The sequence below is a fragment of the Zosterops lateralis genome (assembly GCF_965231275.1).
Source record: "Zosterops lateralis genome assembly, chromosome: 9".
Taxonomy (NCBI): Eukaryota; Metazoa; Chordata; class Aves; order Passeriformes; family Zosteropidae; genus Zosterops; species Zosterops lateralis.
In genome coordinates, this window is record NC_139769.1 from 28918449 (window position 1) to 29057746 (window position 139298).

At 49.1% G+C, this 139298-nt stretch overlaps 6 protein-coding genes across 8 annotated transcripts; 3 read left to right on the forward strand and 3 right to left on the reverse strand.

Annotated features, from left to right (window-relative positions):
* Positions 1-1512: 1512 nt before the first annotated feature.
* On the reverse strand, positions 1513-22103 carry UCK2 (uridine-cytidine kinase 2). The gene is made up of 7 exons (XM_083868062.1): positions 21853-22103; positions 12053-12212; positions 11059-11155; positions 10113-10255; positions 5958-6055; positions 4033-4081; positions 1513-3315 (listed from the first exon to the last, which is right to left on the reverse strand). Exons 1-7 carry the CDS (start codon positions 21949-21951, stop codon positions 3176-3178), a joined length of 786 nt encoding a protein of 261 aa, XP_083724188.1. The 5' UTR covers positions 21952-22103; the 3' UTR covers positions 1513-3175.
* A 5110-nt stretch (positions 22104-27213) lies between these two features.
* Positions 27214-44721, forward strand: TMCO1 (transmembrane and coiled-coil domains 1). Of its 2 annotated transcripts, XM_083867985.1 has the most exons (7): positions 27214-27352; positions 28142-28219; positions 31253-31312; positions 34823-34869; positions 35465-35532; positions 38727-38871; positions 44391-44721. In XM_083867985.1, the coding sequence occupies exons 1-7, from the start codon at positions 27283-27285 to the stop codon at positions 44487-44489; spliced, it is 567 nt and encodes a 188-aa protein (XP_083724111.1). In that variant the 5' UTR covers positions 27214-27282; the 3' UTR covers positions 44490-44721. The 2 variants fall into 2 exon arrangements, with proteins under 2 accessions (XP_083724111.1, XP_083724112.1); XM_083867986.1 differs by lacking the exon at positions 28142-28219.
* Positions 44722-44956: 235 nt separating this feature from the next.
* On the forward strand, positions 44957-52958 carry ALDH9A1 (aldehyde dehydrogenase 9 family member A1). 2 transcript variants are annotated; one of them, XM_083867399.1, is made up of 11 exons: positions 44957-45087; positions 45728-45873; positions 46959-47088; positions 47377-47511; positions 47957-48153; positions 48914-49054; positions 49752-49940; positions 50859-50946; positions 51281-51422; positions 51913-52025; positions 52135-52958. In XM_083867399.1, the coding sequence occupies exons 1-11, from the start codon at positions 44973-44975 to the stop codon at positions 52227-52229; spliced, it is 1491 nt and encodes a 496-aa protein (XP_083723525.1). In that variant the 5' UTR covers positions 44957-44972; the 3' UTR covers positions 52230-52958. The 2 variants fall into 2 exon arrangements, with proteins under 2 accessions (XP_083723525.1, XP_083723526.1); XM_083867400.1 differs by lacking the exon at positions 44957-45087 and adding an exon at positions 45534-45638.
* A 219-nt stretch (positions 52959-53177) lies between these two features.
* MGST3 (microsomal glutathione S-transferase 3) lies at positions 53178-56147 on the reverse strand. The gene is made up of 5 exons (XM_083868063.1): positions 55989-56147; positions 55066-55139; positions 54426-54483; positions 53667-53739; positions 53178-53389 (listed from the first exon to the last, which is right to left on the reverse strand). Exons 1-5 carry the CDS (start codon positions 56103-56105, stop codon positions 53268-53270), a joined length of 444 nt encoding a protein of 147 aa, XP_083724189.1. The 5' UTR covers positions 56106-56147; the 3' UTR covers positions 53178-53267.
* Positions 56148-59359: 3212 nt separating this feature from the next.
* LRRC52 (leucine rich repeat containing 52) lies at positions 59360-62431 on the reverse strand (the record flags this gene model as incomplete). The annotated part of the gene is made up of 2 exons (XM_083867099.1): positions 59360-59808; positions 61813-62431. The coding sequence occupies 2 exons, from the start codon at positions 62429-62431 to the stop codon at positions 59552-59554; spliced, it is 876 nt and encodes a 291-aa protein (XP_083723225.1). The 3' UTR covers positions 59360-59551.
* A 1261-nt stretch (positions 62432-63692) lies between these two features.
* Positions 63693-75594, forward strand: NUF2 (NUF2 component of NDC80 kinetochore complex; the record flags this gene model as incomplete). The annotated part of the gene is made up of 13 exons (XM_083867156.1): positions 63693-63815; positions 64707-64781; positions 65676-65752; positions 65911-65972; positions 66845-66942; positions 67342-67415; positions 68621-68717; positions 69635-69697; positions 70362-70499; positions 71388-71528; positions 72818-72993; positions 74419-74554; positions 74793-75594. The coding sequence occupies 13 exons, from the start codon at positions 63693-63695 to the stop codon at positions 74940-74942; spliced, it is 1410 nt and encodes a 469-aa protein (XP_083723282.1). The 3' UTR covers positions 74943-75594.
* Between the last annotated feature and the right edge of the window lie 63704 nt (positions 75595-139298).

The following is a 139298-nucleotide window of genomic DNA, read 5'->3' on the forward strand; positions in this document are numbered from 1 at the left end:
AGCCTTCTCCAGATGTCCCAGCATGTACTGGCACGTGGGATCATTGTTCCCCAAGTGCAGGACTTTGCAATTCCCTTTGGTGAACATCAAAACGTTTCTGTCAGCCCATTTCTCCATCATGCAGATCTCTTCAGTGAAGACTCAGATGGGCTGGACCCATTCACACAAGTTCTTCCACAGACCTCACAGCCCTGATCACCACACTCTGGGACCAGTCTCTCAGCCAGTTTTCCATCTGCCTCTGGGTTTATCCAGCCCGTACATCAACACAAGAAGAACATCACAGGAGATCCTATCAAATGCCTGGCTCAAGCCAAGGTAGACAATGTGCCCTGCTCCTCCCTCACCCACCAAACCAGTCATTTCTTCAGAAGGTTATCAGGTCCTTTAAGCCTGACTTCCCCTTTTTGCATCCATGCTGACATCAAGTGTTTTGCCACAAACTGATTGATCTCTTTGCTGAAAGCAAGTCCTCCCTTGCCTGGCACCCTGCTGGTGCTAATGCCACCCTGCCTGTGAGGTCTTTTGGTGACTGACATTTATTCAATATGCTTACTGGGAAGGGCTGAACTTGTCCACCTCTGCTGTTCTGAGAGCAGAGGGGTTTCACAACAGCACCCCAAGCCACATGTGCACCAGGACTTGCTGAGTGTGACAGACTGATGTCTTGAGACATTTTGGGGTGCACCTATGTGGGGAAAGGGGCAGGTCAGGCCTTGCCCTGGTGAGGCAAAGCCTTGCTCTGCACATCCCCCATCCCTAGAGGCTGTATCCCAGCCCTGCAGTGCTGCCAGTCCCTGGCAGAGGCAATACTCCACACCTGCCCCTGGAGCCCTAACCAAGCTCCTGAGTGGCCAAATGACTGGAAAACCCACCTGGGGCAAGGACCCAGGAAGGCTAAGGAGCAGCTGAAGCTGAACTCAAGGTGAGCACAGGTCTTGACCCTATCTCCTTTTTTTATGAGATGAAACACCTCTGGAACCTAGGAGTGTCCTTTTCTCTATCTTTTCTTGCTTTATTCTTCCTCTAATTCCCTCTTCTTGGAATTCATGAGTAATTTAAAACAGAATGGGCTTCAAGCTTGTGAAGTTGAATGGACCAATTTAATGCTCCAAGATAAGTGTTTTGAGTGTGTGCTGCTCTAAACCTTTTGCCAGAGTTCTTTGGTTTTCTAAATTGGCCAGTAAAGGTCTTTTTGGTTGTTTTGATTTCTCAAGAGTATCTTGTCAGTATTTCTCCTGTGCATCTAACACAGAACACATCTACAACCCTCAGCCCTTTTCAAAGCCTTGTCAGGAGAGGGTTTTGGGCCTTCCAGTGGGGGAGACCAGCCAAAAGCCAGAGCTGCTGCCTCCTTCTTCACCAAAGGACTGATCTGTGCCAGCAGCTTTGCTCCAGGTCTGGCTTAGACTTGCAGAACTCAGACAAGGTTGGATGTTTCTATCCTGGGACTGCAATCAGCATCGTGCAGCACCAAACAGGAGACAACACCAGCATCCATTTATTCTGTCTTTATTCACCGGGGAGAGGAGGCCAGTATTTTGTCTTGTCTTCTGCATGAGCTCTGAGAAGCCTCACCAGTCCTGCAGGGCTCTGGTCCTTCTTACCTACACGGAATCAGGCGGTGCCAGCCCTTGGATGTGGCAAAGCTGATGTATTGGCAGACAGAGAGAGGGATAAAAGGCTCCCTCATCACAGAGAAAGGAGGAATGAGTCTGCCCCAGCAGCAGTCACTGGGGGGAGGTGTTTCCCTTCTTCTTCTCCCCAAGACCAAAGCTTGTCCCAGCTCATATCAGGCTGGAGAGCAATGCAGCACGGTCCATTAAACTCTTAACCACAGAGAAAAACCAATGCTCTGGAAAGACTGAAAAAAACACAGGGGAGCAAGGCTAAGGGCCTCTGCTCCAAGCTTTGTGGGATGCCTGTGGAATTTTGGGTTTGGTAGGGCAAGTCAGTCTTAGCAGCACTGGCTGAAGGATCTGCTGTAGCACCACCAGGTTAGGCGAGACTAACTCTCACCTCAGGCAAGGGAAGGCACTACCTGGGCAGCCCTTGAGAGAGCAGACTGCAGGGACAGTGTCCTCCCCCAGGACAGTGAAAGGGACACAGGACAGGCAAGAGCATGCTCTGAAAACAGGGAGCAGAGGACTGCTGAGCACCCAGTGTCACACTACCCAGATGGGACCACTACACACTGCTGAGCCCTTCAGAATGGCAGCTCAGCAGACGCCTTTTATCAGCCATTGCCCCTTCCTTTTAGAATAGGCTGGTTGTCCCTTAACCATACCTCATAAAACTCAAAATCCCCCATACAAGAGCAGAACTGACCCAAGTGAGGAAAGAGACACACCTCTGACCTGCAAGCCAACCTCCAAGCAGGTCAGCCCAGGGTCCACTAACAGTGCCACCAGACACAGCCACCGAGCTCCAGAGGGGCCGAGGGTGTCCACGTGCTGCCTCCACACAAGCCAGGCACTGAGACTGCTAAAAATGCCACATACCCAGCACCACCTTCCAGGCCCTCACTGAAGGCTGTGGCAGCAGCCCCACAACTCTGGTGGGAGGGGGTGTCAGGCACAGAATTGGATGCTGCTGAAAGGCTGAGACTTGGGAGCTGCAGAGAGTCAAGGGGAGATACTCCACATCATTCTCCCAGCTGCCAGAGGCATTGTACAGTACCTGCCAGCCAAAACCAGGCTGCCTGGAGACCTGAATAGAAATGGTAGGAAGAGGCAAACCCAGCCCAGATGTAACACACTCAAGCTGCCACTGCCCTTTCCCAGGATGGACACCACAGCTCTTCCTTCCTTTGAGGTGAAGATCCTGACACCAACACCTCTCCCAGGAGCCTCTTTCCCGGTCCCTCCCAGCAACACCGAGCCTGGCAGATTCCTTACGGCAAGTAATTTTACGTTATTCTGCATTTACACAAAAATAGAGCAATTCTATATTTATAGAGATTTATAGCCGGTTCCATGCTGGAGGAGTTATGGAGCAAGGCCGGGGAGCTGAGGGTGGTCCGAGCTCCCAAGTGACCGGCTGCTTCTCACTCGGCAAATTCCAACATACAAAATTAAAGGCATTCGTCTCCGTCTGGTTTCTTAAATAGATAAGGGGGGAACAAGTGGACAGTATGTACAGAGGGGCCTGGCCAGGCCTCACGCCTCTGCCCGGGTCAGTGGGGCCGGCTGCTGGACTCTGAGGGCTGCCGCTGCCGCGGGGGAGTGTAGCCATTCAGGTACCCGTTGCTCTGGCGTTTGCTGAGTCCTCCGTTAAGAATGTCCTGGATGTGCTGCACGATCAGGTTTATGGCCACTATGAGCAAAAAGGAGGAAAGGCGGCGTTAGGATGGCTGCAAATCAGCCAGAGACAAGGCAGGGCTGTGCCCTTGCTGGCCCTCCCACTGCTATCTCCTCCTGTCCCCCTGGGACTTCATCTCTCTGCCCCTTGAGCCAGTATGGTCAGGCTGATTCCAGCCAGGCTGATCACAGCCAGGCTGACCCAGTTGCACATTGCCTTTTGTGTGGGATGGACTGAGCCAACCTCCAGGCAGGTCAGCCCAGGGTCCACTAACAGTGCCACCAGACACAGCCACCCAGCTCCAGAAGGGCTGGTCAGCCCAGGGTCCACTAACAGTGCCACCAGACACAGCCACCCAGCTCCAGAAAGGCTGAAGGTGTCCACATGCTGCCCCCACACAAGCCAGGCACTGAGCTGCTAAAAAGGCCGTGTTTATAGGGCCACATACCCAGCACCACCTTCCAGATCCTTGCTGGAGGCTGTGGCAGCAGCCCCACACCTCTGGTGGGCCTGGAAGCATTAGAGGGGCACAAACTGCCAGTCACTAACACTCCACACAGGAGCAAAGGGAATGGACTCATCTTAGCACACCTGTGGTAGCAGCACTCTCTCAGGTGGCAGTGGCCTGAGTCCCCTCTGTGGCAGGTCCTGCCACCTCCAGCCTAACTCCAGTGCAACAGCAAGAGCCCAAATCTGGCTGCCAGGGCAGGACAGCAGGGTCTGGGTGCTTACCTTCATTATCTGCTCCTCTGGGAATGATCACGTCAGCGTATTTCTTGGTCTGGGAGGAGAGAGAGCACTGTGTTACAGGGAAAGTGGGGAGACACGGGGCTGGGGCATTGTCTCTGCTCCCTGGGGCAGCTCCATGCCCTACCCAGACCCATGGGAGGTATGTCATTGCTGACAGTGCATTTGGGATGCTCTTATTCGTGTTCTGCTCTGTGTTTCAAGGGCCATGCTTTGTGCCCTGACTCCATTTTCATGAGCTCATACAGAAGCCAGTAAGAGGCACTCTAACCAAAACCTGCAATTAAGAAGCCTCATAATCACACGACTCTAGCAGCTGATGCTCTTGGGAACATCATTCCCCCTGAATCCAATCCAGACTTGCTCCAAGAGCTCGAGCTGACGTGCCTGGGCACAGCCACAAGACCTGCCTGGGAAGGGGAGAGAACTCTCTACCACATCACTTCCAGAGAAGGTGTGATTCAGGAGACCAGTCCTGACCTAGTTTCACCTGCAGGTGCCAGTCTCAGTTTCCTCCTCGTTTGTGTCAGTTTTACAGCTGACAGCTGAGCCCCACCAAGCCAGCTGGGGTGATGGGTGCCACCTGACACCTCCAAGTGCTTCCAGACAGATCAAAAATCACCAGAATATGCTGGACCGTTTCAGCACTGGACCACTTAGCCCAGAGCTGCTTTAGGAGTCAAATAACAGCAACAGTGGGTGCTGAGCCTGCAGCTGCTCTGCAGTTGAGCCTACACCAGGCTGGAAGTGGGAGCAGACCATGGCAAAGCTGTGGATAGCAACAAGGCAGTTTTGTGCCCTCCTTGTTTCACACTTGGTTCTCCTACAGACTCTTCATCAGAAGAGCCTGATGCAGCATCTGCTGCTTTGAAAAACTGTAGATTTATCTTGCTGGGGACTTGCTAGAAGAGGAGCCTTGCAAACTGGACCTGCCTCTCGGGAAAAGCCTTTCTGGGCTTTGGAACTGGTCCCCAGAGCCACAGCTGAGTGAGACTGAAAAAAGAGAGCTGTGCAAGAGCCAGGAAAAGATCTTGTAGCACAGAATCAGTCCCTCTTAAGGTAAGGGGCTGACCAGACAGACAGGCATAGGGATGCTCCTAAGATGGGAGGCACAGTTTAATTCCTGCCTGTGGTGCTGGCCAGCAGCTCCCAGGTTTCAGAACTCTGCTATCTCACGTTCTCCAGAATAAAAAAAAAAATAAAATTCCTCATATAACTACCACATCTCCTTGAAAAGCCTTGAGAACCAAAGCACAGGCTCCTCTCCACAAGAGCCAGGAAAAGTGTACAATGGCTGATCTTGCAAATGTGCTATTTCCATGCAAGTCTGCAGGACTGCAGTAAATGCCCCCACACAGTCCCTATCTGCCAGGGAGCCTTGCCTCTGTAATCAGCTCCCAAAACAGCTTCCTTTCTCCAGGCAGGCCTTGTCACCCTGGCCACTCACCAGCCAGGAAATGCAACCTGCAAGGCCACATCCCACTGAACTGAGAAGGAAGAAGCTTTCCTGCTCTCCCAAGCATGAAGCCAGCAGCACTGCAGGGTGAAAAGGGCAGGCAGGACAGCCCAAAAGAGGAGGCAGACATAGCAAACCCTGCCTGGGGGCAGCGACCTCCCATTCCCCAGCTAAATACAGGCAAGGATCTTCCCTTGCAGGCTGAGCTACCCAGTAGTTCGTCAGCCCTTGCACAGGGAGGGATTCCTCTGGCCATGCTGCCTTCCCAAAGGGAAGGGTGATCTCACCAGGAAGGCAGTGGCTGTATAAACAGTCCTTGTCACACCCTGCCCTGGCCAGCACTGCCACCCCTGCCCTGGCCAGAGCCTGCAGAGAAGGAGCAAGGCCCAAGAGGCTGATCTGAGCTCTGGGCACACAGTGCTGCTGTCCCAGCCCTCACAGGGGTATCACTCACCGGCAGGCAGAACTCCTCGAAGGCAGGCTTGACAAAGGTGATGTACTGGGACAGGATCTGCTCCAGGTCCCTGCCCCGCTCACTAATGTCTCGTAGCACTGAGGGGAAGGTGGAAGGCACAGTCAGAAGCTGAGGCACAAATCTCTCCACCCTCTTTCCCTTCAGTAAGTACAGCCTTTGGCCAGTCACCCAGATATTCTGCCTGAGATCCCTGTTCCATGTGTCTGAGCACATCCTAGCCCAGCTTCATGTTTTTAACCGGTTTCCAAGTTTTCCTGGGAGCCAAGGGCTGGCTGACCTGACCAAGGGCTTTTCTTGGCCTCTGGCCCTTCCCAGCTCTGCATGCACATTCCAGCTGTAACCAGTGCCAGCCCAGTCCTGAGTGCTCCCAGCCTCAGGCTTTGCCTCCCTCCTGTCACTCTGTCCTGCTTGATTGGGCATTCTGTCATCCCAGTGCCGAGGTGCCCAAAGAACAGAAAAGCAGTGGGGCTCAGCCACACGCACACATTAAGGCACTTAAACTTTAACTCAGATCTGCAGAGGTGAGGAGACAAAAACTCACCCACCTGCACAGCTCTGCCAGGCTCCTTGTGCTGTCCCCAGCTGAGCAGGACAACCAGAGGCTGAGGGGGAGCTTGGGGCAGGCCAGCTCAGGAGGAAGCCCAAAGGCAGGAGAGCAAACTGGCCTCCTGCTTGTTCTACCACTCAGGCCTTTCAGCCTGTTTGCATGAGCTCTTTGGGCCAGGGCCATCTCCATTCTGAAGCCACTTGAGCATGGGCAAGCACCCCAGTCCAGCAGGAATTCAATCTGCAGGGAAGAGCCAAAGCAGCCCTGTGGCCCAGCAGACAGCTCTTGGCTGTCCCCAGGGGGCTCTGGCTTCTCCCCAGCATGAGAGTGCCTGGCACTGGCTTTGGAATGAGCCTTCCCTCGTGTCCCAGGCAGAGCCAAGGCACAGCACTGCCCTGCCAGCCTGTGTGACCTGCTGGGCAGGCACTGCCTGTGTGCTCCCGGGCCAGGACACTGCTGGGCTGGCGCTGTCCCCATGGCTGTGTTTGCCCTCAGCCAGCAGCTTCACAGCGTGGCCTTTCACAGCCCTGCACGGGGGAAGTGATGGGCAAAAAGGGCTGGCAGCAGGACAGGTGCCAGCTCCCTGCCTGCTCCAGGAGCCAGGCTGCACTGGTCAGCTTCTCCAGAGAGCAGCAGTGAGCCCCAGCTTGAATAATACAGAAAAAGAGGCAAGGAAAATATAATACTTTTGTTTCCCAGGTCCCACACCTTATTTGTTGGGGTGCAGGGGCTGGTCCTGACAGGGCAAAGCTCTCTGGCCTCGTCCCAGGGCACACCACAGCAGGACCATGGCCTCACACACAAAGACAAGTCAAACACCTGCTGTCTTGTACCTGGCCAAGAGCACAGGTCCCAAGAGCCCAGGATAAGACCACACACCCTGTCCAAAGGGACTGCTGGCAGGGCAGGCAAATGTCTCAAGGACAGATCAGCACTCCTTTGAAGCCAGCAGCTCTAAACTCAAACTGGACCCAAAACGTGCATGTGACACTGGACCTGGTTTCTTTTTTAGGGAAACTGGCCAAGGACAGGGCAGTGAGGGAGCTTAGCCAGAATTAGATCCCTGATCCCCATGGATCCCTGTTTGAGGCAGACCTTGCCCCTTGCACTCTGCTAGCAGAATTTCTGGGGAGAGGTGCTGAGATGGCGACAGTGTGAGTTGCACATACTGAACTCCAGCACTACTGATTTACTGAGCTGTCAGCTGCACTTCCAAGAACCTCAACTCCTGCTGCTGCCCAGCTGAAAACCCAATTGCTGCAACCCTTTAGGACTTCTGGGGCAGAAAGATGACTCAGGGCCACATCACAACACAAGATCCCAACTTTAGTTATGAGCTGCCTCCAGCTACGTTCCAGGGACATGATTATACCTTTGGCATCTCTCACACAGGCTCTCCTTTCCCAGAAATGACAGGCAGACATACAGTAAACAGATTTGATGCTGCAGTGGTCCTACCAACTGCTGATGACAGGGAAATGGCCAGATTCCTACCAGGAGAACAATGTGCTGCAGTAACTAGGAGACAGCAGCACCTCCATCAGCAAAGCTGCCCTTTTGCAAGAGATTGATGGGGGGTGGGAGAAGTAGAAGCCTTACGAGAAGCAGTGTGTGAGTACAGCAGTGACCCAATAACTCCACACCACACACCGCCTTCTCCTGTCCTGGATGATCACTGGGACAGATGGAGCCCAAAGCCAGGGATTGAATTAACTCAGTGGACACTTAGGAGCTCTGTTACAGGGGTGGTCCATAAAATAGGGGACTGATATATGTGTGTGACACCAAAGGACTGCACAATGTGGGACCTGAGCATGATTTAAGTAGTCTGGAAAAAAGGGTAGAGAATGTGCTGGTTTTGGTTGGGATAGAGTTAATTTTCTTCACCGTGGCTGGTGTGGGGCTGTGTTTTGGATTTGCGCTGAAAACAGTGCAGATAACACAGGGATGTTTTTGTTATTGCTGAGCAGTGCTTACACAGATCCAAGGCCTTTGCTGCTCCTCACCCCACCCCAGCAATGGGGGGAGGGGACACAGCTGGGACAGCTGACCCTGACTGACCCAAAGGATGTTCCACACCATATACATGATGATATAAAGCCAGGGGAAGAAGGAGGAAGGTGAGACATTCAAAGTTATGGTGTCTGTGTTCCCACAGAACTGTTACACACGATGGAGCCCTGCTTTCCTGGGCATGACTGAACACCTGCCTGCCCACAGGAAGTGGTGACAAATTCCTCATTTTGCTTGCCTTGTGGCTTTTGCTTTACTTATTAAAATGCCTTTGTCTCAACCCACAAATTTTCTCACTCTTACCCTTCTGATTCTCTCCCACCAGGGGAGGTTGAGCAGGGAGCTGTGTGGAGCTGAGTTGGTGGCTGGGGTCACACCATGACAGTATCCTACCCCCGTGGCTGAGTGTGGCCCTGAGTTGCTGCACAGCACAGTTTAAGGGATTAGGGCTCACATTTTGGGATCCTGCAAGTGCATGTCTGTGACCTGCTAACACATCTCCCTGCAACGACTGTGCTGTCACCTCCCTGGGTGAGTCATGCAAGAACAGTGGGCAGGGTCAAGAGGGATTCGCAAAAAGGAGATGTAATCGGTGCTGATGACATCCCAGCAGCTGAGGAGGCTCTGCCTGTTGTCTGACAGCAGGAGGGCAGGCAAGACCAGCTCCACTGCAGAGTGGAGCAGTCCCATGCACACAACAGTCCCAGACTGATGCATGAGATGTGCTCTCCTCATCACAGCGCAGAGCTCTGGAAGGGACTGCTCCTCTACATCATCCTCTGCATCCCCAGGGACCCTGTGGAGCCTGTCAGAACCAGGCAGGGGTGGGAATACTTCAGACAGAAGTGAATTCTGCTCCAAGAGTCTCCAAATGGTTTTTTAGTCACCCAGGAGGTGCTGCATCAATGACCCCACCCCTCGAGGCTGCTTAGAAATGAACAGCATTTCGAGTCATACAGGCCCTGTGTGGGTGACCCTCCCACAGCCAAGCCAGCAGGACATGGGGAGTCCTAGAGAGAGACACTCTGGTTTCTAGGGCTCTTTGCCCCCAAACCATTACCCCAATGCCAGGCACCACATAAAGGGTCCACACTGGGTAGCACAAACCTACAACCAGACCTCTGCACCACCCACGGTGCACACCATGGCCCAAATGCCATCCTCAGAGCACACCCACAGCCCAGGTCCTGAGTGGATCTATCAGGCACTGCCTTCTGACTGAACTGTCCAGATGCTCTGCCTTGCCTGCTGCACCCTTCCCTCCTGGCATCTGCTGACTGGCAGCAGCTGCTGCTCAGCTGCTGGCACTGGGCTGGTGTCACGGGGCCATGTGAGGACACAGCACGCTCAGCAGTCATCAAAGGAGGAATCCCAGCCAAGGCAGCAAAAATCCCACTGAATCCCAAGAGACATGGAGCAAAGTGCCACAAGCTGCCCTAGTGACACTCTGCACTGCGGAGGAAAAGCTTCCCAGCTCTTTGCAGCTTTGTGCCAGCTGCGGTTCTGCTCTGGTCACTGTTACCTGCCTCTGTGACCAGCTGTCCAGAGCAGTGAAGGGGGATTTGTGTCCCTACCTCTGCGGGACAGCCGGGTGTCTGCGTCCGTGTCCACGAAGAGCTTCATGCGGAAGAGGTCCCGCACCTCCTGGCTGTAGAAGGCCAGAATGCCCTCGAAGAGCACCACGTCGGCGGGGTACACTGTCACCGTCTCCTCCTTCCTGCCAGGGGCAAGCACAGTCAAAGCCTGCTGGGGGAGGCTGGGGAACAAAAGGAGAGGTAGGGGGGAAGCAGCAGTGCTCCTAAGCACTGCTCCAACCCTGGGACACCACTGCTGCACCAGGGGGGCAACCGAGGAGAGGGCAGACCTACCCCACCGCTGTGGAGGGAATCCAAGGCATACGTACGCTTCCTGGAAGGATAAACAGCAAAGCAGGAAGCACACTAGCCCTTCTCCCCCTACCTTGGCCAGCTGCTGCTCACAAGGGTTATGTGCCAAGCCAGGAAGCCCAGGAAAGCCTAAGCATGGGAACGTGCAAGGCCAGCTCTGCTTCCCTGGGAAGCAGCACAGCGCTTTCGTGGGAAACGGAGTGGAGCCACACCATCCATGACCAACACGAGCATGCAAAAACAAGCTGAACACATGCAAGGGGAGTGTTACAGGAGCAAGAACTGTTGTCCTCCTCCTTTCCTGGCACTGCCAGGGTGTTTGAGGCTGGAGTTAAAGCTGCAAACACTGAGTTTATGGGGAGAGCAGGCGTGGATGGGGGGAAGAGAAGGGAGGTCATAACCCCCCGGCACTGATGCCTGGATGTTGCTGGATGGCTACGCAGCTGCCCAGGCCCTCAGCCTGTGCCTGTCTCTGCCTGGGATGCTCTAACCCGGGGCGGGAGGAGTTAGGATGGGAACTGTGTGCTGGCAGGTTAGGCACCCAAGCAGAGGGCACAGTCTGGGGAGGGCAGAGCTACGGGCGGCCTCGTGGGGCATTAGCGGAGGCACGGCAAGGCAGGAGCAGCTGTTAGACCTGGAGTGGGAGACAAAGTCATAGACAGGAATCTGGACCGTCTTCCCTTCTGTGATCTCTTTGAGCGTTTTCACGATCAGCTCGTTGTCAAAGGCATCTGAGGAAAGAGGAAATGTTACCCGAGGCAGCTTTGCAACCTCTCCCACCCACCAGATGCTGAGCTCTGCCCAAGCCAGAGCCCTTGGCACCTCGCACTGGGGACAGACAAACTCGGGAGGAAAGCCCTGCACCTCCCCAGGGACGAGGCAAGGCCCAGTTCTGCCAGAGCCACGGGGCTCTGTGGCTCTGCATCAGCCTGGGATGTGGCCTGCAGAGATCAATACTGTCCTTGTACAGCAGTGCTGACAGCCTAGGCAGAGGAAGGCTCCAGCCCTTGGAGAGAGACTGGAGCAGTGTTCCAGCACTGAGCTGCCAGACAGACAGGGCTCTGTTTGCTCAGTGCTCGCTGCCTCTGGCCATTGTCCTCATGGGGACGAAGGGACAGCAGCTCTGGAATTTCCCCACTGAACTCAGAGATGGTTCAAAGAGCCCCTGTTGTAGTAACAGGGCAGGGCCCCTCAGTGGAAGGGTCTGCAGAGCAGCTGCACAGCTGGTTCCCTCCTTGACAGAGGGACATGGAGCTGCTGGCTCCAGGGACTCTGCCACACCAGATCTCTCTGCCTGACTCAGCTGCACCAAAACCCAATCTGTTCCTTTGCAGCCTGCTCCAGGTGAAGGGTACTAGAGCAAGATGACCTTTAAGGTCCTTCTAACCCAAACTATTCGATGATTCTACCATTTTATGAAAATCTTGTTCAGTCTGGGGGGTGTTTTTGCAGAAGAGAGTCTTAAGGAGTTTGAGAGTTTATAATCTGCTCTCTCTCATCCCAAACACTGCACCCCATTTCCTTCCAAAGAGAGACGGGTAGGAGGAGACAACACTCAGGTGGTCCCAGCCACCCTGCCAGCAATGCACCCATGAGGATTCAGAGCCCCAGTGCTGTTCTCCATTCACCTGGGTGGTCAAAATTGAACTGGCCTTTGAGTGCTTTGGATTTCTGCTCCGAGGTGAGGACCCGGTAGAAGCTGTCTTGGCTCACGATCACCACCTGCTTCTGGCGATAGTCCACCTCATTCTGGCCCAGCAGCTGGACAATCTTGGAGCACACTGACGACTGGGAAAGGAATAGCAAAGGAAGGGCATCAGCAGCAAGTTACATCTAAGTGGCACAGGGAGGATGTCCCTAGGTAACATCCCTGCCTGCTTGCTGCTGCACCTCCAGCCAAGAGTCTGTGGTTTTCCCAAAGCCACGGAGGGAAAAGTGCTCCAGAGGCATCACCATGGTACTCTTTAGTGTGACAGCAGCACTAAGTTTGCTGCCTGTTACCCCCTCCTCCGCCCCTATACCCTGCCCACGGTTCCTATTCTGGGCACAAGTGGCAGCAGAAAAACAGTTGGCTCCTGCCTGGGTTCAGCCACACGCCCAGGGGCCCCAGGCACTCCAGCCTGCCAGGCAGCTCCCTGTGGGGCACCAGGGCTCACTCAGCCTCCTCCCTGAGAAAGCAGTCTTGGCTCCTCCAGCTCTGCTCCAGCGCAGAAACCCCACCACAGCATGAGAGAGTCCTCAGAGGGAGAGCAAACAAAGCCCAGGATGGGAAGACATGAGGCCATGGGACTTCATCAGGGATCTCTGCCACAGCTGCCAGGGTTGGGAGGAGCCAGCACGTCCCGGTGCCTGCAGAGTCAGTGGCTGAGCAGCCACGTGGCTCTGGCTGTGAGGGCTGCTGGCACAGGGAGCAGGCACCCAGCACTCCACATGGAGCAGGCTGGGAGAGGGTGGCTGCCACCGGCTCTGCTGGCACCGATGGCACAGCCACCACTGCGACATGACCCGGAGCACAGCCTGAGGACAAATCCCACAGCCTGCTGTAGTCCCGTCTCCTTAGTCATGGCAGTCCTTAGCCACTGTGCAATGCACTGGTGGTGACAACATCACTGCCTGTCAGCCAGTGAGAGCCAGGGCCAGGCTGGCTGGGGAGAGCTCTGCTCCTGTCCCATGGCATCCACAGCACCTGCTCCTGGTGCCAAAGGGAGCTGCTCCCACTCAGGGAATCACAGTGGCTGCAGGTGCCCAGCCGAGCTGATCCCAGCCCCGGCCACCACAAGTGCTCTGCTGAGCCTGGTGCCTTGCAAAGAGCAGCGTGCTTGCCCCAACCTGCCCACCCCAGCCTGCCAGTGGCTCTTTCCATGCTGCCACCTCCCAGATGGCTCAACTATCTGCTCCATACCTGGCTGGCAACCTCCAGCTGCAGAGCTGAACACAGCACTGGTGAGAGGGAACAGGGAGGGGAAGGCATGCCTGGCAGAGGTCACCCCAGCAGGCAGAGGGCAAGGCTGTTTGCCTGAGAAGCTGGAAGATTTGACAGCATTCCCATCTCCAGAGACCATCTCTTCCCTCCAGGCCAGGCTGCCCTGACTTGGCTATGACCACTGGGCTGTGAGTCATCCCCAGCCTGGCTGGAGAGGCTCACATACAGCTCTGCTGCAGAGAGAACTGGCTCCAGCTGACCCACAGCAGTCCAGGCAGCCCTGGGCACCAATTTGGGGTTTGGGTCAGGGACTGGGGTCCCCTGAGCATCCCACCTTCTTCTCCTGCCTCTCCCAGTGGGCAGGTCATGCTTCCCAAGCCAGGCCAGCAGCTGTGCCCTGCAGCAAGCTGCTCCCACCCAGAACAAAGCCCTGCAAGTCCGTGCCAGTCACTTGCCCTTCTGCACACAAAGCCAGAGCTTGCTCTCCCTTTCCTCTGTTTTCCCACTCCCCAAATCCTTCTCTGGCCTGCCTCAGCCCTACTGCTTATCCAGCTGCATCCCAGAGTTTTGCAAAACCAGGGTGTGTTCAGTGCCTCTGTTCCACTTTTCCTGCCTGCTCACTCCCCCAGACAGCACTGCTTGCACATGCAGCAGTGCAGCACAGCAGGGTTCAGCCTTGGCTACACCTGCTGAGAACACCAAACTTCCCAGAACATTAGGAATAAACCACCTTTCAGCACAGCCACCAGACAGATCCACAGTTTCCATGTGGATCTGCACCAGAAACTGCTTTCCCCAGCCCAGGAGAGGGAGCAGGACTTCCTTCCTTTGAATCAGTGAAAGCAACACATGGATTTGCATTCACTCTCTCCCCTCGGACCTCAGCATGTGTATTGCCAATAAAATCATTTGAGACAAATGCTGCCAGTCTTCCTTTTGCCTTATACACGCTGATCTCTGGTCTGTGGATTCTGGAAGGTGGAGAAGAGCCTCCACCAGCTCTGAAAATCCCCCTCTGGCTCCATAGCTCACAATTTGAGACACCTGATAGTAAGAAAAGCCCAAGGAGAACGTATCCCAAAGCAGCTGGAGACAGGAACCCATCCTCCCTCCAAGCTTCCAGAGGAGGAACAGGTTGTATCCCAGCTGCATTTGCCATCCAGGGCTCCAAGGCAGATGGTGCCTCTTGGAAAAAGCAACCTGGCAGACACAGTGGACCCTTCCCTTTTCCCTGGTGGGCTCTGGAGGGCTGGCAGAAGTGGTGGAGAAAGACAACCATGAGGACACCCTGCTCTCAGGACCAAGCTCAGTTTCAGCATCCCGTACTGCCTGGGTGAGCAGGGACGTCACCTCCTGGCTCTGGGAAGGGGCACAGTTGTCACCTTGGTCCTGCAGGTGTGGGCCAGGCACTGCTCACATATTACACCTGCATTAAGTGCAGCAGGACATTGGGACAGTGGGGGACAGGGCATGTTCAGCTTGCCTTAGTCCATTCCAGGGCTGTGTTCAACTTGCCTTAGTAGGGCAGTGAACCTCAGCGAGGTCCAACAGAAGGTTTTTCTTTTTCTTACTATCATTTGTGGTAGGAACAACAATGTCTCATGAGAGGCAGTCCCTGAAGCCAGTTTGCACAACTCCCACAGCTGGACACGCAGTTTTTCCCCTTGGTTGATAAACACCCACTGCTGAGGAAGAAGAAAAACCAGAAACACACACCTTGGAAACTCCCCTACACAAGGGGAACAGAAACTCCCAGCCTCAGGAAGCGTCCTCCCAAATAAATGACATATTCCCTGCTTAAACCCTTTTATCCCAAAGAAGCACAGCATACATGTATGGCTGTGAAAAGATCCATCAATAACTGGAAATTAGCACAGCCAGGTTTTGGGGAGACCCACAGACGCCCAGTAAGAGCAAGAACAGAGCAGTTCAGCATGCACCAGTCTGGATGCAGGGACACATGCTGACAATGTACACTTAGCACCAATTTGAAGAAGCAGCCTGGGCTCAGATTCCTTCTTTTGCCAATTCCCAAGTGCTTCTCCCAGGGGAGAAGACAACTGGTTCTTCTGCAAGAAGCCCAGGAGTGCAGAGGATGACTTGAGCAAGGTGACTTGATCCCAGTACACAAGCTGGAGGATTTGAAGCCCATCACTAGCTATGCCTTACCTGACACAGCTCATCTGCAGGAATATGAGAGCTATGCCAGAGCTCCTTGTCTCTGCTCAGCCCCTTCTCCATGTCCACCTCACCCATGCACAACCTTGCCACAAGCCGAAGCGAACACTGACGGTGATTCAGCCGCAGCAACTCCCAGCAACAGGATGCTTTCTCAAGCAAAAGCCTTCCCCTCCTCCAGAACTTGGTAAAACTAAATATAACCAGGAGTCAGCAGCCTCTGAGCCTCCGTGGTTGCCAAGCAGACCTTTCCCAAGGTAGCCTCATGGAACTGAAGCAGGATTTTCCAAGCACGTGGGCAGGGAGGGACCCTGGCTCCTGCCGTGACTTCCCACACGCTGCAGCAAGGGGAACTCAGCTCCAGGTTGGAGCAAATCCCTGGAGCTGCACTCCCTCAGGCTCTGTGCTCGAGCTGCTCCCTGGGAAAGCTGTGCAAAGCAACCCACACCTCCCAGCTCATGGAGAGGAAGGTATCAGCACAGCACCGTGTGAGCGAGAGCTCCAAGAGGTTATTCCTGAGCAGAAGCAGCCGCAGCTTCCCTTGCAGGACTCCTCCCCTGATCCAAGCACACAAACAGCCAGTGTTCAAGGAAGAAGTACAGCTTTATTCTGCAGAGGGCACCTGGGGAAGAAATCCAACATATTTTCCCAAAAGGAGGTGGTACACAGGGGAAGAAACTCAGCAGATGGGTGTTTGGAGGCACACCCCTGACATTTATTTGGAATATATTAATTACATATTTAATTCACATTCACTCATGGCCTATAGCCAGCTGCTCAAATATTCTTCAGGAGTTGACTAATTCCCTGACATTATTATGCAGATTATCCCGCAATCCCTCTTGGGTAGGTCTGATCAGAGAATTACAGCTTCCAATTCAGACAGTGAATTACAACTTCCGACAGGTATTAAGGAGAAAGCTGATGGAGAGAGCCAGTCGCCCACCAGGAACCACCATAAGAAGGGGCCAGGACACAGTTGATGCCCCCAGCCCCAGGAGGGCAAGGCCTGTGCTGGGCTAGCAGGAACTCCTAAGCCTTGTGCAGGTAGACATGCTAAAACCCACACACTGAGAGCAGTCTGTCCATCCCCAAGGCACTGCAGGGGGATCTTCAAGTTCCTATTCCAGCTGCAGGGAGGACCTCCCATTTTCCCAGGAACTCTAGATGAGACACCCAAGCAAGAGCGACTTAGGCAGATCAAGTGATTCCAGCCCTAAAGAAACTCAGATCCCTCAGGAGGAGAAAAAGGATTGTGCCAAAGGCGTGGAAAGAGAGGCAGAGCCTCCTGCCACCACTGCAGGCTGCTGCTCATGAGGACAGTCCTCCCCAACAGAGCAATACCCTTGGCCCAGAGCACAACCAGGATCAAGGACAGGCTGCAGCAGTGACATCCCACCAGGGAGAGATGCCCAGAGGTTATCTCCAGGGACTGCACTGCCATAACGCCCTTCCTGTAGGATCTGATTGTGAGCTGGCTTGGCAGCAGCTGGCAATGGCTCTGCATCTGCAGCAGCCTGGCTGGGGTGTCCTCATCACACCTCTGTGGATAAAACAGCCTCCAGTTTTGTGCTCTGACAGGACTTTCCCTCAGATCAAACATAAGGAACCACTGTAATTATTTGTTTAACTTCTCTGCTGTCCTCTACAGCATACTGCCCTTATCTCCTGCAGTACACCAGTTACAGATGTTGGTCTCTTCCTGAAGGTTATGGTAATTATAAAGTACCAGGAAGTGCTTGGACTCGGATGACAACAAACTGGGATGGGTCCCAGAGCATCTGTCAAATGCCTGTGGCTGCAGACAGCCAGTTCATGACCCACACCATCCTCTCCAGTGCTAATGGGAGCACATACATGTGGCAACATTAGGACTGGAAACTTATTAATCTTGAACCAAAAGCCTGGGCCTCCACCCAGAGCATTCCCAGGCAGGTTCACCATCCTGCCTTTCCCTTTGTGAGGCACAGGCCAACCAGAGCAGGAGTGGGATAGGCAGGTTTTTATTCACTCACCCTGGGACACAGTGCATGTGATCAGCAATCCCGGGCTGGAGCATAAACAGGCACACACAGAGGCTCTAAACACAGATTACACGCAGGGAGGAAAACAAACCCTCTAACACAATCCCTCCCAATCCTCTGGTTTTAGGCACAGGATATTTTTCTCCAGCCCCTGCTGCAAACTCCATAGCCCAGAGCTGGCTGAGCCCATGGGACTATGGTAAGCAGGCTCCATAATGAGCACATATTCCATCAGTAACAGGAAAGGGCTGACCCATCAAAACGTCCTGTGGATCAGTCTGATCAGGGCTGGCACAGAACAACGTTCTACTAGAAAGTTTGATGAGTCTCTAGCACACGTTGACACCAGTGTTTAACTAGTCAGACCTTGTGATGCAGGGCTCCTGCCAGCCACAAACGAACGTCACCAGGAAATGGTGCTGAACCGGCACAGGGCTGCTGCAATTCCTGTTAGTCCCCCTCCCACGGGAAAGCTATTCCCGGATCTCCCCCGGGCTTCTCTGCCAGCCATCCAGGTGATGACACTGTGGCAGTGACCCCCAGGCTGCCATGGGGACCTCAGCCCCTGCTGTGGCAGAGGACTGAGCTCTGTCACAAGAGGCTCCATGCAGAGATGGAACTGCCCCATGCAGCTCAGACCACTTCTTCTCTGGGGGCCAACAGTGGCTGTCCCACACTGGCTGGGCAATTTCAGCCTCCTGGCTGGCTCACTCTCCCAGCCTCAGCCAGCCTTCCCAGTGTTGAAAGCACCCAATGGAGTAAGTGAAGAGCACACCTGGCTGAACACAGGCTGCAATCTTGGTGCTCTGCAGGCTGGAAACTCTGAGGCTGCATGTTCAAACAGACATTGGGAACTTGATGTGCTAACTCAAGACCCAAATGATGTAACTACAGGGCTGCAGTGGCACCCATACTCAGCCCTGAGTATAATTTGAACGATGAGCAGCCAACCAAAGCAATCAGCCCTTTACAAATCCGTGTTTTCTTACAAGCTCCTGTTGGAAGGCAGCAATCACCACCCCACTTCACGTGGGTTCAACAATTAATGCTTCAGCCTGAGCTCAGAGAGCTCTCCCCACCCCTGCAGCCACCCCAGCACCAGATGCCACCACTGCTGCTGGGAGCAAGCTGGCAGAGCTGCCAGGTCCCAGCAGCTAAGCTGGAGTGAGGACATAGAAAGAGTTTAAGGAGGGATCCCAACAGTTCCCAGCTCATCTCTCAGTTTGCTGAACTTTCCTCCAGCCCGCAGCCTGGCTGCCTGCCTTGTACGCTGCAGAGTCCTTGGTAGTCAGAAATCTCTTTCAGGAGCAAGGGAAGAAGCTGTTAGCACAAAGGCCATGGGTGTTAAAAGGGAAATGAGAACTCTAGCAGAACACTTGAGAACAGATAGGGTGAAAGAAAACACGACAACCAGCCTTGGGAATCTCTCTGAGGGAATGAGGCAGTTGCAGTCCTCTGCAGGTTGACACAGGATGGGGGTCTTAATGCCAAGTCATCTCCATCCTAGGAAACCACAGCATGCTTTGTCCAGACTGCACAGTGCTGGGTTTCAGGAGACAGCTCTTTCTTTTTTTGTGAAAAGGCTGTCCCAGCTGAGCTGACTCAGAACAGCCACTGTGCAGCTTGCACTGCCCTCACAGAGGCTGCAGCATCCCAGACTGCCCAGGACCTCTGCAGCTCCCCAGTTTTGCTCCCAACACAGCCCAGCTTTCTTTCCAGAGCCAAAAACCTGGAAAGCACTCAGGGTTCTACCCCTGTTTGGCGAAAGTTGCTCAAGCCTCTTTTGCTCACTAGGGAAGAGCACTCAGCCTTTGAACTTGAGCTCTCACTCAGATTTAAGGAACACCAGCCAAACAATCCCCAGCTCTTTGGGAAGGCCAGCTGCTTCCAACACCAGCTTCCCCAGGGCACCACACAAGTCATGGCAAGCTACAAATCACAATCCCATCCTTCCACAGCCTGACCGTGCTGGTACACCAAGAGGGATGGAGGGGACTGTGGAGCCCATTACCCCCATGTCAGACCCAAAAGCAGCAGTGGGAGGAGCTGCAGGGGGCCTTGGAAGGCAAATTCCCTGGGTTATCTTTGGGCTGGTGTGCTGCCAAAGGGGTGTGTTGCAACGACAACCCCCAATTGGTGCCAGGGCGAGTCGGATGGATTTGCCGTTTTCCCAGTGGGAAAGGTGCCTGCTTCACTTTCCTGCTAGCACTCACTTTTCACCCAGAGCCAGCACATCAGCAAGGCAGCCCCTGGGCTGGATTTTGGCTGCAGGCAAGCCCTTAGCTAAACAAACCACTTCAGCCCCACTGCTGCTTTCCTGCAACGTGCTGCAGCACCCGGCACTGCTGGGCACAGGGCACTGTCACCAGTCAGGTGAGGGACACAGGTGAGGGACAGCCCCCACCTCCCTGCCTTGCAGCTGCACCAAATGTCAATCTGAGGGGCTACGGGCACAAGCCTCAGGTCTTTTTTTACTGCTGTTTGGGTTTTTTTGCCAGGATATTTCTTGCAGCCTTTTCCCACCAACTTTGCAGTGATCTGCTGGATTCCGTTCAATGGGCAACACCACACAGAGGCTTGCAGAAGTCACTGTGGGGGGGGGGGGGGGAGAATCAAAGCTGAGAGACAGGAAAAGCCAGTTAGTACATCTCCCTTGCTAGAAAGGACCATTTCCCTATTTTTTTCCTAAGGCAGCCTGCTGCTCTTGAGCATTTTCACTTTGAAGTTGAGCACCACTGTGGTGCATTGTACTGTAATCACTGCTTTTACCTTGTGGGCCTGAGACACAGTGTTCAGAGACATAACAGTTCAGCAGTGCCAGACACGATGTTATTGGGACAACTACAGAGAGGCAGACCCACGCACCAGAGAACAGACAAACCCAGCGTGTTTGAGTCACCAGGAGCTGTGCTGCAAGAACAATCCAGCTTTGGTTCCCACCGGAGGAAATTGCATCCTCCCTCACCATCCCTCCCCTGTTACAGCTGGATTTTTCCCCCTTGCAGCAGCAACAGCAGCCCAAGAATCAATAGGGTACTGAGAGATACATGCTTAAAACACTGGGCTGAGGTACAGCAGCTGGGTTATGCCTTCAGGAGAAGGAGGATCCCCTCCAAACACCATCAACTCGGAGATCAAAGGCTCATCCTCCTGTGCCAGCCCACATTCAGTTTCCTCAGCAAGAAATACTTCACGGGTACAGTTACTTCCAAATCTATTCATCCTTTCCAAAACACAGGTAGAATGTACTGCCCTGCATAGGAGCGCTGATGAGCTGCGGACCTGCTTTTACTGCTCTTAAACAAGAAGAAAAAAAAGAAGCAATTTTCTCTTTTCCTATTAAGAAAGAAAGTGACCTAGCGAGGTTAAACAAATTCAGCCAGACACATTGTATGAAAGAAGGAAAAGAAAAGGCTGAGGAGCCGGCAGGCTGCCCCGCGCTGCGGTTTGGGTGTAGCAGCCTGCCGGGAACACCCGCATTGCCCCGGCGGGCGGCTGCCCCGGCCCCGCAGCCCTCGCCCCGCTCCGCTCCCACCTGCCGCTGCCAAGGGCCAGCCCCTCCCGGCACGGCAGCCAGGAGGTCGTTCTGCCGCTGTGAGTCAGCATTTGCTGCAGAATTCCCGCTCCTGCTACCCTAAAGTTGGGCAGAGAAGGGCACCCCCATGCACGACCGACATCATTGGGGGCGGGGAAATTAAAAAAAATCGCATCGCCCCCGGGGTGCTCTGCGGGGCGGGCGGCCCCTGGGTGGGTGCAGGTCAAGGGGAACGGGGGAAGCGCTGACCGCAGCCACAGGAAGGATTCTGGAGGGGAGATGCCGCCTCCACCCCGGCCGAGATGGGGCCGCCCTTGTTCCGCGCAGCCCTCAGCTCTGCCCGCTGCCGGATCCCTCTTCCCGGTGACACAGAGGGACACGAGGTGCCGGCCGGAGAAAAGGAGCGAGTAAATCCCACACCCAGCCCGCACCACCCTCCACGTGTCCGCGGGGCTCCGTCCGCCGGCCGGGCAGAGGCCTCGGCGGCCGCGCTGCCTCCGCCGGATCATCCTTCCCCGGGCTTGCAGCGAGCCCGCGCGGCTCCATCCCCAGCCCTGCCCCGGCTCCATCCCCAGCCCTGCCCCGGCTCCATCCGCAGCGCAGCGCCCGCCCCGAGCCGGCGGCCGGGCCGCGGAGGCGCGCACGTGGCGGGGCGGCCGCTCGGACCCGCCGCGCTGCCATGTGGCCGCCGCGCCCGCCGTGCGGGGCCGCCCTGCCGAGCTGCCCCGGCCCCGGTCCCGGCGGGGCTCCGCCGCCGAGCCCCCGCACCTTGCCGCTGGCCGTGCCGCCGCTGACCCCGATGAGGAAGGGCTCCCCGCCGCTGGGCTGCCCCTGCTCCTCTAGCCGCTGGTCGCTGTCCCCCGCCATCCTCCCCGACTCGCCGCCGCGCCTCCTCCGCCTTCGCTCGCCGTGCGGGGCTGGATTTATCTGATGAGTCAAGGGCCTTCCTCCCCGCCTGGTTCACATCCCCGGCGCTGCGGCTCCTTGCCAGGTGCTGCCGCAGCTGCACATGCTCCGGCCCAGCCCGCCGGCGGGCGGCACTGCGGCCACATGGGCCCGCACCGCGCCGCCGCCCTCCTGCCCGCCCGCCCGCCCGCCCGCGGACAAAGGCGCTGCGGCCGCGCCGCTGCCGGACCCCGCACCGGCTCCTTTCGCCTCTCTGGCCACTCCGCTTCATCCCCGACAGCGCTGGGACCGCACCGCGGCGGCCGCCGGCGGAACATCCATTATTTGTCCCCCACGCTGGCCAAGAAGGCCAAGGGCATCCCGGTTTGGATCAGCAATAGTGTGACCCAGCGGGACCAGGGCAGTGACCGTCCCCGTGTGCTGGGCACTGGTGAGCCCACACCTCAAAATATGGATTCAGTTTTGGGCCCCTCACGACAAGAAAGACACTGAGGGGCTGGAGCGTGTGCAGAGAAGGGAACAGAGCTGGGAAAGGGTCTGGAGCACAAGGCTGGGAGGGCTCAGCCTGGACAAAAGGAGGCTCAGGGGGAGTTTTATTCTACACCTGAAAGGAAATTGTGGCCCAGTGACGGTTGGCCCTTTCCCCCCATGTAACAAGAGACAGAACAAGAGAAAATACCCTTAACTTAATTCAAGGTTTGGGTGGGTAGATTGGCTATTAGGAAAAATTTCTTCACCCAAAGGGTGTTCAAGCTTTGGAACAAACTACCCAGAGAAATGGCGGAATCACCATTCCTGGAAATGCTCAAGAACCATGCAGACGTGGCACTTGGGGACACCATTCCATGGTGAACAGTGCTGGGTCAATGGTTGGACTTGGTGATCTTGGAGGTCTTTCCCAAACATAATGACTCTGATTCTCCCACCCCACCTGGGTCCTGCAAGCACTCATAAATTATTATTATTAACGACCCAAATCCAGAAACAAAAATTATGCTTATATTTTTGGCAAATGGGACCAAAGTGGGACCTGTCTGGGAAGAGCTGTGAGCACTCTGGAGGTCAGGATTCAAAGTCAAAATGACCTCAGCAAAATGGAAAAAAGGATTGGCAATAGGGAGACAAATGTGATAATGATCTGTGGCAATGTGAGATAGGAACTCACTGGCCAGCCTGGCCTTTTACAGATAAAGATCTGGTGTAGAGTGGATCAAAGAGTCAATTGGTGATGCCGCTGTGAAAAAGGCAAACATCCCATTGGGGCAGATAAACATCCACAGGTATCCTGTTTTGAGAAAGGTGAGGCCTGGGGGAGAGACTCCGGTGAGCAGCCCAGGGTCTGGCTTTGTAGGACTGCAGGACCCATCCGTGTTTAGTCTGGGGAAAGTCTCTGCTGGCCTGTAAGGCTGTGGGGACACCATAACCATTTCCAAATATATAAAAGGCTGCCACAAACAGAAAGGGAATACATTTCTTTAATCAGCAGGGATTAAAACAAAATGTTGCCAGCTCAACACTGTAACAAGGACAATTCAGGGACATTTTCTAGGGTTGAAAATGGTTAAATCCTAGAAAAGGTTGTTTAAGGAGAGTAAGGACTCTCCACTTTTAAATCTAAGGATTTAAGAAAAAACCTCAAAACCCCAAATGAAACAAACACTAGTAGACATACACCTGTATGGAAAGTGTTTAGTACTGCTGATCCTGTTTTGGGGCAGGAGCCAGCCCAAGCAATGCCCCAAGGTTCTTCCCAGCCCTGTTCAGAGAGGATCAGAACTCTCACTTAGGTTTCTGACTTCCCACTTCAACACAGCAAAACAGGTGTGGAATGTTTGCCAGACAGGTCCCATGTCCCAGCCCACATCATGCTGGATGTGAGAGAGGATCTCCTGGGAAGCCCTGACCCCTCTGCCCACTGCTCCCCATTGCTCTCCAGCAATGCCATGGGAGAATGGCACTGCATGCAGCCACTGCCAGGGAAGGAAGTGCTATATATGGATGAGAACTTCCTGCAGGGATGAATTCCCGTGGATTCCCATGGCCCCTTGCCAGTTTCCAAGCACTGACCATGGGCACAGCTCCTGCACACCCCATTGGGAGCTATTCACAGCTCTTCTTTCTCACTCCAAAGCTGACACAGCTGTCTCTGGATGGCAAAACCCCCTCAGGACAGTGAGAACTCCACGTTATTGGGTTCTCCTCCTGCCTGCCCCCACTGCTGCCCTGCCTGGGGACAGCCCAACCCCTCTGCTGTGCTGCGCCTGTTTCAGACTCTGCTGCCTGTCTTGAGCTTCTCTGTGGGATGCCCATCATGGCATTTCACCTCCAGGTCCCTTTGTTGCTGGACATGTGGCAGGAGCTGACACACCTGCAGGGAGAAGGAGAAGTAAATGCCTCTTGATGGGCCCTGGACGGGTTTGAGCTAAGGATATCCAGGGCTTATGTATACAGAACACAGGGAGAACTTGCAAAGGTCAGGTTAATGGCTCTTTCAAAACCAGGCCATGGCTGTGAACTAGAAGTGAAGCAAATCCAAGTCCCAGTTAGTTTCAGATGGCACCTTTCCTCAAAACTGTGAATTTTACACACCCTTTTACTGGCTGCTGGTCACTAACACACTGTGGAAAGCAACTGAACCTTCTGTTCAGTTTAAGTTTGCAGACTTCAGTATATGAAACCTACTGGGATTTTGTGTCTCTCTAATCTGGTTTCAAGGTTGCCTCCATAAATATTACCACTGCTAGATCTAGAATGTTTGTAGACTACACCAGCCCCTGACTCATGTAACCAGAGAGATGTATTATGCAAATGCCTTCCTTTTTCTCACATCCCAGGCTGATAGATCAAATCAGACAGCACCCAACTCTCATCTGTCCTTTACACGTTGATCAAAGCAGAGAATGCTGTTTTGAAAAGGAAATGCCATTGAGGGTAATATGCCGTGTGTTGTCTGAAAAAATGATCTGCTGATAAGGATCCCGGTGTGATTCAAAGTGACAGGATGAAATTACAAAATGCCTGTTGTCACCTCTATCTCCAGTTCAGAGCAGGGACACTGCAGAGGAAAGAGGTTCATATCACTGACCATCTCCTCCTGGCCTGCATCTGCCAAAAAAAACCCATTCAGTATCAATAAGTGATAATCATTTCCCACAGCAGCATAAGAGAAACAATTTCAAAATACTGCTTTGAGAGGTGCTGATACATCTCACAGCAGGAAAGTCAAGGAGCTCTAAAGAGAGGGAGAGAGGGTGGAGGATGGCATACAGCACAGGGAACTGCATAAGGTGGCACAAAATAATATAGAATCACAGAATGCATTGAGTTGGAAAGGCCTTTAAACCTCATCTCGGTCCAAGCCCCCTGCCATGGGCAGGGACACCTTCCACTGTCCCAGGTTGCTCCAAGCCGTGTCCAACCTGGCCTTGGACATTTCCAGGAATCCAGGGGCAGGCACAGCTTCTCTGGGCCTCCCCACCCTCACAGGGAAGATTTTTTCCTGTATATCACAAGTCCTGCTGCATCACCAGCTGTCATCATCTTCTTGCTGCCCACCCTAAACTGAAACATTCCCCCTCAGTTCCATCCCTGTCTCCCTGGGGGCTCCAAGTTCTGTTTTGCTGACACCCAGTTCCCAGCTCTGCCCTGATGCAGCAGGAAGTTCCCTGTGCCCGGACAGGGTTGTCAGGACTTTTCCTGTGGTGTGTAGCTGCAGCTCTCAGTGACGTCTGAGCAGCCACCTGCACACAGGTGGCTCTCTGGTTTCCTCATGTGCCTGTCCTCGGCTTGGAGAGGCTGTTTGTTCTTCACCTCACACCCTCACTCGCTGCTTGCTTTGTTCTATCCGAGCTGCAGTTGCTCACCCTCTCTGTGAATGGTGTGTTTAATTTAAGGGCGGTAGGTTTTTTCCTCTCCCTGCTTTCCCCTCAGCTGTGCCTGTGTAATCCCACAGTGCAGCGTTGGCAGCGACAGCAAACTCCTCTCTTACGTAAGGACAGGCACAACGCTGCCCTGCCCTGTTTCCTTTTCTGCATTTCTGCTTTCTAGGTCTCCTCACCCCATTACGACCCGTGGGTTTGGTCTAGTTCTGCTGCTCCATGTGTAATCGCTGGAGCCTCAATAAAAGTCAATTTGCCTGCCAAAATCCTTGCCATTATTGCACTGTCCTCATTAATGCACTTCATAGTCCCATCCCGTCCATGAATATTTTACACACACGAGCAATGGGAGATTTAATTCCCTGTGAATCACAGAGTGCTGTAATCCACTGCTGCCTGTACAAGGAGCCTGTGGGACAGCAACAGCCCTTGGCAAAGGGCAGGCAGCAATATTCCTAAATATTTGATCCCAGAAAGTGCCTCCTGGTGAGATGCACTAAGATAATCACGGAATCCTAGAACTGTTTGGACATTAAAATGAAAGGGACATTAAAGATCGTTTCCTTCCACCCGCCCTGCCATGGATGGGGACACCTTCCACTAGACCAGTTGCTCCAAAACCTGTCCAGGTTGAACAATTCCATTCACACAAATTAACCCAGGACAGAGTTATAGAAACCAGGAAGGCTTCTCCAAGCCAATCTTTTTTGCCAGAAAAATTCCTTGTGCCTTGTGCATCTTCCCTGGCAAGTGGGTCCAGCCAGCACATCCCGGCAAGGTGCAGGGAGGGCAGACTCACCCAGGGTCAAACTTCACCAGCGGAGGTTTAGGTGGGACATTAGGATGAATTTCTTCACAGGAAGGGGGATCAGACATTGGGATGGGCTGCCCAGGGAGGTGATGGAGTAACCGGCCCCGCAGATGTTTAAGGGAAGACCGGGCATGGCACTTGGTGCCGCGGTAGTGTTGGGTCACAGGTTGGACTCGGGATGGTCGCGGAGGTTTTTTCCAACCTAACGGATTCTGTGAACCCCTTCGCGAGCCCTGAACCGGGCGCGGCCTCACCACGGCCCGGTGCGCGGGACTCGGGCGGGCTGCGGCAAGAGCTAAGCGCTGACCCCGCCATGGCACCGACCTCCCCTCAGACCCGCTGGGGGTGGGGCCCACCGCCACGATTGGCAGCTGCATCGGCCAATCAGCGCAGCGCTCTCAGCCGCCATTACGGATTGACAGCCGCCTCGCCCAATCAGCGCGGCGTCCGCGCCTTCCCCGCCCCTCGCCCTTCCCGCGGCTCCCCGCGCAGGTGGTGGCTTCCGGGTGTTGCTAGGCAACGGGGGCAGGCAGCTTCCGGGTGGCGGGTGCACTTCCGGGTGCGCGGCGGCGTTACCGGCTCGGGGGCGGCGGCGGCACCACCATGAGCACCATGTTCGCCGACACCCTCCTCATCGTGTTCATCTCCGTCTGCACCGCGCTGCTGGCCGAGGGTGAGCCGAGCTGGGCGCGGCTGTGCGCGGGGGGCGGCCGGGAGCGGGGGAAGGGACGCCACTGGGGAGGGAGGGCTGTGACACGGGGCTCGGGGTCACCTGAAGCTCCTCACGGAGAGGACAGCGCTGAATCCCCTCCCCGGACAGCGCCGAGCTCTGGTGCAAAGCGCTGGGAATTGGCGTTATTCCCTCCAGGAGGGAGGCTGAAAGAGGACGTATTGATTTTCCCCCACAGCCATTATAGGGAGGATGTGAAGAAATCCCTTGACCTTGCAGCGATGGAGGTTTGAGCTGCCTGAAAGGTTTTTTTATATTTCAGTGGTTGAAATAGGGGCAGGTTTTTGAGGAAGTGTTGGACAGGTGCCTTTTGGGGTAGTCACAAATTACAGGTCCCCCTCCTGGCATCGTGCTGTGCCCTCCAATTCCCTTTATGCTTTCTGTCCCCAAGTCTTCATCCCACACCTGCAAAACCCCCTCTGTCCCCAAATCTTCACCCCATACCTGTAAAACGTGTTTATCAATAAAAGTAAAAACTAAAAACTTGTTTCAGTGTTGCACCTGGAGCTCATTTCATGGTTTATTTTACAGCTGGATTTTACATGGAACTTTGAGTAGAGATTTGAAGGAGAGGGATGGTGCAATTTGCTGGTGCTTTGTGCTCCCTTGGCTGTGTTATAATGGGGTTTTGTAGACATAAAGTTTAATTTGTGCACGTGGATTTGCTCCCCCATGTCAGCATTGCTGGGGGGCTTTAAACTTCCCTCATCACTGGCTGAGTGTTTGTTTCAGGTATAACTTGGGTGCTGGTTTATCGCACAGACAAGTACAAGAGATTAAAGGCTGAGGTGGAAAAGCAGAGCAAGAAGTGTAAGTACTCACCAGGGGCCCCTTTCTGTTCTTAATTCTGGTCTTTTCCCTTGTGTAAATTGCTCCTCCTGTCAATGGAGGACAGGAGGGGGTAAACAAATTGGTTTTGGCATCTTTTTCTCTGCACATGAGCAGCCAGTGACTGAAATAAAGGTCTGAAATATGTCTAAAGGTGCAATTTCTGCCTTTCAGGGGTGAAGAGGAGGATTTGAGGTCTGTAGAAAGAAAGAGCTAAGGTTGAATAATGAATACCACGAGGAAAAGGCATTTTATATAAAGATTAAAAGTGGTGATGGTGGGGGATGAGTAAAGACAAAAGGGATTGAGGTTAGGGACCCATCATAGAAAGGTCTCGGCAATCAGCTGATGTAAAACCAAATTATCCTAATGTAAACTGGAAGCAAATAGGTTGGGAAATATTAGGAAATAAGTCCCAGGTTCATTCCATAGAGAGGAGCTTTGGGAGGGGGTAAACACAGGATGAGGGAAGACGGGAAAAGGGAGTGCAGGGTGAGCAGTCAGAAGATGTGCACCAAATATTAAGAGAAATTATAAATAGGAGAGAATGTGGAGTGTTATTTAAACCTGTCTGTATCAGAAGCCAAGTTGCAAAGGAGAAATTGTGACCTTTCAACCTGAGCTGTGTGCACCCTACCCAAGTTACAGCAGTGAGAGCCAGCACACGACAGCTGGGCCAAAATAGAGCTGGTTTTACCTTACAAATATTTCATCCCGGTGTCAGCGCTCTTTAATGTCTGAGAGAACAATGTTATCACATATTACTCTCACCAGTCCAGCTTATTCCAGCCTTCCCCTGGGCAATTTAAACTGAGGAGTGAAGTGTAGTCGTGTTTGTGTCACAGCTCTGACAGGAGGGGCTTCTGTCAGCACAGCAGATGGGAATTGCACCTCTGCCTGCCTCTCTTGAACCCCCCTTGTCCTGTGTGTGGGATGGAATTAGCCCCAGAAGAGCAGGTTAGAGCAGGAGCTGAAACCCAGCTGCAAACTTGGTGTCCTCGGTGTTTGTGCTGTTCAATTCCAAAAGCAGTTAGCAGGGCTTAATCCCTGGGGCCTAATGATTGCTGTGAGGGTTTAATGCTGTTTGCTTTTATAGCTCTCCTGGTGTCTGGGCTATCATGTGTGAAGGGAGAGATGTGAAGTTCGTGCATCTCAATTAGTTTCTGATCTTCTTTGATTCCCCACCCCCAACAACAACAAAAAATAGAGGTAAAGCAGAATAAGGAATCGGTAAAAATTCAGCTTGCTTTTTTCCCTTCCACTCTTGTGCTGAGGACAGCTGGCTGACCTGAGGGTTACAACTTGCCAAGTGGACCACTTGAGCCACACCTTTCAGCTGTTATCTAACACATCTGAAACAGGAAAAAACACATTTGAGACCTTTAAGCTCTCCCGTGAGAGTCCTGGCGATCCTTAGCATTTGCACAAACAAAGGGGCTGGGTAGTGTGCTTGAGCAGACATTGTTACTCCTTAATTTCATCTCTTCCTGTCCTCTCATCCCTAGGGAGAGGCTCAGCGTTGGCTGGGGCTGCTGCAGGGATTGTTCTTGGTGAATGGAGGGGTACATGTACAAGGCTGGAATTTCTCATGTGGATGTTCCTGAGGCAATTGAGGCCAGGAGTTCCTCGGGCTTGGCATGAGGCTTAACAGCACTGTCTGGAGTTTAGAGCTGGGGCTGTGGGGTTATGGACCAGGGATGGACTGGTGGGCTTTCCCCAGGTGGATTTGGGTTAAGGAAGGTTATGGAGACAGTGTTCTGTGAGCCCTGGGTGTGTTGTGTCATCTGACACCTCTCTCCAGTATTCCCTAGGGACACAAGCTCTGTTTTCCTCCCTACCCACCAGAGATCCTCTTGTTCTTTGGGAACAGCCATTGTCGCTCACTCCATTGCCATGGAGGGATGATGTTGAGGTGACTTGTCTGGGCTGATGTGATTTTCTGAGCAGCTGGGACTGACTCACAGGCATTTCATAAGGCAGCTCTGCAAATCCTGGTGTGGCTTGGAAAGTTGGTTTGTCTTCCTTTCCTCTGGGCTCTGAAATCAGGGCTGGAAGGTCTGTGCTGAGCTGGTACTTCACGAGGGAGGGGAGCCCCAGCACTGAGGTGTCTGTGAGCTGACAGTGAGCCAAGGCTCTTTGCTGGTAGAGCAGATATGGTATGTGCAGTTTGCATAAATACAGAGAGTTTAAAGTAAAAAAGGGCTGCTCTCTGTTTTTAGACCATGGTCATGCTTCATCATCCTTGCTTTGTGGAGTACTCTTGTTATAGGTCTTGAATGGAAATGTCTTTTGCTTCCTGGGAAAGCCCTTTTTGCTGTCCCAGAACCTCCTCTGCAGCTGAGCAGCACATTTAGTGTGTTCCCATTTCCCTGTGCTGGCTCTGCTGGGCTCTTTGCTGCAGTTGTGGTTGGTGGCAGGTGCTCAGTGCATGATTTGAGCTTTTAGTACCTTTGACCTGAGGCTTCTGCTTTAAAATATTGGAAATGCTTCAGTACTGATGAATTGAAGAATGGAGAGGCTGTGGCTGCCTGCTTGGGCAGCATTTCCCCTGAGAATGCCTGCCTGTGAAGAAGGGATGTAGGAGAACACAGGCTTTCCTGTATTCTGCTTCCCACTGCAGATAACCGGGAGCAGGGCTTGCCACAAAGCTCTTTTCATTCCACTTGCTGAATCAAAAGGACTGTCTGATACTAAGGACAAACCAGCAAGGGTCACTTGAGCCAAAACTGTCCCCAGACTGCTCAGTTCACAATGTTATGGGCTCTTGACAGAGTTCAAAATTAACCCTTTAAATACGTTTGTATCTTATCCAGGGTTTTGAAATTTTTTTATTATCGTTTTTAAGTGGTTGGTGTAATCAGCCTTGGTAGTTGATAATTTATTGATTCTGAATGTGTTCTTAGTCCTACTTAACTGCCCCTGTTCTGCAGAGGAATAGAATGTTTTGTTTGGTGTGTGGAAAAGGAGTGGTGGTATCACTGTGCAGGAATGATGGAGTATCTTTTCATTTTGCAGTGGAAAAGAAGAAGGAAACGATAACTGAATCAGCAGGCCGACAGCAGAAAAAGAAAATAGGTAAGACTGGTTTCTCAAGAATGGTGGAGAGTTGAGAAACTGATGGAAGTGATTATCCTTTCCTTTCTTTCAGAGCTATTTATTCATTTGCCTCACTCTTCCAAGGCAGGAGATTCCCAGCCTCCCGATGGTTTTGATCAAATGGGTGGATCACTGAGAGGAGCAGCACCTCTTGCTGAGCTCCCTGACTGTTTCTCCCATTTTAGCCTTGACATCCATGGCTGTTACTAACTTCAGCTGTCAGAGCTCTTTGCTGCAGTGCATGGCAGCTTGCTGTAGCTATAGGAGGACGCTAATTGTGATTTTGCGTCTTTTTTTTTTCCCTTCACTGGAACAGTTTAGAGCTGAAGATGTTCGTGTTAACTGTAACCGTGCTTAGATTAATTTCAATTTGATAAATCAGTTTTGGCAGTGAATTATTTTTCCATTCTTTTTAATTGTCAGTAAGATGAATTCTTTCTGGGTTAGGGTAACTCTTTAGGTAACTGAACTAAACAAGAACAGGGTAAAGAGATATTTAAAGGTTTTAGGAGGATTTGCCATCTGCAGGACTCGAAACGTGCAGCAGGGCTCAGTTAAGTTATAACAGAGATTGTGGCAGGAACACTTCTGAGAGCTCCTGGGAGTTGGTTTCCTCATTCCTCTGTAACACCAGGTAGCTGGATTAATCATTTGATCTGTACAAAGCTTGGGAATTATAAACACATCTTCAAACAGTTCTTCCTAGGTAGAAAACCTGTTGTCGTTAGATTCCTGAAGGGACAGGAGCCAAAATCCTTCCTCTTGTGCATTTCAGTTCTTAATCTTGACTAATCCCTGCATGGGATGAACACTGGTGGATAAGGCAACTTTGAAAGTGACCATGTGCAGATAACATTAAATAAAAAAAAGTGTGACAATGACTTTTTTGCAGGGCACCATCCAAGCTGTGTTCCTTGCAGACAATATTTTGCTTGTGCTTGGACTAAACCAATAAACAGTAGAATCTGAGGGCTTCAGATGCTCCACCAATTTTTATACACTGAAATAATCTTGTTTTGCAGATGAAAAACAAAGCACAAAGGGACAAAGATCAGAACTTAGGAAACGACCACTGATTTTGTTTGCTGTGATGCTTGCTGGCCAAGCCTGAGATTCTGACACTGACTTTTTTTGGTGTTTTGTTTTTTTGGTTTTTTTTTTTACAAGTGCTACATAACTTCAGTATTTCATTTGTGTTCAGGCAAAGATGAATTCTTGGTGTTTCTGAAAAATCAGACCCAAAATGTCACACTGGACTTCCAGAAAATGACTCACGGCTGTTAAATGGTTTTGAAATCTCTGATCTCAGTAACTTACTGGATCTCAAATCATTCTTGCAAGATGGGGCATTGTTGTCACAGCAAATCTACTTGTGCTGGAGTTCTTCCAAATTCTACCATTTTAGTTAACAAAAAGTAAATATTGAGCTGGGGCTTTATGGATAAGTAACAGCTGTGGTACAGACCTGCCTCAGTTGCCATCTGTTCGTGCACAGAATAAGACAGGAGGTGTGTGGATGATATTACTTGGTTTCATAAGGGATGAATCATGCATGTGCACAAGGAGGTAGGGGGAAAGTTGCTTGGGAAGGCTTAATTTGGTGTTTCCTACTTGAAAAAAAACTTTATTTTTAGCTGTAAAATGAACTGATTGTCACATTGTGTCTAAATCACCTTGGGCACTGCTGGAGCAGGACACCTTTAGCATTGCTGTAACCTTCTGTCATTTCAGTTTAAAGAAATTATTTGCTAGCTTAAACCTTGCTGCTGCTTTCTGTGTCCATGTGCTTCTGGAAGAAAAGACAGTGACATTCCCAGGAGTCCACACGAGTGCTGGATGGACAGCAAAACTAAAACAAAATAAAAACCCCCAATCCTGGCAAATGTCTCTCCCTGTATCCTCATGGTTTGTGTTCCAATGAGCAGAGTAAGATGATTTTGGACTCCAGGGAGCTGCTTGTTAACCCAATCCTCTTTCTCTGTGTCTTTACCCAACTGTAAACTATCCAACAAAGTACTTATCAGGCTGTTTGTGTGATTTGGGCAGGAACAGACCATTTATATAAGTTGGTAGATAACCCAGAACATATTCATTTTGAATCTGTAGAAGTGGGTGAGACAGGTCAGATATACTGGGCCATCAGAGCTGTGCTCTTTCCTCTGTGTAACCTTTAGCCCACCTAAATAGATGGTTAATTATGCAACAGAGGGGAAAAAACAAGTATTTGTGCCAAACGTGATTCCTGAAGAGCTGGCCTAGGGTTGCTGAAATGTCCCAGGACACGACTTTCCACCTGGCTCAGGAAGCAGGTGTCTGCAAGGTTCCTGCCAGAGGGGATGGCTTGTAGAGAGGAGCAAGTGGAAATAGCAAAGAGGGTTTTAAAGGAATTGGGTAGGGATGTTGCTGTTGCTTTTCATAACACTGACTGTGAGTCCCAGAGCTTAGCAGGGGCTTGGCAGAGAATTGTGGAGTTTCTGAGCTGTGGCTCTTGTACTGGAACTTCGGTGGGGATCCATCAAAATTCCTGTGCTGGATAGGCCTTGGCAGTCCCTCTGCATCTTCCCCTCTTTGCTCCTGCTGTTCTTTGGCCATTCCTTCATTACCCACATCCTGACTTCAGCTGGCTGTTGCTTCCCAGCCCTGGCTGCCCCTCTGGATCCTCAGTTTGAGAGGAGCACAGGGCATGATGGAGACATGGGACAGGAAAGGTGACCGATAATGCTGAGGGCCAAAGCAGCCCTCCAGTGAGAGACATGGAAAATGCCCTCTTGAGCATCTTTGAAGTCTGTGATGATTTAAGGACTGACTAAATTTCCAAAGTATTTCCTGCAAAGCACAGTAATGCACCCATTACTGAATTTCATTTCTCTTTCCACTTTGGAGAATGTCCTAGGTGTGAGAAGGGTGCAAAATCCATTACTAAGCCCAACAGGATTTTGGTGTTGTTGAGGTGCAGCTCCCAGCTCTGTGCATAGTTTTCCCTTTTGAGACCTCCAAAAGGAAATCCTTACTTATTCAATATTTATGATAGTGTGCTATCATAAATACATTGAATAAATAAGGATAATAAATAATAATAATTATACAAATGTAATAAATGTTTGATATATGAAGAAGTTGATCACTGCTCCCTTTGGGAACTGTGGTAGAGGGCCACTGTTTTTGTTTCTTGGCAGCAGTGCTCATGCTCCTGTGTGAGTTGGTTGAGTTAGCAAATCTGACATTGGGTGCATTTCTTTCAAAAGTGCTGAATGTGTGATTCCAGCCGCCTCCTCTCTTTGTGCCTGACTTGCTGCATGTTGCTGTGGTGGAGAAGCAGTTGGCCATGTACAGTTTTTCACTTTCTACTGTCTGGCAAAGAGAGCTGGAGTTGATTTTGGAAGTGTTATTTGTTTGGAGAGCCAAAGAGGTTAAGTTTTCCTGGAAATGAAAACACTCTGGTTTCTGGGTTGACATAACTGATTATAATTGTTGTTTTTGTCTTTACAGAGCGACAAGAAGAGAAACTGAAGAATAACAACAGAGACTTGTCAATGGTATGAAAATTTAAAGCCAGTTCCCAACTGCTGAAGATTTCAGTCAGTTTTCCAACAGAACAACTTTGTTCAATTGGCAGACAAAGCTGCTTTTCCTTTGGAAAGGCCCCTCTGGATTTTCCCTAATAACTACAGATTATAGTATGAGCCACAGAGTTACTGCCTCATCTCATGCCAAACCTTAGCTGTTTTCATTTTTATAAGTCTCCATGATGTTTTTCGAAGTAGAATTAGTTTTTGTGGCTTCCTATAACTTTGATCTTTGTAATGATCCCCTGATGGATTTTATAAGCTTAAGGGGATAAAAAAACCCACCAAAACAGCCCATGCAAGGTGACTGGGCAATTCTTGAGCACTTTTTTGTTTTGTTTCCCTAAAGCAGCACTTCCCATCAGTGGCCCCACACTGTGGCTGCCTTTGCACTCAGTCTCTTTGGGACTTCCCCAGTCACTTTGACAACCCCTCTGTCTTCTGGGTCATCCTTTTTCCCTGTTGATTTCAGTGATCTGTACAAAGCCTTTTTTTAAGGGTGTGAGCTCATAATACCTCAATGTGGGCCTGTTGTTTTAAACACCTCTGACCTTTCTGCTTGCAGGTTCGGATGAAATCCATGTTTGCCATCGGCTTCTGCTTCACTGCCTTGATGGGCATGTTCAACTCCATGTAAGTATCAACCTCCTGGATTTTTTTCTGAATTTTTTTTTTTAAATTTCCACCTTCCCTTCGTCACTTGAAGTGTTAAGAGTGACACTGTCCAGCCAAGCCCCATAAATAAATAAATGCATCCATATTTCATATGAAGATGTGGTGGTTTGGTCGTCACATGCATGTTCTGCTCGAGAGGGAACACTGAGTACTGAACACAACCAAACTGAACAAATTGCATTCAGTCTAGACACAGCTTTAATATCTTTTCTGCATGGGAACATCCTGATTAGGGCAAGTTTGGTGCATGTCAGGCAAACACCTTCAGTCTTCATCTGCTTTGGCTTTGCTGTGATGGTGTGACCAAAGAATGCTCTTGCAAACAAAACTGGGTCAGCTCCCTTGCCCTTGGAAATGAGCTGTAATTGCAGAGTTTGTTGTTGCCCTGCTTGAGGTAATCAGAGTCCAGATATAAACAGGTCCAGGCATGGACTCCAAGCTTCATTTGTTTTAGAAGTGACCTGGGATAGGTGTAGTTAAAAAAAAACCAAACAGACAAGAAACCCCAAACTGGTTTGCACAGTTATAGACAGCTTTGTTTCAGATATGCAAATCTGAAAGGCTGTGCTTGGCTTTTAAAACTTGACTCACTTGAAATATGAACTGTTGGCTATTAAGTCTGAAGATGACATGAATATTGTTAGGATAACCTTTAGGAAGCTGCTTGATATCTGGGCAATATCCTTGTTCTGCAAACAGGAATTTACATTTTTGGGCACCAAAGCCTTTGGCTTCTGTGCTGGCAGCCCCCAGGATACAGTCAATTGTTATTTTACTGGAGATCTGTGGGTGGATAAATTGCAAAAATGGGGTAACATTATAACAGAAGTGCCACTGTGTGGCGAGTTTATTTATTCAGCTTAGTCAGACTTCAGCACTGAGCATTCTGAGCAGAGCAAAGCAACCCAGCACTGGAGGATTTTAAAATTTATGTGCAGTCTTGAGTCAGTGATGTCTCATTTCACTGCAGCCCTGAGTAGAGGTGGAGGTGCATCATGAGCAAGGAGGGGTCTGAGGGGGCATTTGCAGGGTTGCCCTTGAGACCTCCAAGTGCTTGCCTTGCTCTTTGGGTACAATACAAGCACCAGCTCCTGCCCCTGAAGCAAACCGAAAAACAAACTAAAAATGCTTTACCTCACTGTGCTCACTTTCCTAGAGGGGAAAGAGGCAGTTGCTCTGAGTATTCTGTGACTAAAAAATACTACAGAACCGTAAGTTTGTTAAGATCTTTAGGAAGGGGTTGATTAGGGTTAAATTCTATATGGCTCCTCCTTCCATAGATATTAACTTTAAAAAAAAAAAAAAAAAAAAAAAAAAAAAAAAGGTAGAAGAAACCAATAAACTTCTAACAAGTTTTCTTGTCTTGTTCCTCTCTGGAGGATTCCTGCCCATGGAGACCACACTACTAAACAAAGAATTGATGTGAACCTTTGGGCATATCTTTTATTTAACTTCCTCTTTCTTCAGAGGGAATCTGATCAGCAGGAGTATCCAGCAGTATCCATGGAGGCACTGTGGGTGTGGTAGGAAAAGGAGGAAAAGGGTGGCTGACACCTGCAATGGCTGTGGCCACGTTTGTTGCTTTTCCTGTTCTTGAATAAGTTCATGGCTGCTGGGAAAAAAGGAGCAGGAATTGTGTGGAAGCAGCACCCTTTGGAGAGGTACTTTGCAGATGCTGCTGCTCTGTCTGAGCAGTTCACCATTGCCAAGTGCCCCCTCAGCCAAACTGGAAATCACTGGGATGACTTCCTGCTGTCATTCCTGGAGTGTCAGCAGTGCTGGGGCAGCAGGTTGGACCATGCTGGAAGGATGTGGAAGTGTCAGCAAGGCTGGTTTAAACCCAAAGAGCAAAATGCTGTGCCCGAGACAAACAGCTGAGTGATTGTTGTGCCTTAAAAGGTTCATCATGGCAGTGAGATCTGCAGCAGCAGTGGCCTCCAAGTCACCAGGGATTTCACCTGGGGCAGAAATTACCTTCTGTGTGTCTCAATTTTCTCTCGCCAGGAACTTTCTCATGCAATCACTTCCCTGCCTTACTCTAAGAGTTGTGCATTCTGGTACCTCTTGATAGCTGTGAAAACCTGCTGGAATTAAAAGCAGGTACCTCAGGGTGCTGCTGCTGAAGTACTTGTCATTCTCACAGCAGGAATAATGCAGAATTTTAAGCCACTGGGGGATGTTCCAGGGAGATAAACATCCGTTCCGAGCTCCTTTGCCAAAGTGCCTGTGAGATGTAAACAAAGTTGGCGTGTGTTTGAGCCGTGGCTGTGTGAATGCATCTCCACAGGAAAGAAGGCTCATTTAGGATCTCTTGAAACAAGAAACACCTGTTCGAAAATCAGTACACGCAGAGAAAATAACATCCAAATATGCACATGCTGATGAGGCATCATACATATCTACATCAAAAGATTGGGTCGACTGTCTGGCTTGGGAGAAATCTTTGCAAACTGGCCAAAATTCACACTCTGCCTGATGCCCTGGAATGTGGGCCTGGAGGGATTCCAGGAGCAGGACATGCCGTTCAGAATATGCGGTATCATCCTGCCCCTGCACTGCCTGCAGCCCCACAGCTCCTGCAAGGAAACTGGGGCTATGGAGTGTTCTGTGTATGGCTCTCCTGTGCATCCTGAGGAGCACAGCTGCTCCAGGGAAGGGAAAGGTATCTTTGATTTATGCTCTGCTTTAAAAAATGCTGCTTTGCTTGAAGCAAAGGGTCTGTCTTGTTGCAGTACAGCAGGGTGACAGTCATTCATCTTTTATTGAAGTGCTGACTGTGCTGGGAAGTGATCTGTTAAATCTGACTTAGAAATAAAATGCACCAGAAAACTGCAAAATCTGCAAAACACCAAGATTTTGTGAACCAGCAGCTTGTCCAGCTGATCACTTAAATCACTAGGAAACACTCTGATTATAGTAGAACTGTTCCTGAGGGAATCCTGCCATGTGGAGGGCTTGGAGAGAGAGATGTCTTCATCCTCCTTGGTGAAGTGTATGGAGAGGGGCTGAAGAAGGCAGAAGGCCTTTTAGCCTTGCATGGGGTCTTGCCTTCTTACCTGCTCTGGTGGCCTGCTGAAGATGCTCACTTGTTCTTTCTGTATCCAAAAGCTCTTCTGCTGTCTCCAGTGGTGATCCAGTGCTCTCTTTTCCAGATTTGATGGCAGAGTGGTGGCAAAGCTTCCGTTCATCCCCCTCTCATACATCCAGGGTCTCTCCCACCGCAACCTGCTGGGTGAGGATTACACTGACTGCTCCTTCATCTTCCTCTACATTCTCTGCACCATGTCAATCAGACAGGTGAGTACACCTTCCCTGGAGCAAGGAAAGCATATCCCCATCCAGGAAGAGGAATATTGCACATATAATCTTGGATCTGTTTGTGGTTTCTGTGTTTGTCTTCATTCCTGTGCCTCATACTCAAAGCAATTCTGGGATCATTAAAACAGTCACTGTCCTGGATGGGCCTGGAAGACTTGGCTGGAGACTTGCACCAGGGCTCTGGGACAGAGTTGGCAGAATTGGATTCCTGACTTGTGTGATAACTTTGTGGGTTGCCATACCAGGAGACTGTCTCCATCAGAAGCTGATCTAAATCCTGCTCCTTAGTAATTATGACTTTCACAGCAACATGTGCATCTTTACAAACAGCAGCATCTTTAAAGGGAGCTTCCTAGGTGGCTTGCAGCTCTATAAAAGTTTCATCAATCCATAAAGTTGCTAGAAAAGTGAGGAAAGAGTTAAAGCTGTTCTTTTGGGTTTGTCCTTCCTGTTTTTGCTGGCTGCCTGATTTTTTTCAGAGTCTTAAGAACTGTACCTTTGGTGTCAAATCTCTCCCAGCATTAGGGACATGACACAGAGAGGGGGTCTGGCATGGTAAGCCAAGAGTAAGCTCCACAGACCTCTCCAGCAAAGCTCCATAGTCCCTTCTCTTGGAAGAGGATGAGGATATCAGTGAGGATAAGGGACCTGTTCAAGAAGGTTCACTGGCAGCTCAAGTGGCAGGATGGCTGGTGAGGACAAGAGAGCCTTCCCAGTGCAACAAGAAGTCTGTGTTGTTTTCCACTTTCCCACAGGGTGCTGGAGATAAGTTAATATACTCAGGATGAATGCTGGTGCAACTAGCTGCAAATTGGCTTCTCTTCGGTATTTATATTTCCCTTTTCTTTGATTCACTTCCTGAATTCTCCTGAAAGAGCTTCTTTTCTCCTTGACCCTCTTGTTGCTTTTCCTTGGGGGTGCCAAGGAAACCCAGACTAAGGGACTTAGACTTCAAGCAGATCAGCAAAGGGAAGTGCTGTGTAATGCCAGGAGTTGAGGTGAGCTTGATGGAGCAGCTCCATTGCACAGAGTTCCTGTAGTCACTAAGTGCATGCTGGTGGATGGAATTCCCCATAGCCCTCTGTATTGGGTGCTTGTGCTGAAATGGATCCCAGTCTGGTCCTGTGCAAAAGCAGACACTGAATTGTAGAGTCATTTATGCTGAAAGGATCACCTGGGGGTTCATCTGGGCACCTCCTCACTCCAAGCAAACCCAGCTTCACCAGAGGCCAGGCAGGGAGTTCCTCACTGTCTTTGCTGCAAGACAAACTTTCACTTCCCAGTGACTAGAGCAGGGTTTGCTGCTTTGAAAGCACTGGAGACATATTGAGCTCTTAAAATCACCTTCCAGAATTCCTGGGATGCTGTGGTCTGATGCTGTTCCTTCAGGCAATCTTGGCTGGTGCTGCTCTGTGTTACCTGTTACATGGAAAGTCCTTACTTTCAGTATTGCAGATTATGATAGGAAACAAAATAGCAAGATTTTTCTGCACTCATTGGGTTGATTGGGGAACTCTCTTGCTGAAAAATCCCTCATTTTTTTTTGTGCAAAAATATAATTCCTGTGGTTAATTCTAATGCTGGGGATTTCCTGATGTTTTATATGGTGAAATTGGTGGGCAGCTTGAACTGAGGGGCAGAAATCCAAGCTCTTTGCAGTGGGTTGAGCTTTCCATGAAACTTCTGGGAAAAAATTGCCCTTGTGCTTTAGAGTTCCTGCTGATGTCCTTGTGGAGGAGGGGAGTGTGAGTTTATTCTTTGGAGAAGGGTGTGAGACTGCAATCTTTATAGTGCTGCCTTATCTATGGGATTATGGTTAACAATTCCTGCACTACTCCAGCTGTCAGGCAGCTCAGCTTCTTCCTCCTTGCTACTCCAGGGGAGGGCAGGGACACTTCAGTTTGCACAAGAGGTCAGAACTGAAGCTGTGATTGCTGCTGGCATCCTGCTCTTGGCTTTATTGCTATTTGAAAGAACCTAGGTGATAACAGCATTGGGAAGAGGATTTCAGAGCTGTGACAGGCCAGGAGAGGGGGCAAGAAAGTAATTAAAGGCTTAAAATGGTGCCAGAGACGTGCACTTTGTGCTTTCAGTGACCTTGGAGGTGAAGGCTTTGTGATCCTTTGTATTTCACTGTGTGCAGAAGGGGAAATCTTGCCAGGTCGGCTTCAGAGCAGGTGCTGGCCCAGGGGAGGACAAGTGGTGTGGGAGCTGCTGTCTGGCTTGATGCTGACACAAGAGGAGGAGTGGAGATGTACCAAAAATCAGGGGAAAGGTTGTGAACAAACCAAGGAGACCATAGTCCCTCAGTCTTTCCTTAAATCCTGGAGCTGCCTGTGAAACCGTCAAAGACAGGGAAGAGAGACGTTCCTGTGGAGCTCAGAGGTAGAGCAGGAACTCGGGTGTGTGTGAACAAACAGCAACCTGGTGGGAAATGCAGGGGAGTCTGCGGGGTGGGAGACTGCCTGGGCGGTGACTGAAGTGACATTAGTGGGACAGGCAGGAGCAGCATCAGGGACTCTCTTCATGTGGGGGTGATAAACTCTTCAAACACCAACTGGGAAGCTTTGCTGCCTGTGACCTGGCCAGTATCTCCCAAAATAGTCACCTCGCAGTGAGTAACTTCCTTTGCGCCGTTCCCAGCTCTCCCTGGCACGTAAATCCTGTCTCCTAGTTCCTCCTGCCTTCCTGTTTGGAGAGAGGAGGGTTGCTGGGAGAGGCCTTCCAAGGGTCCTTGAGCTGTTGGGGTTTGAGCTGGGAAAGTCTGCTGCTGGGCTGGGTGGGAGGTGCAGTGTCAGGGTTACATCCTCTGTCGCTGCTCCTGGTTCTGAGCTCCCAGCCTTCACCTGTGCTCTTTGGGAAGAGGGATACGCTGCTGTTCCTGGGGTGTTTGCTGCTCTTCACTTCCTTTTCACACGCATCTGAACTGTAGATTAGGCTGCTTCTCACCGAAATCTATTCCCGGTGGGAAGGGGAGCCAGAAATTATCCCTACTGCCAGGACTCTACTTTCCCACAGAGCCTGTCTTAGGGCAGGGAGCCACCTGCTGCCTTGTCTGAGGTCCCTTCTGGGTTTGAAGACCAAAGCAGGAGCAGCTCCTGTGCTTCCTGCAGTCATTTGGGGAAAGATCAGAAGAGCTCAGATGAGGGATTTGGATCCCTGAATCTTACTCCTCCCTCCCTGCTCCTGAGGGTGATGGTTGTGCTTGTGTTGGAAGTAGACTGCAGATTTCCCTTGTCCAGTGTGGCCCACAGCAGATGGGACAAGGTTTCTGCTGGACCTGGCTCCATCTTTGGTGTTTCCATGTGTAGGTTTCAGGATTGCTGTCCAGCAAAACGTGCTTTGGAACTAGTGTGCCATGCTTTCTGCCTTCCAGAGCAGGGGGGACTGCATGGAAGAGTAATGCTGGACAGTGTCTGTAATCTGGAATTCAGACACACTGTCATCTCCCTTCCACTTCAAGCAGTTGGAATAAAGTTTAGCACTGCACCCTTAAATTGCAGTGATCTCCTCTGTCTCCCTGCTAAAAGGAACGGGGAGGAGGCAATGCACAATTCCTTGGTTGCACGGATCCCTGCTCGGACCTGTGCCCCGCGGGTGAGCCGCGGGAAGCTGACAGGACACGGTCCTGCAGGCTGCTGGCTCTGCAGCACCCTCTGCTGTGCTTGGGCTGTCCCTTGACTGCTCCTCTCCTCCTCTCTGTCCGTGCCTCCATCGAGGAAACACTGAACAGCAAGGAGTTAATGCTCTCATACATACTCAGTTGCTGATCATCAACCAGTGGCTGGTTTATGTATGCCATGGACTAAACCTGATGTAATTCCTCTTCATGTGTTCCTTGTGTGTGGGCTGAAACCTTCCTTTTCATAATCTCCAGCTGGAATGAATCCCAATTTTATTTTATTTTAGCTACTGTAGAATTGCCTTTCTTTTTTCTTTTTTTTCTCCTTCTCTTTTTTTTTTTTTTTTTTAAGTTTATTCTCCTTCCATGATAAGAAAGTTCAAGAGCTCTGTGACCTTGCTGTCTGACCTATCCTGACAGTTATTTTGGAGAGGACACTCAGGCTTGAGGAGAATCCTTCCTCCTTTTGTTGTCGCAATAGCCAGCACTCAGGTGATGACACAAGGAGGACACACATGTTTTCTTCTTTCCCCTGAATCTCAGATGTCCCTGTTTTGCCAGCACTGCAGGAGCAGCATCTTGAACTGGAGTTCCTTACAGTGAAGGATGAAGCTGAAAGAACTGATGGCTCTTGGTAGTTACACTGTTGTGAAATTTAAAAGGAATTCCACAAAAATCGAGAAAAACACTCAAATGTAAATGTTTTGCTGTGATTTTTTGGCTTATGCCTGGCTCTGCTAATTAATTCTTCCCCTGTCTGTTGTTTTCCACTGAAACACCCCACTCGGATGCAGATGAGGTCATCCCAGTAGTCAGGTTTTGGGGTTTGCTCCATATGTCCTGTTATCCTGCATGTCTCCAGTGCCCCATTGTTCTGTGTGCAGCACTGGCATTCATGTTAATTCTGGGACTAAGCTCCTGACTTGCACTTGGCACACGCTGTGGTTGCCATGCTGCTGTCCCAAATTCCAGCTGCATTAGGAGTCTCCAGCTTCCATGGCCACCACCAGCAGTGCTTTCTGGAATTTGGGAACACCGAGGGCTGCAGGGGCCTGTGAGCAGGCACTGGGAACCTGCACTGCAATTCAATTGTAAATAGTGTGTCTAAACACAGCTGACTGTGGGGTGTGTAGCTGAAAATGGGAAAGAATCCTCATCCAAAATACGGATTTGGTGTTCAGAGGCTTCTGTTGAGGTGAGGAAGAATGGCCCAGCCATTCTTGTCTGGCTCCATGCTGAGCTGTTTTGAACATATGGGGGAAGAAGTTCAATATACAGTAGCCAGATGGATTAAGACTATATGGGTGAGAACCGGGATCTGTTGAAAGAAGTGGGAAGGTTTTACTTGTGCTACTGGAGAGAGTCCAGCAGAGACCACAAAGATGATCTGGGGTCTGGAACATTCAGTCTCTCCTTATTTCTAATGAGGAGAGACTACAGGAGCTGGGTCTGTTTAGTCCAAAGAGAAGACAGAGGGAATCTCATCTTATGAATGTCTCAAAGGTGGGTTTGAAGAGGATGGTGCCAAACTCTTCAGTGGTGCCCAGCAACCAGATGAGGAGCAGTGGCTGTGAATTAAACAACAAGAAGTTCAACCTCAATCCGAGGAAGAAATTCTTTCCAATAGGGTGGCAGAGCAGTGGAACAGCTGCCCAGGGAGGGCAGGGAGTCTCTCTCTCCAGAGACATTGCAAACCTACCTGGACATGTTCCTGTCACCTCCCAGGTGACCCTGCTTTGGCTGGGGGAGTTGGACTGGATGATTTCCAGAGGTTCCTTCCAACCCCAACTATTCTACGAGTAGAGTTGGGATTTCTTGCTCTTTGTTTCCCTTGCCATACTGTGACCTACCCTGCTCTTTGCTGTTGTTCTTGCAGAACATCCAGAAGATGCTGGGCCTTGCTCCTTCCCGGGCTGCCACCAAGCAGGCAGGGGGGTTCCTTGGCCCCCCACCTCAGGCAGGGAAGTTCTCCTGAAGCACATCCCTCACGGGGAGCCTGACCAGTGCAACAAGACTGCCTTGGGGAGGTGTAACAAGACGGGATTGTGCGTGAGGCATCACCTGCCCAGAACCAGGCTATGCAGTATTGAAACCATCATCCATCTGGAGTATTCCACCAGCAGTTGTTCGTTCATCCAACCAAGAAACTTCTCTCGGACGATAACGCGACCTTTGTTTTTGAGTAATAAACGGCATGGGCATGTTAATTTCTGTTAACAATGTCTCTTAATTGGGCGATGGGGAGCGGGCTCGGCCGGCGGGTAGCCGGCACGCCCCGGGCGGGGCGACGCTGGTGGTGAAAAGGCGTCTGCGGGAGAGGCGGCGCTCCGGCCGCGGCGCCTGACGGGATCCGCCGATGTTGGCGCAGTCCTGCCTGCCGAGACTCCTCCTTCGCCTCCCCCGGCTGCCGAGCCTCCCCCTCCTCCCCCGGCTGCGCGCACTCGGCCCCGGCCTCGCCATGAGCTCCGCCACCGGCACCGTCACCGTGCAGCAGCCGCTCAACTACCGCGCGGGCGCCCGCGTCCAGCCCACCGACGGCGGGCAGCTGGAGGAGGTGTTCGAGCCGGCCACAGGTACCGGGGAACCTCCAGGGGCAGGGGAGCCTGTGTGCCTGCAGGGCCCGCTGTCCTCGGCGTTCCCCCAGCTCACCGGGCTGCCCTGCCCGCCCCGCTGCGCCCCTGCTGTAGTGGCTGAGCTCTGCCTACAGCGCTCGGTCATCGCCCTTCCTTATGCAGAAATCGGCTCTCGCTCTGTCAGACGCAAAATGCAGTCTGACTCTGGCAAAACCCCAATTATAGAGGTTTAAATATCTCTATAGTTATGTGATCGTAGTTATCGGTATGTAGCTGATATTGGAATCACTCCCAGGCGTTTAACCGTCCTGAGGAATGTGTAACCAGAGTCCTGAAGAGGGTCATAAAAGTGTAACCAACTCAGCTGGGAAATCCAGGAATTTTGAAGCAACTGGAGCTAATTAGTAACCATAACACGACTATGGAGACTGTCAGCTCTTTTCGGACCAGCTGAACTGCAGCACGTCTTCTGTGGCTAATTACAAATCAGTGTCTCATCTTCCCTGGGTTTCAGTGGGAAATTCTGTGCCTGGTATAGGTGCTTGACTGAAGTATGTGGGGTTTGGTGCAAGGTAAACCATGTTCTGGGCCCCCTTTCTGATTTTCCATCTCATTCATTCCCTGTTTGAAACGTGCCCAGGTCGTGTGCTGTGCAAGGTGCCCTGCTCTGGGGAGAAGGAAGTTGATCTGGCTGTGCAGAGTGCAAAAGCTGCCTTTAAAATATGGAGTCAGATGTCGGGCATGGAGCGGTGCCGGGTGATGCTGGAGGCTGCCAGAATTATCCGGGTATGTTGGGGGAGAGAGGGGTGGTTCTGTCCCTGAGCTTCCTTGTGGGTTATTGTGGCTCTTGGGGGCTTCAGCAGGGCTGGCAGAGCTCCAGGAGTTGCTCAGGAGTTAAAACCCACCTTTGGCCAGAAGAGACAGGAAGCTGCCCCAGGCAAGGCTTTGCTCTTATCACTGGAGTCAGCATCCCTGAGTGCAGCTTTGGTCTTATCACTGGATTCAAGGCCAATGTATGCTTTCTCAGCTTAATTCTGTTAGAAAACATAAAGCTGAAACCACCCATTTGGCGTCCTGCAGGGTTTTATTTAACAGCTCCAAAGATTAAATTTCACTGCACACAGTTTCAAAGCTGAAATTGCATAACTGGCGTTGCTGAACTTTTGGCTTGTCGGAGGCTGTTGTTACACGACTGGAATGTGTCCTGGCATTAAGAGAAAGTAGGAGTACTGGTTTTTATCTATCAGATAATACACATGGGGGAGGATGCACATAAGTGAGGTTTGACACAGACTCCTTTCTGAGATAACAGGTTCTTGGGCATCAGAGTTAATCTTCATCAAGACACAGATCTGCAAGAACCCAGACCTTCTTTCCCCAGTGTGTGTATAAGTCATGAGAAAACTTTTCTTTATGCCAAACTTTTGCTTTTGCCAGACTTCCAGAGCAGGGTAGTATTTCTGCCTGGGAGATGGACTGTTAAAGGATACTGCCTAGCTCCATTGCTTGGTCCCTCTTCGCTGGCCTCTGGTTCCATCCTCATCTTGCTGTTTGCTCTTTCCAGTTTAGTTCTGCGAATTCTAATCATTGTTTGCCAGACAGCTTCTAAGTTCATGTTTGTTCATCTTTTAGATAAACAGGGATGTTAAACAAGACTGGAGCAGCAGTGAACCCCAGCAGCTTTCCCTTTGACATTGCCCTGCCCATGGGGAAATGGATAAACAGCAGTTGGGAATGTCCCTTTTGGAGATGATCCGTTTTTCATGACAGGATCTTGTTTGGGACTTGTGTGCTTGGGAAGCAGCTGTCTCCTTATAGAGTTCTCCTCCAGGCTTCTCTAACATGTTGTCTCTGTCCTGTGCCTCTCACAGGAGCAGAGAGATGAAATTGCCACCATGGAGACCATCAACAATGGGAAATCCATCTTTGAAGCCAGAGTGGACATCGACATATCCTGGCAGTGCCTGGAGTATTACGCAGGGCTGGCAGGATCTCTGGCGGGTGAGGAGGTTACTGGAGTTTGCTCCTTGCTCTCTGTCCCACCTTCCCTGGTAACTCCAATGGCACAAAGCCACCTTTGCTGCTGATTTCTCTGAGAGATGGACCATCCCTTTTCCTGGAGACCTTGGAAGGATTCTGAGAGGTCTCTGCCCAATGCTGCCATCCTCTGTGGGCACTCACACTCCTTCTTGTGAGCTTGCTGGGGCAAAGCCAGACCTGACCCCTGGGGGCTCTGATCAGACAAGAAAGGACTCTGCTCTTTTCTACCTCCTGGCTCTTTCTTTGCAGGTGAACACATCCAGCTTCCAGGGGGATCCTTTGGGTACACTCGGAGAGAACCCCTTGGGGTGTGTGTTGGGATTGGAGCCTGGAATTACCCTTTCCAGATTGCCTGCTGGAAATCTGGCCCAGCCTTGGCCTGTGGTAATGGAGCCTTTCTGCCCACACAAGGGTCTCTTCAAAGCCAAGTGATCCTGTGGGGAAGAATGATTTTTTGGGATGAAGTCTGTGATCACCTTGAAGCGTTGAAGGATTAGCAGAATGTTTAGGCTGTTACTCTGGGAGAAAGGGAAGGGAAATGGAAAAAGGAGCATGTCAGATGTCAAGAGGTTAGGAGTGTATCCAGAAAAAACACTGATACCAGATGGGGAAGGTCTCTAGAAATGTCTGCAGGGCAGGACCCATCTCCCCCAGGTGGAAGGGCACCCTTAAGTTGCAGTGATCAGCTGAAAGTGTTTCTCTTCTCTTGGGGGGGAACTTCTGGGATCTGTTGAGAAAAACTCACTGTGTGGGGTGGGGATTGTTTTTGTTTGTTCCCTGAAGCAGTTTGGGTGCTAAGCCCACCTCACCTGTGTCTGGGTTCCCTTAGGCAATGCCATGGTCTTCAAGCCTTCACCCTTCACCCCCATTTCTGTGGTGAGGTTGGCAGAGATCTTCACAGAGGCTGGAGTGCCCAAGGGACTCTTCAACGTGGTGCAGGGTGGGGCTGCCACAGGCCAGCTCCTCTGCCAGCACCCAGATGTGGCCAAAATCTCTTTTACTGGCAGCGTGCCAACTGGCATGAAGGTAAAGGCACCTTGAGATGAGGGGTTGTAGTTGATACCTCCTTGAGCTTTTCTGCAGGGGGCTTGTAGAGGCAGAGTGTGGGTCAGCATTTTTGGGGCTGAGCAAGGAGTGGGGTCATGCTGGGGATCCATTTAACCTGCTGGGCATGGGCTTGGGAGAGAAGCCCCTTGGTCAGCTTCACTTGCTTAGCCCCTGGTTGCAGTGAAGTCTCTGAGCTGCTCAGGTGGGTGTTGGTGTCTGGAGGAGAGTACACGAAACAGCAGCACTAGAAAAATGTCTTCCTGGCTGCCATAAAGCACTAAAGCTGCATGCAACCTCCTGTTTTTAAGCAAGGGGAAAATTTCTGTGAGTTTCTCACCCTCAATTTATTATTCCAAAATTAAAGAAAGACTTTTGGAAATGAATTCTGAGTTGAAGGGGGGAAGTGTCCTGTGAACTCTCCCTACACGTGTGTACCTGTGGGTTGCAGTGGCAGATGGCAGCTACAGCTGCCTGCAGCTTACACTGAGCAGGAAAGTTCCTGCAAATGCCCCTTCAGGTTTTGTTGGTTTTATCTGCAAAAAAACCAACCCCAAACCCTCTGAGGCTGTCCTCAGTCTGAACTCGGCACATCTAGGGAACCCAGCTTGGTCTTTTTTGCTGTTTCTCTTGTGGGTGAATGGTCCTGCAGGAGCTCTCCCTTTGGGTCTCTCTTGCCTCTCTCCATCAGCCTCCCCTTGGCCAGTGGGTCACTTCTCTCTCCTGTCCTTGTTCCCCTCAGATCATGGAGATGGCAGCTAAAGGGATTAAGCCAGTCACCCTGGAGCTGGGGGGCAAATCCCCCCTTATCATCTTCTCAGATGCTGATCTGGAGAATGCTGTGAAGGGAGCCCTCATGGCCAACTTCCTTACTCAGGGTGAGGTGAGTGTCTGTGGGGCAGGAGTGCCCCTTCCCAGGGAGGCAAGGTGGGGCCAGCCTGTGACCTCCTGTGAGTGAGGGATGCCCTGAAGCTCCTGTCTTGCCACACCTTTCCCTGTGCAGTGTCAGAAGGGATGCCCTTGCAGGAGCCAGGGCAGGGTGTGCCAGCAGAGTGTGCCTTAGCCACAGGACACACTTAGCCAGTGTCCTGTCCTGTCCTTCCCAGACATGGAGCCTCCCTGGCACCAAGCACCCAGCTCAGCACAGCTGCTTCTGTGCCCTGGGTGCTCACAAGTCAAGAGAAACTGTGCTGATGTCCCTTGGTGGGGGAGCAGGTTCCAGCCTGAGGACAGAGTTGTGTCCTTCCCAAATTCGGGATATCCACCTGTGCTGCAGGTTTTGTGTAATCCCGTTGGCAAATTCACTCCACGGGGTCATTTTTGGGAATTCAGAAGTCAGCTCGAGGTCTCTGCTGCTGGTGACCTGATGCGTTTTTGCCACCTGGTGGCATCAGAATCACTGTGTACAGCAAGGACTGTTGAGTGCAGGGTAATCTCCTTGTGTTCCTTGTCCCCAGGGACAAGTTAGCTGTTGTAGCAGCTATGGAGAGGCTTTTCCAAGAGCCTCTGGAGTGGGACCCAAGCAGGGAAGGGCTGTGGAGTGCTGTTTCCTATCCTGAGCTGCCTGTCCTGTGCCCCAGGTGTGCTGCAACGGCACCCGGGTGTTTGTGGAGAGGAAGATCCTGGATACCTTCACAAAGGAGGTGGTGAAACGCACCCAGAAAATCAAAATTGGAGACCCTCTTCTGGAGGACACACGGATGGGAGCCCTCATCAACCGGCCCCACCTGAATCGTGTGCAGGGCTTTATCAAGCAGGCAAAGGAGCAGGTGAGATTGTGATGCTGCATTGTGGTTGCCCTAAAATGTTTCTCTTGTTACAAACACACTTCCAGCTGCTCTCCTGTGCATTGCCAGTTAAGCTGGGTTTTTTTGGTTTATTCAGTGGGTGTGGGACCACTAGATACACAGGTCTGTGGGATCTGATGGAATGCATCCTGGGGTCCTCAGAGATTTAACTGATGTAGCTGCTGAGCCATTCTCCATGATACTTGAAAAGTCATGGCAGGCAGGTGAAGTCCCAGGTGACTGGAAAAGGAAAAACACCCATTTTCAAAAAGAGTGGACAGGAAGAGCCTGGGAATTACAGACCCATCAGCCTCACCACTGTGACTGTGGAAAGATCTTGGAACAGGTGATCTCCTCTTGTGTTAAGAAGTTGTGTTAAGGCACATGGAGGACAGGGAGGTGATTTGAGCCAAGTACAAGGTGCTGCACCTGGGTCAGAGCAGCCCCTGGTTTCAGTCCAGGCTGGGGGATGAGCAGATGGAGCAGCCCTGCGAGGAAGGGCTTGGGAGTGCTGGTGGATGAGAGGCTGGACATGTCCCAGCCATGGGTGCTGGCACCCAGAAACCCCTGATGTCCTGGGCTGCATCCAGAGCAGTATGGGCAGCAGGTGAGGGGGAATTCTGCCCCTCTGACCTGCTCTGGTGAGACCCCACTTCAAGCTCTGGAATCCTCAGCACAAGAAAAACACATGAGGAAAGGCTGAGAGTTGGGGTGGTTTAGCCTGGAGAGAAGGCTCTGGGGACACCTCATTGCAGGATTTCAGTACATAACAGGGGCTCATAAGAAAGAGGGGGACAAACTTTTTAGCAGAGCCTGCTGGGATAGGCCAAGGGCCAGGCAGAGCTGAGCAGGATGCTCCTGGATGTGCCTTCATCCCTTCCTCTCCTGGCTGTTTTCCAGGGGGCAGAGGTGCTGTGTGGTGGGGACCTGTACGTGCCAGATGACCCGAAGCTGAAGAATGGCTACTACATGCGGCCCTGTGTGCTAGGTAGGATCCATCTCAGTCATGGTACCATGGATGCTGTGGGATTTCTCCTGAGAAAGCAGAGTTCAGCTTTGTCACCTGGTTCTGTGATGTCTCCAGCATGGACTGGCACTTAGATGAGGGTCTTAGAGCTGAGGCTTCCAAGAACTGCATCCAGGGAAGTCTGTGCTGTTGGAAGGCCTGACAGGAATGGTGCCATTGGTGCTTTTGAGATGCAGGGTGTGCCTGGCTGCTCTGCTGTGCTGGGTGCTGCCTCCAAGGCTGTGTGGGTTGCTGAATGCACAGGCTGTGCTGCTGCTCTTCCTCCTGAAGCACTTGTGCTCTGCCATGCTTCCAGGGAACTGTAAGGATGACATGACGTGTGTGAAGGAAGAGATCTTTGGGCCTGTCATGGCCATCTTGCCCTTTGACACGGAGGAAGAGGTTTTGGAGAGAGCCAATGCCACCAAATTTGGCCTGGCAGGTGGTGTTTTCACCAGGTATGACTGGGCAGTGTTGTGGAATCATTCTGGGGAGGGGAAATACTGCAGTGATTTGCTGATCCTCCTGCAGGGCCTGGGCCTGGGCATCCTCTTCCAGAAAAGCTAAAGCAAGGGATTGCCAAAAGGGAAATTTGTAAATGACTGCTCATCTTCTATATTCTCCTGAAGTGTTGGGTGGGCCCAGCTGTCCCTTGGGTACCTCCCAACCTGGCTTGGCCTGCTGCCTGCCTTCCTGCACCTCCAGGATGCATCAGAAGCCTGCTGTGCTGCTGTTGGCTACTTGCCCCACTCTGTATTGCTGGTGTCCTTGTCCTGCCATCTTGAGTTGAATGCACCTGGAGCATCCTTGGGAATTGCTCCTTTGAGCAGGCAAAGACAGAGTAGGGCAGGCTGGACTCCAAAAAGCATTGTGGCCTGCTGGCCTTTCTCCAGTGGATGTTGTCTGGGAGGGAAGGAAAGGATCCACTGAATTGCCCTTTTCCTGCAGGGATATCCAGAAGGCTCACAGGGTAGTGGCTGCTCTCAAGGCTGGGATGTGCTTCATCAACAACTACAATGTCAGCCCTGTAGAGCTGCCTTTCGGAGGATACAAGTTCTCAGGTGAGCTCTGTGTGACCTCCCCTGGCATATGCCAGCTCCAGGGGTTTGGAGTGGCCCCTGGCACTGCCTGGAGCTGTGTCCTCACTGCAGCTCTTCCCTGGATTCCCAGGATTTGGCAGGGAGAATGGCCGGGCAGCCATCGAGTACTACTCTCAGCTGAAGACTGTCTGCGTGGAGATGGGTGATGTGGAGTCTGTGTTTTAGTGGCCCTGGGGCCTGCTCAGGGAATCCTCAGGCAGCTCTTTCCTGCCAGCAACAGATGTGGATCATGTACACAGCAATAAAGTACCCTACAGTTGTCAGGGCCTGGGGGAATCATTTAACCACCCTGCTCCTGACAGGGGGCTGTACACACAGGGCTCAGCCCTGACCTGGCTGGTGGACAATGGGAAGCACAGCAGGAGGCACCAATCTGGCTTTTGGCAGCAGCTCCTGCAGCCACAGAGGTGTTACCAGAGGCCAGGCCCATGCTTCCCAGGCTGTGTGCCTTGATTCCCATTGCCTTCCATGCACCATCAGCTTCAGTTCTGGGTTCTGAACAGGTAGGACCCTACTCGGTACACATGTAAGCTCTTGGACACAATAATATCCTGCAACTATCCTGACTCTGTCTATTCTGTGACCACGTAAAAGCCTTAAGTGTAGCATTGTTTATTCCCTCGGTAACCTCATGTTCTGTTTTTTTTCTATCTGTGCCTTACTTACAAATGGGACAAAACATTGTGGGGAGGGTTGGCTGATGCTGCCTGGGCCAGGCCTGGCCCTGAGAATCACCTCCACACAAGAGTGGTGGTGAGCTCCAGCACAGAATAGTGAAAGCTATCTCACTTCCTTCCTGTAAACTTACTGTTCTTTTATACACATCATGAAGCAACAACTTCAATTGTCTGCCTACATCTTTTTTTAGCAATCAAATAAATACTTACTCTGGAACATCTTCTCAGAGTGACATGAATTGAGGGGTCCAGAAATGGGACTGTTGCTGTATGGGTTAAATGAGCTGCAAGGTGGCTTTTTGATCACTAAAATCATAAAAGCTAGAAGGAACATCTCTGCCTGACAGACAGATTTCTGTAGTCCTACAAAACCCAGAGTAGTTCTAGTATTCTGCAGAGCTTCTTAAGAAAACCCTCTGTAAGTTTAGAATGAAAATACAGAATGAACAACTTCCTTTTATTGAGTAAGAAAAGGGAAAAACACAGGAACCTGAGGGTTCTAAAAGAAAACAGAAGAAAACTCCCTTTAGCAGCTGCAGCTCCACTCGCACCTCCAGCCCAGCTGCTGGAAAGCTGAATAGACACCTGTGCCCACCAGCCCAAGGAGTGCCACGGAGCCAAGGGCCCCTCTGCTTCGCTTTTTGGGATCTGAAAAAAAAAAGCAGCATTTGTCAGTTCACTGAAAGACTAGCCCACCCTGGAGACTGAAGAGAGAGCAGGAACTAAAGAAATCCCCTGGGCAAAGCAAGAGACACCAGCTCAAGCCTCCTAGGGTAGGCATTCCTGTGGGATGAGAGCTTTTCCCAACAGCCTGCAGACCTGCACCCTTTCCTCCACACCTGGCTGGGAGCAAAATAGTCCTGAGGCCACTGTAGGAGACCTGAGTCTCCAAGGCCCCTGTGTGTGCTGCAGGGCAGGGTCCTACCTCCTGTGTAGTAGCCATAGGCATAGAGGAGTCTCCCAAGGATCCAGGTGATGCCAAGCCCTGTGGCAACTCGCTGCAGAGAAAGGAGAAGCATTAAAGGCTTCAGAGGCTTGAGCAAAGTCAGGTGCTCAATCTCATTTCACCCCTGGCCAGTTAGAGCCAGAGCAAGAACCAGGATTGTGGAGGCAGCTGCTGCTCCAAGCCCTGCTCCACTGCCTCCAGCAAGTGCTCCAAACTTCCACCTTGACTCTTAAATTTAGAGCTCACTTCAATATAGCTCCCATTTGGCAGATGTCCCTATGCTGCTTCCTTCCCTCTTGGAAAAGGAGTCTGTCTTCAGGAAAGACCTAATGTGTCTTTTGATGGCAAAGACAGCTACTGGATTTGGCCTCTCCCATGTGCCTGCCTCCTCCCAAGTTGTCTGCATCCTTCAGTTAAAAATAATCCAGGCTTTTGTTGACTTCCTTTGGCAGGGCTTGGAAAAACTGGGCTGAAGGGATTCTTCCCCCTTAGTGCCTGGAGGCTGCAAATGCTTTGCTTTGTCTAAGAAGGCACCTTTAGGGGAAGGAAAGGCTCTAATAGCTGAAACAGCAGTGATGAGTTTATTAGTTGTGATTCTCCTGCAGAAGACCTTTACAAATAAATTTTAAGAAGGGGCACTGCTGTGAAGTGTGATGTGGCTACTGAAGGGGCTGTCTTGGCCTCCTGCCCCCACCCTGCCCAGGTCAGGGAGCCAGAGCAGAGCTCTGTACCACTTACCGGGTGGTAGAGTCCACCAGTGCCCAAAAAGAACAGGAAGGCAGGGTAGACTTCCAATCTGGAAATAAAAGTGAGGAGGTTGTGTTTGTGCTTACAAAGATGAAACTCCAGAGAGGCAGAAACTACAAACATCCCCTGCCAAGGGTATTTTGGGCTCATTATGAGTTTCTGTGCTCAGTGCCGAGGAAAGAAGGGATCTGAGCACCCACAGTTTTAGGGGCTTCCTCCTGCCTGTGCCTCTCTCCCAGGACACCCACCCACTCTTTCCATTTTGTTCCCTAAGCCACTCTAAACATTTCCCAGGAGTTGTGCTCCCCAGCACCCCTCTGCTGTGCTGTTGCAGCCTGTCCACAGGAGCTGGGTGGACTTTGGCCTCTTCGCAGGGAGATGTGGGCAGCACAACAGAGCAGCACCTTCTGGAAACAAGATTCCTCATGTCTTAAGATCTACCCATGGAAGCAAATTGGCGGGAGGTGGGGAAGAGGAGACGGCTTCACTCCACCATCCCATAGTTTAAGGCATGGGATGGACCTTCCTGCTAAGCGCTGCAGGGCTGAGCCTGGATCAAAGCAGTGGCAGCAGCACCTCTGGGGCTGTGGGCCCTGCCCCCCAATCCCGTGTGTTCCAGGGTGTCACTCACGTGTTCTGGTGCGCACGCTGGATGCAGTTGAACATCTTCCCGGTTTCAGGGTCTGTGCTGTACATGGTGGGGTACTGCCAAAGAATAATCCAGCAGCAAAGCATCAGCAAGTGTGGCCTGCAGCTCCTCTCCCCAGGAGCCCAGGGCTGCCTGAGTGCTTGCAAGACCAACCTGCAATGGCAGATTAGAGCCTGTGCCTGTCCTGGGGCCTACCAAAAGCTGTGTTCAAGGTCACTGCCTTCCTGGAGCTGCTGCCTGGCTGCAGAGGCTTCTCCAGGCCTCAAATGCAGCCCTCTGTGCACCATGTGCCCTGGGTACATTTGCTCCAATCCTGACTTGATGCAGCAGGAATCACCCCATCAGGCAGCTGGAGCTGTCCTCGTGCCCACCTCTGCTTGTCACTTCCGTGAATGAAGTGGTGAAAGGGCAAAGGAGCAGTGGTTTGTGCTGAAGCCAAGTGGCACAGCAAGCCCCTGCATGCCATGGCCCTGACTCAGCTGTCCCCACCCAGCCCACACCTCTGCGTGGCTTAAAGGCTCCCAATGGATAGTGAGGGAAGGTCACTTGAAAGACTTTTGAGAGGGTTCACATGTTCCCCCTGAGTCTGAGAAACCCTCCTGGTACTTTTGTGCCACTATGACCCCTTTCCCCCCGGTGCTGCATCAGGTCTTATTTTGCAGGGAAAAAGGGCCAAGCAGTTTCTTGCCCATCAGTGCTGCCAAGCTCAAAGCCACATGCTTTTATCTTGGTGCCAAATCCCAAGCTCCATTATGCTTTCTGGAGAGCCACAGCAGCCCCATCCCTTCCACATCTGTGTGATGGGGCAGGGAATGTCAGCAAGTCACCCCAAACTGCTCAAGGTGTCCCCTAGGTTGTCAGCAGACTGGCTCCACCCCTGCCATGCCCCCAGGGTGAGCACTCACCTCCACACCGTACTTCTTGCGGGCCTTGCCCACGTTTATGGCAAGGTGCATGACCAGGACAAAGCTGGCAGCCCCGGTCAGCATGACATAGCCATATTCCTTGGAGAGAACAGCCATCCTGGTGCTGCTGGAGAAAGGGAGCCTGTGAGTGTTCTGGGGAAGTGGCAACACAGGATATGTGTGCATGGAAGAGTTGCTGAGCTTGGATCCCAGGAGCTACCAGCACAGGGACTGGCTGAAGGAATTTGTACCTTTTGGAGCCTGCACAGACCAGGGGTTCTCTGCATAGTTCCTGTCAAGCAAGGCTTAAAATCACCTAAGCATTGGTGGGAAGTGGTGTCTGGAGAACCTTAGTGCAGCCTGGGCAGAAATTCATGGGCCTTTCCCCCCAGAGCTGGGGGCCCCCAAATGGGGTCAGTTTATTTCCAGCCTGTTCCCTAAGAGAGATGTTTCTTCATGCACTGGGAACCAGACCTGTGGAACTCCTTGCCAAGGGACATTGTCAATGCAGGCAATTCTCATAAATTCAACAGGAAACTGAGCAAGTTCTGGGAATAAGAGGTAAGTTGGGAATTATAATAGAAGCTGGCTCAGAAATCCCCTGAGCTGGAAGGAGCTGGACTGCATCATGATTAATTTGTACTGCTAAGGTCATCTTTATATAAAATACTAATAAAACCCACCACCACGGCAATGGCAACTGAACTTTTGGGTAAAAAGCCACTGGCCAGATGACCAATGCTCAGCCCTGCAGCTCCCAGGAACGCTCTCAGAGTCACCAACTGGTGAACAGCTCCAACACACAGCTACTGGCATTACAAACATCTGCACCAGCAGCCGGGGGACACCAGGACCTGTGTGGCTTTTGTTTAACGGCTCTGTGCTCCCTCATGCAGGCCTGAGACAGGAGCACAGGGCAGAAGGTGCATCCTGTGCCATGCTGCCCCACATTCTCACTCTTTCCTGCTCACCAGCCCCCATAAGCCTGCCCTGCCCCACACAGAGCACTCCAGCTCCCTCCCAGCTTCCAGAGAGCACAAGGGCCCTTCCCCACAGCCATCTTGCACAACCCCAAACCTCAGAAGCCTGTCTGGGCGACCCTGGAGGGTGCTGCATGACACAGCACAGCAGAAGGCAGCAGAGACCTCCCTCCAGCACCGAGATAATTCTCCCAATCAAACCCCAGCTGGTGCCTCCACGGTGCAGTGAGGTTTTGGTGTCTCTGCACTGACCCACCAGCACAATCTGTCAGTGTGGGGAAAAACAGGCCACCTCAGCGAGCTGCAGCAAAGTCTTCCTCCTGCACCCCTCACAAGGGATCTCTGGGGACTAGAGGGTTTTTTTTTTCTCATTTCCAAAGGATTATCATTGATGGAGCAAGGTGAAGACACCAGCTGGCTTTGTCCACAGGAAGTGTGGTAAACAATTATCAGTAAGAATATTAAAGCCCTGAGGTAATGAAAAGTCAGCTGCATGAACCTGTAATTGAGGTTAGCCCCTGACAGGTGACACTGAAAATAAAACATGTAGAGCAGGTTGGTGGCCACATTTCCTCCTTCAAATTGCAAGGTTGTTGGAGAACCAAGCATTTAATCTTCCAGCACTGAATTATAATCTGGGGCTTTATCTCGGGAGCAAAGAGCACAGCAAAGCATTAAACCGGGTGTGTCACAAAACTGCTGCTCTTACACTATTGATATCAAAGTGTACCTCACACCTTTGCTCCCGTAATTTGGAGGCACATAAAGCACTCCAAAGTCACCAGGACTCCCACGGTGATTTCCGGATTGTGGTGCCCGGAGCGCTTCGGCAACCTTTGCTCGCAGTGCAAGGGCTTTGCTGACAAGCACCGTCACAGTGCACAAGATTCAATTTCTGCCTTTTACCTTGCGGTGTTTCCGGCTGGAGCCTCAGACACGAGATTTTGGAGCACGACACGGCCCAGAGCGGCCGCAGAAAGGGGGTCCTTCCCAACCAACTCTGCCTCAACACTGCAGCTGCTTTGAGTCAGCAAAGCGCATTAAGGCTCTTTTAACAGCCCCAGGCGTGAACCCGGACTGAATTACCCGATGTAAGCTCAGCCCTTGGAGCCGGCAGAGCCTTTTGTCGCCCTGCGGCCCCGCTCGCCCCCGGGCCCGAGCCCTGCGCAGGCCGGGCTGGGCCGGGCGAGCCCCGGGCCCTGCTCGTCCCTCAGCCCCTTCCCCCGGAGCCTCCCCCGCCAGCGAGACCGCCACGGTGCCTCCTCTGTTCTCCACCGGCACAAGCGGAGTTCCCGTGCCCCGGGAGCGCCCCCCGGCCTGCACTCACCCGCGGCGCGGAGCGGCCCGGGCGCTGCGGACGGAGCCGGGACGGGGCCGGGGGCGGCGGGAAGGGCCCGCCCGCAGCACCGCCCGCAGGCGGGGCTCGGCCAGGCGCGATCAGTCTGCCTGCGGCTGCCGGAGAGGAGCGGGACAGGGCTGCCTGTGGGGCTGAGGAGGGATTTGGCGTGCTGCTGGCCCCCAGCAGCTCTGCCCGTGTCCCCAGCACACAGACATCCTTATCCTCACCCTTTCCCCCATGCCCTTTGTGCCGTACCCATTACAGCTCAGAGGTGTCAGCCTTGATTGGCAGTCTACTGTTTAATGGCTCTAAGTTTGGTAATTCACACCGTGCTTGCTGAAATCCCCTGGTTTCCCCTGTTATCTCAGCAGAGCCTGCCGTGTTTCACACGTGGAGTTGCTGGGTCATGTAAGCAGATACTTCCCTTGGCAATTCCCAGCGCTGGCGGTAACAAGGATCTTACATCTCCCTGTGGATGTAACTCTGACACTTTGGTATGGACACACAACCCATTTCCAAGAATATTTGGAGAGTGTGTAAGCAGTATTTTTACTTTCTAAAACATTACAGTTTTAGGGTTATGTGACACAAAAGCAGAGCTGGACTTTGCAGTTCTGTACATGTTCATACAACAGTGGAGGCCCAGGCGCTCTGGCTGCAGCAGGAGCACAGAGGGTTCTTTTGCTGTCACCAGTGTAATGTGAAAGAAAGGAAGAACCAGTGGGATCCTGGGCTCCTAAAATTCCTGATTTTAATCTCTTTGCCTTTCCACGGCAGGAAGTTCTTGGATTCTCTGGGGCTTTAGCAATCCAGTAATTCCCTGGGGCCCCAGCTGTGTAGGCTGATCCCAGTAAGCCCTGCTGGGTTTTTTGGCCAGGAAGGTCCTTGGCTACAGAATAGTGTCAGGACCTTTCCTGTATTTCAGTATCCTTTCAAGCCAGTCCATATGTCCCTGCTGTTCTGTGGTCTCAATGTAGGGTAGGGTGGAAGCGAAAATGCCTGGCACTGTGCACACCTCTCACAACTCCCCAAAATGAATATTTTGCCCAAATCCCAAGTCCCAGTGGCAGAAGACTGGGTATAGAACAGCAAGTGAAACTGGAAAACTGGAGCACAGATACTTCCTTGTCTTGCAGCTTTATTTCACTTAAAAAAAAAAAAAAAATCTAGGGTGGGACACATGGGAAATCAGGCAGGAAGGGCCTGCCTTTGGTTCCCACAATGGGAGTTCAGAAGGGCTGATCCTAAGTGGCTGTGTCTTCCTCCTCCTCCTCCTCTTCTTCCCCCTTTGAGGCATAGGCCTCGTAGATGACAGCACAGACGCCGGCCAGCCAGGCTGCCATGGTGCCAGCAAGGAATATGCAGAAGCCAACGAGGCACAGAAAGACATAATCCTGCTTGTACAGCTGAGTCAGGCAGCTGAAGTGGAGCTGTGCCTCTGCTGCCGGCATCCTCAGGGCACGCAGGCCCACTGGGGTGTAGCAGGTGATGTTGTCAGCATCTGCAGAGAGATGAGCAGAAGCAGGACTCTCTAGCCTGTATCATAATTTAATGAATAGGAGTCCTGCTAGAAAAGTTATGGGAGTGCTTGCTAAAAGCCTGAAAAATAGCTGCAGACTTCACCCCTCCCCCCCATGGCTCGAGTAAAATCTGACAGCCAAACTCGTGCCAAACCTGTGCTAAACCCTTGCCAAACCGCAATTCCCAGGTTGCCAGAATATTTATTGCAGTGTTGGCTCCATAGGATAATACTGCCCACTGGATTATGCCACTGTGGCAAACTGCTGTCCCTGCCCTGCTCATCTCTGCTGATTGAACACTTTCAGCTTCTTATAAGAGCACCTGTGTGTGTTGGGTTTTTTAAACATCTCAAATACCTTCTGAAGTGATACAGCCTAAATTATGCTGGAATAATGTCAAATGCTGCTGTGTATTTGACAAGGAGGGTGGTTTGCAGTCAAGCACAGCCTTACCTGCTCTGTGAGGGAAGCAGAGGCAACTCATCAATGATTCAGTTCCACTGAAATAACAACCACACCCTGTCATATTGCAATATCTGCAGTGATAAAACAGATGCTGCCTGCTCCCTTTCAAGCTAGTGAAGGATGAATTGGTGTGGGGTATGCCCTCAGCCATGGCCCTCTCCTTCCTCTGCAGGTTTTGAACCCCACAGACCACAGTCACTGTGGTGGGCATGGGCTGGGCACTGCTTGATGGACAGGATGGAAGAGCCTGAGGGAAAGGGAGCCCCAGGTTGGGCACTGCTCGATGCATGGGATGGAATGAGAGTGGTAGAGGGGAACAAGGCGTGGGGGATTATTATTGCATTACACTGTATTGTATATGACTGAGTGATGTTGTTCATGCTGCTCTTGCTCCTGGTCCTGAGTAAAATTGGAGAGCTTTTATCTCTCTGTTACCCAAATCCATGCAAACTTGGGCAGCTTTTTGTCTGAGCTCAAAACTCTGGTGCACAGACATTTCTGAAGGTCAGGAGCCTTTCTAAAGGCCAGGCTGGGGTCTGCTTGCAGCAGATTCCAGGCTCTGTCCCCATATCCCTTTGGCCTGGAATAACCCTCAGTTTAAGGCTGCCTTTCTTACTCCCACCCTCCCCAACAGCCGGCAATGAGCTTTATTCTCCTGTTGCAGGGTTCAGTGGGTTATCTCCAATCTCACTGCTGGGAGCTGTACTTTATTCCACTGTTCCATAATCGCTTGTATGTGGAAAAAACCCCTCTTTATTGCCTATAAGGAACTTACTAGATCTAATAAAGACACTGAGATGTCTTTAATTCAGTTCTGTCCTAACACCAGCCTCCAACTGCCCTTCTCTTTTTTCCCCTTGGGCTCTTTTGTGGCCCTTTCTTTTTCAGTGGACAGCCTTTCTCAAACAATTTCTCTCTTGCAGCTCTCTCTCACCATTGTGCCCTGCACTACTGAAACCAAAGCTTTCCTTGTCCATGTGTGCTGTGCTGTGTCTCTTCCCATCTTGGAGAAACTAAGTCCATGTGCTGCAGTTGCAAAGAAAAACATCACCCTTGGGACCAGTGTTTTTATGGGAAAGGGAACTGGTGATTACCCTGCCTCACCCTCTCTAAGGGCCCAATATGATTTTGGGGTGGAGACAAGGCAGGAGATTCAGAGCAATGACTTTCCCAGTGCACATCTCCCTGGAGCTGTGTTGGGCTCCTTGCTCTTGGTGCTGCAGCCATGGGGTGCTGTGCAGGCACAGGGACACCTGAGGTTGGATCCAGGTGTTTTAGAGAAGCAGCAGTGTCCCCGCTACAAACTACACTTCCCTGGCTGCCCCAGGGCTGTGAACAAGTGGGACTCTTCATGTGTGGAGTGTGTGTAACCCAGCTGCTCCCATCCCTGGTTTGTGTGACAGCAGAAAATGGCACCCACAGTTGACATGCAGTGGCACAGCCCTGTGAACTGAAGTTTTGGGAAAGAGAACAGAGGGCTCTCCCTGTTCCAAGCAGATTTGTGCTCACACAGCCCTCACCTGGAAAATGCACATCGCTCTCCATCATCCAGGTGACAAAGTCCAAAAAGGAACAGTTGCAGTGCCACAGGTTGTCACTGAGCCCCAGAAGCCTCAGGTTGGGCAAGTCCCGGACAGTGCTGGTGTCCAGGAAGGTTAAGCCCGTCCGGCTCACATCCAGGTGCCTTAGCCAGGTGTTGTTGGCAAAAGCATCCTTCTCGATGGCTACAAGGTTGGGATTGTCCGAGATCTTCAGCACCACCAGGCTCAGGAGGTGGGAGAAGGTGCTGAAAGTGACCTGTGTGAGGTTGTTGAAGCTGAGGTCCAGATAGACAAGCTTGGCCACGCCAATGAAAGTGAAATCCAGGTCATCCCCCAAGAGGTTCTTTCTGCAGTCCAGATAGACCAAATCAGCCAGGAAGCTCAATTCTACCGCTGGCAGGTACGAGACGTTGTTTGCTGCCAGAATCAGATGCCTGGTGTCCAGAGGGATGTCCACAGGGAACTCCTGCAACTGCTGCCCGCTGCAGTTCACCTCCAGGTACTGACAGCTACACCTGCTCGGGCAGCTGATCCCCTCTGCTGCCATCCCCAAAAGGAACACGAGACTCAAGGACCATGGTCTACCTGAAGGAGACATGGTTTGAGACCTTCCGGGCAGCTTAGCCCTTTGTGGACTGCAAGCAGCCAGTGGAATGCTGCCCTGCCCTCCCAGCCATGCCAAGGAGGTGTCTGGCTGCAAGGCTGTTGGGAAGCACTTTGTGTCCGTGGCTCACCTGAGCCCTTGGCGGAGTGCCCAGCTGGAAACCGAGCCTGGCTTTTACATCGGCAGGTGCAGAACAGTGGCTGGAGCGTCTCTGTCTGACACTCGGTGCCAGGTGACACCTCCGTGATGTCAGTGGCTTGCAGAAGCTGCCTGTTTTCGGGGTCACTGCTGTGACCTTGCTGACCTGCTTCCAGCTGAGTGGAGGCACGGGAAGCTGTGTGGGGCATGGGAGCATCGGAACCTTGTGGGGAGAGTGTGAACAGCCCAAATTTTGTCAGAAATGGTGTCACACTGCAGGAGGTGGTACTGGTTAGGCAAGAGTCCTGTGCAGTGCTGGGCTGGCATTGTCTCCTCCCAGGAGCCAGGAGGTTTTATCCCATCTGGAGTAGTGTGTCCAGGTCTGGGAATCTCAGTACAAGATGCAGAGATGCTGGAGCAGGTCCAGAGAGGCCATGAAGATGCTCAGAGGGCTGGAGCAACTCTGGTATGGGGACAGGCTGAGTTGGGGCTGTGCAACCTGGAGAAGATTCTGGGGAAACCTCACCTAAAGGGTTTCTGGAAAAGAGGAAGAGTGATTCATTACATGGGTAGGTAATGAAAGAACAAAGGGGAATGGCTTTAAACTGACAGAGGGCAGGTTTAGGGTGGATGTTAGGGAGAGATTCTCCCCTGGGAAGGTGATGGGGCAGGCACAGGATGCCCAGAGAAGCTGCGGCTGCCCCTGGATCCCTGGAAGTGTTCAAGGCCAGGTTGGACAGGGCTTGGGGCAAACTGGGATAGTGGAAGGTGTCCCTGCCCGTGGCAGGGGGAAAACTACGTAAACTTTAACACTGTTTCCCAGGATTTCACGGCTCTTCCCGAGCCCGTGTCAGCCCCGCCTGACGGAACCGAATGGACGCGTCCGCCGCACCCCGCCCTTCCCATCATGGCCAACGGCCGCGGCGGGGCGGGGCCTGTCAAACCACGCCCACCATGGCAGCGCTGCCACGGATAGGCCAGGAGAGAGCGGGAAATCGCAAAGCACCGCCTCCCGATGACAACGCGGTCTCTGATAGGTCGGCGGGCGGGGGGCGTGTCGCGGCCGATTCAAGCAGCGGGCGCGCTCCGGTGCCGCCGTTGTGTCCCCGCCGCCGCCATGGAGACCATGACCTTCCCTCGCTACAGCCCCGACGACATCATCAGCTACCTCCGCTCGCACATCCTGGAGGGCGCCGAGGCCCGCAACCTGGTCAAGGGCGACGTGTTCGGCAGCCCCAGGGTGCGTGAGGGGGGCGCGGGGCCGCTCCAGGCCCTGCTCGCTGCCGTGTGGGACGGACGAGCTGCCCCGGCCCGAGTGATCGCGGGGATGGGTTGGGCTGGGCTCGGAGGAGTCTCGGGGCTCTCCTCGCCAGGAAGGGCGGTGGTGTCACCAGCAGCACACGGCCTGTCTTTCCCGGTTCTGTGGGAACTGGGTAAAAATAGCCACGGTGTCTCGTTCCCACATTTTGCCGGATCCATTTAGTGCTTTTAGATCAAACCCTGCTCTTAAACCCCTCCCTGCTTCACCCCCTTTCGTCACTCTGAGTATTTAGTGTTAGTGAGGATGCTCGGTGGAAGAAAAGTGGCTTTAAAGTAGAATTGATGCCTCCGACTGATTCCTGGTGCTGTTGTTGCTTGTGTTGGAGCCTGCGGTGGGAGGGGTCTGGCCTTGCTTGTTTACATGGGTTTTAAGAAGCAAAATTGATCGTGGATTATTGCTATAAATGAAAAACTGTTTGGCTTGTAAGTGTTTGTGTTTTTTTTTCTTCATTTTAATAATCTAATGAAGGGCACTTGTTGCTACAGGATTATAATTTCTGTGATGTTTTTTAGGTTTTTGGCATTGCTTGGTTTGGAAACTGCTCAGCCAGCAGCAGTGTAATGAAAACCAATGCCTGGCATAGACAGTCGGGGCTGTAATTGCCCAAGCTGACTTCTGTCTCTTAAAACTGAATTATCAGCCAGTAATACTTGAACTGCAAAATGTTGGAAAGTGAAACTTGGTTGTCGTGGTGGCTCAGTGAAATCAGCCTTCATGTGTTAAAAGCTGAATGCTTTCATGGCCTGGTCTGGGAGCCCCAAGTAACCAAACATATGGAATTATACTGATTCATGTCCTCTCTTCCTGCAGCTTGACATTTTACACCTGATTTACCTGAGAATCCTGCAGAAAGTGTGTGGGATCCGACTGGAGCACGCCTACATGGTAGGGCTGCCTGTGGCAGGGGTGATGAGATGTGAAAGGAAAAGAATATTGGACTTACCTGTTCTTTGGGATGCTGGGGGTGCCAGAAATGTCTGTAAGGTCCAGGAGGGACTGGGCAAGCTTTTGGAGAGACACCATGCCTTGAAAATCTGTATTGGGTTCCTGCCTTTGGCCATGGCTGGAGGAGGTTGGACTGATCTGGAAGGAATGTAAATGTTGCTTTTGATATTTGATCATCTCCACTCCTCCATTACCTGAGAGAAAAGTGAGGAGAGGCTGATACCTAAATTGACTAACAGCTAATTTATCTACTGTCTCTGTTAGGCAAGAACTGGTCCTTGAAAGTGAGAGCAAATGGTTTTGTCTCATGGCATTTCTGGATAAACTGAAAGGGAAGAGTATTATGTGCACAAAGTGACTCTGTTCTTCCCAGGCAGTGACATCAGCTGCCATGCTGTGCTGTGAGGTTTGAAATGTCAGAGAAACGGAACAGTATCACTACATTCTCCTCCTGACTTCTTCATGAAGCAGTTGAGCATGTAAATTTTGGGGTGTTTAAAGAAGGATCTTCTTGCTGGTAGCTGTATAATGCAGAGACTGTTGTGCTGCACAAGTTGTGAACAAATAAAAACAGAGTTTAGATTGTGTTCCAGAGTTTGTAATTTTGCTGCTTTAGTTCTTATCATATTTTTATGTCTTTTCCAGCCACAGTTGACCCTTAAAATAGTGTGCTGATTAATCTGATGACATTTTTCAGCCCTTAAGATGCGCTCCCTGTGGGTGGGAAGATCATCCTCAGTGTTTTTCATCTATTGAAATTATTTCATGCTGTGGAAAATGCTGCATAATTTTTGTTTTAAGTATTCTTTACTTATGCACTGACTCTCTTTTTAGATGCCACTCAACGTTGACATAATGTACCCACAGATCTATGAGGGCTTTCTACCTGTCTGTAACTTGTATATTCACATGTAAGTAGAGATGCTTGTCTTGTGCTTGCTGGGCAGATACTCTAGGGTGAGAGGTCGAGATCTGTTTTGTAGCAGATGGGCACAGGACAGGAGCTGAGCCCTGGTCACCAAACCTGGCCATGGTCACTGCAGCTGAGGTTGTTTTGTGTTCCCTGCAGGGAGCGACTGCTGCCGATGTGCCGGATCAGCGACTTCCAAATCGCTGATGTTTTAAACCCAAGTAAGCAAACCCTTGTGATCCTTCTGTTTCCTGGGGTGCTGGCTGTTGCTTGATATTCCGGGTGCTTTTTCTCCTTGGGCATAGCCAGATGGGGATCTAGTGTGGAGAAGTGTCCTTGACTTCCTGCTGCTCTCTTGATCCTTAAACAAGCTGGTTCTAGTGAGCAGTTCTTACTCCTCTTGTGGGCTGGTGCAGGTCAGTAACTGAGGGCAGTTTTGAACGCTGTGAATCTGCTGAACTGCTGGTCTGGAGATGGGCTGTGACATACTTATAACAGTGTAAAAACAGATGGTGATGAAAATTACCCTGACAGCTCTGGAATGCTTTAGGATTTCTTATGCTGATGCCTGTGCTCCACTCCTTTCAATACCCAATTGTGGTGATTCTGCCACAACACAGGCAACTTGGAAAAGGCAGCTCTGAAGAACTCTTTCACTTCTGGGTGTGTCTTGTCTTGAGACATACAAAGCTTTTGTAATCATCTTTCAGAAAGTTTGCTTGGAATGAAGCTAAAAAGTCCCTGCAGTTTAAATTGCTGCCTTCAGTTCAGCTGATAGCTACAGAGAGGTTCTCTCTTCAGAGCTGTAGTTCAAGATTGACACTCTTTCTCCCTGGCTTCTGCTGTAATGGGAGGCTGTGTGTTAGCAGCCTTTTCTCCCAGGTGCCATTATTCATTTGTTAAATTACACAGAATTGCTAAGAGTTGGTAACCAGCTTGGTGCTAGTTTTTGTGTAGTCTGAAATCTGTGCAAGCTGAGTGGGGAAAGGACTAATTTGGATCGTGTTTTGTAATTTCTGTCTCTGAATTATTGCTTTTTTGAAGCAATGCTTTTGGAAACCAGCTCAGTGAGCTCTTGCAATTCCTGTTTCAGAGACAAAGAGGACTGTTCGCTTCTTGAGTGGCATCCTCAACTTTGTGAACTTCAGGGAATTCCGGCGTGAGGTCTACTTGGAGCTGCAGATGAGCTATGTAAGATTGGGTTGTGTTTTATTCCAGACACCTATAAAAGTATAATTGATATTAACCTAGAACTAGGAGCAGGAGGGTTGTGGTTTAACTTCAGGTTGATGTTACACATTGGGATGTTAAATGTAGCCAAGTAATTCAGGAAGGTACTGATTATTACTCGGGATATTACTGAAAGGTGTTTTGTTTTGTTTTTCCCCAATAACTTCTTGGATACTTTAGCCTGGTAAGTGAAGGATTGTTTTGAGAAAAATTTGGTCTAGCAGTTTTAGGTTGCTTCAGTTCTGAATGTCTCAGTAGTTCAGGGATGGTGCATTTAATGTGAAATAATGATAAGCAAGGGCTCTAATAGAAGCCCAGAGAGAAACCATTCTTGTCTAAAATTAAATATTTAACTTGCAGAAATCAGCTATGGAGAAAAACCAGCACCTGGAGGCTGTGAATCGGGAGGCAGCACTGAAGCTGGAGAAACTGAAGTGAGTGTGAGGAGTCAGCACTGTGAGATGCCCTGCATGCCTTTCCTGTTCAGGCTGGGTCAGTGGGCCAGTTGTGTGAGGCTCACCAAGCCTGAGTGCAGAGCCCCATTCCTGGGCCATAATAACTTGGCTCAATGCTACGGGCTTGGGGAACAGGGGCTGGAATGTGGCCCAGCAGAAAAGGACCTGGGGGTGCTGGGGTGACAGCATCTGAACAAGAGGAAGCAGTGTCCCAATGGCACCTGGGCTGTAGCAGCAAGTGTGGCCAGCAGGAGCAGGGCAGTGACCATTCCCTCGTGTTGGACCCTGGTGAGGCCACACCTGAGTGCTGTGTCCAGTTCTGGGCCCCTCACTGCAAGAGGGACATTGAGTGTGTCCAGAAAAGGGCAGTGCAGCTGGGCAGGGTCTGGAGCACAAGTCTGATGAAGGGCAGCTGAGTGAGCTGGGTGTGTTTATTCTCTGCTGGCAGAGAAGAAAAAAATGCTTTTACAGTGCATGGTTGTGTTGAGGGAATCCTGTATTTGTATGTGGGCAACTAGGTTGAAACTTTTTGCTCTTAGTTAGCTTTTAGTGATGTCTCTTTATCCCTTCAACAGCTGGAGGAAGCCCATCTTTAACTTAATAGATGAGTAAAGTTGTCTTCCTTAGTTATTTGACATGTTTGCCACAATCTCTGTTTCAGGCCATTTAGCCCTATTGGCTGTGTCTTTGCACCATTAAGTTTTGTTTTTGCTTGTGGATAATAGGATGAAGAAATGGCTGGTTTCCAAGAGGGCTTTCAAAACAAAGTGTTTTTTTTCTGACAGCTGCTCTTGGTGTGTGCTACACAGGGAGGTTCTCCAGCTGGGATAGGTCTACTCTAATATAAGCTATTGGTATGACAGGTAATATGTAAATTTCGTAAATGAAAGTCACCACCAAAATTGGTACGAGTGTTGTACTTTCATGCTTTGCTTAAACATGATCTTTAAACTTGGTCCTCTATGTTTGTGCCACTTCTTGCCAAAATAGCTCTTTAGATTAGGCTTCAACTGCAAAATCTTACAAGCAGAGGAAAATAAGATATATTAATTTGAGACTGTCTTGCTCTGATTACTAAAATTACTGGCTGTAAACTCTGCGGAGACAGAGATTGTTTCATCTACCATGCTCTGACTGGACTATAATGATGCTGAAACTGCCCAATATTTTTATTCTTCCCTCAGCACAGTCCCAGTTGAACATGAGGCAGAAATCAAGCAGCTCACAGAGAGCATTCGGGAGCTGGAGCAGCTGCTAAGGCAGGACTACCGTCGGAAACAAGTAGGATCTCATTCTGTGTTTCTCTGAAAAGCTGCTCTGGGTTCCTCACCTCTCTTGATTTTATTCCCTTCCCTCTAACTCAGTGGATAAAAGGGACTTTTCTGATTTAAAACAATGGCCATTTTAGCAAAATGCTGTTGGACCCTTCTGTGTTTCACTGTAAGGAATGTGAAATGTGCTTTAAAGCAGACTTGGGGAATACAAAAGTATAGTTGACTCTTTTTTTGAAATGTATTTCTGCAATGATTTGGGAGATGCCCATCACACTTCCAGACAGGAACATAGGGATGTTCCTCTTTGTTTTCCATTTAAATTCAAAGAATTGGAACTAGAGGTGTGCCATGGCAAGAAATGAGGCCTAAGAAAGGTCACTCAAGGGAATTCCTGGCAAAAAAGACTAGGGTTAATTGCAGAGGTAACTTTTTGGCAGTGGAAACTTGCCTTTCAAGTCTCATAGATAACCTTTTTTACCTCCTTTAAGAGAAGGAAAATAATAATCGATGATCAGGGGTTTTTTTGTTTTGTCAAGTCATATCTCTGTTATATTAATATTATTAACCTTCTATTTGACTATTATTTGGGACCTTATATTAAATTATGCTTTTCTCTGAAGAACAGGGCCCCTGGCAAAGAAAATTGTGGAGGTACAACTTCCAGGGTCAATGAGAATAGGGATGGCCCATCTCTTATCCCTGTTCCTAGTTACCCACTGCTGGCTGCATCCAGTAGCTTTGGTGGCAATATTCTCCTTTCCTGTCTTTGAAATCTGACAGACTGCAGTTTTTTTCTGCTGGTTATGGCATTCCACAGGACCCATAAATGGGATTTCTCCTGTGAACAGGTCTATGATAGAAGGATAAGGCAGGTAGCAGTTGTAGAGATGCTTGTTAAAAGCTTGGTGCCTTTTTTATTTTCAGACAGCTTTGCAAGAAGTGACTTCTCAAAAGAAGACAGATATTGCTGAGAGAAGCCAAAAACTGGTGAGTACACTTTGTGTGGGTGCTGGCTGCAGCTTCCACCTCAGATCAACTGAGAGGTCATCTCTCTTTCAGGGATCAGATTATTCTTAGAGTTAAGTCACTAGAAATCTGGACCTCTGAGGTGCTGTGGGTTTCCCTTGCATGCACAGACTGGGCTAATGAGGCAAAACAGGAGGTTTTGTGAGGCTGCACAGGAAGCTTGTTGCTCTTCTCCCAGGGTGCTAGAGCTGGTTCTGGAATGCTGCAGTCACTGCCTCAGTATCCCCAGGTCAGGAGTTCCGAGGGAGGGAGCTGCTGGCAATATGACAGGCTGGATGGGGCTTGGAGCAACCTCGTCTAGTGGGAAGTGTCCCTGCCCATGGCAGGGGCTTGGAATGAGATGATCTTTGAGGTCCTTTCCAGCCCAAACCATTCCGGGATTAGCTGGCAGGCTCTTTGTGGAAATGCACCCCTGTAAGGAAATCTGAGAAGCAAAATGGGCTGTTAATTGCTTTGATTTGGAATGTTAATGCTGTTTAGAAGAATTTATTTTTAGAACTCCCTAATGAGGAATGACTACACACCAAAGAACCTGTCTAGTCATAAGATCTTGGCAAACTTTGCTACACAATTCCTCTTTGTTCACCTAATCACTAATATTGGAAGTGTTTGTCTCATTAACTAGAGTGAGTGTAAAGTGTCTATGGCTACTTTGAAAGAAGAACAAGAGCAGCTGAAATCCAAAATTGTGGAGAGTCCAGAAGAACGGAAAACTTACAACGAGCTGATGAAAGAAACTATTAAGAAATTGAAGAGATCTAAGGTGAGATTTTTTTTCCTCTGTCCACACAAGTAGGTATTCTGTTAGAAAAAGGATGTTTTACTGGACTGTCATCATCTGGAAGTGCCTCTTGAATGATGGTAAAACACCAGCAGGACAGTGGTTAGTGTGAAATGAAATCACAGCCTCAGAGAAAATTGAAGGTTTGTGGTAGAGGTGGTGGTTTCTTTTTGATGGGCTTTTTCTTTTTTTTTTTCCTTTTGAAAAGCAAGATTGCAGTCACTTGTAAAACTCTTGAATCTATACCTGTTTGGCTGTTTGCTCTCCAGAGGAGACAATATTTTGTCATCTCCCAAATATCTTTGGATTTAGAACGTGTACTTCATAGTGCTTCTATTGTGATTCACTGTTTCTGGGATTGATGGCTGTCTTCACTAATATGCTGAACACTGAGTTCTCTCCTAGCTTTTTGGAGTTTTTTTTAAATTATAATATCCACTCATTTTTGTGGTTTGTGATTGCTTGCACATCAGTGAAGTTTGCACTTTACCTCTGAAGGTATTTTTGTTCCAAAGGTGTAAACTCAATTGCTGCAATTTCAGGTATGAAGATTACATAACTCCTGTTTTACCAGTGTAGAATTTCTTCACTGTACAGCTTTTTTTTTTTTTTTTCTAAAAGCTCTTGGAAAAAGATGATTACTGATTAATTCAGTATAAACCAATTGTACGTCACCTTTATTTCTGTGCTTCCAAATAAATGCCTTTTTATTTTTTTTTTTTACAAAGTGAAGAGCTCATTTCACTAACTCTTAAATATTGCTTCTAGTGTCTTTAAACAGTGAGGGGAGGGTTCAAAGTTCAATATGCTTTAATTCCATATAAAAGAACTCTAAAGCTGTTTATTGATAGTCTTTTTCTTTCTTTAAAGCAAGAAGTTACTGAGAAATATGAAGGTTATAGAGATGTAGTTGAGGTTCTGCCATCGTGCCAAGTGGAATTGCAGTTATACCAAAAGAAGATGGAAATACAGGGAGAAAATGTGGAGAGACTGGCCAGTGTATCATCGGAGGTTTGTATTCAAATTATATCCTGTTAGGCAGAATTTGATGTCTAAGCAATGTTCCCCTCTTTTCTCTTCACTGTAAAGAATGGCATTTTTAGGTTTCCAAATTCTGTCTTAAAAATGTCAGTAAAACATTGCTGCTGCTTTGCTGGGTGGCACTAGCTAATGTACTGTGCACTAGCTATTGACCACTTTGAATAGTCAAAGCCTCTGTTGCCATAGAAACATGACCTAAAATAGTTGGAATTGTCTTGGGGTTGTTGGTAGGAAATGATGGGAAAAGAAAAGTGAAATCGAGTTTCTTCTGCCTTGAGAGTGGAAACTAAGAACAAAAAACTGTTACTTCAGGAAGAGTCACATCTTAAGTGCCTTTAACTTTATTAATATTACTAAGCCAGACATTCTCTGATGAAATGTTTGTCACAGTGCAGTTCCTTGCTATTTGTTACTACGTTTTGGGAGAATGCAGTTGTTGGGAGCAATTGAAAAATGGTACAGAGTCTTTTTGGGTATTTGTATAGCATGTGTTCAAATTACTCTTGGCAAAAAGCTATAGCAGAAGTCACAGACATTTCTGAAAATCATGCTGAGGGATGGGGTCTTGTCCATTTGGATGTATTTCTAGTCAGATAAAGACCAATGAACTGGGAGAAGAAGTTGGCAATCAGATCTTCAAAAAGCAGCCAACTAGTTGTAATCTTAGCACATTTACAGGGTATGATAATTTCCTCCCCAGTACAGTTTAACATGTGGCCAGAGCGTTATGAACCACATGTAAATGTATCAGTCTGAGGGTCCAGCCCTTGCAGATTGGCTTAAAATAATTTTAGCAAGACTGCTCTTCAGAGGTGTTTTGTAAAACAAAAGGTTTAATAAATGAAAAATATCAAACGTTACAGAAAACAAATTAAAAGCCATACACAGGTATCCGAGAGGACCTCTGACACCCTGCTAGAAACACTCCAAAAAGCCTCTTACTTCCTTTGTGCTCCTTCCTAAATACTGAAAATTTTAGGAGGGACAATGTGGCTTGCTGCCAATAGAGAGAGATGCAGGATTTTAAGAACAGCAAAAAGGTTCAATAGGTTTTTCTCTTTTGGTACTGAGCCAATTACTGTCAGGACAGCAAAGAAGTTTCTGGGTTCTTTACCTTATAAGAAGTGCAAGGAGTGAGTCTTAAACTTTTCCCTATATGGAAAAACACTTGCTGGGTGTGGGAAATGTATTCATATACCCCAGCCCCCCAAATTTTAATTTATTTCTACTTAATTTATTTCTACACTTCTGTACTCTAGGCCAGAAATCTGGAGGACCAGCTCGAGAGTGCTCAGGTAGAGCTGAAAAAGGCCAAGACAGATGAGATGTCCCTGAAGAGAGCGGTCACTGCCAAGCACGAGAAGCTTGCCACAGCTGAGATACAGCTCAAGAAGATGCGTGAGGACATCGAGCAGCACAAGTGCACTGTGCTCGAGTATGGAGGCATCAGTGATTCTGCCTGATGCTGCTTTATGTCTTTGTTACATGCTGCCAAAGTTCATGTCTGCCACAAACACACAGCTCAGCAGTGAGGGGGAAAATGAGCAGTGTGGGACAGCTCTGTACCAAGACCAGCAATGCTGCAGGCAGGGAGTTGGGGTCTCAAATCAATAATTGCAATGTGACTTGACAGCAATTCTTTTATTGGAGCACTAATTTAATTTATAATGCTTATTCTTGATTCTTTTATCTTCTTAAAGAGAATGTCACATTGGGATAATTTTCCAACTTATCAGACTTCAACAAAGCCCCATTTGCCTTTCATGAATTTTTCATAATTTCCCTTGCCACTTTTGCTCATTATCAAAGATGTTCAAGACCCATGGGGAAATGGGGCTCACATCTCGGAGGAGCATTATCCTGACATGATGCTTCTTAAACAAAAGGAAAAGTGTCATTTGATCAAAGCCTCTCAGCCCCTCTTCCTTCTTCCCATATGCTGAAGGCAGCACCAAACTGCAGCCCTGGAAGGTCCTGGCTTCACTGTGAGCTTAGTGCTGAACTGTTAGGGAGAAAATTGATTTGAAAACAATTTTCTTGTACACAGATTGATAGGAAAGGGGATAATGGAGCATTATTGGCTGTGATGGAAGGGAGCTTCTTCCACACGGCTGAAAGAGCCAAGTGAAATTTAGTCACGCTTGAGGTTTGTGTGGTGTGCAGAATGGCACTTAGTGCATTGCACCAGCTAAGGGAGATTATCTGGGAGGAAAATAGGTTGGACACTGGGAGGAATTTCTGGACAGAAAGGGTGATTAGACCTTGGGATGGGCTGCCCAGGGTCGTGTGGAGTCACTGTCCCTGGAGGTGTTTAAGGAAAGACCAAGTGCTATGGTCAAAGTGTCAAGGGGTGTTCATAGGTTGGACTTGATCTCAGAGGTCTTTTCCAACTTAAAAGCTACTTTTTACAGAATCATTTAATTTAGGAATGAAAACAGTATAATCTAACACTCCTTTTTGTTGAAAGTTGCTGCCATTTTCTGTTTTTAATGTGTCAGGTATTTCCCTTGAGTCATAAAATTTGATGCTTTGATGAACAAGAGGGGAAGGGAGGTAACCTTGGTTGAAGAAAAGGGTTTTTGCTGGTGAATAAAAGAATGTGTCCTGACTGTTCCCTTGAGGTAGGAAGGTGCATGTGGGCTCCTGCTAAGCATGAGTTTCACTTCTTGTACCTAAGTTGTTCTAGTTTAAAAATCACATTAATTTCTGAGAGAGTAAAATCCATATATCATTGCTTCTGGAAGCTGCTGTTTTATGCTCATAAAATGCAAGCTTTGCTCATAGTGGGCTTCAGTTTAATCTGGAATGAGTCAAAAGGCTCAGTACTAACTTTGTTTTCCTGTCACCTTTATACATTTAGACATTTTAACAAAGTCCAGGAGAAGAGGGGTGCTGTGTATGACAAAGTCATGGCCATTCGCAAGGAAATCAAACAGAAGAAGGACAAAATTGAGCAGCTGAAGGATGATGCTGAAGAAAAAGCAACAAAAGCCAAGGTGAGGGGTTTTTTTACATCCCCCTCCCCCAAAGGAATCTTCTTACATTCCTGTTGTAGTGTGGACAGTGCAGTGATCCTCTAAACAGTCTCCCCTGTGTTTTGTGAGTGCTGCTTCTTAAGCCATGGATGAGATGCCCTTGAAATCATTTGAGTCCCATCAGACCACTCACTTGACATTTGTGCTTGGTAAAGATTTAACTTTGCTGATGGAATTTTTTTCCTTCTTCTCTTTCCAGGAAATACACCTAATTTTAAAGGCTGTATTGGACAAGTGTCATGAATCTCTCCTTAAGGCAGTAAAGACCTCTGCAGCCTCAAGAGCAGAAAAACTTGATGAAATAAGAGAAGGGTTGCTCAGCATTCAGTCTTCTGGAAGTAGTTCTTAAGCCTGTCTTCACTTGTGTTCCACTTCCATTATGTTTGTGCTCATACCTGAACTCAAGAGCTTCTGCTTTGCAGGGGAGGGATAATAATTCCAGGCAAATCCAGCTTTCTCAAAAACCATGTCAGAACATGTTTAGCTTTCCAGGCTGATCCTGATGTCATAAGCTTGCTGATATGGATAACTAAACACTCAGGTTCTGTTGTTTCAGTCAGCACCTGCCTTTAGTGATTATATTGCAAGTCTTGCTAACACCAAACTGCTCAATATTTTAGACAGAACCCTGCATTTGTAGAAACTGTTCTGCAAACTTTGATCTGGGATCACCTCAGGTCTTGGTCTGGCTTGAATGTTCAAGATAAGTCAGTAACAGGTGATGCTCCACCACCTTTATTCAATTAAGATGAAATCCTGACAGAGCAGTAGCATCCATCTAAATGCCAAGTTACTATCATCATAAATATTTGTAACTGTAAAGACTCAGAAGTATCATTTTAATATAATTTTGGTCAACAGTACACTCCATCTCAGTGCTTGAACTCATTGTGTCTGCTTTGTGGGGTATTGAACCCTCATCTGTGTTCAGTCTGTGTTAGGATGCTCTTTAAAACTATGGATTGATGTTTGATACCTTAACTTGTGATGGCCACAGTGGTTTTCATTATTTGGAAAAATAAAATGTTAATTTTGACATTAGTTAATATAAAGATATTTAACCCTTTTTCTCTTGGGTCTTTCCACTCCCCTAGCTGACTTGGCATAACATTTCAGTTGAAAAATTTTGCTTTATACATTTGTAGGAATGTGTGCTATGAGCAGTCTTTTATGATGAAAGGAGGATGATGATGAGTTAAAGCCATCTTTAAATTTTTAATTCTTCATCTCTTTACTAGCCAGAAGTGCTAGCAAGTCAGGAAGAGCGGGTGCTTGTTCCTTCTAGAGCTCCTATGGAGGCATCAGACCCTTCTAAAGCTTTGCTTTAAGCTTTTTTGGGGGGACTGTAGCAGAATTGTTTAGGTTGGCAAAGCCCTCTAAGATGAAGTCCAACCATTAAGCCAGCACTGCCCCCTCCACCACTAAATCCCGTCCCCAAGTGCCACCACTACACTTTGAAATATTGCAGCAGCATCTCCTTCCTTATAAAGACTGGTTGGAGGCTGCACTCCACAGCCTGGATATTGCAGCAGCTCTGGGGAAAGAGATTCCCAGAAACTTCCAATAGATACTGCAGGGGATTATTCCAATCAGATCAGGATTTTTAGGCTAGAGAGATGATGCTCGTGTGTCCCAGTGATGAGGAATCTGCAGGACAAAGAAAAAGCTTGAGTCTGGTTCCTGCTCTCACAGATTTTGCCACACCAGCTGTTGGGTAAAATAAAAGGCTGCAATTCATGAAGAAAGGAAAACTGATTTCCAGGTTTTTGTATTTCCAATATGTTCTTGTGCTTTCACAGTTGGTTATTTGTCCCAAAAATCCTTACAAATAATACATAACTAAGGTATGATTTATCTGGAGATAATTGATTCCTAGGTGTGAATTGATTCCTACTGCTGCTTGTCAAAAACTTCTACCCACCTTGAACCATATGGCAAGGCATTGGGGGAGTTTAGTGTGGCCTGAAGAGCAGGGAAGGAAGAAGGGCTTTGCTGAGAAGTACAGCTCCCTTTCCCTCAAGAGGGCAGTGTTAGTCAAAATTTTCTTTTTATGTTGTTTTTTTGGTTTGGTTTGTTTGCTAATCTTTCTGTATTAGCTACTGTTTAAAGGTGTAGGGTTTTTTGCATATACAACATAAAGCTTGTAGCAAGTTTGCATTGTACTACTTGGGCTGACCACACTTTTTTGAAATGTATGGAGTTACTAACCAATCTGTAACCAAGTTTTTAAATTCTGCAGGCAAAAAAAATAATAGTGGCTGAGGTGGGAAGTGGGTCGATTGTGACACTTTTTTCCCAGTGTAAGGGATGGAAGGAAACCTCTTTATCACTCCTCTTTTTCCTTTACTCCAGAGTGTGGCAGGAAAGATCCTCAGAGCTCTGAATCAAGAGTCAGATTTCCTTTAGGTTTTGGGCTAGAGGAGGTGAGCCAGGTTTGTTTTCACCTGCTGAGGCTGTGGGACAAGCTGGAAGAGGATCTGGTGTGCCGGCCACTTGGTGGGGATGTTGGCACAGAGAGTGGCCCTGGATCCACGCTCCATTCCTGCCACAGCTCTGCTGAGGAAGCCAAAGGAAAACCTGCTGAATCTTCAGCTTCAGGATAACAGCTTTTCAGCTTGACAACTCGTGTATTCTAGGACTAGCCAGGACTAGGTAAGCTGCAAGTTAAAACTTACTGACAGGTGTTTCCATCTAAGGTTTTGACCCTTGATGCTGCCAAAGAAGGAACTGCTCTGGAGGAAGGAGATGGAGCCTGCACTTGGGAGTCTATTCCCTGCTCTTTGTGCAGGGGAATTAGCAGGCAGTGTGAAAGGCTCAAGTGTGTGTAAATCATGAGCTTGTGAGGTGCAGAGTAAAGCAATCTGGCAGATAAATGCTCCTGTGTGTTAAGGTCTCTTAGATTCTCTTGATGTTTCCATCAGGCTCGTTAAAGGCAATCCTTACAGTAAAATAAATGGCTGGAGATACCTGGGAATAAAACCAAAGAAAACTTGGAGCTGAACATCCAGATTCTTCTTGCCTGCAAAATTCCTTTATCTGAAGCTAATGAAGGAATGATGTTTCTGGAGATGCTGTAAATGGGGAAACTATGTGACAAGATAAAGTCACTCTTGCAGGAGTTCCCATGTGGTTTTTCACTGAAAAGTTTTATTACCACAAGGCTTTTGTCCCTTTTTCCTCAGGAGAAAAGAGAGTAAGGTGTTCAGGAGCTGACTTTCTAATGGGTAGCACATTAAACAGTCCTCACTGCAAAGGGAGAGTCTGGAGGCTGGGACAGTGATATTGAAAAAAAGGCAATAACTGAAAAATGTATTTGCAAAGAGAAATGGGCATTAGAGGGGAAAAAAAAATAATCACTGTTTTTGTAAGCTGCAAGTCCTACTGGGGAGGACTGGGAGAGGCCAGTGTTTGTAGAAAATGAACAAACAAAAGGAGGGAAAACCCAGGTTATGTTGGGGTTTCCATAGCAACACAATACTTTTCCTGGAAAACTCAGATGATGTGATCTAATCTATCTGCTATTTAACTCTTCATGCAAAGCCCTCTTTCCTGACTTACTTGTCTCCTGCACAGCACAGTCCCTACTGATGGGTGTGCTGTCACTGCACCACTGTGGTCTCCATGGGGAATGATATTGCTGAGACAAGGCTGCTCCTGTTCTGTTCCAAAGCACACAGAAAAGGAAGAGCTTATGAGGGAGGCAGAGGCTGCTTTTGTGTGTGGGAAAGACTTACCAGGTGTGCTGATCCTGGGCAGCCTCTGCCTGAGGTCTGTGGAAGACTTTCAGTGGTTGTTTGGAAAGTTCATCAAAGACTTTAAATTTATGCCTGACTTAAATTTGTACCTGGTGTTCTGCCCGTTGAAAAGCCCCAGCTGTGGGGAATGGGAATCCTTGGTTTTCTTGTGGAGGAGGAAGGCAAAAGGGTGGCAGCTTTTACCTGACAAAAAGGACAACTGAGAGAGTGGGCAGCACCACAAATATTCATGAGATGGCTACTGGTCTCAAATATGTAGAAAAGAGTGTCTGTTTGGGGAAAGAAGTGGAGGGAGTGAATGTAAGACCCCATCCTGGTACAGCAGAGAGGAAATGGATTCTGTTTCCTGCCTTCTGAGCAGGTTTGGCAAGAGGGGCTGACCTTGGAGGAGGGAAATGGGATGGAAAAGGCAGAATTGTCTCAGTTTCTGGGGTGCCCTGCGTGGTAAGCAGCTACAAGGAGAGGGTGGTAAGAGAAGGCAGGGATCCCAAAGGATCTATATTGTCATAGAATCAGGAAATGGTTTGGGTTGGAAGGGACCTAAAAGCTTATCTTGTTCCAACACCCCTGCCATAGGCAGGGACACCTTCCACTACCCCAGGCTGCTCCAAATCCCATCCAGCCTGGCCCTGGACTCTTCCAGGGATGGGGCAGCCACAGGTCTGTGGGCAACTTGTACCAGAGCCTCCCCACCCTCACAGGGAAGAATTTCTTCTGTCTGATGTGTTTGTTACAGCCTCGTTAAGGACCTGGCAGTGGCCAACCCAGCAATATTCAGCAAAAGCAATGTTCTGTTTAATTTGTGGGCTTTATGTTTGGGGTTTTTTTCTTCTCTGGCTGTTGTTCTGTTATTAACCTGTTATTGCTTATTGAGCCCTGAAGATTTGTGAATAGAAAACAATCATCATTACAATATTTAAAAGAAAACCAGTTCAGAGGGGTTCAAAGACCAGTATTCCAGGTATGTGCCAATAAATAGGAAGCAGTGCTTTAATATCTCTCCACAAACCATCCCCTCTCTTTAAACATTTATTATATTTCCTCCTATTTCTCCTGACAGCCACCTGTTCAACTTGTGACCTGTTTGTAAAAACCTGCACACCATCTATCAGAGGGATACACACACTTACAAAACTTCTGTTCTGTGGGCATTGAGTAAATTATTTCTTTAAGATCATATGGCAGATCTATAATTAATTAAAGCCTCCATGATATTAGCGCAAAATAATTTAGCCTTTCTAAAAAGGTAAATGTAATTTGCCGATCTGGTATTTGGAAGAATGCTTTCCCCAAAATCAATTCCTTTAGTTTCCAGAGAATAGGAATGAGAAGCAATCTCATTTTAATTATATCTCTTTATTGCTAACAAAGGAATGATTTATGCAATTAAATTAACTGGCTAGAAAATTATTCTCAGCTGGGCTGTCCTAATTCTTTGCTTTCTGAATTGCAGGCTCTTACACTTCTCTATGTAGATTAATTTTTCTGATATGCAAACAATGCTCCTTGTGTTCATTTTTAACATTTTTTATTCACAGCTCCCCTTTTCTTAGTGTCAATGACATGAGTAATATTTGTGCACTGCTGGGCTCCGATTCAGGCCTTTTTTATGTAGAAAGATTGGGAAAAAATCTTTTCTTTTGAATCTCATTATTGCAGAGCAAGGTTTTGAAGTTTTCTTATCTATTGCTGAGAAACAGCAGCAGGAACATGGAGGGACTGCAAAGATGTCAAAGGATGCAAACTTTTGAAGGAAAATGTATCAGTGCTGAGGAGACAGGTGAATTTGCAGTTGGTGTTAAGAAAGCTTTTTTTTTTTTTTAATGTATTCCTCTTAAACCTCTGTCTCCTTACAACCAGGCAAAAAGCTGAAATACAAGGGGGGAAAAAAAAGAGGCAGATTTATGTTGTACACAGACTCAATAGGGAATGAATTTGGGAATTTTTTTTTTTTTCTGCCTGGGATTACCTTGCAGCGGCTGGCCAGAATGTGAGCTAGAGATATTTGGGCTGAGGGGAAAATTACCATGTAACAACACATTGTGACCATGTGCCAACACAGCCTGACATCTTCTGAATGGGGCATTGGTGTAATCTGCTGCTCTAAACCAGCAGTGAACATATTGCAGAGCACGTGTTGGCTCTGTCTGAGCTGTCCTGCCCTGTATCAGTGGAGATGTGTCAGCTGGTCAGGGTTTGCTGTGCTGGCACTCTCTGCTGCTGTCAGATGGCTCTAAACTGAGAGAAAGGAGGTTTAGATTAGATGTTAGGAAGAAATTTTTCCCTGTGAGGGTGGGGAGGCCCTGGCACAGGGTTCTCAGAGAGGCTGTGGCTGCCCCATCCCTGGAAATGTCCAAAGCCAGGCTGGACATGGCTTGAAGCACCCTGGAATAGTGGAAGGTGTCCTTGCCATGGATGATCCTTCAGGTCCCTTCTAACCCAAACCAGGCTGTGATTCTCTGAAATAAAGTTAAAACCCAGAGTTTTCTCTGGGTTGGAATGTGGTGGTTTGGGTGTGGAAAGGTCTGCACCACTGGGATTCTGAAGGCTCTTGAAATGCCAGATAGAAAATATCAAGTTATTATCATTTGGGTGGGAGAAAAAAGCATTTTGAGCCTCTCTCCTTGGGCTGGGGATCATCTAAAGGAAATCTTTCCTCTGGGCTGGATGGCTGCTGGGTGGGTGAGGGAAGGGGCAGTTGGTGCAATGCCTCTATTGACTGCAGTTCTTATCCTTGAGGACACCACTGTAAAATCAGCATAAACTGAATTTGCTTAGCAAGTGGGATCACACTTATTTATTGGAAGAACATTTCTCAAAGAACAGTTGCCCTTGGCTTACTGTCAAAAAGTGTTTTTTAAATTTTTTAATTTAAAAAAAAATCTCCTAGTTCTGCAAATTCCCTGCACTGAGTTCAGTTCTCCTGCATGAATACCTTGGCTCATAGAGGAAATAAACCCTTGCAATGCCTCAGGAAGATGCTGTGAGGTGTGAGTTTACCAGCAGTCTGCAGAGAAGGCTTGGAGTTCAATATTATCTATACAGCAGGAATGGTTAGAAATCAATAAGATGAAATTCATGACAAATGCTACCTTTAGGGAGGAAACATCTGATTAAAAAAATGAGAAACAGCTGCCTAGGCAAGCAGTACTGCAGGGAAGGGCTTGGCTTCAGAGTGAATCACAGATAAGTGAGTCAGTGATGTGCCTTTAAACAGAAATCTTGTTCCTGGAAGCATTAATAGGAGTGTCAGGAGCAAGTTGTGGGGTCGGGGGAGAGATATGACTGCTCTGTGCTGCTTGGTGAAGGCTGGCAGAATGTATCCAGCCTTGCAGCCTGCATTTCAAAAGCCAAGAATGGGGAAAGAGCTGGGAAATCATGATCTGGGGGATAAGTAATGACAAGCCTTACGGAGGGAGAAAATTAAACTTCACTTGCAGCAGGAGAGAATTAAGCTGATACCAAGAAAACCTTAACCACAGCTTTCAATTCTCACCTCTCAGCTTGCCTGGAACACCTGGAACCCTCTGGATGTGCCCTTTTGCCCCCCCCCCAACTCCACCTGCTTTTACTTTTAACTCCTGTTCCCTGCTACCTTTTCCATTCTGCTCTGGCAGCAAATTCCAGTGGGGGCTGGCACTGAGAGCTGTTTTGGTGATGGCCAGGGGAAAGGTTTGATTTCTCTGTGCCAGGAATCCTCCAGTTCTTTTGGAACAAGCAGTGTGTGTGAAGAGCAGTGTGAGCAAAAAGATGTACTCGTAGTGGTGGGAAGGAAAGATGAGGAAGGAAAAGAAACTAAAATAAGAAAAAACCCCAAGAACAAACCACCACAACTGGAAAAAAAAAAAAAAAAAAAAAAAAATACAAACCAAAACAACAAAACAACCCAAATTAAAACAACCAACCAACCAAAAAAAAAAACCCCAAATGCCAAACCTAACCAACCAAAACCAGCAAAACCCACAAAAACTCCACCAAAACAAACAAACAAAATTAAACAAAAACCCCAAATAAAACAACAAGCTCCCCCACCCCCCCCCCAAAAAAAAAAAAAAAAAAAAAAAAAAAAGCCAATGAAACCAGAAAATGTCTCCCTTCATAGAGTTGATGATAAGGTGATGCTTCCTTGCCATCTGGGATCAATTCCCTTCCAAAGGGCACACTGGGACCTCTAGAACAGTTTAAATGCTGGGCAGTGCAGGTTGGCAGTGACAATTTCAAGGATCTGCTCTGATACAGGCTGAATTCTGGACTCCTGTTCTGTTCCTTAACAAAGGAAATAAGAATGAGTTCCCTCCACATCCTCTAATAGAAATAATCACCTCTCCATGGACCATTTCCCAGATGTGCCAGGATTTAATTTCACAGCGTGTGCTATCCCGATGAAAAGCTGCCTTTGGTAACGTGGGGAATGCCTCCTCTGCAAAGCAGATCACCATTCCAGGTGCCTGTTCTCCCTGGGAGAAGATCCCTGTCCCTGTACCTTGCCTGCTGATTTATCCTGCCAAGGCAGCTGCCTGGGAATGCCCTTCCTCTCTGGGATAAGATTTAGTGCCTCGTGAAGCTCCTGTAGATGTGCTCTCTGCAGGTGCTTTTCTTCCAGATGAGATGCTGCTGAGGCAGCAGTAAAACAAAACTGGGTGGAATTTGAGAGCCTTGTGCATTTGCCCAGTTTCCTTAAAATAGGAGAAAATCACTAGAAAGCCCCATTTTGCTGTTGATTGATTCTTTGCTGTTTTGTTTTGCCCAGAGTGTTGTTTTTAAAGTCTGATATCTTCTGCTTTTATTCCTGCTGAGGATCTCACAAAGCAGGACCCAGCGAAATGGAGTTTGGAATTGCAATATTTCAATAAAGCCAATTTTAATTTTTTTTTCTTTTGCTTCATTCTGTAACATAAAAAATTTAATGAACATTTTACAACAAGTTAAGCAAATAGTTAATATTTCATTTTGAATAGCATACTTTTGTTTATATTGGATTCTGGATATCAGAGTGCTGAAATCAGAGGTTAATCTGGTTCACTGCACTGAAAGAGATGCAAGTGCTGGAAAGCTTTCTGTTGACCTTGTGTCTTCATTTCTCCTGACTTTTCATTTCCAGTCCTTCCCATTTCTCAGTAAATTACTGAGAGAGAGCTCCTAGCTGTGTCTTACAGGCAGCAGAAGAAATGAAGCAGTGTAAAATAGAGATAATACAGACTGAGCAGCACTGTGTGCAATTAGGCTGTATAGCTGTGCATGCCTGGGCTTTCTGTCTCATTGCATCTCAGAGGGAAAAGCTGGGGAACAACCCCATTTCCCTGGCCTTTTAAAACCTATTTTGTTATTCTTGGCCAGATCTAGTTGGGAGCTGGCTGATCTCCTGAAAAGTCTGACCTGAGCTGTGCTGCTTCTGTGAAGATCAGTGTGGCCACTGGGCCCAAATTGGCAACAGCTGCTCTGTGTGAAGATCTGCACTCAGACGCAAAAGCCAAACATCCCAGTGAAGGTGTCTGAATGTCCCCAGGCTCTCATCAGCATCCCCCAGCACACAGCTTGTCCCTGTGTCCCGGTGTTCCCTCCCTGCTGGGATGCTCTGTCCCACACACTGGTCCCAGTGTCCGCCCCTTAAGGATGTCTCATCATCTCTTGGGCTTTGTTCTGCTGACCACCAGGCCCAAACTGCTTTCTGCCCACCTTATTTCCCATTTCTGCCCACCCTGAATCTTCTTCTTCCCCCTTTTCACCCAAATGAACTCTTCCTACAGAAATCTCCGTGTCTAGAGCTGTCTTGGCAAAAGACTTGGCCACTCTAAAAGGCTTCAGCAAAATGTTAAATATGCAAATAATAATAATAATTATTGCTGGTAATATCAGGAGTAACCTGGGATTTCTTTTTTTTTTTAGATTCCTCTGTCCTTTGCAGATGCCACTTTAATGCAAATCAAACTTTGCGGATTGTGTTACCTATTGAAAAATAGTTTCAATTAGAAATTCAATTACACTGTCTTGGGGGGGATGGAACTGACAGTTTCTTTGAATTTTGCATGTTATAGAGGGCTCCAAAGTGCCATAAATCTGCTAATTGATTTCTGTACCTGTAATGTTTGATTAGGTGTATTTTATTGTCTTCTTGGTTTTAATTAACCCCAGGCTTGTCAAAATGCTTCCACTGACAAAGGATATATGATGAACTGAGATAAACTCTATTAACAGAGGCTGACTTTTGTCAGTAATTGCTATCGTGCCTGAGAGTTATTAGAAATGATCACACACAAAGAAACTGTACTTTTGGTAACAACTTTTATGGGCTGTTATAAATCTGTTGATTGCCCCCTACATGCAGGAGATAAGCAACTGTGAATGACAAGGGGTCCGAAGGAAAATCAATCATTTTTCTTGATGTCTTATAAATATGAAGAGTGACAAAATGGGAAGAGTTATGAAGTTCAGAGTCAGGAATCACTTAGAAAAAGTGCTGAAAATGGAATGGATGCTAATGCACCCACAGTTGTCCCCATCAGAGAGCAGGAGGGCTCTGGAGACCAGGGCACGACCAACCTCTGATTGTGGTGAAGCAGAACATTCTTACCTTGGCTGGGGAGCTCTGAAAGGCTAAGGTGGTGCTTAAGGTGGAGATTTTTTTTTTTTCTGGGCCTTTGGCTGGAGTTCCAGGCTGCCTTGGAGGGCAGGCACCCAACAGGGCCACATCACTTGTGTTTGGGGACAGGCACAGGAGTGATGGGGTGATGACGGGCAGCTTCTGCCCAAGAAGAAACCTGTGTATTTGCTGATGCTGTGTGCTCTTTGTGCTAGAAATGTTTGACCTAGGAATAGCTGGCAAACCATCTCTTGGACAAAACAGGAGAAAAGCATTAATATCTGTATTTTTACTGATATATCCCCCTGTAAGGGCTTTGTTTATGTAGGATCTTTATATAGAAATGTACCTAAAGATACACAGAAGTTTGTGCATAAATATTTTTGGATGAACTGTGGCTTCATCTGTTGGAGCTCTCTGTGAAGGGGGTGTGGATGCAGGTGCAGTCCTGAGAACACAAATGGGATTATACTGAGCAGGAGTAAAGCCACACAAAGCTGTGAAGAAGGGACAGACTTTGTGCAAATTATTCATTAAAGTTAATGTGAATACTCCCTACAAATAACAATACATCCATTTATAATTAAGATGATATTTATAAATGCTTTGGGCTTCTTTAAATACATATATACATATGTGGGGTGACATTAATTTATAGTTAAGGTGATGTTATAAATGTTTTGGGTTTTTTTTTTTTTAATATATATATCTATATGTAAGATGAGCACACAAAGTCCTCAACAGCTACAGAGATCTATTCTCTGTTTTCTGCCAACTTCTGTCCAAGCTTTGGATACTCTTGGCTGGGCAATTTAAAGTTGCTTAATAGCTCTTCTGTCTTGCTCAAAACAGTTATTTTTAGCTTGAATTTTTTTTTTTTTAATCTACAGCTGAGAGGGTATTTTAAACTGACCTTCATTTTCTTTGCTGCTTTTTCTAAGAATTATCCCAGTGACTTGCAGTAGTGTGTGTGGGCTGGGAGAGAGGGGGAGCAGAGTGGAGCTTTTCCACATAGAGGACACTGCAGTCCTAAAAGCTGCTTTACCTAAGAGCATTAGGATATTCAGCTTGTTATTAATATTTTGGGGAGCTCATAAAATACCTCTGGAGCTTGCAAGGTGCAAGATTCTCACGTTGCTGTCTTAGTTTAGCCCAAAATAGATTCTTCCAGTGCTTGGGGGTTTTTGGAGAAGAGTAGAAGGGACGGCTGTGTGTGGGTTTATTGGGGTGGGGAGGCACAACTGGAAATGCTGCCAAGGGCATGAGCATCCTTCAGTTCCCAGGGAGAGGGATCCATTTATTCTGCTGACCCTCGGAGGGTCTGGAAACCACATTCTGCTTGAATCCCAGCTCCTGTGGATCACTGGCATGCAGGACACACGGGGCAGGTGGTCTTTGAACTGATAGAGTGAGAACTGTCACTGATTTCTGCAGCCTGACAGAGGATCCACAGTGCTGGGCCCCTGCCACGGCATGAGTGGGATTTTAATATGGGATCCTCTGCTGCTGTGGGTGGGGAACTCCCACAGGTGTGAGTTGTGACCTGGCTTGATGTTTTGTGAAGAATTGGAAGAGTCCTGGACAGCCCAGATCTGGAGATGTGGGAGTGTGAGTTGGGACCAGCAGGGGAGAGAGAGTTGAGAGCTAAGGATGCTCTGTTTTGAGGAGCTGAGGCAGATCTTTCAGCCTTAGTGTATTGAGAATGGTTCTGCGGGCTGGAGAGCTCAAACTGACCTGTTGTATGTGGTATCCCAGTGCTGTGTCATGGAATTTCAGCAGTCCCACCACCCCCATTAATGCCTCAAGGGGCTGTTGGTGGGTTTGGAAGCTGAACCTTCCTTTTGGTTTGCCTTGGTTACACGGCTCTGTTCCAGAGATTCCATGCAAGTCTCGTGTGTGAGAGAGAGTGCACATATATCTATATTCCCTCTTGGGGCACGCTGAAAACAATCCATTTAGAAACCAGGTGTCCTTGTCTCTCTTGGCATCTGGTTAAATATCAGCCACGGAGGAAAAGGTAAATCCTGGGATGCTTTAACAACTGCCGGGGCCGTGGAGCCCTGGGCTCCATCTGATGGGATTTGAAGGTCACGGTGGCTGCCCACGTGTGAAAGATGTGTCCTTATTCCCCATAGATAACACAGACCGAAGGGATGCGTCTGAAGGTGTCCCCAAAGCCGGCGGATCGCAGGCAGCCGCGCTTCGGGCTGCCGAGAGCAGAGGTCGCTGTTGAACTGGAAATGGAGCCCCTGCGCCTCTCCAGGGCCACCTTCCCTCTCCATTGTGTCCAGCCCCGAGACACCTCAGGCTGCTGGGTGGAAATCTTCAGCCTCTTGGAGGAATCCCCGTAAAATCCCACAGGTCTGAACTTGCTGCCAGTTGCCCAGGTGAATTCACGTCTTATTGCCAGCATTCCTTACTGCTTGGAATAAATAACCTTGGGTTTTAACTTCTCTGTGGAGAAAAAGCAAATTAGAGCTTCCAGCAGAGCCTGTGGATACTTGTGCCTTTCTTCAGGAGGATGATCAAAAACCTTTGGCAAGATGGGACGTCTGTGGCAGCAACAACCTGGGAAGTAAACAGGCTGTGCTTCACATCACTCCACTAATTCACTATTCACAGCAGCCTGAGATCCAGCAGTTTGTTCTCAACTGGTTTATTATAGTCAATACTTATTATTTATAGATATGAAAGAGACGAGATCTGAGCCTTTTGATGTTGTAAATCGATACAGATCTGTTCACTCCCAGAAACTGCAGGGCCACAAATCCTTAGTTAAAACTTCAGCCTTTTGCCTAGACCAGTAAACTTAACGTGGACACCTTTGTCTTGGCAGAAACAGGACTGCCATTAATCCCCAAATCCTACAATGCCAGCAGAAGGCACTATTTGGCAGGCAAGGTTAGCGTGGTGTGGTTATTTTGGCAAATGTGGACAGCTGGGACAGCCTCATAGAGAATTATCTGTATTTGTGTGGACCCATTTAATCCTTCTTTCCTTGGGAGCAGAACTCTGTGTTCAAAGCAGTGGGAGTGCAGGAAACACCGTGGTGCCTAAATAACTTGTAATGTTACTGCAGAGAAGGTCTGAGTTAATGATCCAGTTGATTTACAAGTCAACTGCATGACAATAGAAATTAATATTCGCTGATGAGTCAAACCGAGAGACTCTGAATTGTTGTTTTTTTTTTTTTTTTTTTCCTCTCTAATGGCTCCGTGTCAGATTTGTGTGGGAGTTCACACACCTGTGCATGGATCAGAGGGTGTCTGGGGATAAAGGAGCATTTGATGAACTTTTGGACTCTCCTGAAAAATACAGTGTAAGAAATCTCATGTGAAATGTCCAAGTGCTGTGCTGTGCTGAAAATGTCTTCTAGTGCCAGTGATGAATAGGTGGAGAAGGAGATCCCCGATCAAATGTGGCTTTGTTTAGGGGGCAAAATACAAGTAGCTGAGGCCAGATTCTGTTCTCTTTTCTTTGATTTATATTCTGCTAAGCTTGCAGCGTTGTAAAATCGGTGAGAGAAAAGCTGTGGTTACTGGAGGAAGAATGTGGCACTCTCCTTTAAATTTGCTGTTTTGTAGTTAAAAATGGGCTGTTCAGTGAAAGCTGCTGGCTGTGGCACATCCTTGGCACCTGGATGACTTTAGTCAGTCCAGCCCAGCCTGAGGAAGGAGAAAACCCCATAAAAGCAGAGATGTCCAGTGTGCTGTGCCTGAGGGGAAAGGTTGCTTGGACAGTTTCCCAACAGCCTTGGGCCATGTGGGGAATAAGGATTTTCAGAAATTGTGGGATCAGAGCATCATTATGATTGGGAAAGGCCTCTAAGACCACATCCAACCACTCACCCAGCACTAAACAATGTCCACAAGTGCTGCACCCACATGTTTCTTTAATACATTCAGGGTTAGCAATTCCATTACTTCCCTGGGCAGCCTATTCCAGTACCTGACCACTAAAAAGCTTTTCCTAATATCCAACCTAAACCTCTTCAGGTGTGACTTAGGATCTCCTCTCCTCCTATTGCTTGTTCTTGGGAGAAGAGACTAATCCTCACCTGGCCACAGCCTCCTTTCAGGTGGTTGTGGAGAGAGATAAGGTCCCCCCTGAGCCTCCTTTTCTCCAGGAGCCCTCCCAGCTCCCTCAGCTGCTCCTGGTGCTCCAGACCCTTCCCCAGCTCTGTTCCCTTCTCTGGACACACTCCAGCCCCTCAATGTCCTTCTTGCAGTGAGGGCGCCAGAACTGGACACAGGATTTGAGGTGTGTCCTCACCAGTGCCCAGCACAGGGGGACAATCCCTGCCCTGGGCCTGCTGGTCACACTGTGGCTGGGACAGTCCAGATGTCCTTGGGCTTCTTGCCCACTTGGGGTTTGCCAAAACCAGCACCCCCAGGTCCTTTCCAGCCACTCTGCCTGCAGCCCTGCAGGGGTTGTTGAACCAGAGGGCTGCACCATCCTTTGTCCCTCCTTGCACTGAACATCTTTTTTCTCAGAGGAAACAGGGAAAGGAGCTTGTTTGAGCTCTTTGTTCTGCTGCTCAGCACCGGCAGGGACTGGATGGAAATAACTCCTCAAACAGGTGTAAGATACAGAGTTCCTGGCCCTGCTTTCTGCTCTCCAAGGCCCAGCAAGGTCTGTGACATCCCCAGGCTGTCCCTCGCCTGTGGCTTCCCTTGCAGAGCCAGTACTTAGCAAAACTCCTGTAATAGCCTTTATGCTCTTAACCCAATTTCCTTCCAAACTGCCATATGCTGTGAGCTTTGGGAAGGATTGAGAACATGAGAAGGCTGCTCTTTTAAATCCCACGGAAAGGAGGAAAAGTGGCATTCTGAGTGCCTGCAGGCAAGGAACAGAGGAATCTCATATGGGTTTGGGGGCAGGAAAACCCATGTGCCCTCGCCAAACTGAAACCTGCCTCCCCCAGTTTTCCTGCAGAGTTTTCTAGGCAGTTTTCCTAATCAGAGAAAATGTGAGGGAAGCCTCACTTGCTGTTTTGCTGTCACACTGGGTGATGCTCTGAGATGCTGCTGAAACTTGTGAAGAAATGAGACCACGCAGAGGGTGATGAGCTCCAGAGAAGAACCAGATGCTGCAGAGATGGAGCTGAGCCTCCTGCTGAGTAACCACTTCCTTTCCTGCCAGTGGGAGATCTATCCCAGCTGTTAGGGAGGCTTTTGGAGGGTGCTAAGCCAGCCAGGTGCTGTCTTCTGAATCCCTGCTGTGGCATGTGATTGGAGCTGGTGTTTAATTGGGGAGTTAAAGCCCTTAGATTGGACAAGGTAAGGAAAACTGCAGGTGCTGGGTCAGAGGCATCCTTCTGGCAGCCACATTGGGAAGCTGGAGATCCTAGAATTAGGCTTGGAAGGTCTACATGTGGCAGGACCAACCTTCTCAGGACTTGCAGAACTGTGCTGAAACCCTCCTTTGCAGATGGTTTGATGCCAGTGTGTGTGTGTGCTGTCCCCCAGTCTGGATCAGCACGTGAGGCTCTGGTGGCTGCCACATGGAGCTCAGCCTGCCTGGACCAGAAGAGGGAGCAGTGCCCTGTGGCCAGAATGCCTCCATATGGATGAGAAAGAAGAGTCTGTCTCCATAGCTGTGGGTGGACTTTGTGCAATGAAGCTGAAACACCAGAAGATAGGATTTCATGTGTCTGTACAGAAGGTCTGTGCCCAGTGCATAAACAGATTAAAACTGGACCTATTTTTTCACCTGGGACATCTGATCTTTGATGCTGGGGGTTTTGTAGCCTTGTGCAAAGGGTGTTACATCACAGCACCAGGGTAATGAAGGAAACATACCCTGTCTCCTGCTTTGGGAGGTCTACGAGTTATTCTGCATTTAAAGACTGCCTGAGATCCTTTGTTGCATCTGTGGTTGAAGGACAAAGTGTAGTGATGGAAACAGTTCTGAGATGCAGGATCCAGAGGTCAATTAGTGAATGAGCAGGGATAAGAAAATGGAGGTTGAAAAAGAGTCAAAGATATTTACAGCCTGCATGGCCTTCCCTCTCCTGGCGCTTTATTTTTAATGGCTTGCTGCTTTTACCTCTCTTTGTTTAATGAATATATTGCTGAGTTATTGGAAGCGCAAACTGCATCCAAAAGGAGGACACTCAGGGTTTATTATATTCATATAACTCAAAACCAGCCAAATTGATTTTTTTTTTCTTTTTTCTTTCCCCCTCCTTCTCCACCACCTCATTTTTAAACCTTGCAGCAGGCTCTGTGGCAGTGACAGGTGTGAGACTGACAGCACTGGAGATGAGAAGCTGTGTTTAGGTGGTGGGCAGAGCACCCTCTTTTCCTCCCCAGGTGCTTTATCCCCCTCCAGCCACCTCTCCCTGTGGCTTGGGGCAGAGGCAATCTTTGGTTTTCAGCTCCCCAGTGCTGCTGAAAGGGCTATGGGGAGCTGAGGCTGTCCCTCCCAGTGTTCCCAGCATGGCTTTGTGCCGCTGTGGTCCGGAGAGTGGATACAGTGAGACATCCTTGGTCACCACAGCACAGTCTGAACTTGCAGCTCTGCAAAGGCTGTTGGAACCTGGAGCTGCTGTGGTGACTGCAGGGAGTGAGGAGCTTGTGGGGAACAAAACATTTGAAATGGTTTCTCTGGGTGTACTTTTAAAAAAAGTATCTGTGAGTCTCCAGGTCATCTCTCTGTCCAGGCAGTACGTTCTGAAGTGGCAGAATCGGGTATATTTAGTGGCTTCTGCCCTCTCTTGGGAGTGTTCTCCTGGCTGCTGGAAAAGGGATGGACATGGCAGCAAAGTGTAGGACAATTTTTGGAGCCACAACAGCTGCTGGACTCGGGTTTGTCCTCCAGCCACCCCATTTCTCTGATGGGAGTGCAGCACCCGTGGGCTTCAGGGACACCTCCCCTATCCTCCCCGGATGGAAGAGGGACAGGGGAGGAAACCAGGAGCTGGGAAGATCTCTGCTCCTGGAGGGAAATAAAGGAACCCACCCTCAGTATGAAGCAGAGAGAGGTTTCCAGCTCAGCCCTGGTTAATGAGGGCATTTTGATCTACAATTGTTGACTGCAGAAAGACCCTCCCTGATAAAGGGGGAAGGGATGTCCTGGGGGAGAGGGTCGCTGAATATGCATGGCCCCGGGTCTCTTTGTTTAGCTGATATCTGACTATATTTATTCTTCTAGATTACACATTCTGACTGCGGAACAAAGGGCTGGCAGGAGCTGCTCTCTTGTGCTTAATAATTTGAGTGAATTTACATTTCAATGCAGCCCTGTGCCACTTCCCACCCCCCGTGGAAAGAGCAGAATTTCCCTGTTGCGGGGAGGGGGGAAAAGAAACTCCCACCGCAGTGGCCAGGCTGGGAGATTTATTGCGGTTCCTCTCTGAATTTATTCCTCGCGAATCCTGCACACGTGTGCCCACCCGCCTGATGCAGAGATGTTTTCCTCCCCACTCCAGACTTGCTCAGCCAACTCTGCCTGCCCCACCTCCCTGCTGAGCACTGTGATTCATCCTCAAGTAATTAACCAGCAGCAGCAGTACAGAAAGTACCTGCCTCGGCAGAAGTGTGAAAAACACAGCTACACCTAACGGGAACCGGACTGAAGGTTTTCACTTGGAGTAGACACCCAGGGAGCTGCAAAGTGACAAAAAGACAGAGTTGCCAAAACTCCCCAAACACGGTGTGGTTTCTATGCAACGTCCTTTCCACTGTACTTTGGGAACTGCAAGTACAAAACCCCCGTTTGCCGAGTCAGAGTTAGTTATGGGGGCCGTGGAGGTGGCAGGTTTTTCACTTGCTCTGACCAGGATCCTTGCATCCCTGCCTGCAGCGAGTGGTTTGACCTTTTTGGCTCATCCCTTGCTCCTCAGCTGAATTTTCCCTGTTCTGCATCCCTGAGCTTATCTCAGAGGAGGATCTGGTGTCCCTGCACAGGACACTGGTGCACACAGGCCCAGAATCCTGTGTTGGCTGCCACCCACTCTTTACTGAGTCCCAATCCTGCAGTTAAATATTAGGAGAGCTGCATCATTTTCTCTTGCCTGCCTAATAATAACTTTGCAGGGACTTTATATGCTGATAACCTCAGCATGCTACACTCCATTTGGGTCTCTCACCACCAGCTGCTCTGCATCAGTCCATTATAATGAGTTTTGATAACAGGCACAGCTCCTCATCACTGTTTTTGAGGACATTTCTGCTTTTCTTGAGCTTCTTAAGCTGGGCTTTGGGGCCATGAGCACAAGACCTCACTGTTTGGGATTTGCATGTTGAGAAGTGGCTCAATTAATACTTTTCTTTCACTTGCCCTTCTGTCTGAGTCCCACAGTATCTCACATGGTGCAAAATGGGATGGACCCTTGGTGCTCTTGGGGTTGAAGAAGCAGAACACGAGAAAAGTGCAGCCTCAGATCTACCTGAGCACAGCAGCAACCTCTTCCAGAAACTCATTACACCTGAACTTGTGCCTTTGAGCAGCCAGGGGACAGGTACTTTTGTCCTGAATTCTTTTCTTGCCATCTTTTTCCTCCTCTTTGAGTTTGTGTGAGGACCTGTGTGTGGGAGATGGGAGCTGTTGAGCTGTGAGCTGCCCAGGGCTCCCATGTGGAAGAGAAGTCGGCTTCCAGCAGGCTCCACATCTGTGACCAGTGGCTTTTAACACATCCATTTCAGGCCTTCGTTGCAACCTGAGCTGCAAAACAACTTGGAAATGGGTTTTATAGCTGTGTTTCACCACTCCTATGTACTTGGGAATGTGTCTAGCTCTCTGTGGATGTGCCCCTGTACTGCCCAGAGCTGAATTCCTGGCAGACAGAGAGGAAGGCAATGATCCCAACTTAGCCAATAAGACCTTGTGTATGTGATGCTGCTCTTCTTTCTGCTGACATTTCTAGATGTTGGTGTTCTGCAATGCAGAATGCAGGAAAAAACCTTTGAGGAACATGGGCAGAACCAGGACTTTGCCCTGTGTCCTGCTCCAGCACAACAGAGGGAATTTCCTGCCCTATGTAAATGGTGAAACAGTGTGTGGCTGTCAGCAGTTGTGTCTGAAACGCCTGCTGGAGCAGGTAGCTGTGTTTATTTTAATGGCTGGGTGTATACATTCATTATTTCTCACTGGTTTAGCATTGTGTACATGCACAAATGTGGAACCATACATATGTATGTTCCATATCACACACACATACACAGCCCGCAAAACACACCAGCACAATGCAGCACGAAACCAGGGGGCTTTTGCTTCTCTTAATTACCTAATTATATTGATTCTTACATTCTGTACATCTTGGTTTTATCTGAACTTTCCAGAAGGTGTAAGCAATACACATCTTGTCACATCCCATTTTCACACTAGCGCTGTTGCTGTACGAACCATTGCTCGAAATAAAACACGACGAGAATAGGCAGCCATCTGTCTAGGAAGCACATGCAGTCCCAGATGGCAGCTCCTCTCCTCCTTGCTGGTAGCAGAGTCCTCTGCCTGAGGAACACAGCAGAAATGTGTAACAGTTCAGCAGGGATATGTAGAACGTGTGGTCCTCCCCCGGGCTGGGGCTCGGGGCCCTCCAGCGATGGGAGGGGAGGGAAACTTGAAACTTGGAGCACAGAGCCCATCCCTAAGGAGGGCAGGTGTTCATCTCGCTCACAGCAACCTCTCTGTGCTCAGCTCTCTGAAAACAAGGCTCCTCACCTCGTCTGTCTCTGTGTGAATATTCCTTTGGAATGGTGAAGTGGGGAAAAGAGTCCACAGGACCTTGCTGGGTAAAGCTGCAGGGAGGTAAAAGCCCCTGAGCAATTCTCTTGGGACTGTTCACACAACACGTGACTCTGCTTGGTTTGCAGGCCACCAAGAACTGACACATGCCAACCTCCAAGGGTCACAAAGCCAGTGTCCCTCGACCAAGGAGCTGCCCTGTGTGGTTCAGGACAAGTGACAGTGCTGCCCCCCCTCAGTCAGTGCCACTTGTGAAACCACAGCATGGGAATGTCTTTCCTACCAACAGAGGTGAATGGTGATGAAATATCTCTGCTTAGCAAAGACTGGTCATTTCTGCTGGACCTGGTGTCCAGGGATTGCTTTCAGTGATGAAATTTAGCAAAAAAAGCTCAAAAATGTTTTAAGCACCAAGTCTGGGAGTGGCTGGGTGAGAATGCAGCTTCCTTATTCTTTGAACTTTCTGCCCCTGCATGCAGTTTTTAATCTGGCCTGAGGGAGGGATAAAGGATATCAGGACAGGTTTCTACAGAACTAAGGAATACAGAAGAAATTATCACAAAAGGAATGACAGCCCTTGGGAGAGGCACCCAAAGCCATCAGCCTGTTGGCTGTGACTTTCACTCCAGCCTTTAGAAGACCTGAGCAGTGGTCCTGTGAAACAATTAAGAATTTCCTTGTAATTTTGCTTTGCAAAATCATCTCCTTCCTGGATTCCGGTTTTCTGGAAGAAAAAGAAGAGCTGAGCAGTGGTTCTGTGGAACAATTAAGAATTTCCTTATCTTCTTATAATTTTGCTTTGCAAAGTCATCTCTCTGGGTTTCAGTTTTCTGGAATGTCTTTCAAGACTGTCCCCATTCCTAGAAAAGGCTTTGCACCATCTAGTGACTTTTTAACCTTGTGATATATGTTCCCATCTGCAGTTGCTCCACTGGGAAGCTCATGGGTGTGATATTTTACTGCAGAGCTTGGCACAAGCCCTTTTGTACAGGGTGAAGCTGCCATGGGCAGGGCACCTTCCACCAGTCCCAAGTTCCATCCAAATTGGCCTTGAACCCTTCCAGGGATGGGGCAGCCACAGCTTCTCTGGGCTACCTGTGCCAGGGCCTCCCCACCCTCTCAGGGAAGAACTTCTTCCTGATATTGAATCTAAACCTAATATCTTCTTAATATCAAATCTAAACCTAATAGCTTCCCAATATCTAATCTAAACCATTCACATGGTCAGGAGGAAAGACAGTGCAGGCAGGAAAGGTCCTGCTGAGATTGTGCAGAGGGTCAGATTGTTTTGGATGCAGGAGAAAAACAACTGCTTATTCCTTCCTCTCGGAAACGATTTCGCCTTGGCCCAGCTTGTGCAAAATGGAATTAGCGAGCCTTGCTGAGCACCGGGAACTGGCGGGAGCCATCACTCAGCCAATTCATCATAATGGGAGCCTGGTATCTAATAAGCAGGTAATAAATGTGCTAAGTGTCCACCTTCAGGTTGCCTGCATGCCTCCCCCCTGCCCAGACCCTGGGCTGCAGCTGCTGGCAAGGAGACGTCACCCTGGCCAAGCAGCAGACGATGCTGGAGCAATGCCTGTCTGGCTTTTCTCTCCTGCCACGGGCATGGCAGGGGAGCCACGAGCTCTGTAGGGCACGATGTGGGGCTGGGGAAGCAGGTTAAGGCAGGAAAACCTCACCCTAGGTTAATCAGGCCTGGAGGCTGCAGTGGGGCTTGGCTGATCTCTGCAAGTCAGGCAGCAGGTTGGGGTAGGGAATGGTTTTGCTTTGTCATGAAATGTTTTGCATCTTGCTAAAATTGGGATTTCTCTGTGTTGTGGTTTGAAAGCAAAATGAATGAGAGGCTCCAAGTCAGAGATATAATTTAATAAGAAGAAAGGTAAAAAGGTAAAAGTAGAATAAAATAAATACAATAACACAAAGGATCACTGACAGAGTCAGAATACAACCTGAGCAGGACGGTGGAAGCACTCCAGGTGAGGTGCTCTTCCTGAAGCAGTGTCCTGTAGAAAGGTCTGGTAGCTCTGCTCCTCTGGGAATCCAGTGGATAAGTGCTCTTGCACTGTCCCACATACCAGCTTATATCCAGGTGAGACTGCTTGGCTCCTCCCCCTGGGCAGAGCATCTCACAATAGCATGAGAAGTGTGAAATGGGTCCTTGATGGCCCATTAACAGAGATAACCCCTGGAGGGAATTACCTGTGACTCATGGGCCATTAGCAGGAGACACCCCAAAAGTCATTAGCAGAAGACACCCCAAAGGCGCTAATGGGCCATTAGCAGAAGACACCCCAAAGGCCATTAGCAGAAGAGGCAGGGGGCTTGGGAAAACACTAGCCCACCTGGTTTCAACAGTTCATGAAGATGGTGATAGAATAAATACTTTGTGTACATCCTACACTGCAACCCAGGACACTCTGGTTTTCAGTGCATGAAGTGCTGGGCAAAGGGCAGGTGGAGGAAAGTGCTGAGGGAGTACAAGGGGATGTTGAGTAGAGAAAGCACAGGGCAATGCTCCCCCTGCCCTGAGGGAGCAGCCATGGGGCAGACTGTGGTACCAGGGAATGCTGGCATGGTTTGGGTTCAAGGCACCTTAAGGATCACCCAGTTCCAATTCCCTGCCATGAGCAGGGACATGTTCCACTAGACCAGGCTGTTCACACTCCCATCCAATCTGGCCTGGAACACTTCCAGGGATGGAGCATCCACAACTTTTCTGGGCAGCCTCCTCCAGTGCCTTACCAGCCTCCAAAACAGGTGGTACCAGCAGAACCTGGGCCTGGGATGGGAGTCACAGAAGCTCAAGGGAAGCCCATGTCCCAGGGAATTGCCAGTGGGTGGCTGTCCTTGCTGGAGGATGTGGGTTAGGAGAGGTGATCCTGGAGGAGGTGGCAAGTCCAGAGGAACAGATCCTCCTCTGACCTCAGGGAAATGTGGATCCCAAGCAGCAGTACACGGGAACACATGGAATTGCAAGGGCCTTTGCTGGCAGGAGGCAGGAGCACTGGGCCAGCAGAGTGATCTCTGTGGTGGGGCTGGGGACAGCCCTGACTGCAGGAGATGGCAGGAAGGGCAGGAGACAAGCACCTCTTTACATCCTCCAGCTGAGAAGGACCTGCTGCGGCACCATCTCTGGGACTAGCACCTGGGACTGACAGGTGCCAATCTTCCCTCCTTGCTGGGGACAGGATCCTATCTCATTCCCAAGGTGACACTGCCGTGCTGTCCCCGCTGTTCTGCCCGCGGGGCTCCGAGCGGGAGGTCAGCGCCGCTCGGCAAAGCGGGGGAGCCTGTCCCTATTTGTCACCCAGCGCCGGGGCCTTGGAGGTGAATCAGATGCAGTGCGTTAATAGCTGTAATCATGGCCAGCCTTGGTGGTGCTGGCTGGAGCCATCTGTTTGCGGGCTGACAGCAGCTCGGCAGCGCGGGGAACGAGCGGGCCCCGCGGGGAAGGGCCGAGCTTCTTCCCGTGAGTTTGGTGCCTCGGGATTTTAGCTTTTATATTTTTCATCTGCGTGTTGATCCTGCAGTTCTTTAGTGTATAACTCTGAACTCCACATACCATGCTAGCTAGTGGCTTCTTATTTTGGTCAGACACAACAATTTCTGTCCAGGCCTGGGAGTCAGGGACACCTCACTGCCTCAGGCCCTGAGAGATGGAAACTAAAGTGAGCTGGGGGCAGCAAACTTGGGGTAAGTGACTTCATTAGCTGAAGCTGAAATTGGAAGATTAACCCCCAATATTCAAATGGTCCAAAATTATAAAAGTGTGAAAACCCGTGACCTGTCATCCATTCTTGGATGTGGCCTCTGGGGGGCTTTTTCTGCCCAAAATGTACCTGAGGGCCTTTCAACAAATATACTCACTTTTAATTCCCTTAACTTTGTCTGGCCTCTGTTTCTAGGTGAGCCCAAAAAGGCATCAGGTTGAGTGGGTGAAATCCTGGTCTTGAGCTCATGGATGGCAAATCCAGCAGAGTGGATTCCAGCCAGGCAGATTTTGGGTTTTGGAGAACATCCCATGCTTTGTCAAGGGTTTCTCCTTTCCTTGGTTATCCTTAAAGAGGTTCTGCTGCTCCTTTCACTTTGCTGGCATCCCCCAGTTTTGCATTTGTCTTCCTTGCTAATGCTGCAGTTGGTGCCAGTGCTGCCTGGGGTTTCAGACCAGCCTGGGATCAATAGGGGAGCACTTGCAAGCATCATATTGAGTCTTATGTTGAGAGCCCTTGTGCTATTGATTGTAACAGTAACTTCAGCTGGAATTTGGGAAGCACTTACTTGAAGTCGAAAAAATGAGAAGAAAGCAGAATGCTGGGTGATTGCATTGACTTCATTTCCAGAGGATTACACTGTAATAATTGTGTATGTCCAGTCTGCTTTCATTACTTGTCCCTCTAATGAAAGTACCAGGAACACTTTCAGATTTCAATATGCAGGATTACAGGGATTGCTTGGAGCAAGCACCAGAGTACAGTGGCCAGGAGCAATATGAGGGACTTTATCTTAATAACTGGCAGAAGATACCCACTCACCCTGCTGTCTGCCTCACTCACATCCTTTTCTTTGCTTTCCTTCCTCAAAGAAGAAAAATAAAAAAGGAAACAAAAATGCCAATTACTGACTGAGAACATGAATTTTTCATTGACCTCCTGTAATACCCCACAAAGCTCAGGAGCCTGGAAAGTAATGAAATGAGATCTCTTCAAAGAACAAATGAATGAGATATGACGACTGTCTGGACCAAAAGTGAGATGAGGGCATTGTCAAGGGCCTGACTTTGGGGTGAGGGAAGGACAGGGCTGCTCTGGGGTCAGGAGGGATAACAAGGGGTGCTGAAGGCTCATCACATTCCTCTACTTTTCGTTCCACCCAGGAGTTCCTCTCTCTGCAAGCAAATGCTCAGATTATGGGATTGTGGGATGCCCTGAGGGGTTGGGGCAACCTTAGCATGGGGTATGCAGCTCTGTTGTGGTTTGGTTTTGTTTTTCTTCTTTTCTGACACACAGCCTTCCACTGAAGCTCTTGGTGTGGGCCAAAGTACCCCAAATACACCCAGGCTGGGGGTGCTTTGTCTGCCAAACATCCTGCCCTGCTGTGCAGAGCTCTCTGTGGAGGTGCCCTAAGTTTGGGACCAAACGTGCTGGGACTCTGCTGTCATGCTGGGGCTTTCTGGGACTTCTGTTGTTTTTAATACGCTACTTTGTAAAAACCCAACAAAAGCTGCTCTCAAACTCATTTATTATTATTTTACAAAGGCTCCCCCCACTTTTTTTTTTTTTTTTTTTTTTTTTTTTTTTTTTTTTGGTTGTTGTTGTTGTTGTTTTAAGATGCTGTCAAATTGCACTTCTTAAGATTCATGGTGGATCTCCTCTGCCTGACTCTATTACCCAATTTAAATACACAACAGCAAGAGGGGTTGAATGCCACTGTGTTAACATGGTGCCAGAGACCTCTGCGAGGTTGTTTGTTAAAAGCAAATTGTACCTGTTAAGGGGCTGGGAAGGGGAGCACAGCTGCTGTTAACTGCTTTACCAAATTGACTCTGACTCATTCGTTTCAAATGAAAATTGAAATGCTTTTGACTTCTTCTTTTTCTTCTTCTTTTTTTTTTTTTTTCCATCCTTCCAGTGGCAAATTTGCTTTACTTAACGCTAAGTGGGGATCATTTCTTGTGATTACTGAAAAATGCATCATAACTTTTGATTACGCTGCTATTAAGGATGCAGAATGGCAATTGCTGCTGCTCGCAGAGAGGGAGAGAGAGGGGGAACGCTGCTGGGAGAGCGGGTGTAACCCTTTGCTGTGCCGAGTGCTGTGCAGAAGGGGGAAATGCTGCTGCCCTGGGGCCTCAGGCTGGAGGGGCATGACCTGGGGGTTCGAATTTGGGCTGGGTGCGAGTGGGCACAGGTGACCCCGGAGGGATGCAGTGATGAGGGCTGGAGCATCGCTGAACCGCCAGAAGTTTTCCCTTTGTAGGGGTTAATGATCCTCTCTTGAAATGAAAACACCTTGGGAAAGCTGGTTGTTGTTTGGAAGAAAGAAAAATTCGGGGGATGGAGAGGGAATGCTCCTGGCAGCAGGACCAAGGACACACATGCCAGGATTGTGAAGACCCTTCGGTGGGATGGGCGTTTCTGCACGGGCTTTACAGCGGGGAAAGGAGAAGAGAGGGGTCGTGGAGTGCTCAGGGACACTGTCCTCAGTGCTGGGGAAACTGAGGCAGGGAAGGGAAGGTGGGAGGACGAATTGCTTTAGCTTGCACTGTGGTTTTCAGCAGCGAAGGTTTCACCTCAGGACGAGTGCCAGTGATGCTGATGAGCTTTCTGGAGGTAATCCCTGCCTGGATGGGGAAAAACCCTCCGGGCCAGTGCAGAGAGCTCCTCCCTGGCTTAGGGAAGGTGTAATCGACGTTTCCCTCCTGCTACTCAGCACAGGGGGCTGTAACCAGAGAGCGAACACAGTGGGCTGGTGCAAAGGCGTGTGCCCAACACTGCAGAGGATTTGGGTGCTGAGGAAAGGAAGGGGAGGCTGTTCTGCATCAGGGGTCCACAGGAGCGAGGCGCGGGGTGTTGGTGGTGGTCACTTCCACACTTGCCTGTTTGCAGCCCCTTTCCAAGGAACTTCGCTGTTTATTCTGCCTGGTTTGTAGCTCTCCCAGGGCACCACCTGCCTCCTGTGGCTGCTTTGGCCCCGTGAACTACGTTTCCCAGAGTTCCTACTCTTGGAGGGCAGCGCTGAGCCGCCTCTGAGGAGACGCAAGAATGAGAAATGTCGTAGGCGGCACTTAATTAAATCATAAGCGCAGGGAGCAGCCACATCAGCTATTTAGGATAGGTTTGGAAGATGGAGCTCTCTTATGAATAAGGGAAGGACTTTTTTTTTTTTTTTTTTTTTTTTTTTTTTTTTTTTTTTTTTTTTTTTTTAACTGCAGTCCCTGTTGCTCTGAGGAATGCTGTGGCCAGCTGCAAACAGCTGGCTCTGTCCCTTGAAAGAGCAGGGTGGGTTGTTAGTGGGAGGGAAAGGACAGGTGAGCTCTCTGGGGTTCTGGGATGCTCGGGGGGAGTTCCCTGCCCTGCCAAGGCTTGCCTGAAAAGACTTGAGTGGTGCTGCAAGGCTGGAAAAGTTAACAATGGACAGAAGCCCGTGGAATGATCAGATGCAGAGCTAGGGAGAAGTGTAACATCTCCTGATATTGATGAGACAGCCAGTGCCCTCCAAGGAGAATTACAATTTCTGCTCCGTTTTCTTCTCCTCCATGCCCCAAACTGAGCTCGGTAGCAGAACAGATGTGGCTGGTCCACCCAGCAAAGAGTGGTTACAGGAAGGGGTGTTTTCAAGCAGCACTGGCAGCTGTGTGGGTTGGATTTCTTGGCTAGAAAGCACACAGGGGATGATACTCTTGAAAATGTCAAATTTTTACCAGCTCACCACTGCCCCGCCCCCAGCTGGAAGGGATGTAACCCAGTAATTGCAGCCCACCAAGTTGGGGTCTGCTTTGTCTTGGGAGCATCCTCCTGGCTGGAGACTGTGTCTTGGCAATGTGGAAGGTGAACCAGGCTCAGCATTTCCAAAAAGTACATCCATACATGCACACTTACAGATACACACACACACACACACACACACACACACACATATATATATGTAGATGTGTGTGTATATATATAAAATACATATATATATTTTTTTTTGCTGGCAGCTGAGATAAAAGGGATATAATGAAAATGTAAACGAAAAACTTTACAGCAGGCATGGCCTGACAGAGGGAAGATTGATATCCCGTGATGCTTTGTCTTGATGAGACAATGAAAAATAACCACCACGGCAGCTGTGTCAATATCAGACTTGGTAATGCACCACTAGCTGTGGGTTTTTATTTAATCCGCTTTGCTTTAAGATGATAACGGTTGTTACTTTTCAATGCCTGTCTGTCAGCACCCTGGCATTGCAATATTCCTCCGCAGCTTTGCGAGCGGGTTTCATTTATTTTAAAATACCATTTCACACACTGCTGACTTTTAACAGTGTTCCATGTGAGTTTGGGAGATTGAATAGTGACAGAAACAACACTTTTTATGAGAATACAGAATATTAAAAATGGGGCACAATATACAGATGGCAGTTTTCACTACAGCTTGTTTTTTTCCCCCCAACCTGCTTCTGCTACTCAGCTTCCCACTGAATGCATTTGTAGTAACACCATAAATGTCACTTTCGCTGACTGCCTTTTGGCATTTTATTTAAATGGGAATCCGGCGCTCCCCGCTGCCACCGCCGCTGCATCCAGCTCCTGCTCTGCAGCACTGCCACTCTGCTCTCCTCCTGCATCCACTGCATTTTCCACCAGCCTGCATCCAGGGGCTGCCAAAAGGGCGACAACTCCAGCTGTGGCAGAGCCCCGGGGGCTGTGTGTGCACACTCCTGAGTGTTTCTGGGAGGACTGGGAAGGGCACTGAGAGCCATCCAGGAGTGGTTTCTGCTCGGTGAAATACTTTTCTCTCTCTGCTTGGCTTCTCTGAGGCTCTCATCTTGCCAGCAAAAATGCAAAACCGTGTGCTGCTGTGATGGCACTGAGAGGCAGATGATAGCTGGAGTTAGTAACTCTTGGTTTTAACTCCTGGGGCTCTTTTGGCTGCTTCCTGCCTGAAAATCTGGCTGCTTGCTTTAGCTCAGTTGCTGTGATGTTAAAGGAGCCCTGTCCCCTCCAGGTTTCCTGGGGCAAAGAACAGTAAAATCTTCCCAAAAGGTGAAGCAGTCACATGGCACATCCCCCTGTGGGTCTGGCTGGTGCTGCTATGGCCCTGTGGACCTCCAAAAAATCTCCAGAGCTTGGTGTACACAGAATTGTGATGGGTGTCAGTCCTTGGCACTCCTGATCTGTCTCCTGGAGAGAGCTGCTGCTCTACCAGTGCTTTCCTGGAGGGCCACAAGGGCTGGAAAGCAACAGGGGAAGGGGTGAACTGAGGGCTCGCTTTGATTTGCCCTCCATTTGTGTCTCAGAGTGGCTGGAGAGACCTCCTGAAGTGTCCCTCCTTGTTGAAAACAGGCAATTTTGCTGGTTTTTTGGCCCCTAAGAGAAGAGAGTGAGCTGCTCCCTGCGTGCTGTGGCTCACCTTGCTGCACTCCAGCTTTTTGGGATATGATTCTGTAAGCACAGGAGGACCTACACCCATATTCCCCACACAGTTCCTTCAGTGTGGGGAGGAATAGCCTGTGCAAGCCTCATCCTTGTTTTGTTCATCACCCTTCCCACTGCCAACAGCCCTGTCGATAGTCTGTGACAACTCCCTGTCCTCCCTAACCTCCCCTCTAACCTCTGGGATGGATGGGCTGTACTCCTGCCATCATCTTCCAATCCTACAACGCACCAGAGTGTTTTTGGAGATGTCCCATTGCCTGGATGTCCCAATTCTTTGCGTAACTTTGGAAACATCTAAGCCTCTGCACATCCTGGCTGGGATGGTTTGGATGAGTTGTAAGGGATGATTGTGGCAGAGCCAGGAAACCTGCACCTCTGTGGACAAGGAAAACTGGTTTTGTTTGAAAATTGAAATATTGATTTTGATTATCATGGGAAAGGAAGTAATGTTAAATTTTTTGAGGTAATTTGGAGGTGATGGCTGGTTGCAGAGAAATGTTGCCCATCTCTGGAAGTGTTTAAGACCAGTTTGGATGAGGCTCTGGGCAACGAGGTCCTAGGGGAATGTGTCCCTGGGTTGGAATGAAATGAATTTTAAGGTGTTTTCCAACCCAAATAATTCTGATTTCTTTGTTTCCTATCCAAGCACCCCACAGAGGTCCCTGACACCACCAAATGCTTCATCAAGTTCTTTCAGTGTTTTGGAAAATGATCGATGTGGGATTTTTGAGCTCTGTAAAATGTTTTATTTGAATCTTTGAGCCAGAAGTTCATTTACAGGTAGACAAGGGCATTATATAAAATATAATGGCCTCAACCAACGTTTTTCATCCTTTTTTACCATCCTTCTGGTAACATTTTTGCTGTTGCAGATTGTGGTACTGCAGGACTAAGTGCACCTGCATTCCTTGAGCCCTTCTGGGAGGCTGGAAATTTGTCCTTCTCTATTCCCCTGGGAAAAAGCTGCTATTTCTGGCTTTGCAGGTTGCAGTGGCATCAGACTCACAAGTGGTGATATTTTAACAATAAAGCTGTTTTCCAGTGCAGGCTGAATCCTCTCCCCTCTTGGTCCCAAGAGAGTATTGTAGCAGGGGGTGGGAGGAGCAGAATGAGCCATTACTGAACAGGTTGACTTTCTAAAGAAAATGTGAGCTGTTTGAAAATGCTCCTACATGTGCAATGTTCCTGGCAATCCCGGGAGATGGATGAGCAGTGAGAGTGCAGGTGAGGCAGGCAGAGGCACTGCAGAAAATGCTGCTTTCTTGCCTCTGTCCCAACACAAATAATTTCCACATAAATAGCACCTGTTATTTAACACTTAAATCATCAAAGTGTCCATCAGCAAGGAGCTCTTTTGTACTGGATGCTCCAGAAATATAAAAATGTACACAGAGGGAGACACAGAGATGGTTTATGGCTCCTGTTTTAGGGCAAGGAGATGGTGCAGGTGACCTTTCCAGAGCCCTTAAACCCCATTACCTATTCATCACCTATTGCAACAAAGAAGAGTTGCACAAAGTTTATCCCACACTTCATCAGATCTGTGGTCTGGTTTCTGAAAGTGAACTTGGGGAAGCTAAACTTTCCTCCTGCTGTCTGTGTAAAAATCACTCAGCTACACTTGCGTACGTGTTGGTGTGGTGTAAGTCCACAGTAATGCATTTGTTGTATTTGCATGATCCATCAGGATAAAAATAAGAGTGTACCTTTACCCTGATCCTTTTTGCCTTCCTGGACATGAGGCAAGATGGATAACAGGGAAAACCATCCTTATTTTAAGCTGTGCATGTTTTGGCTCTGCTGTAGCATTTCCTAAAAATATTGTCTCTTTATTGTTGCTGTTTCCCAAAGCCATGGTGTTTGCCTACTCCAAATGGTTGCCAGGGTTAATTTAGTGGTTCCCAGCTCTACCTGCATGGCTGTGCCAGGCAATACTGCTGAACTCCACAATTCCATGTATAATGTATGGCTTGCTCCTCAGGGCTCAGCTCCTTACTGAGCAGAACAGATTAATTAACCTGAGGTAAAGAAAGGAGGTCCCTTCCCATCCCCCCCCCCCCCCCCCCCCCCCTCCCCCGGACATTTGTTTTTCATGGGGCTGGGCAGTGACACTTCATGTGAAGCAAATGGGGACGTGGGCTGGGCAGGGGGGTGTTGGTGGGGCTGGGTGAGTGATGGTGACATGGGACTCACAGGTCACATCTGGGCCTCCACTGTGCACTGAAGGAATGTGTCTTTCCAGGGATGGATGGGATGCCCTGGAAACCCAGCTTTTTGCTCCCAGCCTGGCTTTTTTTTTTCAGGGAAGCAGGGTTTTTCAGCCAGGAGGATGAAGTAGAAGGGATGCTGAGACATCTCCCAGTCTGAGCTGTCTCTGTTGGCAGCTGCAGTTTACCTCTGTGAGGTGGTTATACTGGATTCTCTCTAATGGTATTTTACAGGTACACAGAGCTTTTCCTCTTGTCCACAAACCCTGTTTCACCCCTGAGAATCTCATTCTCCAGGAGCTGTGGCAAGTAGCAGAGAAGTTTCTCCTTTTGTAATATTTGTTTAGGAGGAAAGGATTTTTTAACATAGAACTATTGGCATCATGGTGGTAGTTTGGGATTTTTGGAAGAGGGGTTCAGCTTGGCTTGCTGCACCAGCTGCTGGGTTTGTGGGTCCTGACAAGCTTCATTCAGCACTTGTGGCACCCATCTGACAAACCCTAGGTCCAGCAGAACCTATCCAGATGCACCCACTTGGTCAATTCACCATTGCTTCAAAAGGTTTCGGTTCGTGTCACCACTGAGTGGAGGAAGGACTCACTTTCAAACCTGTGGTCATGCAGGCCGTATGGGCATTGTGGCTTCTCTGTTGCACCCCCTGGCCAAGCTGTCTCATTTTGGCTGAGGTGGATGCAGAGTGAGGATCTCAGGGCAGTGATCTGGGTGGGACTGGCCTCCCCAAACCTGGGATGCAAGGGTTTCCAGGAAGAATGTCCTGTGTGATGACTGAGCTGCAGGGGCTAGGAGGCTAATTCATTGTGCACAGTGGGATTCTTCCCAACCCCCAAACTGGGACCTCTTCTGGGGTTTCATCCCAAGCCTGGTGCTGCAATTGCTGATTTTCCATCTCTCCTTCACTTACACCCCTTAACTTTGCTTTGGCCACGTAGGTGCTGAGCCTTGTGCAAGGGTCAGGGTTGTGAGGAGAGTAGTGGGTGGCCAGTGGGTTGGATGGGTGGGATTAACCCTGCTCCTGCATTTTCCATGCCTTTTGTCCCAAGTGCCCAGCCCTGAGGAGCTGCAGGTCACCTGCACGGGGGTCCCTGCACAGCATCCCACCCCTCTGAGCAAACTGCACTGCGTGGACAAAGGCAACCTGCAAGGACTCAGAGCTCTCGCTGGGGTTAGCAGCTTTCTGTGCAGAGCACTGAATCCCACGGGGAGTTTCCAGCCTTTCCATCATCTGTTGCAATCCTGTGGTTATTATGGATAGCAATATCAGTACCTGGAAGCTCTTTGGTGGCAGTTGCTGTTTCAGAGGCTATTAAGCTTGCAGCTGAACACCTCTTTGTCTAAGCTAGCGCCTAATCTTTCACATGACAATATCTTTACAGCTAGACCCATCTGGAGCCAGAGTCAAAATCAGATTCGCTTTCACTTGAAACTGCAGATTTGGAGAATTACACTGTGTCAGCAGGGGAAGGGGAGAGATTTTTGCTAAGAAGATGAAGGAGATATTTCCTTATCTGTGAAAGGCTACAAAATGGTGTGCTGGTTTGGGCTGGGATGGAGTTAATTTTCCTCACAGTGGTTGGTGTGGGGCTGTGTTTTGGATGTGTTGATGACACTGGGATGTTTTTGTTGTTGCTGAGCAGGGCTCGCACAGATCCAAGGCCTTTGCTGCTCCTTGCACTGCTCCACCAGTGAGAAATCCCGGGATGCACAAGGAGCTGGGAGGGGACACAGCTGTCCCCAGGTGACCCAAGTGATGTTCCATACCATGTATTTGATGATATGAAGCTGTGGGAAGAAAGAGGAAGGGGGCATTCCGAGTGAGGTTGTTTGTCTTCCCAAAACCACATGTGATGAAGCCCTGCTTTCCTGGGGATGGCTGAACACTTGCCTGCCCACGGGGAGTGGAGGGTGGACTCCTTGTTTTGCATGTGTGCTTTTACTTTCCCTATTAAATTGTCTTTATCTTTATCTATGACCCACAAGTTTTCTCACTTTTATCCTTTCAGGTCTCTCCCCCACCCCACCAGGGGGGAGTGAGTGAGAGGCTGTGTGGGGCTGAGTTAAACCACGACAAATGGCAGCATTAAATCTTTGTCAGGAGATCTTAGCAGGGATAATGTCTTTCTACATAAAAAGTCAACCCAAACAAACCAGAGATAATGGACATTTAGGTGAAAGCAAATGATCTACGATTTTTGAACATGCAGGAATCTGGGTAATGAACTGCTTGTTCAGATGTCTTCTTTTGAGTTCATTAGTTTTGTTCCACCCTCCACTTGGTATATTAATATATATTCTAAAACACTCCTTGCATTACATTCTGATCCCTGTCTTTCAAAAACTAGAACAGCTTAGTTCATAGAATAATAGAATGGTTTGGGCTGGAAGAGAACTTAAATATTATCTTGTTGCACACCCCTGCTATGGGCAGGGACACCTTCCACTATCTCAGGGTGCTCCAAGCCCCGTCCAACCTGGCCTTGGACACTTCCAGGGATGGGGAAGCCACAGCTGCTCTGGGCAACCTGTGCCAGAGCCTCCCAACCCTCACAGGGAAGAAACACCTGAATTCTCTCTTGCTGGAGATCCAAGTTTGGATATGATGTGGAGGATGAAATAGAGGTTCACATATTTTCCATGCTGCTCACTGCAGAGCTGGGAAATTACTGAGCTGACACCTTCCGTTTGTCTCTGCATTTGCAGTGCTGTGATGCCCCTGCCAAACGGGGAGAGTTATGGATGGGAACTGCTGGGGTTTTAATCTTTGCTGCTGCAGGCTGGAGGCAGCTTTCAAAGGGCTCCAATCCTGTATTTCTGAGAGTTTTGCTGTTCAGGGAGGGTTGTGCTAGAGAAATACAGCCCCCAGCTGTCCTTAGACCTCCAAATCTCTCTTTTTCTCCAAACCCTTCCCTTCCCTTCCCTTCCCTTCCCTTCCCTTCCCTTCCCTTCCCTTCCCTTCCCTTCCCTTCCCTTCCCTTCCCTTCCCTTCCCTTCCCTTCCCTTCCCTTCCCTTCCCTTCCCTTCCCTTCCCTTCCCTTCCCTTCCCTTCCCTTCCCTTCCCTTCCCTTCCCTTCCCTTCCCTTCCCTTCCCTTCCCTTCCCTTCCCTTCCCTTCCCTTCCCTTCCCTTCCCAGCAATGCCCCTGGAAGGAAAGGTCTGTGTGTCACACAAAACTGTGGGAGTGCAGAGATGGAAGACTGCAAACATTTCCTGAGTGTGAATAATTCCTCCTCCCCTTTGTGGGTTCTTTTTCTAGCTTATGTTCAGATATACTTTTTCTTTTCTTTTTAAGTATCTTTCCCAAAGACCAAGTTTTATACTCCCACTCCATCTCTTCATCACTCATGAATCCTGGTTTTTATCACTGTGTTTTTGTTGTTTATTTAAATGTATGTTAACGTGAAGAATTTCTAAATGGTGTAGCATTTTTTTTTTCTTTCTGTGCCTCTATTTGTATTGGAAGACAATTTGTACAACGTGATGTAAAAATACCCTCATATTTTCTAGTTATGCTTTATCTGTCTGGCTCTGTGGTGACCCCCTGACCAAATAATATCCTCAGTCACTTAGATATCCTCATTATAACCATTAGGTTAAGTGCTGAGCAGAAAATGTATATACTGTACCTTAAGTTTCTAATCTCTGTGGCAGAGTTTAGATTGGTGCTATCTTTTTTTAATGGCCAGCAATTCAGTTTCTTGGATGAGGTAGTTAATTGGTTCTTTATTGTCTATAGCCTCAGCAAAGCTTTTTTTTCCTTTTGTGTTTGTGAAAACCTTTTACCCTCTATTTTTTAGCGTTATTTTTTTTTGAGGGGAAATAGCAGAAAAGACTACAAAGTGCATGTGATTTTGCAGGGATTTAGAATTAAAAATCGCTTTTCCAGTGCAATGAAAAATCCCAATGAAGCAAGTCTCTGTAAATGAATCTGAAACTCCAGCTGAGCTCCGAGTCCTAAGCTGAGGAGAGGGGCCACTGGGGGCTGTGTGGGGGAGTGAAATTTAAGGAAAATTCAACTGGAGATTTTCCATTTATTGCTGGTTTCCAGGACTTTGCAGCCACAGAGGTCAGAAACTTATAATTATCCCTTAGCACATTAATGATGATTCTTGTGTGTTCACCTGCCACTAGTAGCTGAATCTGGGTTTAAAAAAAAAAAAAAAAAAAAAAAAAAAAAGCTCCTGAAATAATTGCAGATGATGAAATAAGGAGGATTTAGGAATATTGCATTAGGCACCTGAAATTTTATCTGTTTGAAAGTGCTGTGGAACTGCTGTCTCATGGATCTGGGCTGAGGTGCCAGGTGAGTAAGAGATGTTTTTGTGCATGGAGTAGCTGCAAAATCAGCTGTTTTTTTATTAAAAATATGAGCTAGAGAGTCACAGTGTGTACTCAGAGGTGGGTGTGGTGTGTTGGCTCTCCAAGAACTGAGCAAGACTTGATGTTCCTGCAGGCAGGAGAGTTCCTCCAGGTTGTGAGAGTGATCCCACTCCAATGCCTGAATGCTGACTTGGGAGCTGGATGTTGCAAAAAATCCCTTTGACTTCCTTTGGGCGGCATAGGAGGAGGGTTTCAAGTGCTGAAGTGCCCTTTTGGCTGGGAAGGTGGTGCTGGGGACACTGGTTTGTTACGGGCTGCCGAGGGCAGGAAATGCCAGTGCTGCACTTTCACCTTTTGGAGTGGAGGTTGTTTTCCTTCTTAATCAAATTGAGGCTGTCTTGGTCTGCTCTGAGCTGTGGGCTCCAGCCTTGGGGAACTCGTTCTTTGTGGGCCACTAATTCTAGGGAGGAGGGAGCCTGACATCTCTCTCCTGGGAGGGGTGGTGGAAAGGTCACGTGCAAAACGGGGAGAAATATATTTGTTTCCTCTGCCAGGTACTCACTCCTGTGCTCATTTAGCATGGGTGTTTGCAGATGATGAATCCAACCCTAGAAAATCTGCTCCTATATGAAGTTTTTTGGAAAGAGATGCAACCGGTTTTGGGTTTCTGCAAACATATGGTGAAAAATATACAGAGTTCTGAACAAAAATTCATCCAAGCCCTGAAAGGACTTACTTTGCTTACAATATTGGTGCTGCAGATAGAGCAAGTCCTTGAAGCTCAGTGAGTTTGTCCCAGAACTTGTTAATGAAGTTGTTTCAGAGGAATTTTTTTTACAGTGAGGGTGATAAAACCCTGGCACAGGCTGTCCAGAGAGGTAGTGGATGCCTCATCCCTGAAAAGAAAGAAGTCAAGCTCAGGATGGACAGGGCTCTGAGCAAGTTGAGGCTGTCCCTGTTCAATGCAGGACTGGGTGGCTTTTGCAGCTCCCTTCCAACCCAGACTATTCCATGGTCATAAAGTGATAAAGGCTGAATTTGTGTAAGACAGGAAAAATCGCTACATGGTGCTGTTTTACAGAGAAATAGTGTGGGATGAAACACATTGTGAAGCAGCAGTGTGCTGGGGCAGGCTGTGGGGAGGACAGGGCGTGGCAGAAACCTCGGAGGGACCAAAGGCACTCCCAGCAGGAGCCTGCCTGGCTGTAGGAACCTCTCCGGGCATCTGCAAGCCCGGGGTAGATAAGCTGGTTTGCAGCCATCCTCAGCCCCACAGGGAGCCATGAACACTTATGTTAGCTGTGCTTACAGCACGTTATTCCTTAGCTCTGCACTTACACAGCTCCACTAAGCACCTGCTAATGCTCTGGAGGATTTTTAACCATGCATAGCTTGATTAAATACAAACAGAGCCAGATATGCAGGGGAAATGTGGCTGTAGTCACACAAAATCTGTGTGCCTGATGTGGGTTTTTTGTATCCAAACGAAAAACTCCTGGTGATGACACCACACTTTCTACCTGGGACTGGAACAGGGTGGGACAAATGCCCGCTCAGGGCATTAAATTTTTCCTTGCTGCTTTTCAGAGGTTAAATAAAAGCAAGAGATGTGTTTCCTGAGCCCGGACAAGTCCCTCTGATTTACAGCCATGTGGGCAAGAGCAGAGCCACTTACATTTGGAGAGCAGTTTAGAAAAGGAGCACAACAGCAGTGAAACAGCTTTGAACTCTGCAAAGTGCTGATGAAATGCCTCCCTTGCACTCTGTCCCACCGGGATCTGCTCCTGTAACTACTGTGGAAGTTGTTTGAAAACCCTTTTGGCTTTGTGGTTTAGGACCAGGTGTGTGCCAAAGGCTCACAGGGAAGAAGGTTTTTTCATTCACTGGAAATGCCCAGATGCTGGGTCCAGCCTGTTCCTGGGCTCTGAGATGGGAGGTGCAGGTGAGGCTGGACTGGGAATGTTCCCCCTGGGAAGAGGCCATGGAATTGCACGTGGAGGCCGAGGCAGGAGGGGAGCACCGTTCTGAGTAAATTGTCAGCAGCCTTTCTGTGTGTCCTCCCCTCGCCTCGGCTTTCTCCTCACCGACATATCAGCGATGTTTATTAAGAGATGACAAGTCTATCAGGCCTCATAAGCAGCCTTTCACAAGGAGGAGATCTTATATCCAGAGAGCATCATCAATCTTGTCTCTGCTCTGCTCTTCTGAGCAGCTGATAGCGAGCAAGGCTCCATCCTCTTCCCCCCTCCTTCCCACCCCTTCCCCTCTCCTCCCCTTCCCCAGCCCTCTGCAGCACAGCGGGAGCCAGCCGAAGAGAGATGGATTTGCATAAAGTGTTAGTGGTGAAGAGAGGGGAAGGAGCAGGAGAAACGCAGCCCCCACTGCCTAACCTGGAGGTGGTCCAGGGATGCAGGATGAAGTGCATTCCAATCTGCTGCCCAGGCAGCTGAGGGCTGCTTAATTTTGGGGGGGGATTGACACTGAGCAGGGTCAGTGGGTGGGTAGAGAGCAGAAAATCCCCGTCCCGAGCTGAGGCTGGTGTTGTGCAAGGTGAGGAGTGATGCTGCAGTCCAGCTGTGCCCCATGATGCTCCTGCCCAAAGAAGAGCCCTGTAGACCTATTGTTGCCCAGAGAAACTGTGGTTGCCTCATCCCTGGAGGTGTTTAAAGCCATGCTGGATGGACCTCTGAGCAACCTTGTCTAGGGGAAGGTGTCCCTGTCCATCTGGATAATTAGATGATCTCTGACGTCCCTTCCAAGCCAGGCCGTGCTGTAATTCTGTGAGTCTCTCTTCTCTGCTGAGAGCTGTGGCTGTTCCCTAGGGGCAGAGGCTGCTGTAGGAGGGATCCTGTGCAGGCTGAGCAGGTAGAGCAGATGTATTCTCCTTTAGCATGTAGGATCAAATCCAGAGATTAATGTGCAAGGGTTCAGAAATCCTCTCTCAGAGCAGGAATCATCACTTCTGTTTTTATTTTACTGAGTTAATCCTATCTTATGAGTAACTTTTTTTTTTTTTTTTTTTTTTTTTTTTTTTTTTTTTTTTTTTTTTTTTTTTTTTTAATATGATCTGCACACTTGACACTCATGGTGAGCTGATGGGTTGGAAAACCACTGTTACCTTTTCTCCCTGACCAAATTAAGTTTCTAGTTATTCCCTCTGCCTCCATTTTACACTTCCTTCGTTTTTCTTTTTCCAATTCTTAAAATTCCTTTCCTCTGCTTTGACCTGAAGATCCTGACTGTTTAGGACTAAATTTTGCGTGCAGATCCAGCCCTGAACAGTGACAATGTGCTAAGAAAAGCTGCCCATTGTCTCTTAGAAATCCTCCTCTCACGGCTCTGCTCATGCTGGCAACGCCTTGGTCTCAGGGGAGAAGAGATGGATTTACTTTTGGGAGCTTGTTAGGTAGCATAGCAGTCAGCTTTTTCCACAAAGTTTTTTTGTTCCCTGGTGTTTCCAAGAGTTTTATGGCAGAGAGAGGGAGCTGAGTGACCTGTGAGGGAGTGGGTTTTAACCCGTGGCAGCTCAGAGCTGAGCCTGAGTGTCCTCAGCTCCCTGTCTCCCATTGCTGGAGACAACTATAAAATCACCTTTATCAAATATATATAATCCTCCACCAAGGATTTAGGCTATCAGGCTTGCAAGTGTGGGACGAATGTTGACACATCCTCGTTAAAAATGTTGCTAAACCTTGCATATCTGATGTGCTTTCTTTTTTAAACTAAAAACTGTAGATGGATAAATATAACCAGGATGCACCTCACCAAGTTTTGCAGAGACAGACAGTTTCTCTCTGAAGATGCATCAGAAGAGCTTGCAATTTCAAGGAGTTGCCATTAAAACTTTACGATGAGAAATTGAACACAAACCTCACAGAATATTTAAAGCATTAAAACTAACCCTGTGTGAAATTCCCCACCGATCCCTTTAGGAGGAGGCAGGAGTTTATGCTCTGTTTTAAAGCTCCTCAAGCACAGCCTCAACCAGGATGGCACAGGAGCTGCCTGTGTTAACAGATCCTCCTGGAACATGTGGTGGAGAGAAATATGAGCCTTTCTAAGAGGATTTTGGAGTCTGATCCCATTCCCTGGAGCTCTGTGGGAAATCTGTTTCTGTGCACGGCGCCATACCTGGAGCTCAGGCCCCAAGCTGCCCAAAGAATTTGGCTTGGATCGAAAAAGAAAAGGTTGAGATAAAGAATTGGGAAGAGGAGAGGTGGCAGAAAATGGCTCTCAACTGAGTAAAGGCCTGTCAGGGAGGAAATTATTAGCTGCATTTATTGTTTAGGTGTGAAGCGATGGTGGGAGTTGCACCAAGATCTGTTTGATTCAGTCTGGTGTTTGTGATGGCTCCAGCCCTGTGTGGTTTAGTGGAAAATGGAGGAAACTGAAGAGCAGGCAGCTGCAGGGGGGACTTATTCCCATTCTTCTCTGTCTTTCAAAGGTCATTGGAAGCCCAAGGGTTTATATCCCTTCCAAAATTCTGTAGCATTATGATTAGGTGTCATTAAACTTGCTGCCTATGATGTGCCAACATTACCCTTTTGATTCATACACATTTTTGTCCTGTCCTTTTCCTCAGGAGTGGGGAGGGAACAGCCTGACACATCTTTCCTCTGCCCTGGACTCCCAGGATCCAAGGACAGGCAGTGCCAGCACTGTGAGCCCAGATTTGCTTGCTGTGCTAAGGAGAAAACTGATGCTGCAGGTTTTGCTTTTGTGAGGTCTCTATTTCCCAAAGGAAGCTCCTGATTAATAGTGGACCTTCTAGAGGCAAAGATAGTAATTCCTGGCTTCATGGGAAGAACTAGACCTGTCACAGCCATGCAGCATCACTTCACTGAGAGAGGTGTGCTGTGTCCCCCACTGGTCACCCCACTGTGGCTCAGCCTGTGCCATCAGCCAGGAGGGCAGGTAGCACTGAGGGAAATCAGGTATTGCAGGTTCTCCATCACCTCTGCACCTCTGTTTTGGTGTTCAAGGGGCTTCACATGCTTCATGTCTCCTCTCCTGGAGTGGATGGGCACAGGGTTTTCCTCACACCCATGCAGCCCTTGGTCATTGTTGTGTTTTCCCCCCTCCTTTGCTATTGCTGACACCTTTAAATGAAGGGAGGTAACCACTGGAGTTATTAGAGGATTTATTACTCAGATAAACATCAACTTCAGAAGTCGTGATTTTTCAGAGGAGTAAGAAGTCAGAAACGGTGAAAAGTAGTGAATCCAGTTTCTTTGTTACAAAGCAATATATAACATTCTGATCCAATGGAAAGTTGCCATAGAGTTTGTTTTGTTTTTCTAACATGTCACCTTTGCTTAATTTTGTTGCAATATGTCTACTTTTACCCAATAGTTTTCGATCTCATGTACACACATATGCTTCTATTATAACATCTAGACCTCTAACTTACTCCATAAAATCACACCACTACACCCTAAAACTCTTCACTATCTTATCCAATACACCTTCCTACTCATTTAAGGCACACTCTTACTTGCAAGCATAGGAATGTAAGTGTATGATTTTTCTGCTTAATGTCTGTGTACTTTTATTATTACATCAATCCAAGCTTTTCCCAAGGTTGCAGATCAAACCCTTTAGTACCTGTGGAAGTCTCTATCTTTCTGTCTCCTACACTTTGCTATTCTGGACTGCTTCCCTCGATTGGGCCTTTGCTGGGAAGAGGCTGAGGAGGCTGGAAGAGGTCACCTTTTGCTGTCTGGGTTTGTAGTTCATGTCCAGCCAGCAGTTTCTCTATCAAAGAGATTTGGTGGCTCAGCCTCCTTTGGACAGCAATCCATCATAGGGGTTCCCCAACCTCCCTGTGCACTTATGGCTGGGAAGATGGGCAGCAGCAGCTCGGGAGAGTGGAGCTGGAATTAGTCCCTAGTCCTCTGAGATTGTCAGGTCAGTGAGGGTCACTGCCAGGAGAGGCCATTAGAGAAGCACATGGAGGCTGTGCTAAGAAAACAGCCAAGTTTTCTTATCCTTTGTGGCATCTGTGCTGTTGCAAATCACTTTCCTTGGCAGGAAGGCTGTCCTGGGCCATGGGATGGGGGTCTGGGGTCCCCAGGGAGACCCTGCTCTGTGTAGGCAATGTTTGAGAAGCATGGAGAAAGTGCCAGGAGACCCTGGATTTTCTGGAGTGGCAGCTCTCTTGGAGCAAAGTCTTTTCTACTGTTGCAGAAGTTGGTACTGTGGAATCCCAGTTTTTGTCTTGCTGCCATCAATGAGAAAGAGGGAAGGAGTGAGAGTTTGCTCCATCACTTTGAGGCCGTTTGGGTTTTGCCTTTTTTCTTTATATGTTCTCTGTGTTCTTTGCACATAGATTTGTAGCTCTGTAGCCTATTGTATAAGTGACTCATTTTCCCAGTACTTTTCCATGGCCTTTCTGTAGGCAGAAAAACAAATGCCAGAGCTCCAAGCCCCAGAGGTGTAAGGCTCCTGTGTTATCTTGGTGGCTCAGCCAAGGAACCAAGGCTGAGAACAACTCTTCAAGATAAATTTCCATGGACAAAGTACAGCCAGTGCTGAGAGGGGGGGGGGGGGGGGGGGCGGTCCAGAGAAGGGGCTCAACCTGGGGGGAAATTGCACCACCACTTGTCTTTCTAATTGGTGCTTTTTATCAATTATGCTAATTTCTTACAACCTATAAAGTTGTACTCACCCCTGGGAGGGGGTGGGCTTTTGGGGACATCTTTCCATAACTGCCTCTGAAGGCTTTCAAATAAAGATCCCATTTTATATTACCTCCTTACTAAAATTATCTCGAGTTTCATTTCCAGGCTGGCAAAAAGGCAACAACTTCTGTCTGCTCTAAAGCAGATGTTGGCTCAGGAAAAAGCCCCATTGGAAATGCCACAGTGATGAACCAGCCACCTTCATGTCTGGTTTTTGCTTTGTTTTTGTGGACATCACTCTCTACTTATCACTCTCTACAACTCCCTGAAAGGTGGCTGTGCTTCAGGTGGGGTTGGTCTCTTTCCCCAGGCAGCAGCTGACAGAACGAGGGGACACAGTCCTTAGCTGTGCCAAGGGAAATACAGGCTGGATATCAGGAAAAAGTTTTTTACAGAAAGGGTGATAAAGTACCGGAATGATCTGCCCGGGGAGGTGGTGGAGTCACCACCTCTGGATGTGTTTAAAGAAAGACTGGATTGTGGCACTGAGTGCCATGGTTTAGCTGAGGTGTTGGATTTGGTGATCTTGAAGGTCTCTTCCAACTTAGTCATTCTGTGAATTCTGTAAATCTTTCCATAACTGTCTCTGAAGGCCTTCAAACAAAGATCCCCTTTTATATTACCTCCTTACTAAAATTATCTTCATTTCCAGGCTGGGATAAAGGCAACACGCTGACTCAGGAAAAAGCCCCCTTCCTGAATTAGAAATGCCACGGTGATGAACCAGCCAGCTTCACGTTTGGTTTCTGCTCAGCTGCTGAAGTTTCAGGGCTCTGGCTTCGAACACGGGCATGGCTGTGGCTGTGCCATGGCTGATGGGCCCCGTGGCAGCCTGTGGGAGCATTCCTCTCTCCTCCCAAACGCCGGGACTCGTGTCTGAGCACGCCGAGGAGCAGCTGCAGCCTCCAGGAGAGCCCGTAATGAGGCCAGGATCTCCAGCACGGGGCCTGCTTTCTGTCAGCTCTTGGAGGAGGCTGTGGGTAATTACCTCTCCTGTCTGCTCCTCTCCGGCTCCGCTGCAGGTTCAGATGCTCACTGGCGGGGAGGAGAGCGCCCGGATGCGTCATTTAAAATTCTGATGGCATGTTGTCAGGTCAACATGCTGCAACATGGGAAGGGATTTTTACATCCTAAGGACTCCAGTGTCATTGCTGGCTGTCCTGCCTGCCTGGTGCTGTTTTACCTGTTTGAAGGGTACCTGGAGGGTTTCCCTGCCGCGGGGTTGGAGCTGTGCTGGTCTCCTCTCACCAGGCCTCTTGAGTCTGTGGTTGCCACCTCAGTTTGGTCTCACATTTGGGATATTCTGTGTTGTGCTGGATGAGCTGGAAATGGCAGTAAGAAAGAAGGTTGAGAGGAAAGAAAACCAGGTTAGAGATCACTATAAATTGTTGTAACCCTTCCTTTAGCTGACATTAGCACCTTTGTAGTGGGAAAACCTTTTTATAAGGTGCAATCTGATGTTTTATCAGCTATTTTTGAGCATGCAACCTTGGCTTAGAGTTTGAATCTGTGCTATAATTGGCCTCTGTCTACAGAGCTGGGTAATGTACCCTTCATTGTGCAAAGCTACATCAGCTGTGAAGGGCATTTTCTGTCAACAGAGAGGAAGGTCCTGGGGGAACACTTTTACCTGCTTCTGGCATCACTGGGGAAGGACACTTGGCCACATGAACTGCATCTTGCTCTCCCCAAGGCGGCTCAGCTGCCTCGATGTTTTGTACAGCCTTGCTGGAAAACAAACCTAATCAAACAGCAGGTCTGGCCTTGCTGTGGACTGGCAGAAAAGTCTCCTTTTCTGTTCTGCTGGGCCAAGGACCAGGTGTGTGGTCATGTCTGTCCTTATAGCAGCTCCTGGTGTCCCAGTGCAGCTTGGGCTTGGTAAAGGAATGGCATGGATCTTCTGCAGAGGAGAAAGAACCCTGGTGTAGACAGATGCAGAAGTGGCTGAAACAGAACAATATTTTAAGCTGGCGAGAGCAGGGCGGGTTTCTGCTTCCCACAAGCCACGTGGGACTCAAAGGGGGGAAATGGTGGGGTAAGGAGAGTGCCAACATTTCTATGCCCTGAGTGCAGGGGTTCTGCTTCTGTCTCAGTATTTTACTTCGCCTGTGCCTGCTGCCTTACCTGTGTCCATCAGGCTGTTGATGACTGGGAGACATCTGGGGTGAGCACCAGGCCCACTAGCACTGGAGCCAGGGTGGCAAGGGGGGAAGGTAAAAGTGTCTCCAAGAGTACCATCCCAGCCCTGTCCTGGACTGGGGGCCATGCTTAGGAACGGGAGCAGGCTAGTGCCTCTGTTTGGGGTGATGCTGAAACTTCATATGGACGGCACGGCGGCTGGGATTTGGGGGTGGCGCTGGGATTCGTCGGGGGATATTTTAGATTTCTTTTCCATCCTTGCTGTTCTCCAGGACTGTTATCCGTTCGGCCAGGAGGTGGCTCTGGAGCTCGCTGCGGAGCCGGGCACGGCGTACAGTAGCCACGGCGACAGGCAGGGAGAATCTCGGAGCGTCACCGGTTGGCGATGGAAGGCAGATGGCCTTCCTTGGAGCTTCCAGACGGGATGCGTGTCCTCTGACACACATTCCCGAACGCCCCTGACATGGCGTGCTCTGATGCAATGTTTAGGAAGTGGGAAACACGCTCCTGGTGCTGGCAGCATAAGCCTGGCTCAGGCTGTCCCCTGGGAGCGGGGATGACTCTGAACACAGTGTCACACCAGATGTAGGCTGCTCTCCAGAGCTCCAGACCTGTGGGGAAAGTTGTTATGCCAGGCAGCCTCTCAGAGACGTGCAAAAGAGGAGCTGCCTTTGTGCTTGCCAAGGTCCCCAGGGATGGAGGGCGTGAGGGGCAAAGCAGGGAAAGCCTTGACAGAAGTACAGAGAAGCATCACTGCTGTCTAGGAAGATATTGGCATCCCAGGCATCGGAGTCTGTGCCAGAACTTGTGCCTGGGACACACAGGGCTGCCAAGGCTGAATGCCTTGCTCTCTGTCATCCCTGGGCAGTGCTGTGCCCTGAAAAATAGAAAAGTCCAGGCCTTAGTGCTCCTGTCAGCACTGCTCCAGGAGCAGAACGAGTGAGTTCTACTCCTGTGAGTAGAACAAGATCATGGTAGCCCAGGGCTCTCTTCATGGTTGAAGCTTTGGGATGCCCTGGAAGCAGGGAATTCTTGCTCTTCTCTTAGTGCTGTGATGTGGTTCCTAGTGGTCTCCTCTGTGCTGAGGATACAGAGTTAGCCCTGGGAATCTAAGTAAGTCTGCACTTCAATTCCCTTTAGGAGCTCAGAGAGGAGCTGGAGAGACTTTTTACAGCAGAACTTGGAATTCACATTTTGAAGAGCAGGAGGGACGGGCAAAGTCAAGTGGGACAGGGCTCCTCAAAGGAGAAAGAGAAAAAACAGGCCTAGAGCTCACCTGGGCCAGAGCAGAGATGTGTTCAGTTTGTTTCATGGAAGCACCAAGGTCTGGCACAGCTTTGTCTCTTTATCTCCATGGCCCAGCAGTGCTGGTGGCAGTGCTGGCCAGATGTTCTGTTCCCTTTCCCTCTGGTCTGAGATCAATGGAGAGCCTTGCACTGACTTTGTGGCTTTGGAGTTAAGTGCAAAATGCTTTGCCTGGTGACCTGCAGAAGTCTGTGGCAGGACCAGGAGCTGCAGCTGAACCTCAGCCTTCTCTGCAGCCAGTCCTGGGAGACAGGACTGCCAAGTGGGCCCTGCTGTGAGGCACTGGTTGTTTGGTCTTCCTATCCTGTTTGCTGGTGAAAGCTGAGGGAAGAGTAAGGGCTTTAATTCAGCTCTAGGGCCTGTGCTGGCTACTGCTTTGTACTTTGCCAGTGCTGTGTGGAGAAAGGGGATTATTCAGCACCACTGGTCCCAGTCTTCAGTCTGGAAGCAGACTTCTGAGGACAGACCTCAACCCCAGGTCTTTGTTTGCTAAACGAGCTGGATCTAGAATTACAGCTGATTTCTTTCTTGTTGAGAGCTGTAGGGCGAGACCTTCCTCTGTGGCCTGAGATAAGCTGCAGGCATTGAACTGAGAAACCCAAACTTGTTGCCATATTTCAGGATGTGCAGTGAAGCCTGTCTGCTCCCTGCCTCTCAATGGCTTCCTGGGGAGCTGGAGAGAAAGAGGAGAGATTCCCCAGGCTCCATGTGAGGTGCAACTGTAATTCAGTCTGGGTTGCTGGACCCGGAGTCCGCTGTGGGCTGTTGAAGGAGTACGTGCTCTGCTAGGGTTAAATGCTTACATGAAATCAATACAAGTTTTATTGCCACCACGTGATGTCAGCTGGAACTCTGCCACCCGTAATAGAAGCTGTGTTAGGTCTCCCCCTTCCAACTGCAGGACAGATATATTGGTCTAGACAACTGAAAAATAGTGGTATATTGGGAGGCTGCGTTTTCATTATGTAAATGGAACTCTACAGGAGGATTAATTGATTATTCAGTTACTATGGATCTGTCTTGGATGTCCTGGCAAGATGAGAGAACCTGATGGAAGCTCTCCAGTGGTGCTGTGTGGTAGCACAAAGGAACCTTTGAGCAGTCCCTGCTCCCTTGCAGGCAGTGCACAGCATGGCTGTGTTGCCCTGTGCTCTCCCCACAACAGGAATTGCTTCACAGAACAGTGTAGGTGCCTTCATGTTCCTGACTGGTGACCATATCCTGCTGCAGGCAATAAAATCTTGCAAGAAATAGTCAGAACTGACCTATTTCGTGCTGTTTGGAGTGACTCACCTGTTGACCAAGTCTTGCTGGTGGCAGCTGGAGACCATGCAGAGGGCTCCTGAGTAAATGTGTTGCTGCAGGTGCTGGGGGCTGTTGAGATAAATCCATTTTTGGAGACTTGCTCCTAGCTTCAATGCATTGTTTTAGCCCCAGCTCAGCAAGTGAATGATACAGGAACAGAGGGGAATGATCTGCTGGGGGAAGGAGGGCACCATGATTTTATAAGTACAAATATCTATTTCATGGGCAGCTTGAGAGCTCATTAGAGTAGATCTTAGTGGACAGTGTGAAGCTCCAGGTGAATGTAGTGCTATTTAGGCATTAAGGTCAGTGTCCACAGAATATTTTGGATTTTTTAATATTTTGGAGTGTGAATCAGCTGCTCTTAGGAATGGCTACTGTGTGGTTGGTGCTGTTGTTCTGCTCTGGTTTCTAGGTTGTATTTGGGGCATTTTAAGAGCTATCCTGTAAACATGCTGAGGTCTTCACTGCTACCTGCATCTCTGGGGTATCCAGGTGTGGGGACAGTTGTGGAGCAGCTCTGCTCCCTCCCTGTGGCTCTGGAGCATTGGGTTTTTTTTGTTTTTTTTTTTGGGGTAAGCAAGCAGGGCTATCATATCTTCATAACTAGATATATCCCTTCTGGTCAGACAAACACATTATAGCACAGGGAGTATTTTCTGACTCAGAAATACCTGTACTGCCCTCCTCAGCAGTGGGAAATAGATCTGCACACTCTGTTGGGTTCAGGTTGCTGCAGGAAGAAAGGACAGCTGTGGTGAGATGGATGCACTCACTTTCTGCTGTCCTGCTGTGTGGGATATAATTGCTTTAGCCTTCTCTGTTCTTCCAAAACCATTTCGATATTGCTGCCCAGATCAAATTTTGTGAAGAACATTTTAGAACAAATCTTAGCCTTTGGCCTGAAATACATCACCTGTGGAAAGTTTTACAAACTATCCTGATATTTGGAGTCTGGCTGTGGAAAAGCTGTGATATTGGATAAGTGGAAATTTAGATCCTTATGAGCAAGTGCAGATACTGGAAGGGAGGGTGATGTTTTCCCAGATTTGGGTGGGGAACAAGTCCTTGGGAAATGGAAAAGTTCTAGTGTTGAAAGGAAGACCTGCTTGTGCTGATGAAATAAAGAAACTTGCTTCTATTTCCAAGCCTGTAAAATGGGGAAAAATTAAAATTCAGCTATGTCAGTAAGTGTAACAAACTCTTCCAGAAGTTTGCAGAGTGTCTCACAATCCTGCTGAGAACAGGGCAAGAAGCTTCCTGGAGCCCCAAGTAAGGACCAAAAGAGATGAGATTCTCCTTTTTCTATAAGAAGAGAACTAACTGTGGCCAAGTACCCCCTTTTTGGGGTGACAGAATTGCACAAGGCTGCTGCAGTGGTCACTGTGAGATGCCATGGAGCCAGCAGAGGAGACTAATTGTTAGACTGGCAGGTCTTTAGGTCGAGGCTTCCACTGAAATTGGAATTTATGTAATTTATTTCATTTAAACTCGCTGCTCTTTTGTTCAGCACTGGCTGTGGAGAGGCAGCTCAGCTCCTGCTTTGTGTTGCTGGCACATCTCGTGCAGCATGAGGCGTCTTTTCTCTTTTCCTGAAGTTACCAAGCTGTCTTAGTTTGAAAAGACAGGAGTCTGTAAAGGAAGGCAAAAGCCTCCTCTGAAGTGGAAAAGGTAAACCCCCTCCCTCCCTCCGAATTACCACAATTTCAAAATAAAAAAAAAAAAAAAAACAGCTCTCAGGCAAAGGTATGGGAATGGGAATAATAGTTATTTACTAGAAAAAACTAAAAATAAAAAAAAAGGAACAACAAATGTAATTAGTACAAACAAAACTACTGATACAGTCAGAAAACCTGACACCCTGAGGAGTCAGGGTGTTGGTAAAAGTCCAGTTGGATGGTGGCTGTGCCTCCTGCAGTGGCAGATGAAATGCTGCTGAAGCAGAGATCCTGTAGAAGGGTATAGTTCTCTGTGAAGGTCTGGTGATAGAGTAGATGGGCCTGGTCCTCCTCTGGGAATCCAGCAGGGAAGAAGCTGCTTCTCTGGGAATCCAGCGAAGATGGCTGCTCCTCTGGGAATCCAGTGAAGAAAAACTGGGCCGATGGCTTAGACCAAGCTTATTTTATGCAGGTAGGAATGCTTGGTTCCTCCTTCTGGGTGGAGCATCTCACAATGGGATGATGTACCTTATCAGTCATGCAGTGAGTCACTTAATGGCCCATTAGCAAGAGACATCTCCCCGGAGGGAGACATTGTTCTTGGAAGAGATAAGATAACTGCCCCCCACCTCCAACAGATGGCAAATAGAATACATTCTTATCTCACAAATCCAGGACATTATCCACCCCTTATTCTATTTCCATCTGCATCACAATGAAATCTTACACCCATTTCTCACTTAAGACTAGGTTTCCTTGTGGTACACAACGGGTTTCTCCATCTTTCTGCATTACCCACCAAGTATAACCAGGTCCTTGAGCAAAAACAATCCCACGGATGGGTTTGTCTTTGCCTGAGGTGGGATTAATCCAAACAGTTTTTCCTAAAATACCTTTCATATGTACCACAGGGACTTTATCTCCATCTACTGTGTGCACGGGTTCAGACTGGGCAGGACCAGCTCGATTGATGGACCCTCGGGTGTTGACCATCCAGGTTGCTTTTGCCAGGTTCATTTCCCAGTTTCTAAAAGTTCCACCACCAAGTGCCTTCAGGGTGGTCTTAAGGAGTCCGTTGCACCGTTCAACTTTGCCGGCAGCTGGAGCATGATAGGGAATATGATATATCCATTCGATACCATGTTCTCTGGCCCAGGTGTTGATAAGGCCGTTCTTGAAATGGGTTCCGTTGTCCGACTCTATTCTCTCAGGGGTGCCATGTCTCCACAGGACTTGCTTTTCCAGGCCTAAGATGGTGTTCCGGGCGGTGGCATGAGGCACAGGGTAGGTCTCCAGCCATCCAGTGGTGGCTTCCACCATGGTCAGCACGTAGCGCTTGCCTTGGCGTGTCTGGGGCAGTGTGATGTAGTCTATCTGCCAGGCCTCCCCATACTTGTACTTGGACCACCGTCCACCATACCATAGGGGCTTCACCCGCTTGGCCTGTTTGATGGCAGCACACGTCTCACAGTCATGGATAACCTGAGAAATGCTGTCCATGGTTAGGTCCACCCCTCGGTCTCGTGCCCACTTGTAGGTGGCATCTCTGCCCTGATGACCTGACGCATCATGGGCCCATCGAGCCAGGAACAACTCCCCCTTATGGTGCCAATCTAGGTCTATCTTTGACACCTCTATTCTTGCTGCCTGATCTACTTGCTCGTTGTTTCGGTGCTCCTCATTAGCCCGACTTTTGGGGACATGGGCATCTACATGACGGACTTTCACTGTTAGTTTCTCCACCCGAGAGGCAATGTCTTTCCATATATCAGCAGCCCAGATGGGTTTTCCTCTGCGCTGCCAGTTGGCCTTTCTCCACCTTCCCAGCCACCCCCACAGAGCATTGGCTACCATCCACGAATCGGTGTAAAGGTAGAGCCTTGGCCACTTCTCCCTTTCAGCAATGTCCAGGGCCAGCTGAACAGCCTTGAGCTCAGCGAGTTGGCTCGATCCACCTTCTCCTTCGGTAGCCTGTGCAACCTGTCGTGTGGGGCTCCATACGGCTGCTTTCCACTTTCGGTTTATCCCTACGATGCGACAAGAACCGTCAGTGAAAAGAGCGTAGCATGTTTCCTCTGCTGGTAGTTGGTTATATGGTGGCGCTTCTTCAGCCCTCGTCACTTGTTCCTGTTCCTCATCATCAGTGAGACCGAAGTTTTCACCTTCCGGCCAGTTCGTAATTATCTCCAAAATCCCAGGGCGATTCGGATTTCCAATACGGGCACGCTGGGTGATAAGGGCAATCCATTTGCTCCATGTAGCATCAGTGGCATGGTGGGTAGTGGGAACCTTTCCTTTGAACATCCAGCCCAGCACCGGGAGTCGGGGTGCCAGGAGGAGTTGTGCTTCCGTGCCAATCACCTCCGAGGCGGCTTGAACTCCTTCATAGGCAGCCAAGATTTCTTTCTCTGTTGGGGTGTAGTTGGCTTCGGACCCTCTGTAACCTCGGCTCCAGAATCCCAAGGGTCGGCCTCGAGTCTCACCAGGCACCTTCTGCCAAAGGCTCCAGGACAAGCCATTGTTCCCGGCTGCAGAGTAGAGCACGTTCTTCACCTCTGGTCCCGTCCTGACTGGGCCAAGGGCTACCGCATGAGCAATCTCCTGCTTGATCTGGGTGAAGGCTTGCTGCTGTTCAGGGCCCCAGTGGAAATCGTTCTTCTTGCGGGTAACCAGGTAGAGAGGGCTCACAATCTGGCTATACTCGGGAATGTGCATTCTCCAAAATCCTATGGCACCCAGGAAAGCTTGTGTTTCCTTTTTGCTGGTCGGTGGAGACATCGCCGTGATCTTGTTGATGACCTCAGTGGGAATCTGGCGGCGTCCATCTTGCCATTTCACTCCAAGGAACTGGATCTCTCGGGCAGGTCCTTTGACTTTGCTCTTCTTAATGGCGAAACCGGCTTTCAGGAGAATCTGGATGATTTTTTCTCCTTTCTCAAACACCTCTGCCACTGTGCTCCCCCACACAATGATGTCATCGATGTATTGCAGGTGTTCTGGAGCCTCACCCTTTTCCAGTGCAGTCTGGATCAGTCCATGGCAGATGGTGGGGCTGTGTTTCCACCCCTGGGGCAGTCGGTTCCAGGTGTACTGCACACCTCTCCACGTGAAAGCAAACTGAGGCCTGCATTCTGCTGCCAGAGGAATGGAGAAAAACGCGTTAGCAATGTCAATAGTGGCATACCACTTTGCTGCTTTGGACTCCAGCTCGTACTGGAGTTCCAGCATGTCCGGCACGGCAGCGCTCAGCGGTGGAGTCACTTCATTCAAGCCACGGTAGTCCACAGTCAATCTCCATTCTCTGTCGGATTTGCGCACAGGCCAGATGGGGCTGTTGAAGGCTGAGTGAGTTTTGCTGACCACCCCTTGGCTCTCCAGCTCACGAATCATCCGGTGGATGGGGATCACAGCATCTCGATCTGTCCGATATTGCCGGCGGTGCACTGTCGAGGTCGCAATTGGCACACGTTGCTCTTCCACCCTCAGGAGTCCTACTGCAGACGGGTTCTCTGATAATCCAGGCAAGGTGTTCAACTGCTTAATGTTCTCTGCCTCTACAGCAGCTATTCCAAAAGCCCACCTGAGTCCCTTTGGGTCTTTGTAATAGCCGTTCCGGAGAAAGTCTATGCCTAGAATACATGGAGCGTCTGGGCCAGTTACAATAGAATGTTTCTTCCACTCCTTCCCGGTCAGGCTCACCTCGGCCTCTACCAGGGTCAGTTGCTGAGATCCCCCTGTCACACCAGCAATGGAAACAGCCTCTGCCCCCACCTGTCCCGATGGTATTAAAGTACACTGCGCACCAGTATCAACTAAAGCATCATATTTTTGTGGCTCTGATGTGCCAGGCCATCGGATCCACACTGTCCAGAAGATCCGGTTTTCCCGTGCCTCTCCCTGGCTAGAGACAGGGCACCTCTAACACTGGTTATTATTCCCTTCCCGGGCATACATACTAGAGGTTCCTTCAAGGGGATCTGACACATCATACCCGGCAGCTCGGTCATGGGAGGTCGAGGCTACCTTCACCTTGGTGGAAGTTCCTCGGTTAGAGTTTCCCTCTTTGAGCTGACGCACCCGTGCTGCCAGGACAGAAGTGGGTTTCCCATCCCACCTACCCATGTCTTCCCCATGGTCACGCAGGAAGAACCACAAATTGGCCCTTGGGGTGTACCCTCTGTCTCTAGCTGGGGAATGTTGGGCACTGAATTTGGGGCCTGTAACTCGCACAGGGGCTGCATTAACTTTCTTCATCTCCTCCCTCATCTCCCTCATCTCCTCTTTGAACTCCTTAATCACAGCTGAGATATGAGCCTGCATTGGGCCATTGATCATGCTCTCATAATTCCTCAGCTTGTTGGCAACAGAACCCACGGTCTCTCGGTTAGTATCTGCATCAATTGTTGCAATAAAAGTGGTGTATTGAGATGGCCCAAGGTTTGCTAGGCTCCACAGCATTTGCCCTGTGCACCTGACTTTGTCGGGGTCATTGTCATGCTGTCCATCCCTCCCGAAGAGTACCTCTAATATTGCTACTTCCCTCAGCTGTTGGATCCCTTCCTCAAGGGTCTTCCAGCGCATCCTATGGTGGTGCTCCTGCATTCTTTCCCTGTGGACAAACCTCTCTCTGACACTCATTAAAAGCCGCTCCCAGAGAGAAAGAGACCCTGGCTCCCTTACAAAAATCTGATTCATACCTGAGTCCTGGGTCAAGGGTCCCAAGTTCCTTGCCTCACCACCATCCAGCTGCACGCCTGTACCCATAAGATCCCAGACCCGGAGTAACCAGGTAGTATAAGCCTCACGTCCCCGTCGCACAATGTCTTTGTGCAGGTTACGGAGACTTTCGTACCTCAGGGACTCGGTGATGATTGCAACCTCTGGCTCCCCTGTGGGTTGTGAGGTTCCTCCATTCCTATCCTTATCTGGGTGCTCAGCTTTCATCTTAGACCTCCTTGTTTCTACCGGGGCAACTGCTGCTGGCTGTGACTGCCTTTGTGGTTCGGCTGGACCCTGGACAGTTGTAACACCTGTGGGTTCCACTGCTGTACTATTTGGCTGTCCCTCTTGAAGGCAAAGTGAGGGTTTCTCAATAGCTGGGGAAATGCACTCCTTCAGCATCTGACTCATCTCCTTAACCAGAACCCCCACCCAATCTGGGTGGTTCATTTCTGAGACAGACTGTGGGGCAGGGTCAGGCTCTGGAACAGCAGCATCTCTAGTCTCTGGGGCAGGTGTCAGGGTAGTTCTCCATGTTAATCTTCCCTTATCTCTGAGTGCTAAATATAACAGGCATATCAACAACACCACCCATTGTATGACATCATTAGCATTCAGAGTGGATCTTAACCCTTCAAAAACTGGTGGAGCAGACCCAAAAAGATGGTTAAAAGGTTGGGAGAAAATCTCCCCTGGTGTCATTTCTTCACAATAGGTACCATTATTAAGGTAACCCCAAAAACACACAGTTAGTGTATGATAGCTCTGAATCCATGTACCTGCCTTCCAGAGGAAGTTAAAGATCCATGAATTCCTCACCTTATTAACCCATAAGCCAAACTGGATAACAGCCACAGTAGCCTTAGTTATAGGACCCATATCTAGATAAGGGCCTGCAAATGGGAGAAATACAGCCACGATCACGTGCCACCCAAACCAAGGTAAGCTAGACCACATGGTGACACTCAAAGATGTTTCTATATCAGTACACACAATTAGATTACTTAAGAACTATTATTCCCTTTTTCCTTTCAATGCCCTCGTGCCCCACGTTGGGCGCCAAGATCTGTCTTAGTTTGAAAAGACAGGAGTCTGTAAAGGAAGGCAAAAGCCTCCTCTGAAGTGGAAAAGGTAAACCCCCTCCCTCCCTCCGAATTACCACAATTTCAAAATAAAAAAAAAAAAAAAAACAGCTCTCAGGCAAAGGTATGGGAATGGGAATAATAGTTATTTACTAGAAAAAACTAAAAATAAAAAAAAAGGAACAACAAATGTAATTAGTACAAACAAAACTACTGATACAGTCAGAAAACCTGACACCCTGAGGAGTCAGGGTGTTGGTAAAAGTCCAGTTGGATGGTGGCTGTGCCTCCTGCAGTGGCAGATGAAATGCTGCTGAAGCAGAGATCCTGTAGAAGGGTATAGTTCTCTGTGAAGGTCTGGTGATAGAGTAGATGGGCCTGGTCCTCCTCTGGGAATCCAGCAGGGAAGAAGCTGCTTCTCTGGGAATCCAGCGAAGATGGCTGCTCCTCTGGGAATCCAGTGAAGAAAAACTGGGCCGATGGCTTAGACCAAGCTTATTTTATGCAGGTAGGAATGCTTGGTTCCTCCTTCTGGGTGGAGCATCTCACAATGGGATGATGTACCTTATCAGTCATGCAGTGAGTCACTTAATGGCCCATTAGCAAGAGACATCTCCCCGGAGGGAGACATTGTTCTTGGAAGAGATAAGATAACTGCCCCCCACCTCCAACAGATGGCAAATAGAATACATTCTTATCTCACAAATCCAGGACACAAGCTCTGACGATTTAAGTCCAGAAACTTTGCAGACACGAGACTTGTTTGCAAGGCAGACATGCATTTCCACATCCTGTCTCATAGATTCCCGAACAAAGATGTTTACAGGAAAAAAAAAAAAGCACTAATGCTGTACTAGGAGGGGGAAAGCATAATGTATTCTTCAAATGTTGGTATGTCAGCAAAACGCCTGCAAACCATTCAATAGATTAATCCTGTAGCTGGCCTAAAAGGAATGGATTTCTAGCCATAACTGAGATTGGGAAAAATTGATTTCCATGTTCTTGTTGACTGAATAAGATGAAAACAACTGCCTTGGCACTCATTACTAGGCCAAGAATTCAGATATCTGCTGCCAAACTGCAGAGCTCGGCTGAATGCTAGAACCAGCCCAGCTCAAGAAGTGATGAAAAAGGGGCTTTTCAGAAACCAAATCTTAAATATTTCCCATTGTGGAAATGGGATTTGCAGCACATTATGGCTGCCAAAGCACGTGGTGGCTTTGTGTAGGTGTGTGGCTCGATGCTTTGGTCTCTCAGCCAGAACTGTGAAGACACTTCTGGTGATCAAAAATGTGAGAATGGCTTAGCTTAGGTTGTCCATCTAGTTTTAGTGTAAAAGTGCATTTCAAGAAGCAGTTCAAAAGAAGATATTTAAAATATGCTTAGGTTCCATGGAAGATACTTCTGATTTTACTGTTAAGAGACTCTTAGTAAGGGGGATAATGAGCTTATGCCATGGCTGAGCTGGAAGCGCTCATTGTTTTCCCCAGCTCTGATCAAAAGACAGTAGAAAATATGAGAGAAAACACTGGCTAGGACAGGAGGTGACATCTGCAGGTGGGACAGCCAGGACACACTCTCCAGACCCATTTGAGTTCTCTATGTATAGGGAGTCCCCAGCTGTTCATTCCCAAGTTTTTCCAGGCTGGATGAGCTGCATCCACCCAACCATCTCTTCAAATGCTTGGAACTGAGAGAGAAGATCTACACTTTGTTGTTACATAATTTCAGGAGCCTTTTTGTCCCCCTGGGACTGGTTCCCATTGGAGAATCCTTGTGCAGGAAGCAGAGAAGGCAAGGGACACAAACTCAATTTGAGATCCTACAAATCCCAACGTCTCCCAGATGTTGTGTTGTGGATGAGGCTGATGTGAAAAGGTAAATCCCTGTCCTGAAATTCCCTGGGAATCACGGCAGCTCTCGACTGACTGCAAACAGATCACTTGATAACCCTCAGTCTTATTGACACAGCTCCAAAAATACGCTGCAAAGTGTAAATAATAAACATGTAGTATCCGCACTGGAGCAAGTAAACACTGCCTGATGTTGTCTGATATTTCACTGGCAAGGTGTCCTCGGTGATGCTCCAGCAGAATAATTTTCCGAGCGAGTGGCTCGCGTGACAGGTGGATGTGCTGAGCTCATGGAGCCGGATCTGGGAGCGGGAACACCACCACGGGTCCCTCCTGCTGGCTCCCAGCAGCTCGGCACGGAGCTGTGAGGAAGGGCCTGGCACGCTCACCCTGAGCTTGCTGACACGGGCTTGTTGCTAAAAGCTTTCTTCCTGTGTGGTGTGGGTCTATCAGCTTCCCAGGCTTGATGACATGTGGTGTGGGTGTATCAGCTTCCCAGGCTGGATGACACATGGATTAATAATTCATGCTGGAGGTATTGACTGGTGGGAGCTGTTATAGGACCCCTGCTGTGGGTGAAGGAGCTGCCTTCCTGCTCAGGTGCCAGGGTTATGCAGGAAAGAGTCTCCCCGTGGCAAGGTGACTGCCAGATCCTCTCCAGGGTGGCAGCTCTGGCAGCCAAGACTGCTCCCTGTTACACAGGGTGTGCTCCCATTCTGCTTTTTGGAGTGTTGCAAAGTGGCTGGAGAAGCCAGACTATTGAAGGCCAGCTCTCCATAACTTGCAGGTGGGCTCTTGTGCCTACTGGTGGCTGCAATGCTGAGTTTGAAATCGTTTTTGTGATAGGTGTCCTCAGGATAGTCTCTGCAGCTGCTCCTTAGGCAGCCTGTTGTGTGCAGGTACAGCCTGCAGTCTTCCCAAGGGGATTGCAAGGCAGGAAAGTGTACCTTGGCTGGCCTGACCCTGAGGGAGTAGTGTCCCCCTAGAAATGGATGTGATTTCCAGGAAGTAGGAAACCGTGGCCTGCATAAATATGAATTTTAAAGGACCGAGTGTCTGTGTGTGCTGCTGTGATCCTGAATGGAGGGTGCCACCGTCATGCTTGTGTTTTGTACCTGTTTGGCAAAGATTTTCCTTCCTGGCCATGTGAAGACACCAGAAAGGGTCCAAGGTGACCGTAGGGCTGTACAATAACAGTCTGCAATGTCTGTAGTCATGAGTGGCAGACAGAGGAGACCAGGGATTTGTGTCCTGGAATCCTGGGGAGCTGCTCTCAGCTCCAGCAGTCACAGAGCTCCCCAAGATCTGCCTTTGCTCTCCCCTCACCCTGGTGCCCAGTGTAACATTGCACTGACTTTCCCAAGTAAGACGTAAAACTGAGCTGATGTGCTTTTTGAGAGCAAAGCTCTGTTAACAAGAGCAGGGAGGTTAACCTTGGATCCCTGCCCAAATTGAAGTGGATATAATCTCTAAAAGGCTCATACCAAAATGAAATGCACTTATGAGGGAACGTGGCCCTCTCTCTCCTGTAGTGCTGCTGTGCTGAGCAGAGGGGACAAAAACTTGTGGGTGAGTGAATTTTGTGCTGAACATGTTAGGAAGCAAACCAGGCCTTTCTTTCTGGGTGGATGCTCTGTCTTCTAAGAGATCCAACAAAATCAACCTGGAATTAAGAAACAAAACCAACCTAGAATAGACCAAATCCTGGTTCCAGTCTCTGTTTTGATGTAGTCTGGATTAGTCCTGTGCTGTGCAATCTTTCATGGGAAGACCTTACTCGTGGCACTTTCCATGGACCAGGGTTGTGCTGCCATCCAGTTCTGTGTGATGGACAATGCTCCAGTCTGGAACGAGACTCCAGAGGCCTTGGCTCAAAGATGGTGTTCCTCTGTCCCCCCTGGTCAGGGGCTAAAGGAGCTGTGGGGAGGACTCACCCTGAGAAAAAGCTGTGCACCAGCAGCCTAGGGGCCAGGTATGTGTCATAAGATGGAATAAGCTGGCTATCTGCAGTAGCTGTGCAAGCACTGGCTGCTGGGCACAGAGGACTAAGAGTTCTTCAGGCTGCAAAATGTGCAGTAGCAATGGAGGATCTCGATATGCCTTGGTCACCCAGCAGTACTGGACCAGTTCTGGGAAGCTTCCAGCCTCAGCTTCACCAAACATGTGCTCTGGCTAACGCAAATGTTGCTTTGGAGATGCTGGGAGGTTTCTCTCCCCCCCCCTTTTAAGAAGAGCATATGTTCTCACTACTAACAAGCAGGTTTGCAAAGAGTCTATTTTTAAGATGATTACAGGGTATCAGTAGCTGTTCCAGTGTCAACTGTCGGTTTTGTTTCCTTGTCGGCAGTAAACTGTTGGCAGGTTTGTGCACCAGAGGTTTACTCCTTTCCAGCTGTAATTGCACAGCACGGAAATTATCACTTGCTCTGTGCATGCCTCTGCTGGTTCATCCCTCTGAGCCTGCTGTTCGCCAGCAGCTCCTCCAAGTGCTTCCCACCCGCTGAAGAGCCATGTCGTGGCATCTCCTGCTGGCAGAAGACAAGGCCTGACTAGATCTGAGCTGCAGTGATGAGACTGAACATGGCCTTGTGATACCAGAGTACCCAATATTGGTGCTTCCTGCTTTGTTGGGCAGGGAAAGAGCCAGAATCAGGTTCCTTTCCCACTGAGACAAATGCAGAGATGGTTTTTTGCAGGCAGTTTCCCTCACCTGCTGTATAAAATTATACCTGTGGCTCTGGCTGAGATCTTCAGGGTGGGGAACATGGATGGACTGGTGTCTGGGTGTCTGGAGAGCTGGTGGATGTGTCTGGTGCACAGCTCAGCCTTTCTGCATCTCAGATCCCTGTTTGCCTGGCAGGCAGAGCAGCAGGGCCAGACTGCACCAGGCTTTTCTCCACATGGCCACAGAGAATCTGAAGTCCTCTGATGGAATAAAGGATGTGAAGGCCTTCTGCTACTGCCAAAGCTATGTTGGCTAGAGGGCAGTGGAGTGTTAACTCACACCATCCCTTCCATCCTGCTCCCACACTGCTCAGCCAGAGGTGACTTATGGAGGAGGAAGCAAATAGGATCCTTTATTGAGAATTAAGGAAATAGCATTGTAAATACGTGTATCCTTTTATTTTTTTTTTTTTCAAGAGTCTAAGTAACCCCATGATTTGTGACTGCAGCTCTGCACACAAAGGTGACAAGGGAGTGCAGTGGGAAGTGTCAGCTAGTGGGAAGGGGACTCAGAAGTTCCATTCCTTACCCTGCAGGGCACATCCTGTAGGAAACAGCCACTTGAAATACACTTATTCCTCTTCCCTTGACAGGGATGGGATGATGATGACGATTCCTGGGTGTGAAGTCTGCTCCATGGCCTTCAGTGCAAGTCCTTGGCACACCTCTGGCTTCAGACTCCGCCTTCCCCCCCACCCTGAAAGTTTCCAAGTGCCACCGAACTGATGGGAGAGAAACAATTGTTGTGTTTCCCGGGCTGACACCTCCTGCTGAGCATCCTTCCCTGCAGGAATGGCAGTCCTCTCGCGTTACTCTGGGGACACGACGCCGCAGTGCTGATGGGACCAGACAGGATCCATCACTGTGCTGATGTGTCTCCTCCACAAAAAATCCTAAATGACACCAGTGTCTGAGAGATGAGGAACAAAAGGAAAACAATAAAATTATCTGCTCGGTTTGGTCCCCTCTGGTCATCTGTCATCCCAGTCTGGTGTGGGGACTGTGGAGGAGGGCTGGGGTTTGAGGGTTCTGCTGGGGATATGAGATGCGTTTGCTTTGTTCACGTGGGACCAGCAAGCCTGACAGGCCAGAACACTGCCTTTGCTGGACTTTGTGGAGTCTCTGTCTCTGTTTTAGCTTGTTTCTGGTGTCCAGACTCCTCTGGCTGGTGCCATAACCAGACCTTTGCAGAGGGGGAAAAGGGGATGGGCAGAGCTCAGTGTCGCTGGTGCTTCACAATCGTCTGGAGGACCTTGCCAAGGTCATGTAAGTCTCTCTTCCTGCCTCAAGGTAAGATCATTTCTAACTCTGTCATTGTTGTAGTAACCTGTTTTTAAAGACCCTCAGGGATACAGGTTTCTCAACCTCTTCCAGGACTTCTAACAAGAATAATTGTAACAAGCATATAAAATGTGTTGGGTTTTGTTTTGTTTACTTTTCTTCCTTGCCTCAATTTTGAGCCTGTTGTTTATGCTCTGTGGTGGCTATGGCTGAGGAAACATTTTCCTTCATGTTTCCAGGAGGCTGTTTGAAAGATGCTCTCAGATCAGTGAGGACCAGCTTGGATGGCTGTGCTCCTCTGCAATGCGTGTGACAGATGTGTCACCTCTGGGCTTTCTCTCTCCAAATGGTCCATTTCTGTCTCAAAACACAGTGGCCAAAAGCTAAGCACCAGACTTATGATGAAAATCAGCCTTTAAGGTAAGAAGCTGAGATACCCTTGCTTGAAAAAGATGTATGGGGAGCCTCTCTCATCTGAGGATGCTGACATTAAACCTTCAAGGCATCATGGCCTTTGCTCTTCAGAACTGCCTGTCTTGTTGGGCAGGGAGATTTCTCCCAGATGTGTTTTCTTGTTTTAAATTGTCTGGCGGAGTTTTCCCCTCTCTTTCCACAGCTGTTATTTCCAGCCTCAGCAGATGAAAATACTTTAAAATTGGGTGGGTTAGTGCTTGTGAAATAGTCTGGGCTGTTCATTTTCATGGGATTTAAGAGTGACTTACTGTTCGTGTCCTGAAAATTGTTTGTTTTGCCTGGAGGCCATTTTGCACAGGAACTGAAATTGTTGGCTTGACTCTCCTTTTTGTATAAGTTGTCCAAGTTGAGAATTGTGTGTTCTATAACAACCTCTTCTTGTCTGTGATAGCAGCATTTTGGGACCTGCCCTAATCAGAGTTTTGAGTAGCACCACTCTGAAATGTGCTGCAACTGCCTGGTTTGGAGGGAGGAGAGGAGAGATGAGAAAGGACAGGTGCATCCAATCGAGGTAAGGAGACACAGGGCAGCCAGACCAGAAATGTGCAGATTATGTAAGCACAGCCGGGCTAAAATTTTGCAAAATAATCTTTCTGGTCTTGTAGGCTGCCCTCAAGCAAATGATTTTCCGTGGACCTCACCAAGTTGTGAAGAACTCTCTGAGCAGAAGAAAACACAACTTTAATTAAACTGAGAAAACAAAACATCCAGTTCTTTAAAAATGCCTCAGCCTGAATAGCTGCAGACCTGGAAAACAGCCTTAAAAATAAGCCACCAGTAGCTCTAATTACCCTGGAAGGCCAACACCTTCCCTTCTACAGGCAGGGGAAGCAGGCTGAGAACTAAAGGTACCGGTGTGGTGGCAGCAGAGCTTGTGAGGAAACCACTGGCTCTTGTCCCTGGGCAGCCCCAGTTAAGAAAGAAATACATCTGCAGGCTCCAAGTCCCCTGCCTGCTGCTGGGACTGCTTGCTGGTGATGACATCTCAAATATGTTTTAATAACCAGAGGCTGTTAATAAGCACTTGCTACTTCACCAGCTTAGATGCATCTCTTTAAATTTAAACAGGATTAGATAAGGTAGGGAGATTATTAAATACCCAAATGAACATTAAGCAGATATATTGGAGGCTTAACAACTCTGCAGCAGATTGTTAAATTGCTCTAAATATTTCCCTACTAGTCTGGGGGTATTTAATTAAAACAACCCCTCTAGTCCTGTGTAACGTGCCTAGCAGGCTTAGAAGCCCTGCACAGGGCAGGACCTTAATTGGCAGTGTTACCATAAAGCTGAGCCATGCCCGAGGACAATTAAAAAACAACAGCCCCCAACCCCCCCTCCCCACCCCACCCCTCAAACCACCCCAAGCCCCTCTAATTAGTGTGAGAAATGACGACAAAACAACTCCGAGTGTCTCCAGTGACAGGTGCACAAATAACAAGGCTGATGAAAGATTTTGCAATTAAGATTGCGCTATGAAGATTAATGGGATATTTTCATAAACTGATGTAAGATTGCCTATAACCCAGTTGCCTCCATGTAACTCCATCTCCTTCTCACCAGTGCTTATGTATCTCGTTTCTCACATTTCCTTCACCCCCACTTTCCAGGTTGCTGGGGGTTTTCATCCCCAGCACTTTTTTTCCCGGTGTTCCATATTTCCTGGCATTTCCCTTCTCTTGCTTTGGCTTTTCTTGTCTGAATCTTGGGTTTCTGCTCCATTTAAACTTCCTGGCTGGGGTGGAATTGGGGCTATCCCCATGAGCTGTCCCTGTGGTGTTCCTCCATTATGGGCTGTGTCCTCTTTCAGTGGATCACTGGAAGGTATTTTCCAGGCTTGTTAAGGATCCAGCTGCAAAGCACACATCTGGCTTTAAAGCCACGTGTGTCCATGGTTTTCCAAGGCTCACAGGTCACATTGCCTGTGCTGTTTCCCAGCAATATCTCCCTTGAGCGTGCCAGCAATCCTATTAACCCAGATTAAATTAGTTGGACCATTGCTTGATGGGAAGCATTAAACTGGCAGGGAACGAAACTGGGAGCTGGACCAGACACCCTTTCAAAGGTGGGGGGATTTCAAAGAGGGAGGTTTGTGCCTCTCACCCAAACCTGCCCTTTTCCCAAAGACATTTGGGAAAAGCCTGTTGCTGCCATGGCTGTGACTCTGTTACTCGTAATTGCCTCCTGCTATTCTTGATATCTCCAAGGCAGAGGGAATTTACATTTTTTTAATCCAGCGAAATCAATGATTAGACACACAGCCTCCATCCAGTCCTGCTTTTCTTCCTCTTAACTGCTGCCATACACCAGGTTTGATGTCCAGCTCTTCAGCCTGTCTGTGCTTACTGGCTGCCCCTCCTCCCTGCTCTTGAATTTCCTTCCTGACCTTATCCTCAGCCCTTCCAGTGGCTTTTAGCTGTGATTTTGCTGTGAGACCTCAGAGGGATTTGTTAGGATAGGGCTTCAGAGGCTCTGGGCTGGATGTAAAGGGCACTGGTTGTGCCTGGCTGGAGGGGGCTCTTTCTTGCTGCTTGCTTTTTTCCTTTTCTTTTTTCCCTCATTGCTTTTTCCCATCCACACATAAATGCTGTGTTAGAAGAGACACCTGCCCAAACCTGCAGCCCTGCTCCTCCCAGGGCCCTCTCACCATCCATGGGCCCCAAGGCTGCCCAGGACTTTCAGAGTCAGGGATGAGTTCTCCCATGCACAGAGATTTTGAAGTAGTTATAGCTGGGGCTCACAAACCAGTACAAACCCACTTCCACACTGTCCTGCTTGTTAACTCTACTGGTGAAGTGTGTAAATAAGGCCTCAGGGAAATGTTGTTTGCCTCCTGATTCCATGGCTCTACTCTGTGTTTCCCCATTCCTCTATCCCTAGCACAGGGGCTGTAAATTATTGTTTCCCACCATTCGTGAGCAGTCTTTATTTGAGAGTTAGCACAGGACCAGTGGCTTGTCTCAGACACTTCTCTGTACAGAGGGATGCTGTGCACTCCAAATTCTGACACCCTTTCTATAAGGTCCATGAAAAAACCTGGTGCAGCAAAAAGGCAGGAGGATTGCAGTCTCCTAAGAAAGAGGCATTAATTGGTGGTGACAGAAATGTAGTTTTTCCTGAGAATGGTATGTGCCTGACAGTATTCCACTCACCAAAGCAAACAAGCAGAAATTAGGGCTTTCTGTCTCTTGTCTATGAGCCTTTTTGACTTGATATCTCCTTGTCTCTCCTCCTTTTAATTGCTCAGCTGTTGTCCTATTAGTGTCAACGCTTGGCGGGCGCAGGGGTTAGAGCTGAGATGCTCTGGCTGGTGCTCTGCGAGGTGTCAGCCTGGATAAATACACTGCTTCTTTCTGTTCTATCAAATCCCCTTTCCTGCTCCCTCCTTACCTTTCAGATGCTGGAAAAAACCAGGGAATGTTATTGCAGGCTGTAGGTGTAGCCTTCCCTCCCCGGCCCTTGGCTTGCTGGTACTTGCAGCCCTGCTCCGTGACTCTTTGCTGGGTCAGCTCCAGAGCTGAGATTATGCTGGAAACCAGCATCAGGTTTCTGCAGTGAGGTGATACTTCTTGGTTTGGGATTATCAGGATCTCACAGACACTGAAAAATGCCTGGAAAACTCCCCTGGCAGAAGTGCTGCTGTGGTCCTGCCTTGCTGGATGAGCAGATCTGCAGCCCGATGTCTCGTGCTTTCCCTTTGTGTCTGTGTGGTGATCCTGAGTGGCTGGCAGTGAGCTGGCTGCCTGGCTCTGTGCTTTTCATTCCCTCTTGCTG

What these genes read in the sequence shown, in the direction of transcription:
- UCK2 (XM_083868062.1), bottom strand. Translation starts at nt 21,951, where the DNA reads ATGGCGGGGGACAGCGACCAGCGGCTAGAGGAGCAGGGGCAGCCCAGC. An exon ending in GCGGCACGGCCAGCGGCAAG is followed by an intron (nt 12,213 to 21,852) that starts GTGCGGGGGCTC and finishes TTCCTTTCCCAG; the next exon opens with TCGTCAGTGTGCTCCAAGAT. An exon ending in CACCCGGCTGTCCCGCAGAG is followed by an intron (nt 6,056 to 10,112) that starts GTAGGGACACAA and finishes CCTTCCCCTCAG; the next exon opens with TGCTACGAGACATTAGTGAG.
- TMCO1 (XM_083867985.1), top strand. Translation starts at nt 27,283, where the DNA reads ATGAGCACCATGTTCGCCGACACCCTCCTCATCGTGTTCATCTCCGTC. An exon ending in ACAGCAGAAAAAGAAAATAG is followed by an intron (nt 31,313 to 34,822) that starts GTAAGACTGGTT and finishes TTGTCTTTACAG; the next exon opens with AGCGACAAGAAGAGAAACTG. An exon ending in GCACCATGTCAATCAGACAG is followed by an intron (nt 38,872 to 44,390) that starts GTGAGTACACCT and finishes TTGTTCTTGCAG; the next exon opens with AACATCCAGAAGATGCTGGG.
- ALDH9A1 (XM_083867399.1), top strand. Translation starts at nt 44,973, where the DNA reads ATGAGCTCCGCCACCGGCACCGTCACCGTGCAGCAGCCGCTCAACTAC. An exon ending in AGGCTGCCAGAATTATCCGG is followed by an intron (nt 45,874 to 46,958) that starts GTATGTTGGGGG and finishes TGCCTCTCACAG; the next exon opens with GAGCAGAGAGATGAAATTGC. An exon ending in CGGAGGATACAAGTTCTCAG is followed by an intron (nt 52,026 to 52,134) that starts GTGAGCTCTGTG and finishes CTGGATTCCCAG; the next exon opens with GATTTGGCAGGGAGAATGGC.
- MGST3 (XM_083868063.1), bottom strand. Translation starts at nt 56,105, where the DNA reads ATGGCTGTTCTCTCCAAGGAATATGGCTATGTCATGCTGACCGGGGCT. An exon ending in CTGGTGGACTCTACCACCCG is followed by an intron (nt 53,740 to 54,425) that starts GTAAGTGGTACA and finishes CTTTCTCTGCAG; the next exon opens with CGAGTTGCCACAGGGCTTGG. An exon ending in CTATGGCTACTACACAGGAG is followed by an intron (nt 53,390 to 53,666) that starts GTAGGACCCTGC and finishes TTTTTTTTTCAG; the next exon opens with ATCCCAAAAAGCGAAGCAGA.